General features: G+C 39.5%; 2 protein-coding genes across 3 annotated transcripts; one reads left to right on the top strand and one right to left on the bottom strand.

The window, feature by feature from the left end:
- The first annotated feature begins 42823 nt into the window (after positions 1 to 42823).
- Positions 42824 to 84853, top strand: LOC149287859 (myomesin-1-like). The gene is made up of 36 exons (XM_089492451.1): positions 42824 to 42957; positions 44748 to 44885; positions 45532 to 45745; positions 48806 to 48963; positions 49442 to 49534; positions 50602 to 50690; positions 50778 to 50837; positions 51265 to 51429; positions 52215 to 52376; positions 54639 to 54780; positions 56173 to 56372; positions 57900 to 57956; positions 58487 to 58611; positions 58909 to 59092; positions 59412 to 59586; positions 59853 to 59974; positions 65141 to 65337; positions 65916 to 66042; positions 66123 to 66307; positions 66402 to 66516; positions 67448 to 67604; positions 68177 to 68283; positions 68874 to 68918; positions 74248 to 74384; positions 74690 to 74834; positions 75220 to 75279; positions 75585 to 75652; positions 76603 to 76716; positions 79344 to 79431; positions 79943 to 79981; positions 80295 to 80400; positions 80568 to 80731; positions 82580 to 82616; positions 83396 to 83418; positions 83840 to 83895; positions 84569 to 84853. The coding sequence occupies exons 1-36, from the start codon at positions 42824 to 42826 to the stop codon at positions 84851 to 84853; spliced, it is 4473 nt and encodes a 1490-aa protein (XP_089348577.1).
- Positions 84854 to 99023: 14170 nt separating this feature from the next.
- LOC149287858 (phosphatidate phosphatase LPIN2-like) lies at positions 99024 to 118238 on the bottom strand. 2 transcript variants are annotated; one of them, XM_089492387.1, is made up of 19 exons: positions 118047 to 118238; positions 117671 to 117766; positions 116447 to 116733; positions 114391 to 114498; positions 111545 to 111668; positions 110959 to 111286; positions 110773 to 110872; positions 110311 to 110498; positions 109137 to 109230; positions 108944 to 109013; positions 108765 to 108860; positions 108073 to 108152; positions 106381 to 106525; positions 105252 to 105400; positions 104729 to 104815; positions 101202 to 101354; positions 100698 to 100812; positions 99843 to 99946; positions 99024 to 99168 (listed from the first exon to the last, which is right to left on the bottom strand). In XM_089492387.1, exons 1-19 carry the CDS (start codon positions 118224 to 118226, stop codon positions 99024 to 99026), a joined length of 2649 nt encoding a protein of 882 aa, XP_089348513.1. In that variant the 5' UTR covers positions 118227 to 118238. The 2 variants fall into 2 exon arrangements, with proteins under 2 accessions (XP_089348513.1, XP_089348512.1); XM_089492386.1 differs by having other exon boundaries at positions 108771 to 108860; positions 118047 to 118226.
- Positions 118239 to 144179: the final 25941 nt, after the last annotated feature.

Genomic DNA, 144179 nt, shown 5'->3' with positions numbered 1-144179 from the left:
CACATTTTACCCAAATCACTGGTAAAAACAACCCCAAAATACAACGCTACTTGTATATCTGTTTTTCGGGCCTGTTTAAGCTCACATAGATTTTTAGATACTGTATCAGTATACATTGAAACATAGAATTTGGCGGCAAATAAGACCCATTCGGCACCGAGAATCATCAGCCAAGAGTTTTGCAACACATGCAATAATGTAGAATCAAATCACTTGGTGCTGCAAAAAGCATATAAAATGTTGCAGTATAATCTGGCGCTAAATCAGCCAGACACTCACTGCTGCTAAAACTACTACGGATAAGAATAAACACATCCCGATCTTGTAAAACGGTACACATCACCTCTACGGAGAGACCGATCCGAGAGTGTGTGTGTTGTTAATGGTTTCCCACTGTACCGATAGTACTAGAAATACAACAGGAGCCATTACACCGATCTGTAGCCCAGGTAACAACATCACGGCGCTGCTGTATACCACACACAGCTAGAACCGTGGCTTCTATTAAATCAAATGTAAACATACTCACCGGACACTACACGGGATACAAACGGGTGACGGCTAACTGCTTCTCGCTCTCACACAGACGCTATTACCTAAAACACCGGCCAACACCCCTAAGCACAGCCACTCCTACACAAAAGTCACTTCCGCATTATTGGTCTCACAGAGCGGATGGACGTTACAACCACTGAAATCAACGGGTTAAAGTAAATAAGCGTAGCTCAGAAAATAAATAATACATGTCTAACCCGGAATGGCGTGATAATGTGACAATGTGGCGTGTAAATTGCTTATTCAGGCAATTTCTTAAGAAGAGAATTTATGAAACAACGTGTACTCCCCCCTGTCTCTTGTTGGTTGCGCCCAAACCAGAGGGCGTGGCGCATTCCAGGGGAGGTGACGTCGATGGCTTGCTGACACATGCCCTAATATGGAAGTGCAGTCTGAGGTCTCGCGGGAACACGTTGTTTGGTGGAGATAGATGTTGAGGGTATCGGAGACGCGGTTGTTTTAGCAGCCGGGCAATATTTTTAGTGTTAGTATTTAGTTCGCAGACCGAATGGTTATTTTACTTCCATTATACCGTCTTTGAGAAATCAGATTTAATTAAGGAAGCGGGTTATGGACTCAATTACCAAGCCATGGGGCCTAAACCTTGTGAAGGGGCACATAAGCGTGATAAACCAACTTAATACTACCCGTGATCTTACGACAGACTCGCAGGAGACTGGGTGGATCGATATGTAGCCAAGTTCCCACCTGGGCCCGCTTGTTTCTTGGCTTAGTGAGCGAATAATAGGGTCTTAAGAGCAGGAATATCCATGGACACAAATATGCTTCCCAAATAGTGAGGAAGCCATCCTTGGCTCCTGACTCCAAAACACAAGCAAGCCTGGGCATGACCACCATATATAAGCCCTTTTAACCACAGCACTTCTGGCACAGAACCATAGATAATGGCATATTTCACTTTTGGGGTGGTATACCATCTGAGTGTAGTTCTATAGGCTTGCTCTATTTATGTTACACATATAGACAGCTGAGATATGGCCTCCCCAGACAATGGAAACTTGGAAGGCAAAGTTGATTATTCAGCAGGAAGCCAGTCAGGAATTTAATGTTGAAAGCCAAAAGTCAAATTTGTGGCATTGTCCTGTCTGCTGTTATGGCGGATAGGCTATTACAGATGTCTAGCTGATGAGAGAATTTCCTATATTTAGTAATGGTTATACTGTTGTGTGTGACTTTGACTCAAGTGCATGCTTGAATTATGTATAAAACCTGTTAAGATGTGTGCTGGTGTGATAACCATCCGAGTACCTGTCACAGTCACCATAGTTTTTTTTCTCATACTTTAAGAGGAAAGTTAGCCGCTGGTATCCAGCCAGCATATGCATCTAGTAGTTTTCTTTTTTTTTTTTTTTTTTAAGTATGTCACACTTGCTACATATCACTTGTTGGGTCTGCTTTCCCTTGTTCTAAATATGCATAAAAGGATGTAAATCCGTGGGTTATTATTGATGTATGCTTTGGATATGACCCTGGAAGAAATGGGTTCCTGACTGCTATCTCTTAGCATATCAAAATAATCCACTATCTATGAGGGGATGCAGGCATATGGTAGTTTAGTCGCAACTTCCCGTCACAAACAACATCGTTCTCTTGTAAACCTGAACCTCTGTCCTTGTTAGCCGCAACTAACTTACCAACCCTAAAGGCCCCCAAAAAAGCCACAACAAATGCAGTCTTGAAAAGCATACTCTCAAAACTATTCCAACATATTTTACCCAGCACATTTATTAAACATGCAATACTTCTGAAGATATAGTCTTAAATCAGTCTCTTTTGCTCTACTACATAACATTTAACCCCTTCAATCCCAGGGGTATTTGGTACCTCAAGTCCAGGAGCAATTTTGCCATTTTTGTGCTATGTCGGTTCAGCGATTATTCTCTTTTCCTGTGAATAGTGTACCCATGTAAACTATATATTTTTTAGTCCTCAGAAAATTCCATCCAAACTTATTAATTCAGGTGTCCTGATTTCAGAAATACCTAATTTATATAGACACATACTAGATGGTGTACATTACTTAATACAAAGCCGTCCAATTTTTACATTAGGTGTGATGGGACTGCAACTCTAATTTTAAACAAACCAAAAACACCCACAAAGGGATATATTTCTGTAAAGCCGACAATCCAGGCTATCCTATTAGGGGTATTCGGGCATTCTACATGCAGGTATTTGGCCACCAATCACTGTCACACATCTTAGTATTTTGTAGTATTCTTGTATTTTTTGTACAGGGTATGTGTTACGGCAGATAAATACATCCTAAATTGTTCAGCCGCCTCTCCTAATTACGGAAATACCCCACATGCCTAGTTTTTTTCTGGTTTTGTGGACATTACAGGGCACAAACGGGACCATGCGTGTTATAGATTGCAAACGTGAAATTTTCACATTTTGCTTTAGTACCCCCATAAAAGTAATACCCCCATAAAAGTATATGTTTCTGTAAAGCAGACAACCCAGAGTATCTCATCAAGAGGATTTGGACAATTTTCATGCAACCAATTGGCCGCCGTCAGCCGTTGCTATAATTTCCTGCACTTTTTTCACCAACACTTATTATTTATTATTTTATTATTATTATTATTATCTTTTATTTATATAGCGCCAACAATTTACGCAGCGCTTAATACAATACATAAGTTCAAGGGATATGACAAGACGAGAATTGACAGACTAAGACAAACCGATACATTAGGTGGAGAGAGCCCTGCTCGCAATCTTACAATCTAGAGGGAAATGGGTGACAAACATAAGGCACAGAGAAAGGGTGAGAGGTAGTGTGGGGGGTAAAAGGCACAGAGAAAGGGTGAGAGGTAGTGTGGGGGTATAAGGCACAGAGAAAGGGTGAGAGGTAGTGTGGTGGTTGTCTCAATGACAAGGAAGTTCCAGCAGCTAAGGTGGAATGCTTCTCTGAAGAAGTGGGTTTGGGGATTTTTGTTGACTGTTGGGAGGGAGGGTGAAAGCTGAAAGTTCAGTAGAAGTAGATTCCAGAGATATGGGGCAGCTTGAGTGAAATCTTGTAGACGGGAAAAGGAAGAGGTGATAAGTGAGGAGAGCCTTTGTTAGGAAACAGTTAAGGACTGGAGGGATTTCTGTGTTGCTGAGGATATTTGGCACGGTATATGTTACGGCAGAGAAATCCAGCCTAAATTGTTCAGCCGCCTCTCCTGATTACGGGAATACCCTGCATGCCTAATTTTTTTGTGGTTTTCTGGACATTACAGGGCATAAGTTGTAACGTGCCGGCATACTGGATCACGGTGTTTGCCAAGCCAATGCTATCTATGAAGCAGCATAGCAGTCCCACAGGAGAACATGTTCCCATAAAAGTATACATTTTTGGAAAGCAGTCTACCAGAGTATTTCACCAGGAGCATTTGGACATTTTCCATGCAGCCGTTTGGTCATCAATCACTGCCAAAGTCAGCCGTAGCGATAATTTCCTGCGCTTTTTTCACCAACACATTTGTGTTGCTTAGGATATTTTGCACATGGTATATGTTATGGCAGCCTTAATTGTTCAGCCCCCTCTCCTAATTACAGAAATACCCCACATGCATAGGTTTTTTTATGCATATGGTTATTTGTTTTTTTGGAATTTGCAGGGTAAAAACTTATGGAATTGTGCCAATTGAAAATACCCCCCTTATCCCTTTGTGGCTCACCCTAACGCAAAATAAAGAAATATAAAGAAAATAAATTTTAATAATCTACCTTGGTATGGTATATCATTAAGCACTCATCGAGTCCTGGCAAAGAGGGGCAGGAAGGGCAGTGGTACCTAGAGTCCTTCTTAATACCCTTTTTGTAACAGACTGCATCTTCCTTTTATTTTTTTTTATTCTTTATTGCTTTTCATATAAAAAGGATGAAATACCAATATAGAATGCACAAAAATACAAAGATAAAAAACATACAAAGAACATACAAGTAAACATATCTAACAAAGTATGGGCCGATGGAGAACAAAGCATATTTCATAAATGTACCCTGCCTGGTGATCGTAAATCCCTGTAGGAGGAGGGTTGCTATACCCAGTAGTCAGTAAGCAATAAGCAGTCCAGGACCATAACAGACCATAGTAAACAGAAAGATAAATAAATACAAATGAATCTGTCAATTTGGCATCATAGCCAAACAATACACCCATATTCTCTCTGGCTATGATTTTTTTGACCGCTAAACAACTATGATTTGCAAAAGCCGTTTATGAGTAGGACATAGAGGGCCAAGTTAGATGTAACAAGGCTGAAGGAGTTCTAGGTATAGTGATATTGGCTGCACTCTTCAAAAATCAAATACTTTATTCCAAAAAAAGACAAGTGTTTTTGCAACTCCACCAGATGTGGAGATATGAGCCATGGGATTCCTCACAATGCCAACATATACTGTTTAATTGTGGGTACATCTGGGCTAGTATAGCAGGACCGTAGTACCATCTATTTATAACCTTTATATTATGTTTCAACTAAGGATAGATCATGAACCCACGCTATAAGTTTAACGAGGGAGGCTTTCCATTCTTCTTGGGGGATGACAATGTTTTTCCCAGTTCAGTGTACTAGGGATTTTTATTGAGGGAGAATCTTTAAAAACTATGTAGTTGACACAGTTAGCAAATAGCTTTTTTTGTATCAGATATTTCTTCTTTTAGTTCTCCCCCAGAAAGCAGTTTTTTGTTTTTTTTTTTTAAACAATTTTTTATCCTAAGCAAATTAAAGATATGAGAGTTGGAAAGGTTAAAATGTTGAATGAGTGTGGAAAAGGGTATAATCTTCTCATCTATTAACAAGTCATCCAGTACAGTAATGCCAGCTTGTATCCATTCTGTAAATCCAGCAATAAAAGATTGTAGTATTTTTATTTTCAGAGACTTAATTATCTTTAAGGCCTATCTTATTCTTAAGCGCACACCATACAGGCATGATTTTCCCAAGGATCATATTTTTCTCTCTAACCATCTTAATAGTCTCAGAGGAGTTAATGGGCCATATAATAGAGTCCAAGTTGTTCGTCTCACAGCTGTGCTTCAATTTTATACCATCCTTCGTTTACAGAAGTCTCTGATTGAGTCTTAGTAATGTGGAACAGTAAACTGGCCTTGTAATATTGCTTGATCAGTGGAAAGCTTGTCCCACCTTTGGAGATTTTAGAGCTTAAAGTATATTTATTAATCCTCGGTCTAGAACCCTTCCATACAAAGTTTTGAAAACTGGTTTGAAGCTTTTCAAGCCAACTGAAAGGTATTGAAAGCGGTAGCATTCGGAAAAGGTATATCCATATAGGCATAACATAAGATCTAAGAATATTAATACGACCCACCATGTAAATTCCAGATGTTTCCACTCTAAGTATTTTATTAGTTTCTTGTAGTAGATGAAGAAAGTTGATCTCCATAGTTTTATCGATTTTATTCTAGGGGTTTTAATGCCAAGATAAAGATATTCTCCTCTTAACTTCTACTAGCCGGAAGTTTCTTTTAAATAGCATATATGCTCTCTTTATATTTATAAAGTGGGCTACGGTCTTATTCAGGTTCAGTTTATAGTTAGAGACATAACTGTATTGATCAACTTCTTGCATAAAAGACCCCAGAGTCCAAAGGATTCGTCACTGAAATAACATAGCATACAATGCGACCTTTGAATCCCCTGTCCTTAAATGGAGACCTTTTAATATCATTATTATGTCTAATGTTAATAGCAAAAGGCTCCAAAGATAGAATATATAAAATAGGGGAGAGAGAGAGGACATCCTTGCCTGGTACTGTTCTGGAGACTAAACCATTCTAAACATGTTCGTACCCACCACTCTAGCACTCGGGGCAGTATAGTGCTATTATTGCGCGAAGACTCTGCATCTTTTCTGAGGCTTCTGTTTGGCACCAGAGGGGGGGGTTGTGCAAGGAAAATGCCTTCAGGTAAGACACAGAACATTCTCATCCTGCACGTTAGGGATTGTCTCATCAAAGAGGATATCCCTCAGGATTTTTAACTGGAACTCAGGGAAGGTGTAGATCTCTCCAGTGGCACATTTCTTGTAGAACACGTGTTGTACATGGCAACCTGGGTGAGGGAAATGGACACCTTTTTGGTCTTGGTCTTATGCAGCACCAGGTACAGCTGCAGACACTGGTCAGAAAGATCTACACCCCCCATGTTCCTGTTGTAATCGGTGATGCACTGAGGCTTGAGCACCTGTGCATCACCTTCCCCGTGTACACTGACATGTACCACCTTCTCGTTGTGTATAGTGGAGAGGATGTACACATCCTTCCTGTCAGTGTACCTGAGGGCCAACAGCTCTTGATTGCGCAGAGCACTGGTAGTGCGGCGCCTCTGCTTGGGGTAAGTTAAATTTTTGGGATAACCCTTGCAGGTTGGTGTAACAGTGCCACAGGCTGGGGTCTGCTCCTAAAATAAAAAAAATAAATAAATCTGGGCTGGTATAAAAGTTATCCACCCAGAGGTGGTAGCCCTTATTCAAATAGTGTGGGACCTGCTGTCCCCCTATCTTCTCACTAGTACCCACAGATTGTGGGCAGCCAGGGGGACCAAGGTGACTGTCCTTCCTTTCGTAGATTCTGAAGGAAACAGTATATCCCGTCTCGCTCTCGTAAAGTTTATATAACTTTACACTGTACCTTGGACGGGATATACTGTTTGAAGTTCAGTCTACCCTTAAACAGGACCAGGGCCTCATCACAATGCCCATCATAAGGGTCAGTGGGGTGCCAGGTCTGGCTTCTGCCTCCTTGGTCAGCTGCCTGACACTGGGCTGCATAGATGTTTGTTTTAGCTGCTAGCAGCTCAAAAAACTCGGGGGCAAAGATCAGATTAAAAAAAGACTTTTGGCTCGCTAGTATCAATGGCACATCTGAAGCCAGAAGTCCCGGTAAAACATCACGCCTTCTTCGCTGAGTCTGATGACAAAGTTACTCTGACTGCGTCAGACGACGAAGCCACTCTGACAGTTTACCGGCATTTGAACTGCAAGCCCTTCCTTTTCCACCTAGGGAGCTGAAAAGCTTAAAATCAAAATGGAACAAAGAATCAACCAATACATTCTCGCTACCTGGCATGTGCCTAGTTTTGATCCAAGTATTACCCCTCAAAAATAGATACACCAGTCTCCTCAGCAAGTTAATCACTGGAATAGATTTTGCCCTTACAAAGTCTTAATCACTCAAACCACTCCCATGTTATCACAATTAAGCAAAATCTTAGTAACCTATTCTTTATACCATAATTGAAATGCTAATACCACAGGGAATAGTTCTAGCAATACCAAATTCTTTGCTCAACCTGCATTCACCCATGAACTATGCCATTTAGCTGCAGCCCATCCCCCTCACCAAAATATACCAAAGCCCGTGGCTCCTGTAAGCATAAGTAAAAATTCCAGTGACTCATTATCCACAAACTCTTCTTGACATATCGCAACCCCATTAAAATCATTCAAAATTAAATCTCAAACCTTTCAATCTAATTTATTTCGATTTCCTAACCTTATGGTGCGGCATCTTTTGCTTTCTATGCCTAGAAAAAGCTCTACCCATTGGTATTTTCCTTGAAGCAAAGTTAAGCATACCCAAAAGTGATTGAAATTCTTTAGCCCTCAACTTTGTTTCACCTAAAACTTTATTAATAAACAACCTTAACTTAACAACTTCTGGCAACCTAAAACTCATTCTTTCTGTATCAATTATTCTACCTAAAAACTGTAACTTTGTAATGGAACTTTGTACATGGAAAAAGATTCCAACATTAATAAACACTAACTACCAGCTTTTCCAATAAATGAAAAATCATCCAGATAATGAATTACTGCATTAAAACCTGAAACCTCCCTCCAAACCCATTCTAAAAAGGACGCAAAAGCTTGAGGGATAGATAAAAGATGTATTAAAATAAGCTGGTTCCTTTTTAGGTACTAAGCCTAGAGGGGATAAATGAAAACATGAGAAAGGCGGCTCATTCCACCCTACCCAAACTTAACTCTTTCAATTTTAGCCTTTACAGCATCCTTATTTCGAGTCATCTACCCAAAGAAAGCCTTCACTTTTATTAACTGGCATTCTAAGACTTTACATGAAACCTTGACAAGTAACTTTAGCCATCTGTTTGTTTGGATACCTGTCTAACAAAAGATCAGTTTTGCTATTTTCACATTGCTTTTCTGAACCTGCTCTTTTCCATTCTGCAAGTTCCTACGAAAATGCTGCATGACTCCCAGCGCATACTGTACATTCATGCCTAAATTTACAGGAATTAGGCCATTTACATTGCAAATAATTAAGTCCAACAAATACCTAGGTTGCGGAGCAACTATACCTGGAGATCTGTTAACATGCCTCTGCGGCAACATAATATTCATGAACCCATATCCTTCAGACAATTTCTGTCTAAAAGTCTCATCATAGTTAAACCGCAGCAAGCCACCAAAATTCTTATATGCTACTAACACTGCGTCTAGATGCTGAAAAAAGACCTGCGCTTCTATCTTTGTTATTCACAATACACACGCTACGAAAAATACAGAAAGCCTGCAACCAATTATTAAAAGATCTAACAACTGGCCTGTGTCTTTGCTCCTCCGTATCATGTTTCAGTAAAAATTCCTTAGACACTGGCAATAAAGACAATATATCGAAATATTTATCATTCCAAATTTTTTCCTTAACAGACTAACTTAAATGAAAACCTAAGAGCGACAACTCGCAAAACATAACCTCTTTAATGCAAGCTTCACTCACAACATTGACCTTGACTCACTGGCATTAAAGTAAGTATTTACCCAAGCCTGAGCTGGGCCCTGGCATTGCATGCCCTTCATAATACCAGCAGGTGATGTAACAGTATCATTTAACTTTCTCATAATCAGTACACTCGCCAACATCTTCCCCAGCTGCCTTCTGTCCTGATCACTTGTTCGCTATGCTTGTTCAGCTGCTTTACTGGAACCCTCTCCCGCAGCCTGAAGAGGCTTCCTCAGCTTCAGTCTCCTTCACCCTTGTAGTGGGCCTTTTCTTCCTCTGTGCTGTCCTCACAGACCTTGGTCCAGGTTTGTCCTTCACTTCTGACGTCACTGTGACCTTCACACGAAAACAATGCTTGGCCATCTTCTCGCGAGAATCCTCCATCTCGCTAGACTTCCACCACCAGAATCTCATCATCTGGTTTCTCTACCTATTTTCAGTTAATCCGCTTGTATTATGATCCTCATGTGTGAGCAACAAAAATTTTCTAAAAATTATGGAGATAACGCAATTACTTAAATGCCCCCTATTTGGCAGGTTGTAACCCCATGCTGGTCCATCTAATTTATTATGGGGAATAATCCTTAGAAGAACATATTTATAAGTTTTAAAAGAAATATAATCACTAATTAATTACACAGGGTGTAAAAGAAGGATACAGTGTGGTTAGAGACAAAGTCCAGTAGACCGTAGTAGCAGACTATCTGGGGAATCTGAAAATGAGGTATACAATAACATGTTATAGAACCAAAGCACTTGCCAAATCTCCCTAGGGAGAACCGAAGGGGGATCACCTCTGATCCGGTATACCCTGGAGAGAAGTGGTCTTCCCATTCCTAGTTCATAAAAAATGTATTAACTAATAATAGTCATTCAGACCCTATGGATATAGGCAGTTCAACTTGTGTATCCATTGTCTTTGTTCGTCGGGGAAGTTGCATATGGTCAATGACCTGGAATATCAGCTGGTTCAGAAGGTGTCCCACCATCTTAAAATGTCTGGCCACTGGATCCTCAAGCCCCTCTGTACCTCACGATGCAGCTCTTATGTCCCCTATCCGTGTGTTCATGGGCTGTGTGGTTTCTCATAAATGTATCCACACAGCAGATAAACTACGTACTAAGCGTAGCATTTATCAAACTTAATGATACTGTTACAATGGGGGCAATTAAGGCATGGAAAAGTGGGGTTTATAAAAATATTTTTTTTTAGATATTTGGTACCCTGCATCTGCTTTTACCATTTTTTCCTGTATGAAAACAGGATAGGCTGATGAAATAGTTTTGGAAGGTTAGGGTCTGTTCTGATCATCTGCCAGTGTTTAAGATTTGTTTTTATCTTGTGGGGTAGTGGTTTAAATGTAAAATCAAAATCCCTGTTTTTTTGGGAGGTATATAATGGTCATCTCTGTTGATCATATTCCGCTGTTTATCTAGGACTGTTTTGAGGTACCCCTAGCTCTAAATATGTCGCTCATCTTATCAAGGCTATGGAAGACATCATGGGCTTTAGAGAGTATCCTTTTCACCCTCATATATTGAGAATACAGAAGATGCGGGATAAAGTGGATAAAAGCTATCAAGATGAAGTAACTTATTCCTGTCTGTAGGTCTAATGTAAAGGTCTGGAGGTACCAGTACCATTCCTTTTTAGTTCTGTTTTAATACAAAACTAAGTAAGCGTAGGTGTAATTTTTCTCAATGATTTTGTCATAGAGGGAGTGATCTTCATCTAAAGGCCACCTTACTGTGTTAATACCAGCCTTGTATGTGATGGAACTATAAAGTGACTGTACATCTAGGGTGACTAGAATACTATCAATAGTAACCAGCAAAATTCGGGGCGCATGTGTACATAGAAAAAAGAAATAATTTTATAGTGTAATATTGTCAAGAACAAGAAGCTATGTAAAAGGTGTGAAATGCACTCACAAACAGTGCCAGCACAACAGGCTCGTCTGAGGTATGAAGACTGTTCTTTATTCTTTAAAATCTCTAAGAGCATAAAATAAAGAAAACAACCATATGGTGCAGTATCTTCCTTAATAGTATATGTGCAAGTTAAAAAAAAAGCACTTACAGGATGGTTGAATTCAAGTCGCTATTCAAACTAAATGTCCATTGTAGTGGATCAGGAACATGCAGATTAAAAAACTTCTCAACGCCTCAATATTACACTATAAGATTATTTCTTTTTTCTATGTACACATGCGCCCCGAATTTTGCTTGTTACTATTGATAGTATTCTAGTCACTTTATAGTTCCATCACATACGTGTTTGAGCGCCGAGAGGAGCGTTCTGGTTGGGCTGCGGCAGTGATACATTAGAGAAGTAATTTTTGGTTCCTATTCTTTTACCATCACCTTACACGTATTTTTTGGGTGTTTTTAGTTTTTCGTTTTTCAGTTTACTATCAATAGTAATAGGAAATTTTGTGTCCATAAAGTCAAATTCTTTCTTGTTTTATGATTCCCCCCCCCGAAAGGTCATCTGTATTTCAGAAAGCTGTTAGGAGTAGAGATATTGGGATATATGGGATAATGGTTATTTTCTCTTGTCCCTGGTTGTGTTAAGATTTTTTGTACATAATACTGCCTGTCCATTACCAATAATGCACCCCCCTAATCTACAAAAACTGGATGTGGGTCCTTACTAAGATTGACTATGGTGTTCTCCATTCTGGAACAAAATTGTATTGCGCAGCCATCTTTTCTTCTATGTCTGTAATTGAATGCGTTAATGTAATTTCTGACTAAATTAATAAAGGGCTCAGCCATATGGTTATTGATTAATGGAAGAAATTGTCCTTTTGGCTTTAACTCTGTAGTAAATGTGGAAGCGTCAGAATTTCTGCTGTTCTGTGTATTTTGACGTTGTTGAGACAGCTGTGAACTTGCAGTTGTATCACCAGTACCAGAATTTATTCTTGTATCTGTTGATAAAAAAGTATTGTGTCTAAGAGTCCTAAAGAAATGGTAGACCTACATCAGTGCTATGCTAGTCAACTTTCGGTGTGGGAACAAAGGTTAAGCCTTTAGCTGGTGATTTAGTTTCCTCGTCAGGGTCCTACCTGCAATATGAATCAGTTCCTGTTCTGGGGTAATCTGTTCCCTGTGCTCAGGCCTTGTCTCGTTCTGGGTTATAGACCTCTTTTCCCCAACCTTGTTAGTCTGTTTTTTGTTTCAAAATGCTTAAAAAAGATAATGAACCAGAGAAGGAGGCTGATGACCAGTTTCATCTCCATTCTGGATGTCCTTTATTGAATTGTGTTTGTGAGACACCCCTATTGTACCATGCGTAAACTTGTGACTACCAGAACTGTTTTCAATCTCAAGCCCATAAGTGTCACGGAGTGAAAGGTGCTCAGGTAGTGAGGCCATTCTGGTGCTTCTTGTGCAATCATATCCACAGTAAAGGTGCAAGACCGTGGAAGATAACCCAGGAAACAGCAACTGTGGCTCAAGAGCACACATCAGGCTTCAAGCTACCTCAGACCATCAAGGATCAAGTACCCCCCCCCCCCCCCGTCTAGGTTATTTTTATTTATTTTTTTTATTACCACTTAGTGCACACCCTTGATGGATTTTCGGATGGCCAAATATACAACATCCTCATGCTAATTTTCCATTTTCTACACCCACAGTGAAGAAAGGAAAAAAACTACTAAATATATACATATACACATATTTACAAAATATCAAATTAGTCAAATTCAAACAAAACCTAATCCAAATCCTATCACTAGCCCTCACTGTCCCTGCACACTGTCCCTACTCCTGTCCCTCATCACTATCCCAAAACATTCAAACAAGAAAACATAAAAAATAAACCTCTACCCAAATAAACTAAACCTAATCATCCCTACCAACTCTTTCACAAAGCTACCCATTTTCCGTCAAACCATTACTGCATACTCACAGTCCCAAAATACATGCACCACATTTTCTACCGCTCCACACTTATCCCTCAGACAACACTCTGACGCACATAACTTCCTTACCTGTTGAAACTCCCTTGTTGGTAAACATCCATGCACAGCCATCCACCCTACATCTTTCTGTCTATTCACAATCTCCCCATCCGCTAACATCCTCCAAACATGCTTACTCTGTCCGTCTGTCAAACCACTTATTCGTACCAACAACTCACGGTCTCTAATCATTTGCATCACACGTCTGTTCTCTCCCCACGTGTCCACTTTCACATCTCACAATTCATATTTCCTAATGCCTTTTTCAATCCTCACATAAAACCACGCTACCTGAAAAAATACAGGCTTCCTCCGATCTATCTCATACAACCTAAACTTTCTCAACAAACCACCTGCCGCATATCTCACCATACACCCCACCATAGAATCTTTTTTACTCAACTTAATACACATACTTATATACTGAATCACCAGAAACCGCTCAACATCAGGCATATCCATCCCCCCATTCTCTCTCCTCAAACACTCCTTCTCCCTTTTCAACCTTTCATTCTTGCGTTCCAAAAAAAGACATCTCACTATCCTACGTATCATTCTATCAGTTACCGGAAAAAAACATATTCAAATACAACAACAACAACAGGCAATATCGTAGCTTTCACCACCAACCAACACTCTCCCCTCAAAAGACAAAGTCTTTAAAGACCAAAATCCAAGTTTTTGCCCCACCCTTCCCGCAATTTTTCCCCAACTCTCACGCCCATCCATCCGTTCATCAAATCACACTCCCAACACTTCAGTCTAACCTTTCGTTATCGGCCAACCGCACAACTCTAGCTCATGCCATTCCCCAAATGCTTTACACACATTTCTTCCAATTCACTCGAAATCCACTCCCCATACAGACAAATTTGACCAACAGCTTCACTCTCCTCAAACCTGCTTGTGTCCTGCAAACAACTGTCACATCATCCATATATCCCAATACTTTCAAACTTCTCCCACCACTTCCTGGTATATCCACCCCTTTCATTACTTTATCATTCCTAATCGTTCTCAATAAAGGCTCAATCACAGAAATAAATAAAATTGGCGGCAATGGACAACCTTGCTGCACACCTGATCGTACTGCAAACCTCTCTGACAAACATCCATTAACTAACACTCTACTTCCAATCCCTTCATACAAAATCTGCATCCATCTCAACATCTTTTTTGGTAAACCCAATTTCTCAAACACATTAAACATAAAATCACGCGCAACCTGTAATGCAATCAAACTATCACCAAACACAATCACCCTCAACTGATTTAATAATTTTGCAATTGTTTTTTAATCAACATTTAATAATGTAATCGGTCTCCAGTTTTTTTTACAGGTCTTTTTTCTCACCTTTTTTGAACAATACAATCACTCCTTCTTTCATTGTCTCAGTTCATTCCGTCTCAATACCTCCATGCAAATGTCCACAAAGTCATCCCCAATCACATCCTAAAACTTACAGTAAAACTCAACAGACAATCCATCACAACCAGGTGACCTACATTTACTCATACCCTTAACAGCCTCCAACTCTCTTATCCACATCTCTTTCTAAAACATCCTTTTCAACCATCAAATCCCTAGCCTTCTCCACATACAATTCCTTATAAAAGTCAGTCACCACAGACATCACATCTGATCCATATACAGCCATTCCTTCTTCATTGAAAACACTCTCCATCAACTCTCTACCGCTGAAAATGTTCTTAAAAAAGAACCTCGTACACTTTTAATCCTCTTCCATAACTTTCAATTTTGTTTTAAATGTAATTGTCTTCCCTTTTCTTTCCATGAAATGATTCAATCTATTTCTTGCTTCCGCTAATTAATCTTTAACATCCCAACCAAATATTCAAACCGTCCATTCCCTTCTTTCTCTCCTCGCCATACATCGACCTCTCCTTAGAAAAAACTTTCACCTGAATTTTAACAAACTCCCACCACTGCAGGTACAAGTAAACCTCATCATTTACTATCAAGTTCCAGTCCAAAATTTTTTTGCAACCGCCTCACCAGCTTCCACAGTATTCCTAGCTGCATCTGCCACACGCCGGTTAAAAACCTCGCCCTGTGGGCCTAGATCTTCCGATATGACAGATCAGAGAGCAGCTTCCCTCACTCACTCACAGATGTAGGGGGACTCCGGAGGGGGGACACTTTCCTCCTCCCTTGATCTCTTCTCAGAGCTACCTCCTTCCCCTGTGTCCATCCTCACATCCTCCTCAGACGCTGATGCAACAAGTCCGGGCTCCCGTTCCATACTACCGATGCTTGGCAGATCTATTACCCCTACGTCACCAGGGTCACCTTGACCTTCTACAAGTGGCACTCCCACTTGTTCCGTCACGGACCCCATAGGCTCTGGGGGAGCAATACCAAACCCACTGCATTCCCCTCTGTCAGAACCTGCTGTTACTGCATCACTGTAGGACTTTCTAGCCACAGGAGCCTCCAGACCTTAACTACAGATGCTCCGGACACAGAAGAACCCTGGGCCAGGGGTGCCGGCAGACGTCCATGTCGGATATCTTCTTGTGTCCTAAAATCCAATAGCTTGGGGCAATGCCACGCCAAGTGATCCACATTCCAGCATAGATCACATTTACGGGGTTCTTCACACATAGCCGCAACTTCTACATTTTTTTTTTAGGTTCCTTGACTGCTCAGTCCTTGTCCAAATGTCCCTTAGCACTACGTTTCCGACAAAAAAAAGTAGCCCCTATTCCCCCCAGAGAGATTCCGGGGAGGGTGAAGAATACCCCCGTTTCCTGTAGGGTCTGATCTCAATAAGACCCAAAACTTACGTTTTCCATTATAAAACCCAAACGGATTTACCACCTTCTCTGAACCTGTTATAGATTCTGAGGAACGTATGTAGCATATCGTCCGATACATAAGGGTTATACATATGGATGGTCAAAGGAATTTTTCACCTTATCTTTGTCTGAAAGCAACGAATCCCTTGCAACAATTGGTTCACAAACCTGTCCAAAAAATGATCCATAGCGTTGGCGTCCCAAAAAGTAAAGTCAAATATACCTTCCCTCGGAAAATCTTGCACGCAGAAAATATTCCACCATCCCTAACAATTCTCTACTTGACCCATCCAAGTTTGCACTCTTCCTTCTACCCACTCTATCTTCACCACGAATCACACAGTTATAATCTCCCACCAAAAACAATAATTCCCTCCCAGGCAAAAATAACTTTAACATTCTAAAAAAAAAAAAAAAAAGCAACCCTGTCAGCCCTCCCCACCGGTGCATACACATTAATTTATAGGAGGTCCCTCCATACCTAAAATAAACCACCACCTCTCTACCGCACTCAATTTCCTCCACCAGTAACACTTGAAAATTAAAATTCCGAAACACCGCCACCCCACAATTCTTTCTAGAACCAAAGGAAAAAAATGCTGGTCCACGGCTGCGCTTTAACAGGTTCAGATAAATGTCAGCCTTCTGCACAGCCACGGCTTGAAATATTACAGCGCTCTTTGCAGCGTTCCTTATGCTTCTAACATTCGTTATGCTTCTAACGTTCAAAGATGAAATACAAAAGGTACCAAAAGAAAACCTCATCACAAGTCCCAGTCCGAGATTTCTTCGCAACTGTCTGACGTTTTAGGAACTGCTTCAGGAACACTCCTTGACGCATCTGCCACACGCCGACTAAAACCACCTTCTTGTGGACCCAGATCTGACGCTGGAGAGTAGCTTCCTTCACTCGCTCCACTTTCACATATTAAGGGGGATTCAGGAGGAGAGTCACTCTCCTCATCTCTTGTTCTTTTTTCAATACCACCTCCCTCCCCTGTATCCATCCTTAGCATCGGTGTCTGAGGAAGATGTATTAGCCCGGGCTTCCGTATCACATTCGCAATATCCGGTTGCCACAATTGCAACATATAATTTTACAATCTACTGTTGAATGTTTAACACCACATTTCCAACAAAAATCAGGCTGCCCTTTGTAAAAAAACAAAAAACAAAAACAAAACACTATTTCCCCCCCAAAGAAACGTTTTGCGGAGGGTGAAGTACACGCTCTGTAGAATTAATTTTCAAAAGTACCCAAAACTTAAGCTTGCCGTTATGAACCCACGCCTTCCTGAGCCGAACAGCCCTGTGGTCTGAGAAGTAGCAGGGCACCATGGAGCACTGCTGATGCTCTACCGCTCAAGAGGTGAACACAAAGTCAGTCCGGGAACGCACCCTGCCGTCCGGCCGGCTCCAAGAATAGTTCACGGAGCCAGTCCCAATGGAGCCCATAGCAGGGAGGGGGAGCCTTGACAGCGGGCAGGGCCATGACAGTCTTGGCAGGGGGGAAGCTGCTTTCTTACCTTTGCTGGGAGGCGCTTTCGGGGTTGTCTGCGGTCTGCAGCAGCTAGGGACGGGGTTAGAGCTGCTGCAGAGAGAGGGGGGAGGGAGAAGGGGGTGAAGCAGGGAGGGTCGGCGGCAGCACAGGGGAGGGATGGCGCTGCCTCTGGGGGGAGGGGGAGCCTTGACAGCGGGCAGGGCCACGACAGTCTTGGCAGGGAGGGGAGCTGCTTTCTTACCTTTCCTGGGTGCCGCTTTCGGGGTTGCCAGAGGGGGTGTCTGCGGTGCCGGCGCCTTGGTCGGGGCAGATGAGGGGACCTTGGCCGGGGCCTTGGCTGCTGCTACCGCTGCGTATGACCTTGATCTTTTGGGGCAATCCTTGTAGATGTGGTCAGGATCGCCGCACAGGTTACAGGTCTTCTTTCGTGGACAGTCTTTGGTCTCGTGCCCCACCACTCTGCAGTGCCTGCAGGATTTCTGTTGGCATTCCTCTGCCTTGTGACCCAGTTGGGTGCATCGTCTGCAGGTTGTGGGCTGACCAGGGTAGAAAAGCATGCCTGTAGAATTTCCCAGGGCAAAGCTGTGTGGGAGGTGTTGGAGCCCGTCTGGCGAGGTGGAGTCTGCCCTCAGACGGATCACGAGGGACCATCTTCCTGTCCAGAAGCTGTACTGGTTGAGGATCTTGGTCGGTTCTTTTACGATGTGGCAGTATCTTCCCAGAAAAGTTGCCACGTCTTTTCCTGGGGTGTGGGGGTTCCGCATCGAGACCGTCACGGGTCTCTCCTCCCTGTGGATGGGGCTGTTTCCGTAGAAACGGGAGAGGACCTGGTCCGGTTTCACCGCCCTGAAGGCCTCCCAGAACCTATTGCAGACCGCCGCTGAGATGAACGTTACGTAGAACATTCCCTTCAAAAACGAGTGGACGCTCAGGGTCTCTGCTGGGCTGAAGCCTGCTCCTTCGTGCACCACCTTCTTGCTGAAGGTGTCGGCATCCAGGTCAGGGGTGTGGCCCTCCACTTCCTTCAGCTTCAGGACCACCGTCTGCCTCATCCAGTTCTCCAGGGGAGGTGGGCTTCCTGGGGTCGCAGCAGGCTGGACTCGACTTCGGGTGGTCTGGCTGGGTCGTTGGGCTTTGGAGGTCTGGGTCGCCATTCTCGCTCCTCGTCGGGTCTGGCTGGGAAAGTGTGGAGAACTGAAAAAGAGAAGTATCTGTTCTGACAAGAACAGCAGTGATTGTTCTGACAAGAACTTTCTTCTTAAGAGCCCGAGGTGTGTGCTCCTGGGTGCTGCACTCTGTGCCATAAGGCAGCAGAAGCCAGATACGATTCTGGGTTCCCACACGGAGAACCCAGACAAATTCCCCCCCCCCATGGGAGGGTCGGATCTTGAGTCAACCCGAAGGAAGACTCAGCTGGGCTTATTTGAAGAGAGGAAAGGGGCGATAGGCACCCAATCCTCCTCCAGCCAAATCCAGCTTCACTGCATCTAAAAGAAAACAGTGTCCAAAACAAGGTGCCAAAACGTGTGCCAACTCAAAGTGGGGGCCTCGCTGTGAATTTCAAAGCCGTGTAATCAAATAAAGGAAATTAATAGGCACTCGTGAATCACAAAGTGATGAATAAATTAGAAAAAAATAAATTAGGGGCGGCCATTTCTGGCCTAGCCAGATTCAAAAATAAATTCTTCTCCCCAAGACCTGATGGTTCAGGGGGAAAAGTAGGTGCAAAGCAACTGCCAGTGCGACCGTGCACTCACCATTTGCGTGCAATGGTGACAAATTTTACATTTATTACGAGTAATACCATTTGCGTTCAATACCGCAAATGGTGACTCCAGCATTTCTGCCGGGGCAAATCAACACCTCGGGCTCCATTGCATTCCCAACCCTAAGGCCAGAGGATCAGCATAGTCCCCCCCCCTTCCCAAAGGGGATTTTTTTTTTTGGAAGCCCGAGGTGCGTGCTCCATTGGGTGCCGCATTCTGTGCACAAGGCAGCAGAAGCCAGACTACAATACCGAGTTCCCTCACGGAGAACTCGGACAAATTCCAACCCCCCCCATGGGAGGGTCGGATCTTGAGTCTCACCCCGAAGAGTGAGACTCCTTGCTGGTTTTGTGAAGAGAGGAAGGGGCCAGAAGGCTCCTCCAGCAAAGTCCAGGCTTCACTGCCTCTTAAAAAGAAAACAGTGTCCAAAACGTGGGTACAAAATCGTGTGCCAAGAATAGTGAGGGCCGAGCCGTGAATTTAGAAACCGTGAATTCAAAAGGGGGGCAAATTAATTGGCACTCGTGAAAACGAAGTGTATTATATAAATAAAGAAAAATAATTTAGGGGTAGACCATTGCTGGCCTGCCAGATTCAAAAATAAGAACTTAACCCCAGGTACCTTCTGGTAGTGCTGATAGGCCGCCAGTGGAAACGTGCGCTCACCGTGTGCAGTGGCGTGCAATACCACACACGGTGACTCCAGCATTTCTGCCAGGGCAATTTCACCTCGGGCTCCATCTGCTATCCTGAACCCTAAGGCCAGAGGATCAGCATTGTCCCCCCTCTTCTTTTTTTTTTTTTTTTTGAAGCCCGAGGTGCGTGCTTCATTTGGTGCCGCATTCTGTGCTCCGAAGAGGCAGCAGAAGCCCTATACGAAACTGGGTCCCCACAAGGGGAACCCAGACAAATTCCTTTCCCCCCCCATGGGAGGGTCGGATCTTGGGACTCTCCCCGAAGAGTGAGACCCCATTGCCATGGGGCACTCCCATCAGGAAGTAGCCCCCTTAGGCTTCACCACCAAAAGGCAGTGTCCGAAAACAAAGTGCCAAATCATAAAAACAAATCGTGAACGTGGCCTCGCATAAAGGTTTGGTGACCGTGAAATCCAAATCAAATAATTAATTGGCACATATGCTTCCACACATTGTGATGTATAAATAATAAAAATAAATAAGGGCAGGCCATAACTGACCCAGCCGGATTCAAAAATAAATTCCTCTCCATGCCCTGATGGTGCGATGGAGGGAGTGCAGGATCCGCCTGTGCAGAAATGTGCATTTATCGTGTGCAGTGGCGTGCAAGACCGCACACGGTAACTCCGACATTACGTCAGGGCAATTTAAGCACCTCGGGCTCCATGCTTTCCCGAACCCTAAGGCCAGAGGATCAGTGTCATCCCTCCCCACCACAAGAGAGGTGCGTGCTCCTTGGTGCTGCATTCCGTGCTCCGAAGAGGCAGCGGAAGCCCGATACGAATACTGGGTCCCCCGAAGAGGTACCCAGACTGATTCCTTCCCTCCCCCATGGGAGGGTCGGATCTATGGGACTCACCCAAAAGGATGAGAACCCTTACCTTTGGGGTACTCCCGTTAGAGAGAAACCCCCTTAGGCTTCACTGCCCAAAAAAACAGTGTCCAAAAACAAAAGTGCCAAATCGGAAAAACTAAGGGTGAACGTGGCCTCGCATAAGGTTCGGTGACCGTGAAATCCAAAACAAATTAATAGGCACACGTGCTTTCACACATTGCGATTAAATAAATAGGGAAAATAAATAAGGGCAGGCCGTGATGACCTAGCCAAATACAAAAATAAATTTCGCTCCATGCCCGTATGGTGCTATGGAGGAATGTGCAAGGATAACTGCCTGTGCAAAGACGTGCGCTCACCATGTGCAGCGGCGTGCAAGACTGCACATGGTGACTCCAACATTTCTGTCAGGGCAATCTAAGCACCTCGGGCTCCATGCATTCCCAGCCCTAAGGCCAGAGGATCAGTGTCATCTCTCCACCCAGCAAGAGAGGTGCGTGCTCCTTTGGGTGATGCATTCTGTGCTCCAAAGAGGCAGCAGAAGCCATATACGAAACTGGGTCCCCACAAGGGGAACCCAGACAAATTCCTCCCCCCCCCCATGGGAGGGTCGGATCTTAGGACTCTCCCCGAAGGGTGAGACCCCATTGCCGTGGGGCACTCCCATCGGGAAGTAGCCCCCTTGGCTTCACCACCAAAAGGTAGTGTCCGAAAACAAAAGTGCCAAATCGAAAAACCAAATCGTGAACGTGGCCTCGCTAAAAGGTTTGGTGACCGTGAAATCCAAATCAAAATTAATAGGCACACGTGCATTAAACACATTGTGATGAATAAATAATAATAAATAATTTAGGGGCGGGCCATGACTGACCCAGCCAGGTTCAAAAATAAATTCCACTCCATGCCCTGATGGTGCGATGGAGGGAGTGTGAAGATCCGCCGGTGCAAAAAATGTGCATTTACCGTGTGCAGCGGCGTGCAAGTCTGCACACGGTAACTCCGACTTGCGTCAGGGCAATTTAAGCACCTCGGGCTTCATGCTTTCCCGAACCCTAAGGCCAGAGGATCAGCATAGTCCCCCCCCTGTCCGAAGGGAACTACACTTGATCTTAGCCAAAAGGCCGAGAAGCGGTAACCTGAACAGGGCACCGTGTGTGGCCCAGGCACGCCACTCTCAGCAAAGTTGCAGTGAGCAGCCCCGCGCCGGCACCCACAGCTGTACCACCCCTGCGTCCTCTTTCCCTCCGTGCTAGCAGATTTGCACAGGTCCGCCCCCACGAGGAGGGGGGGTTGGGGGCACCTCCGCCCCTCCCTCCGGCCCAATGAGAGCAGCTGCTGCAGCTTCGTCCCGCTGATTGACCCGACCCACCTAAGCACCTGACAGACGTAGTCCTGGTCTAATCCTATTAATCACTGGCTTTGACACTCACTCACTCGTCAGCCAGCCAGTCACTCACTGGCTGAAAACCACCATCAGAGGGAGACACAAACCAAGCCATGCATAGAACGACAGGAACCAGGCAGCACAACAGTCAACTGTATATGCTACCATCAAACAACAAACACACTAGCACTTTAATTCTTCAGTGCGCCCTCAACTAGCATGTCCCTTCATGACCAAGGCCAGCCACACATGGCATGGCATGAGGCCACATGACAGGTATAAAGGGGATATACAGGCAAAAGGTGATCATTGTTGACCTTATTTGCATGTGCCTACCCAGAATCCCTTGTGGTTGTGGCAGCACCATGAGATTTCTGAGGGAAAAGCAAGCCTTCTGGCTCGTCTGGTGCCTGTAGATTGTGTTTAATAATGCTTCTGCTAGTCAGTAGCACACCACTAGAGGGTGCCCATATATAATGTTATTTAAGAATGGCATCATGATTGAGCTGTTGCAAGTATTAATAACATTCCTATAGCTGTGAACACATTTATCTGTGACACAAGACAAATTTTACATTTATTACGAGTAATACCATCCATCCTAGTGACAAAAAACGAGTGCTAACTGTATAATATCAGTTCTAAAAATTGTATCTATGTGATTCATGGTGCAGCAAGTTTAAAACCCATCAAATGTGTTGTATTTTGCTGTAATTTGTTGTAATTTGCTAAAGGGTTTAGCAGTTGTTTAGATGTACTTATAATCTCAAGTGCATTTTAATAACCTGTTTCTTGTACATACTTGCGTAAATAAGTATATAAATGCCAACAAAGCAATTCTTAATTACTAAAGAAAACACAATTAAAATATATATTATATTTATATAATGTATAAATATCAGTCAGTGGGGAAAAAATATGTAATACTTCCCAAATGTACAGCAGCAACCCAGGATGGCACTCTCCACTGTCTATTCTGAACAATATGTATATGATGGGGTGGGTGCTCATCCAATGGGAAAGAAAAAACACAATAATAGTGCAGAATGATCCAATTATATGATAATAATGTGAAAATATCTAGTTTTGTACTTACTGGCACAAACAAGTTCATCTACAAAGATCTTTATTTCCATTATATCTAAAAGCAAAGGTGCACCAATGGGATATTATGTTCACAGAAACATTATAAAGAAAATCCAGAACACAGGACAATTTCTAATTTAATTTTTATTGTACAGCATCATCAGATATCGGGTACACAGTAGCAAAAAGTGTAGTTCAGATTTTCACAATGATGTAAAAACAGAAAAATACATGGAGTAATACATAGCGATCATTGCCCACAAACAGGGCCGGCCCTACCATGGAGCAGAGTGGGGCAATTGCTCCAGGCAGCACTTTTGAAGGGGCGGCACTTTGCCGCCACCCAAGCCCTTTTTTTTTTCTTTTTTTTTTAAAGCAGAAGAGAGAGAGGGTGGCGAGTGGTTTTCACTTACCAAGTTTTCAATACCCGCTCGGCGCCCCTCTCTCTCCTCTGCGAGCCCTCTACCTCGGTCTCGGTGCCAGCTTGTAATGCTGAGCGCTGGAAGATAATGTCATTTCCGGCGCTCACCGTTACAAGCCGGCACCAAGACCGAGCAGGGAGACTCGCCGCAGGACTGCCGAAAGGCAAGTACAAAGGGGGGGGGGGATATGGTAGATAATAGGGAGGGAGAGGAAGGGTAGATAATGGGGGGGGCATTATGTCTTGGGCCGGCCCTGCCAACAGAGGTTTCATAATAAATCGTAAGTTTAAAAGCAATAATGGTAATAGTGGTATACTTCAAATTATAGTCAACAATTGGAGATTGGCATCATTTGCATACGTAGTAGTCTCCCTTTTTCGATCAGAACCTGGAGGGTTGGTAATGGAAGCTAGGATACCATCTGCAAATAATCAGTAGTTTTGACTCAAGAGCTAGAGAAGAGTTCCCGAAATAAGATGGTCCATCCTATTTTTTTCTGCTAATTCTTCCAGAGTGAGGGTGTAAATATGTGGGAATAGGGGGCAACCTTAAGTGTCATTAGTTATTCTAAATGAGGAAGAAGTGAAACCCAAAAAAGAAACAGAAGCTGAAAGGGAAGTGTATAGGGTCATTAGCGCATGGATAAATGTGCCTTGAAGATTATAGATAATACCAACGACAGGAAGGACCAATGTAGCCTGTCAAAGGCTTTCTCCGCGTCAGAAGAAATCAGTAGACACGGAGTCTGATGTTTGGAGATTTCCCAAATAGTATTGATACATTTGCATATTTGAAAAAGTCTAGGTAGAGAGCCAGGAGTAAAATTATAATACCTGAGGATAGTGAGAGGGGGAGTCCTGGTAGCTGTCTCTGTAGTGCAATATTGCAAGTGAGTTGGAGAGTAGCTATGAGGCTGAACAAACAGAGCAGTCGGCTGGGGATCCAATGGAGTAGGTAAGTAGCAAAAGTCTCTTTAAGCTGAAGGGGTGAAAGACGTTACAATGATCGAAATCAGTAGGCAATCGGATATACTTGAGTAAACAAGAAGTGGTCTGATAAAGAGGAATCCTTCAGTAAGGTGCAGCAGAAATGGAGAATAAACTGGGATAAAGTCCAGCGGTATGTAAACGGGGAATGCGTCAGTGCTGTGCAATGAGAGGTAGGCAAAAGGAGAACCCTTACAACAATTCAGGTCAGAAACAGAGGAGTAGATTCAGGTAGAGGAGATATTTAAGCAGACGAATCCTTAGTAAATACAGCTCCGCTCTGAGCGGTGGGGCACTTCCTTGGATTACCTGTAGAGATAAGGTACTCGTGCAGCACATTTGTTAAGACAGTTTAAGTGCCCAGAACCACTCCCTTATAAGGTTTAAATAGGGAGTGATCACATTAGATATTGATTAATTAAAGGAACAGTACCTATAATGTATAAACCATGACAGTAATAGCTTAGGGAGAAGAAGGAAAAGTCTGTTACCTAAGATTTTCACGTACATTTTTACATCATTATTTAGAAGTGATATAGGCCGAAAGCATTAGCATTTGTCTGGAGACTTAAAATATACAGAAACTGGAATTCTACGTGAAATAAATAATAATAATAATAGTAATACTCCCCAAATGAAAGCGGCTGCCAACAACACTCTTCCTTAAAGTGTTTAGACATAGGGGGGAAAAAATAAAGAACAATAGTGTAATATGTACACACAAGTAATATACAAGTGTGGTGGCTTATCAACTCACAAGCGGGCTGAACAGATCGGGCTCATCAAAAGGTATCAGTAGAAAGGTTCCTTTAATATCTTCTAAAATCACTAAAAAATAAACCGGCAATAGTGCAGTATATCCGTGATACAGATCATTCAGGTAAGGCAAAGAATGCACTCACAGTTGGATGTGGCACTACTAAACTAATAGAGTGCATAAACGTATCAAGATGGTAGAATCAGGATCAGCATATGCTCCGGTGTAGTTATCCTCTGTATTTCTGCTGGCTCTCAACGCGTTTCGCCGATAGTACGTCGGCTTCCTCAGGAGAAAAAGCCACTCAGGTTGCAGAAACCATTTTATATTCCATGTGTGGTCAGAGTTCCGTTTTAAATCTGTAAAGGAGCTTCCTGGTACGTAATCGCATCGTTGCGTGAGTGAGGACGCTCTCTACTACGTTATCTGTTACGTGCTGTGTCTCGTTCTTCATGCTGGGCGTCTATTTTGTTGTTACGACGGTCCTGTCGTCCTGCATCGAGGAGGCGTTACATAACATCTCGGAGGGCGTGGCGCATCAGGACTCACATCCACTCCTCCCTCCACAGACCGCCGATCGCTATATACTCCCGGAATTTACTTGTTCATATGAACCCGGTTTAATGTTGCTCGACCCAGAGGAATAGAGAACATGGTGATGATAATAACTAAATAAATAAAAAGTCTAAAAGATGTTCATTGTTTCGGAACTCCTTTCTTTCTATCTAATATTTTTATGAGCCCGATGATACTCATACATTAGGATAGACTTAAAATTAAGTTGAAATACATAACAGTGTATGTTTGTCTGGAGACTTGACTGGCTAAGGCACGGTGACTGTCGGCATGCAAGTTTTCTATGGGTATTGTACTGGTGCTCATAAAGGTCTGGAATAGGAATTTGAGATGTGGGCCTAGGATCGAGAAATAAGTCTTATTGTAATAGCTTGTAACCCGTCAAGTCCACAGGGGCTTCTAAGCTGGTCATCATGTCATACGTAAGGGAAGGTAGCGCTACAGAATCCAGGTAGTGATTTATGATTGTACGACGGGGCCCTCCTGAGGTGTTGAGCTTTGAGGCGTTGCAGAGCCCGATAAAGAAGCTGACCCGGGAAAACAGCCTAAATGGATGACAAGAGGAGTCCCACCATTCGAGCAAGGCTTCCGAGAGGACAAACCTCTTTGCGGAGATCTTGGACACCAGAAGGAGAAGCAGGGAATCCATGGAATTGATGTTGAATCCCAGAAACTGGATCTTCTGACAGGGAATCAATTCTGATTTGATGGCGTTGACCACAAACCCCAGTTAGTGGAGAGATTGAACAAAGTCCGTCTGTTCCAGAAGTGTAAGGGTAGGATCCAAGCTTGAATCGTGGAGGACAGCCGGTCAGGCAGGGAAAGAATCTGGGTGATCGGCCCCACCAGGTCCAGGAGCTTGTGCTGTGTAGATTTGAGGCCCTGTTCCAGACCTTTATGCAATCAAGCTTACTGTGGAACAGCAGCTGGAGAACGTTTGGATCGAACTCCGGGGTGACCGCTATCTTATCTGGTATGGTGGTTTGTAATTTGTTGCACACCCCTCTCTCTCCAGGGGTCTGCCCAGCCACTTTTGTAAATATTGGTAGATGTGTGCCAATCCGTATCCCTCAGTAGCCCTGGAATGGCGCATCTGGAGTGGCTGAGGTGGCAGGGGCCATGAAGGGCATTAAGTGGTGGGGCTTACCCACCATGTACTCACGCATGAAGCGTGACATGCGGCAACCGGGTGAACCCTTGGTGTCAGAGAGGACAAATTCACCTGAACCTCACGCACACCATTCATCCAAGAATGTCGCTGATCCTTCTGATCCCATCGTCCACTGAGACAAGAGTGTAGTCTCTAGGGGTCACCAAAGCCGTGGTTGGTTTAATGCGTTTAGCAGGGCCTTTGCCTTTACCCGTTGAGGGGCTATTACCCTTCCACGGGCCTTTAGCGTGTCTGGGCTCACCCTCAAAGTGATCAGAATCTGCATGGGCAGGAGCTGACTGGTTGGGGTTAGCTGCAGGGATACCTGCTGAAACTTTTTCAAGAAAAGACTCAATAGAGCTGGAGAATTTGGTTTCAAAAAACAAAAACTGTCTGCGCTTCTTACCCTAATAAAGTTGGCAACAAATATATAAACATAATATAAATGAGAGGTTTTGGTTATATGAATTGGCCAAAGCATAATTAAGCTCACCCGCCACGTCAAGGCACACTCTCAATAGGGTGAGAACCTACTCTCACCTCCTACATAGTGGGCACACAAAGCAGTTTATACTGCTACCAAAACCTTATTAATGTGTTGGGGGAGGTGCAATTAAACCTCCTCCCTATTAACCCCTGGACAGCAAGCTGCAACCAGACTAATGAGGAGCCAACAACCTCAAATATGTGCAAACAGGGAAAAGAAAAAATGTCGGTGCGCTAAGCTAGTCACAGGCTCAAATAATAAAAATGTATAATACGGGGCCTACCAAACAGGTGTAAGCATGCTGCAAAAACAGTGTATTGGCTGTACAATGTATACAAAAAACAAAAACTGTCTGCGCTTCTTACCCTAATAAAGTTGGCATTGGAATTTGGTTTCAAGCCATACCAGAAATGCATCCTGGGGATTTTAACCCCTTCAATTTTTTTTTTGGTACCTCAAAGCCCAGAGCAATTTTGCCATTTTTGGGGTATGTCGGTTTAGCGATTATTCTCTGTTCCTGTGAATAGTGTACCCATGTAAACTATATATTGTTTTTTCAAGGAAAGATAGAGCTTTCGTTTGATACCATAGTTGGATGATTAGCTGAAAATTTTGAATGAGAAATTTTGTAAAAACTAGCGAAGATTAGAAAAATAAACTAATTTGTTTTTACATTTTCCCTCTGAATCCTCACAAAATTAGGTAAAGTGATGGAAAATCCCCTCCAAGTTTATCAATTCAGGTGTCCTGATTTCAGAAATACCTAATTTATATAGATTTTCCAGACTTTCCCAGCACCAGGGAGCATACTATTAGGTGTACAATTTTGTATAATTTTTATGCCTATGGCTTAACGGGTTTGGGGGTTGTGAACGGGGGCAGGAGGGTTATACTGGCTAGACGTTATGCTAGGGCAATGGGATGTAAGGTTTTTTTAAGAATTTTTTTACATTTTTTTGTATTTTTTATATTTTTCTTTTTTACACAGTAATGGTAAGAGGTCCTCCTAGGGACCTCCTGAACATGCCAGTGATGTCACAGTGACATCACAGCTCACATTATATTTTTTTTTTAGTATTTATATTATTTTAATGATTTGTTTAATATTATTTTTTTTTGTCAGCTTTTCTGTTACAGGACGGGAGGGGGAGTGAGAGAGATGGTTTCTCCCTCCCCTCCCCGCGATCCCCCTGCACCGATCACACTGTGATCTCTATGCAGGTCCTTGCAGGTCCTCCGATGACCTTCCGGGTTACGTCAGCAGTGACGCAACCCGGAAGGGAATGCGCGATCGGGCAGTTTACAGTGTAACAGCTTACCAGCTTTCATGCCGGAAGCTGTTACAGGCGATCGGACAGCAGAAAGCCGGCAAAGCCGGCTTCTGCTGTCAGTGGGGAGTCCAGGCTGTCAAACGACAGCCTGGTCTCCCGTGCAGCGGCAGGGATGTGTCCATAGGGGTTTCTTTGTGGGCGTTTTTTGGACGTCCCGGTCAGAGCCGACCTTAGGTGTTCTGGCGCCCTGTGCGGACTACTCCTCTGGCGCCCCCCATCCCAAAAAAAGAATAAAAACTTGTAAGAAAACTTGTAACAACCCCAATCACTATATACTACGCCAAACATTGATGTGGCGTAGGCCTACCACTTCATTGTCTGGCTTAGTAGTAGGGATGCACCGAAACGAATTCTGGACTGAAACTGAAAGTGCAGCATTTACCTGGCCATACCAATCCACACGCATACCATATATATACCAATCCACACGTATACACCAATCCACACATACACCAATCCACACATACACCAATCCACTCTCACTGAATGCTTTCCTACCTTTTCTCCTTACAGCTCCTTTTCCTTCTCTTCGTTCTTCCGGGTCAGAGAGCACGGACAGCGGTGGGCGCGGCTTCAGTGTTGTGCGCCGGGATCTGACAACAAACCCCGGCGCACAGCAGCTGTTGCCGCGCGGATCACAAGAGAGCGGTATCGGAGGTCCTTAACAGACCAGACTAGCTACGCTACTGGCGGCAGCGGTACGCTACGGTGGCGTCCGACCCCGCGGCGGCGCCCCCTGGAGTGTGGCGCCCTGTGCAGTCGCACAGGTCGCACACCCCGAAGGCCGGCCCTGGTCCTGGTACGTCTATAGGGGACAAACTTGACTGTGACATGTTAAGTGAATAGGGGCTCACCCTGTAACAAAATGCACAGTAATATTAGAATTGTATCAGAGGGTCACCCTGAACAAAACGGAACTCCGAAGGGAACCTAGTATATAAGAGGCAATACGCCACAGGAGTTGTGAGGTGCCAGATCAGAAGGTCTGGGGACCAGGTTAGTTGTCACCCTAAAAGCCAGTAAGCAACAATCAGAATACAGGTACTGCATTCAACCATGCAACTCAATGGAGCCCAGCTTTCTAATCACAATGTGATTAGTAAAATATTTTAAAAATAATTACATTTTTTTTTTTAAAAAGTGCTAACATTTAAAAATAATTATGCAGTGATGTCACCAGAGGAACCATCCAGTACCAGCAAAAAACAAAAAAGTCCAAAAAATAATAAAATAAAGTTTATTATTATGAGCAAGTGCTAAAATTAGCGCTGTATCTTCTCAAAAATCTCAACATGGAAAGAGTTAAAATAAAAGCATTTAAAATGCTCAAGGGGCCTCTAATTTAATAAAAAATTAATGGTTTGATGGTAAATTAGAGTGGCCGGGTTGAAACATGGGGCAAAGGCACAGACTGACCAAAATGGAGAAAAAAATGCACTTCCCAAATGTGGAATTTTAAATCCCAAACAACCCGACAAACTATCACTGCACTCGGGAGATGTTGCTGAACAAATATTGGGGGGGTGTTTGATAATCTATTTAGCTAGTTTTTTTTACTTGCTTTTATAGGTGAGTAAAATATTTTTCAAATAAAAGTCATAAAAGGTGTTTTTTTTTCAAATTTTCACCATGTTTTATTTTTTTTTTTTTATAGTAAATAAGATGATATGATCAAAATGGTATCTGAAGAAAGCTCATCTTGTCCTGAAAAAAACAATACACTAATTGGGTGAGGAGAAAATTACAGCTGAACACAAGCACCACAAAAGTGTTAAAACAGCCTCGGTCCCAAAGGGTACAAAAATAAAAAATAAGCCCGGTCCTTAAGGGGTTAATGTATTCTTGAGCTTTTTATTCATTGTCTTTTATGAATGTTTCTGTTTCTTGACTGCATTGAACTCATTATAACTAGTAATTGTGCTGTGTGTGTTGTCTGTGAAGCACTTTGCAAACTTGTTTTTGAAAAGTGCTTTGTAAATTCATAATATTACATCATACCTTTGACCGCGTTGTCTCTTGCGTCTGGCCACATCAATCACATTTTAGGAGTCAAGATCATTGCAATCCTGTACGTCATGTGGAGGGGTTTTGCTAGGGTGTCACTAGTGCCCATCAGCTCCAGATGTGAGGCACACACACTGGCCACTTCAGAGAGCAAGGAATCAAGGGATGCTGCTTGCAGTCTTCAATCAGTCTGACAGACCACGGCAGCACAAGTGATGTGCTGGGAGTAGAGTTGTCAGTCTCGAGGTCATTAGTAGCATCCTTGAATAACTTGAGGAATTAAACAACTGTTTTGAAAGTGTTCACATTGATCTGCGCAATTCTTTTGTACTGGTTATTGGTCACCAGTAATGTGGAGATCTCCTCATACTGTTGCAGTATGGTATCCAGCATATTGTATTTTGAATTCCATCTGGTCTCCATGGATTGTTTGAGGGATTTCTTCAAGGTGTTCTGCAGACCTGAATGTTTGAAATATCTGACCATTTTTTTTGCATTAGTCAACAGTTTAGACAGTTCAGATGTCTTGGCCAACACGTCTGGGGCAAATGCGCTGGACAGGGTGACGTTCAGGATGTGCGCATTGCAGTTCAGCCTGGTGTATCCACACAGGGCAGCAATAATGTTGGCTCCGCGGTCAGTGACAAACACAACACGGCCAACTAGGAAAGTGTCTATTCCAAAAGCATTGAGTTTCTGGAACAGTAGGTTCCTGATCTTCTCTCCTGTTTTTGACACACCACCTTCAAAGGGAGCTGCAAACAGAACTCTCGAAACGAGACTAAAGTCATTGTTGGTGTAATGAATGGTGCTGGATATGAATTATGTTTTACAGTAATCCTCAGTCCATATATCTGTTGTTATGGCACATCCATATGTTTCAATGATGGGCTTCATCTCCATTGCCACAGATGCCTGCAGTGCCTGTGCTCTACCCTCGACATGTCTGGATACAGTGGTTGGGTGAGGCAGAGCATCTTTTACATCAAATCTGCCATATTTAGCAGCTACATTAACAAAGTGTTGAACTATGTCAACAAAGCCTTTCCCGGCAACAGTCATATGGCCGAATGTCTCTACAGCAAAGTTAGACACATTTCTCGGTAGTATCTTGTTTAATATGTGCAGGAAGAAGTGCTTTATCTTTGAAGGACAGCTTACTTTGACCCGGGAGAAGGGAGCAGCTATGTCGCCTCAACCCAGAGGTGCCAGATTTGTGCCCATTGTATGTTAATACTTTTGCACATTTGTTGCAACATACAAAGTCCAATTATTTTCCATTTTTGTCAGTAACAATGGAGAAATTTGTACAAATGTCAGACTTGCCTTGCTTTGGTTTTGAATTTATATAAACCTGTTTTAATCTTCTTTTCAACTTCATTTGTTGACTCCATCTCCAGTGAAGACTCTAGGAACAATATGTAGGTGAGCACATAAGAACAGGGTGACCAGATATTGAAAATGAAAAACTGGTACACCCATAACGCATAAAAAAATTCCCCAAATAATTTGCCATACGAACAGTGGCCGCTGGTGGGTAATTCCAATGGGGGTTCACAATATATAAATTTTGAAAATGAAATGTACATTTATGACGTAATGTACAGGTTAAAATACATTTCCGTAAATTAACCCTAAAGACCCAATCAATCATAACTGTCCCTAAATTAACCGTAAACCCCTCATTAACCATAACTGCCCCTAAATTAACCCCCACTTCCCCTAACTTTCAGCAGCCCAAATATTAATTTGGTACTTACTGTTAGTTGAGTTGCTGTGCAGTGTGGACGCTATAAGGAAAGGGGTGGAGCCAATCGTCGGTTATGACTGCAGGAAGAGACTGGGAAGTAGAAAGTTAGCCCCGCCTCCCCTCTCCCGTCAGTCACTGGGAAGGGTGGGGAGACTCCGGGCTGGGCAGTCAGTGTGTTGGCTGGGGGCTCCTCCACCCTTCACACAGCATTTACTGTGCGAACGGAGATCAAATGGGCGGCTCAGCCGGCGCTTTAGCAAGCGTGCCAGCAATTGAGCCAAATAGGGTCTTTCTATGGCATGTGCGATAGGCATAGGCAGGCTACATCAGGGGACAGGAGGCTTCATGGCACGTGAACCACAAAGCGCAAAATAAGAAAAAAAATGCAAAATTCCACAAAAATCCATTTAAATCTAAATTGGGACACGCAGGTACTTTGTCTGACCGCCCACAACACCCGAAAAACCTCAGGCCCAGTATGATGTTGCTTCTAGGAGACAATTAATTCCCATGTTTATAAAGGTATCATACAGGATAATGTCATGGTGGCTGTCCGCAATCTGTAGCTCAGTAGAATTTCTGTAATGCAGCAGGGCAATGACCCTAAACATATATGAAACAGTGTTACAGCTATTATAGAAAAAAGAAAATCTGCCTTTTGGAGTGGCCCAGTGAGAGCCCTGACCTTAACCCGTGAAAGATGAAGAATTGCATCAAGAGAGCCATTAAGCACTTACATAGTTACATAGTTATATAGGCTAAAAAAAGAAATGCGTCCATCAAGTTCAGCCTTTCCTATATCTGTTAATTTGTTGCTGTTGATCCAAAAGAAGGCAAAAAACCCCAGTTTGGCTCTTTCCAATTTTGCACTAACCAGGGAAAAAATTCCTTCTTGACCCCAAAATGGCAGTCGGGTTTCTCCTTGGATCAATAAGCCGTTTCCCCATAATTAAAGATTATATCCCTGAATATTATGTTTTTCCAAGTATCCATCCAGTTGCAGTTTAAGGAAGGATGGTCTAAAATTCCTACTGGCAAATTGGGCAGGCTTGGGTTTCTGTAAGAGTGCCATATTGATTACTGCTACATTTCTTTTCCTTGTCATAACATTGTTATCACAGCCAACTGAACAAAAGATTTAGTAAGCAATCAATCACACTGTATGTGATTCTTCTTGTCAGTATAATTATTATTAAATAAATGCACAAATATATTATTTGTTTGTATCTTATAAGCATTATGGTAACGGACCTCACAATATTAATAATCATGTGGATATTTAGGTGGATTAATAATTTCCTATATAAATTTTTTAAATGAAAAAAAATAGCTAGATGTTCTAAACAGATGTCAGCATATCACTATGTTCAAGATAGATGCCAATAGCATTTTAAATGCTTCCACTGACATCATTGCTTCTCACTTGTAACAGCTGTTGCTGTTCATCCAACGTCCTCTTAAAGGTGTTCAGAATCAGAAAAAAAACTTCTCAATGGCTTTATTGTTGTCACGTTCTTTAATTATGTGTTTGTTAGCTCTTAAGTTACAGATAGTGTTTGGCATAGGGAGAAGACTAGGATATAATGAGAGGAGATTTGCCTAATAGGGGTAGGTTTAAAGGGTCAATTATGCCAGTTATGCCATTTTTGTCATTGAGCATTAGCGCCATATATTGCCCTTTGTTCACCTAAATTAGCAATGTTTTCTGTAACAGTCTTTCTTTCACTGGCTCATGGGTCTGAGTATTCGCAGGCAAATAAACACTTAGAGACACTGGGAGCAGGAGTGGTGTCATTAATTGAAACGGTTATTTCCAAAAAATACAGTACTATTCCTTTAAAAAAGCAGAGTGGATGTGGATGACAAACTACACTTGTGATGGCAATGGCCAGAAGTCAAAGTTCTATTTCTCTATTCATTATAGTGGAAGAATCTTAATCATACTAAGACATTTTGGACAATGCTATGCTTCCAACTTTGTGGGAACAGTTTGGCAAAGGCCTATTCTAGCATGACTGTGCCCCATTGCACAAAGCAAGGTTAGACTTGGTTAGATGAGTTTGACTGCCCCACACTGAGCCCTGATCTCAACCCCATTGAACACCTTTGGGATAAACTGGAACGGAGATTGTGAGCCAGGCCTTCTTGTCCAACATTAGTGCCTGACCTCACAAGTGCTCTACTGGATGAATGAGCAAAAATTCCCAGAGAAACACTCCAAAGTTTTGTGGAGAGCCTTCCCAGAAGAACGTAAGCTGTTATAGCTGCATAGCAAGGACCAACTACATATTACATATTACATTACCAACTACATATTAATGTCTATGTATTTAGAATGCAATGTCATCAAAGTCCCTGTTGGTGTAATGGTCAGCTGTCACAAAACTTTTGTCCATATAGTGTATATTCCACTATATAGTGTATATTCCACTATATTTTCGGGTGTTGCGGGCGGTCAGACAAGATATCTGATATATTTGCTTTTTTCCTTTTTTTTTTTTTTTTATTTCACATAAAACTGGTTTTGTCATTAGTAAAAAGGAATATACCTTTGTAACAAATATGTTTCAGCAAGGTCATTTGTGTGTTACATGCCAGATCCCATTGCTTTCTGGGAATTGCAGGAGGTCATCCCCATCAGAAGTGCTACCCCCAAAACATTATTTTAATGCCATTTTTTTATATTTTTTACTTTAGTAACTCAAGATTTTGACTAAACCAACTGATGCCAATAACCCAGGTTTTGTCATGAATATGCCACACTGACAAGGGGTAATGGTTAATCTGTAGTATTACAGCTTCCATGAGAGCTTACGTGGCTATGGAGAGATAGCAGCCTGTGTCTGTCTCTCTCCCTCCCTGTGGTGCTATATTTATCATGACATGTGGCCATAAATGGCTTGGACTGGGGCTCTGACATTCCAGTGACAGCAGGCATTATTTTTGCACTGGACCCTGAAGTCCAGTCTGTAGTTCTGGTCTCTGCATACCCTTTTGCTGAATTCATCTTTCTGGATTTTTTTTCTTCCTTACTTACCATACCTGGACTGACATTATTTGCCTGCACTAAGGTAAGTGTGACATTTAAATCTCATCGCTGTCTGTGGTTTACGTGGACATCTATGTTACACTCCATATGACTGCTGTGTTTCCAAGTGTCTCCTATTTGTCAGAGAGTATTAACTACTAAACCAAACTCTCAGCTGAATGTCTACATTACATTTCACTATGTTGGTCAGAATTGAATGTTATTATTATTTATTATTATTGTTTTATATGGCGCCAGCATTTTCTGCAGCACTGTACCATAGGTTCTTTCCATGTTAAGCTTCATTTGTAAATGTCAGCGAAAACTGAGCTTCATGTCAGTCTAATGAGAGCACTCTCAGGCACAGCCAGACATCTACACAGTGCCAACACTGGTGACATTACGGACTTGTGTCATGGAATACAAACTTTGCTTGTGTGGGCGATCATATAATTCTTTTTCCACCATTAACATATGAGTGCCATATTTCCATTTTACTTCAATTTTTCTAATCCTGTTCACTGACTCCAATGATGTTTGAATGTGCAGGGGACATTAATTCCTGGCATATTAAAGGGTTAAAGGCATACTGACTATATTTTGGCATTAGCTTTGATTCTTTTGCTTATGATGACTTCAATGCCCTGTTTGTGCCACCACCAACTCTACAGTAGATAAAATACTTTAATATGGAGACATGCTTTATTACATTACTTTTTAATTAAATAATACTAATACATGTTTAGATAATGTGTTTGGTACAGAGGAAGAAGAGGAACCTGTCACCCATCATGTATCACCCTACAGTTTCTGGAATGTTAGTGTACATATAATTTAAAGGTTATTTGCTGATTTACATATTAACAAAGAACAGTTTATGGTATATTGAGTCAGAGCCATAAAACTATAGCCATCTGCTTGTACAGCTGCTACATAGGTGGGAATTTAGGCCTCTGTGTCAATACTTAAGCCCATGTAGCCTCTGCTGACTACTTATTTATTTGGAACCAGACATACAGAATTTGCCCAGGGTGTCCCATTTGCTTCTATATTACTGAGCACATGCAAAAGGACTGCCCGTGTGCAAGACCATGCTTCACATAAAATGGAAAATAGTATAACGGAACTCTGTAAACTCTGTAAAAAAATAAAGTGAATAATTACTAATTATTGCTGATAATATTCCAGAGTAAAACTAAATATTAGTTTGGGCAATAAATTGTTCTTTATACTTCACACTTCTTTCACTGATTTCATATTTGGAGTCAGAATATTAAGAAAAAAGGTAAGCCGCTGTAGTCATGGACCCCTTCAGCATATAGGAAGACTTTGAGCTGCCAAGGGGCTCCGTCTGCCAGGTTTTGTTTTATATTTGAAAGTCATTGCCTATAGGAGCCATATTCCGAATACATCAGTGGAAAGACCAGCCCAGCCTGTGGTATAAAATTGTGTTCTTTATAGAACACACAGATACAAAATATAACTTTTTGGGACTTTATGTAAGATAGGATTGAATGTGAAAATGTTGATTTAATGCTGCCGTCTCATGCTCTCTTTCATGTGACTCTTACGAAACAATAAGATTAATATAATGCATTACAATGATAGTACCTATGACACAGCTATATGTGCTGTAGAAAATATCATGTGTTATACAAGAATATATAGTATCCATATAGTATGCCATTTTGAAAGCGAGCCATGAATGTAAAGTTTAAGAAATGTTTATTGGTGCACACATTGTTGCCTTCCATGGGGGAAGTGTGAATGTGGCTCATGTATTTTGTAGGTTATTTACCCATGGCCCCTGTATGCAGGAGGAGAGAGAACATAGCACATTTGGGCTGTGTATTCACCCATACACATTCACCCATTTATCAGTTCACTCTTTTACATAATATGATTTGTCTTTGTTATAAAACAAATACAGACTAACACGTAACTTATAACATATCTAATATGAATTACCTAAATATTTTTTTACCATCCTAAAAGCAATAACCGATGGCCATGAAATTCTGTTTCTATGTAAAAAGTTTCGCCTTTTAGTAAATCTGTCTTGTACAAGTATTCTCTAGTTTAATAACACGGCTAAGCACAGATATTGCATAACTCACTGAACATTATTGGGATGTCAGAGAGTCAAGATTCACTGTAACAGGATATACTAAAGAAAGCTCTACCATACCTGATATTGATATGTCAAGGATCATTTGAATAAAGATGTCCTCTTGTGGAATACTTTATAATGCCATCAATTAACCTTTGGGGCTTGTTAGGAATTTGGTAGAAACTGTTGCTGAAACACAAATGTGAAACTGCAATATGGCAGGACTTGGCCGGATTACATATTTAGTAGAACTTCTTATATAGTGATTTAGAAAAGAATCAGTATCCTGAAGAAAGACATGCATCTCTATCACAGAACACCAACCTAAATGGCTTGCTTGTCTCACTGTGATGTACTTGGCACCCATCACTATTATTATTGTTTTGTTTGATAGTTACATACTTCTAATTCTAGCCACTTAAGTGTTCTATTTCCTTTCCCCTAAATAACATCATGGATATGTGCCAGTATAATTGCAATATCATGTGAATTTGACAGCGAAAGAACATTTAACCCTATTTACCCTAATAATATAAACAATGTAAAAGTAATCCGAAGACCTACAATCAAGGAGAAGTAATCTCAAAGAGTTTAAATATTCAACGGTCTACAGTTAGACAAATTGTTTGTATATGGAGACAATTTAGTACTGTGGCTACTCTCCTAGAAGTGGGCACCCAGCCAAGATGGCTCCTAGGGTACAACACAGAATGCTTAATGAGGTAAAAAAAAACCTAGAGCAACAGCTAAAGGCTTGAAAGAATCATTGGAACCGGTTCATGAACAGGCATGGAGTCCATGGCAGTACACAACAGAGGAAGTTGCTGCTCCCAATTTAACGTAGCTGTTTGACTGAAGTTTGTCACCTTGACACTCCAACGCTGCTGGGAAAATCTTTTGTGGACTGTTGAAATGATTTGGTGAATTGTTCGTGAAGGATACTAATCACTTTGTATAGCGCAAGAGTGCACCGCATAGCCACATGTAAACGTTGTCCCAATAGTAAAATATGGTGGAGGGAGCATCATGATCTAGGGCTGATTTGCTGCCCCTGATTATCATTGTTTGTGTGTTATTGGATTAAGCACATTGTGTTTATACTTGTGCATTATATGTAGATCAGATCATTCAACTATTAATGCAGAAAACCAGTATTTCCAAAGGGTTCATTAACTTTTTTTGCCACCGTATATTCTCGCAATGTCTGATAACCAGGTGCAAGACAATATCATATGATAACTGAGCTACGTGCTGGCTGTTGGGCATAACAATGCCCATTGGGCTGGCAATCACCTACTGTTAAAGCTGCTCAGGCTGCCAGTGTAGTGCTATAGCACATGGCCTCATGCTGGACATTCGGGGCCATATGCTACATCTAGTTTAGACAGCGGATGTAAAAGCATAGGTTGTGGCTGGTCCAGGGCTGTTTTTTATAACTTCTCCCTAACTATGAGCTTATTTAAAAAAAATTACAAAACTAAAATTTATTTTTTTAATAAATTTTTTTTGATCACTTTAATGGTATTATATAGGGGATTTGTATGGGGCGTTTATATATACACCTCTATCAAGCGCTGTATCTGTACAAAACAAAAACAGCAGTGTTGGGTCTCTTGGATCACAACTTAATTAATTGACAGTTGGCCATTTTAATGCAGATGGGTATACAAACACTGAAAGGGCGAAAGTAGTTGACAATAATAGAGGTCTGTTTATTCTTATACATATGTATATGTACTTTTAGAATAATATCTAGGTACCTTGTAAAAGTATTTACGCATGGAAAATGTAAGCACATATTTTACATCGCTTCCGATCGCACCTGACCTGACTCTATACACGGCTTTTAGACACAACAAATTATGTGTATACCAAACATAGTATAGTCCCATTTTAGTACTGTTATCTTTTATTAGACTGGAAAATTAACAGCATAAAACAGAGGGTTTTGGGGGAGCACAAACCCCTTGGCCCCTCTTTCCTACTCTGTTCCTATTTTCTTGTATCTCAAACTGTTTGAAGGGTATAAACATATCACACTGTTCTACAACTCACTAATTTTGCCATTATTATTAATTTATATAGCACCAGCATGTTCTATAGTCCTGTACAATATATTTATAAACTCCAAGCATCATATTCCTTTACAATTTTATTATGTCTCTAACCCTTCTTGTGCAATACCCTAATACTAAACCATACGTAGAATTGTGAGTTGCCACCTGAAGCTTTTTTTAATTGATTACAACAGGATATGTAGAGTAAGTTCAAGCAGTATTCAATCTGTGGCTGGGTCCTTCATGTGCTCTTTTCCATGTGTCCTCTATATGCGATGTTTTTGACAAAACCTGGAGAATGTTTATTAACCCCTTAACGACAATTGCCGGTCCTGGCACGACACGGAAAAGCATGTGCTTTACGACAATTGACGTGCCAGGACCGGCACGTCTTTAAACGGGTGCAGAAAGCGATCTGTTTTCGCTTTCTGCACCCAAAAAACGTTGCTGAATGCCTTGACCTCGAGGCATTCAGCAACGCCGCGATCGGAACGAAGGGGCCATCTCTGGCCCCTCCACGGGGCGTCAACATCCGCCATACTTTGTATGGCGGCGGACGCCCGTTTTAAAAGCGTTTAGGAGGCGATCGATGATCGCCTCCTAAACTTAAATGGTGTCGCTGGAATGCCTCGATCAGGAGGCATCCAGCGACACCAAACACTTACCTGGGGATGGACTGTGACCGCTCCGGAGAGCGGTCACAGCCGCAGCTGCCGATGATCTTCGCCATCAAGCAAGATGGCCGCTGCCCTGTAACAGGAACCAACAAATTTTAAAAGTTCGCTAGATGGTCCAGACCATCTAGAGAACTTTGGCTCCACTTGCAGGTTGAATACAGGTACTGCATTCACCATGCAAGTCAATGGAGCTCAGCTTTCTAATCACAGTGTGATTAGAAAAAATAAATTAAAAATAAAATAAAATTAATAATAATTAGAAAAAAAATAGTAAAAAAACAGTAAAATGTAAAAATAATTTCCCACTGATGTCACTATCAGGGGAACCTTCAAGTTGAAAAAAAATGTTAAAAAAATAAAAAAAAAAGGCAAAAAAAATATATATATAAAAAATATATTTTTGTGAGCAAGTCCTAAAATTAGCATATTAGCTTAAAACAATTCTCGCATGGAAAGAGTTAAAATACTGGCATATTAAATGCCCGTGGGGTGTCTACTTTTAAAAAAGGTATGATTTGATGGGGTAAATTGAATTGGCCAGGTTCAACAACGTCCCAATTAACACCGGGGGAAGGATGGCCACACACCTAATTTCCAATTAGAAAAATGCACACGTACCAAATGTGGCCTTTTAGTTCCCACAAAAATGACAAACCCATGCATGTGGGGTACCACTGTACTCAGGAGATGTTGCTGAACACATTATGGGGTGTCGTGTGACAGCGGCATATACCAGGAGCTGTAAATTCATACATAAAGTAGGTGTGTGGGGGAAAAATACACACACAAAAATACTACTGCAAACTTTGAAAACATGCTGGTGGTAAAATGTGTGCATGCAAAGAGTTAAAATACCAGCATTTAAAATACCCTGTGGTGTCTAGTTTTGAAAAATATATGGTTTTGTTGGGCACACTGAAATGGCCCGGCTCAAAGATGTACCAAATAGGGCATGGGCAGTGGATCCCCAAATGCCAAAGTTCAACATTGAAAAATGCGCATGCCCCAAATGTGGCCCTTTTGCCCCCAAACAGCCAGGCAAAATCATTCATGTGAGGTATCGCTGTACTCAGGAGATGTTGCTGAACACATATTGGGGTGTTTTGTGATAGTGACATAAACGAGAACCTTTTAATTCATACCTGAAGTAAAATGTGTGTGACAAAACAAATGCAAAAAAATGACTACCACAAAGTTTGACAAAAACTGGTGGTAGATATGGTGCATGGAAAGAGTTAAAATACTAGCATTTGGAATACCCTGGGCTGTCTAGTTTTCAAAAATATATGACTTGATTGGGTAAATTGCATTGGCCGGGTTCAAAGATACCCGAAATGGCACATGGGGGGAAGAATTACCAGATTTGGAAAAAATGGCTTTGAAATAGCAAAACGCTACCTGTACTTATTGCCCCATAATGGGTAGAAAAAAGCAAAAAAACATAAAAACATTGGGTATTTCTAAACTCAGGACAAATAGTAGAATCCATTTAGCAGGTTTTTTCATTACCTTTTATAGATGAGTAAAAGATTTTTCAACTAAAAGTTAGAAACAGTCATTTTTTTCTAAATTTTTCACCATATTTTATACTTTTTTTAGTAGTAAATAATATGATACAATCAAAACAATGTCATCTAAAGAAAGCCCTTCTTGTCCTGAAAAAAACAATATCTAATGTGTGTGGGTTCAGTAAACGGGAAAGAAGAAAATTACAGCTAAACACAAGCAGCGCAGAAATGTTAAAAAGGCCATTGTCACGAAGGGTACAAAAAGTAAAATCAGCCTTTGTCACGAAGGGGTTAAACGTGTTGTGGAGCTGTTTTATTACTGGGCTACTTTGGGTGGGATTGCCCTCCTTGGGCTTAATGTTACAGTGAAACAAAATATCATCATAACATTTAATGATCTAAGTATGTGTATCTCTGTAAACTAGTAAAATAACGATGCTGCACAAAAGAACTTTGATCTAACAGACAAATCAACAACTTAAAACCCAACTGATTGAATGAATGACCCTAACTAAACATCAATCTAATAATATTCATTTTAATGTCTCTCTCTCGTAGTGTGAACAGTGAACAGGTAGCAGGATGTCTTTGCCCTTCTACCAAAAACGTCATCAACACTATGACCGTGGGTATCGTAGCACAGAACTCCAGTCTACTATGAGCCAATACCAGCACGAAGAGATGCGCCAGTCGGCGTCCCACAGCAGCCAACTGGGGTAATGAACTCAACATAGCATATATAAATTACTATGTGTCATAATATGCTGCTTAATTGGTCACTGGATATGTCATACCAGCAATGGACGAATAATGTGTCCATCTGCATTCATTTATAACAAAATTATAATAACCTAAAGCTAACTGGCTAACATTAGTTGTATTAAATACACATGCTTTCTTATAGTTAACATGGTCCCATCAGTGCACTCATACTTTTGTGTAAACCTAGTTTAATGTTGTAAATTGTACGTTTTACCGTCATATAAAAAAACCTATATGAGGGATTTTGTAAGTTTAAAGTAAGAAATATATTTCTATTAGAAACTTTTTGTCAAGAGTTACTGAGTGATTATTCCTCCCGTAATTTATCTCTGCCCTGTTGTTAAGATGCTTATTGGTGTTGACTGGCTTTGGCTGCGGCTGCATTGGTAATGGTGGGTGAGGAGAAGAGAGAGAATTTCAGGATAGGAAATTGAATAGACAATACTGGCCCAGCTACTCTGAAGCATAGATCCCTACATTGTGACATAAATAATTATACAGAGCTGTGGAAATAAGTGTACTTGTTTCATGTGTGTACTGTGCGTTATATTCTCTTCTTGTCTCTGGGTTCAGAATTAAACCCAGAAATACCCCAGCTAGTTTAGGCCCATGCATGGTGAACCCATTACCTCACTGTGCTCTTGGTTACTGCTTTAGCTTACTACCCTGTGACCATCTGCACTATGCCAAAATACATTGTGATGCCCTAGGTTGCCAGTGTATGGAGAGGAGAGCTAAACATTTCTTTTAACAACACTATGATTTGATATAAGAAAGGCCATAGAGGATATAATATATTTATAAAATAAAGTAATAAAATTGATACATATACTTCCAAAGAATTGAGCTACGACTTACACTGTTACCTATTGTGCTTTATTTGAGATAGTCTTACAACCTACCAGGTTGAATTTACTTAGAGGTACTATAACTGCAGAGTGATTGGAGTTATAAATTCTCCTCTCAATGGTTCATCAATAGAAACAGGATTTGAGGAACCCTAAACAATAGTAGCAAATGGGAGAGTTAGGAATAAGATGAGGTGGTATAACAATAGAGGTGCTAGGGAACAGGTTCTCATCTATACATATGTGCTAGGTGTGTATTTATAGTATGCATGTTCTCACTATGCGTGTTCAATCTATCAATTATCACTGTCTAGTGACAGATATATAAATGTTACAATATCATGGCATGTGGGTGACAAGGCCAACATTTCAGCCTTAAGTGGAGATGAGTACCTGGAGTATGGGGACCTCTGAATTAGAAGTTTATAATGTCATCAGTAAAGTGACAATATTATGTACTATAAGGCTATCACTAGGGGCACAACATTGAATTTGTTGACATTGAATTTAACATCATAAGAAACAATGAAGACAACATAGTCTTTGCCAGAAATATGTCTTCTGCTCAATGTAATGTACACAATCCACAATCTTAATTTCAGGTAGTGGCTGAAGAAATTAACAGAAGGTTTTAGACATTAAGCAGTATAGGGAATGATTTCAGCATTTCCACCAAGTGATAGGTGATTCTATTAAATTAATGTACTAAATACTGAAAGCCGTGGTGGCAGCATTATCCCTTCAACCCTGGAGATTTTTTAGTGTTCAGTGAAACTAAGTAGACACAACTTTCCAAAAAATGTTCTGCACGTCATATGCTTTGGTATAAAGGTATTTCTGTTGCTAATAAATAATATACCTACACTTTTAATACTCTTTTATGGAATTTTCTTTAGCCTGAAGTCATCCCATAGAATGATGGAGGATAAATCCCAGAAGTTGAGTCCCATGGCAAAGAGATCAAAATATTTGACTCTGCGTGAAGGCAAAGAGAATGAAGATGTTGACTATGTGGTTCCTCTATTCAGAGGACGGTATGTATATTTCATGTTTATTTTTACAGTTGCTATTCAGGCCGACTGACCTTTTTTTCAGCCCATCTGTTCACCAGTGTTTCTTGTTACAGGGTCAGTGTATTAGATTTCCCCAAGTAAAACCAAAATAGCAAGGAATGTCACTGTCACTTTTATCTCTATTGTCTTCAGGCAGGTGGAAAGGACCTAAAACTATCCTCCTTTTCCTTCAAAGACACTTGTCAAGGCAAATCATTGAAATGTGGCACATTACCACTTTGGAGTTGTCCATACTATTAATTCTGATCCAAGTTATTATTAATGTAGATGGGTAGCGTTACCAGAGACATTTGTCCCCACAAATTGGAAAAGGAAAGGAAATGTATTGAAAAATGTTGCTAAATAAAAATATAATGATAAAAAAACACATACCGCATGGGTATGTTGATTACTTGTGATAGAATAATAGTTTTTCTCTGGGCGGTTAATAGAAAATGTAAAAAAAAATTAACAAAATTTAGCCACCCATGTCTCTACACATCATCAATTTAAGGACTAACCGAAGTTAAAACAGAGGTATAAGCAAGAAAATTGAATTTATTTAAACTTCCATCTCTCCTTTTGAGGAGTCTTTCTATACTATTTTATGACTTTTTTTTTCTTGCAGTCATGAATATGCCAGTGGAATTACTGATACTGAAGAGGAAAGAATCAAAGAGGCGGCTGGTTATGTTGCCCGAAGGAAACTGCTTTCAACTGGCGAAGGGATTAGTGTATCAAAGGCATCTTCTGCATCGTCCGCTCATTCTGAGCAGTATCAGAAAAAATCACGGAGTGTTTTAATACGAGAAAAAGCAGAGCAGTTGGCACTCAAAAAGACGGTACTTTAATTAAATACAAACTTGGCAATTAATAAAAAGAATACAATAAAGCGGCCCTATAATATATAAAAATAGATTGAATCTTGTATTGAAATGCTACAAGGAAAGTGTTTCATAATGTAAAAATATTGCATAATAGACAGGAAATTCATGCAAAGGAACACTGGCTCCTGTTCTTTCTTCTCTATCCTTCTCTCTTCTCTATCTTTCTCATCTTTATTTTCCCATCATTCTCTCTCTTTTTTAATAATTTTTTTCCTTTTTTGTTCCCCACCCAACACTTTGTGTATATTGTTATGGTAAGGAGTTATGTAGAATAAGTATGCTGCTAAGAATATTCATACAAGGCATATATATACGAGAGAATTGAAAGGTGTTATTAATATTATGAGATAAGATGCGTCACCACACACTTATATTTACTCCCACTGCGCAAATGCCAATCAGTGCCACACTGGATATGACATCATTTCTGTTGCGGAGCTGACTGGCAGACGTGGGGCTAAGATGGACAAGCTGGGGACAAAGATGGCACAGGCAGGCTGTTTGGGGCTACAATGGCACTGGCAAGTTGTTTAGGGTAAAGATGGCACAGACTGTTTTGGCACAGACAGCTGTTTTGGGACAAAAGTAGCACTGTGGTTTCTAGATACACCACTGTGTTAAATTGTATGATTTAATGACAATTATTGTTGAATATTGTATAAAGGGGGGAGGGCAATATACAATGCAGGGTTTATTCCTGTTCTGATAAAAAAAAAACCCAATATAAGCTAATCAATTATTTGCAGGGCTGGCTTTAATTCCCAGTTCAGCCCTGACCACACATGTTGTATCCTTCCTATTTACCCCAGCTTAGCACTTTACATAAATCTCTTTAGTGCTGTGGTTGTCCTGGTGGTGGCGTTATCATCTTATAAACCTTAAATCAAGATCACTTTTGGTATTTAAATAGTAATGATAGTACCATTTAACAAAGTAACAAGATTATAGTTTACACGATCATTTACATATAAAATTATCATACTAACAATACAGATAATACTCAAAACAAAGTAAAATCCACAAGTATATAATCATGATATACAGTATAATATTATGAATAAAATCAATATATAAATCATAAGCTAATATAGACTATAGTACCCAAACTATCTACAGTAATGTATCTAGTCCCTGGGACACTAGACTTTCCCTTTAAGTAGTTAAGTAACCTTTCTTGACCTAACGCTCACACCTCAATTCAGGCTGCTCACTTGCCAAGCCAAGGAACCCATAAGATATATGAGATGGTTTAACTGCTTGGGAAAACGAGAGCAGAAGATTAGTAAAGTTGAGTGCATTAAAGAGGGTGTTCAAGTGAACCTTGAAAACATTTTCAACAATAAAATGACCTGGGAATCTAATGACAAGCTTTTGTTATGGTACAATAACTAATGCAGGGGAGGGCTAGGAGCCTAAGGCCTGGGGGGCAAGTCTAGTCAACTGGCCCATTGTGCCACCAAAGCGGCTGCGTGCGACATTGAAAGCGGGCGTCGTGCGGCAGTCACTCCACTGGCGCCTAATGAAATTAAAGCGGCCGGCGTGCATGCACCGCGTTGCCCAATGGCCGTGCCTCAGCTCTTCATCCCACTTCTTTTAAGATGTGGGACAAAGAGCTGAGGCACAGCCATTGGGTCTGACTGCCGCAAAATGCAGGGGCGTACCGAGAGTATTTGGCACCTGTGGCATATGCTGTATGTGGCACCCCCCACACACACTTTAAAACTGCATAGTTTCTATGGTTAGGCAAACATTGACAGGGGTACAGCATAACTATTATATACTGAGGCACACATCAATCACTATACATTGAGCCAGACACTGACAATACTGCACTACAACCCCTATGACTAAATACTAAGCCAAACATTGATGTGGTGTAGGCTTACCACATCAGTGACTGGCTTAGTATATAGTAGGGATGCACCGAAATGAAAATTCTGGACCTAAACTGAAAATTCAGCATTCACTTGGCCAAAACCAAAAAAAAAACAAAAAAACGTTAAAATACTTTATTAAAAGTAACTCACCAAAATTAGACGAAAAAAAAATCAATAACAATATTAATTTATATATATTATATATATAATTTATATATATATATATATAATTAACAGCAATCACAATCCTATCATGCCCAGGTTCTAGCATGTGCTGGCTGACTTAGCATGATAGGAGTGTGATTGCTGTCCTACCTTTCTTCTGTCACTGTCACTTTACCTCCTCCTCTTCGTTCTTCCTCTTCTTCTGTGTCCTGTCCTTCCGGTGTGGAGGACGGTGGGCGTGGCTTCAGTGTTGTGCGCCGGGATTTGACATCAAGTCCCGACACACAGCCACAGTTGCCGCGCCGGCACCCCTCAGATGAGTGGCAGCCGGGGGGGCCGTCCCCCGCCAGGTACGCTACCGGCACGACGGCCGCATTCAATCCCGCTCGCAGCAGCTTAGTTTGCGGCTGCGTTGAATATTCGTTTGCCGGCCGGCCCACCGGCCCGGATTCAGGGCGGCCTGGGGGGCAATTGCCCCCTTGCCCCCCGGCCCAGCCCGCCCCTGAACTAATGTATAGACGATCATTACATAGAATGGACCTATTTGTTTCAGGTAATTTGGTTTCTCTGTGCACATCTGCAAGCAAGACACTGAGAACTATATGAAACATTTTAAGGTTGACAAACCTTAGGGAGAAAAAAGTTTTTTCTCTGAAGAACTCCATACAGTATGTTGTGTATATACAATGCAATGAAACTTATCACATGCTGCCACCCTGGCCATCATAATCACTTTAAATAATTATTTTCTTGAATGTAATGTTCAGTATCCAAACTATCTCCTTTCATCTCTATATCCTTGACCTTCTTCAAATTTTGCTTCTGATACGTATTATAATTCTAGATGTTAGTCATTACCATTACAGTTTATTTAGTCTTACCCTTGAAGGAACATAATGGAATGGTCTAAAACTACTTAAAACAAAAAAAACTTTGCAGCTTATATTCTATTATTAAAATGCATCTTTTCCAGATAGAAGACACTGAAGAGTTCCACAGGAAGATAAATGAAGATACACTTTTACATGCGCCTGTTTTTGTCATCAAGCCTCGTTCCCATACTATCTGGGAGACCCAAAACATCAAGTTTCACTGCACTGTCAGTGGATGGCCAGAGCCGCGTGTTACTTGGTAAGATACCTCCATGACCCTAGGCTTATGTTTATCAAGGTCCATGTCCTACCTTTAGCGTGGTGCCTATTCTAAGTACTTGTTGTTAATATTATTATTATTTATGTACCAGGACCAATATACATAGTGCCACAATACATGTTAATAATTGTTTGATTGCTAGTTAATTGGAAAATGCCAAACTTTGTGGTAGTGTTAATGATCCACCTAGTAAGGCTTAGTAATGTATTCATTTAGTTACAAAAACAGATGGAAAAACTAAAATATCAGACCTTTTTTATGCAAAGCCATTGGGACCTTTCTGTCTGAAATTAATGTCTTCAAGATTGTGTTACACTTTCCACAAATACACACGTCTTGACTGAATGGAGACTATATGGGTTCCCAGCACATTTCTTCACTTGCAACTGGGTTAAAGGAAAAGTGGTTTACACTGCTCATAAACTGATACAGGTATTTTTATGTGGCCTTTTTCTAGGTACAAAAACAATGTGCCCATTGATGATCAGGCTAATCCGGAGAAATACAAAATTGAAAGTGCATATGGTCTACACTCATTGGAGATTTACAAGTGAGTACCAGTCAAAGACTGGGTCAAAAACATCAATATATTATACTATATGAAATAAGATAACTAAGGAGTAGCACTTGATCCTGGTGGATTATTAGGAACCAAGGATGTTGAGAGAAAAGTGACGTCATTAAAAATGTCCAGCTGTTCCCTGGAAAAAATATTAATGTGACAACATTTACAGAATTAAAAAAGCATTTAATGAAAGTGTTTGGACATTTATCTTTACTAGATACTATGTTTCCATAAATGTTGTATTTAGTTATAATAGCAATTCTACATAAAGCCAGCAGGATGTGTACTGTAGGACCTCAGGTGGCATTTCCATGATGATGGGATTCCTTTTCTGTGGCTTTTCTAGGTTGCCCTTTTTGTAAATGAGTTTTGGATGGGGTTGAGCGTGAAGATATGTTTTGAGTTTCTTTTACTGGTTTTGCCGGCCCTCCCCAGACAGCTAATAATTGATGGATTTTATATGAAGCAAGTGCAGTTTTTGGTTTAGTGAAGAGATTTCGAACATTAAATCTGTTGTTTACATCTATCTGTTGATTTGTATGTTTCTTTTAAGAGAAGCATTTCTTTGACTGAATTTCACGTAGTCTCAGAGTTTCTGCTATATTTTTTATTATGTAATAAAGCAATAATTTTTTGGCAGGGGAGGTGGTGTCGCAGACCTTTGTTTTTATCTCTTATGAAGCGGCAGCTGAATTCCAAATCTATTTATAGATCACTGATACATTCTTGGGATATTTTTGTCAGCCCTGTAATGCATGTACTTCAGCTGTCAAAGAGCAAAATAAATGCAGAATATGTATCTTTTGCCTCGAAAAGCTGTACAGCAAATACATGCGATTTGCCAATACTGTTACAGTTGATTCACTGTATATTGAAATAAACCCATGGTTACAAGTATAAATAGCAGAGTTGTCCAATGAAATATAAACTGTCCATGCAAAACATCGATACAGAAATACAAGGGGTTCTCCCACAGATTTTGCTTAAGGGGTGACCAAAAAGAATATGTATTTAAAGTTAACATAGATTTAAATGTATGATCTATATTTCAGATGTGACTTTGAAGACACAGCTCAGTACCATGCATCAGCTATGAATGTCAAGGGGGAAAACTCATCATATGCATCTCTTGTGGTAAAGAGTAGGTTTGCAAATCTTTCTTTCATCTTCTTATAGCTGCTGTATATAAATCTTCACGCAGTAACACTGTTTGTTTTTCTCTTAACAGGATACAAAGGGGACTTAGATGTTACACCTTTCCCTACTTTTACTGGGGCTCCATACAGCTGTAAGTTGTGTTTCTAAGTTTGGCTGCTCTGAGGCAAGATAAAATGCTATAGAGGCCTATTAAATCAATTTTAACCCTTTACCATTAAGTGTCGATCGATCCATTTTTGTATCTGCACTTGTATCTGAATGCCATTGCCATAGACACTGCTATGTTGACGACATTGGGAAAAAATGGGTTCCTCAACCTGAAAAACATCAGTCTGGGTGGGATTTTAACATCTCTTTTCTTCTTCAACGATAAAAGCTTTTTGTATAGATTGTTGTAATAGAACCCACATCAGTTCAAGGGTACACCAACCTTGTAACCTCTTCAGTATGGTCCTTTTGTTGTATATTTAAATGTAATCTCTAAATATCATGAATATGTTAATCTAGTAGCCTGTTTATTAAAGCTTGATAATTTCTCCTCTTGTTTGTCTTACTAGTTAGCATCACTCCATATGGCTTTGCTTCGAAATTTGACATTCATTTTATGGACTCTTTTGGGGTGTCCTTTGGGAAAGAGGGTGAGACACTGAGCTTGGGGTCCGCAATCATTATTCATCCGACCATCAAACGCTTCCAGCCAGAGATCCAGTGGTATCGAAATGGTTAGTGTGCTTATAGGTCTCTTAATAACTCTTAATATATAATTTAAGTTTATAGACATTTTAATGGGTTACTAGATTTTTAGATTTAGTGCTGTGCCTGAAGTTCATCTAGATTTCTATATATTTGAATGTTATTAAAACCTGTAGAGACTGCTAAGGGATTGGGGTTTTATTTTATAATGCCTACAAATCTCAAACTTATAGACCAAAATGGACAGTGGTTTAGCAAGACAAATAGGAGTAAAACACAAAAGCCAGAATCACAGATGTGGCAGGGAAAAAGTAAGCCATACTCATGACCCATGGCCTCACTAACCAAAATGTATTATAAATGAGGATAAATCATGGATAAGATCATATTCCCGTTCATGCACTTGTTGGAAGTGACCAATAAGACAAACCTAAACTATAAGGCTTTCAAAATGTTGGCATGACCACTAGAGCTTCACTGCACAATAAAAGATTATCACAAGAATCCCACAGCTAACAGAAAACTTGATTTAATTGAATCTGCATAGTTATTTCTACTGATTCATCAGTGACAATACAAAATGCTCTTGAAAGCAAAGTATATATTTTTGTAAAGTACTCAAATATTTAGCACAAGGTTGCTTCTTTGGTCTTTAAAGGCAATGGGATAAAGCAATAAACAGTAAATTGTCAGTAAAACAACAATTTTGTAATAAAAGGGTTTATATCTAAGAATGCATTATTTTACTGTGTTTTTTTTTTTAATTTAAATGTTAGAACAACAGTCTCTGATGTAATATTCTACCGAAATGCAGGTGTTTTGGTTTCCCCATCCAAGTGGACCAACATGCACTGGAGCGGTGAACGTGCCACTTTAACGCTTACCCATCTGAACAAAGAGGATGAAGGCCTTTATACTCTGAGAGCCGTTATGGGAGACTATTATGATCAATACAGTGCTTATGTATTTGTTAGAGGTATGTGCCGAAAAGACGTTGCTTCAGCATTCACTAACTTACTGAACCTATATGTTTAAATTCCCAGTGTGTTGCTTACCCAAATCAATTGAGATAAGCATACTCTACTGACATAATATATATTTTTTCTGTTCTGAAGCAAGTCCACTTGGCCCAGCCATTCAAAGCATACCAACCCAAAATGAGGGCCATATGCATTGTATAATTACACCAGCAACCTTTCCCTATGTCCCATAAAGCCAGTATATATATATATATATATATATATATATATATATATATATATATATATATATATATATATATATATATATATATAGTATATATAGGCTTTTTAAATATTTTGGATTATGTCTTCTAAAATGAGCAAAGATAAAATTTTGTAAAACTATTTTCCACAAGTATATAAATAAAACAGGAGCAAGGATCTATTCAGCCAGTTTTATCACACATTTTAGAAGAGCCAACTCATCAGTGCGTATATTTCTTGTAGTCTTCACCAGTTTTCCTGATAGAGTTGTTCTGCCTAATTATATGTCTTTATGTGAAAGAATTGCACAAAGAATACACAGATACCATTTTCTAGTAAAGTACACAACCAGCACTGCTTTTTTTATTTATTCGCTGTTATTTTATTAGATAGTTCTGTTGTGGAATGAAATATATAAAGTTTGTGGATTTTTTTGTACTGATTACTGCTTCTGGGCCATTTTGTGGTTCTCCCATCGTTACATTCATTGTCAGCCTGTTGGAAAATATATTTACCTATTTTTTAAATTTGAGAAAATACTACTTCTTCTGAAGGAGACCTTGTCTTATCATATTTCAGCGGCACAGTGCAATATGTAGATGTAGCTAATCTAAGTTGATGGCAGCTGAGCGTCTGATACAAGAATAGTAAGCGTTTGGAATTCTTGGCCCTGAGTTAGAGATCCAAAAACGCACCTATGCCAAGTTCAGCAGTATGCACGAAAAGACACCGTCCAATAATTTCAAACTTCTCTAGACACACCTTATAATCATACAGATTAGATATATCATATTTTAAATATTTTGGAGTTGGAGAGGATACACATGTTTAAATACAGTAAGTTTAAATACAAAAAAATATCACTTAAAACTTAAATTATCATAAAATTAGTTTGCATTTCATACCATCAATCAAGGATGGTATATTGCATCTCATAATCTAATTTCCTGTCTGGCCACCATATCTAATGTTGCTTGTATGTATGCATATTTTTATTTATCGAGTGTTAATAGATTTACTTACAGGTGCTGTACACCATGGCACGCTGGGAAATCATGTTATATCCCAGTGCTCCGCAGTCAGGACAGTGGCTATAGAGGGGACAGCTGGGGGTGCTGTCCCGGTCTCCTCTGACGAGGATTTTTTCCTGTGTTTGCTACTTATTACTTAGGATCCAAAACATTTGTTATAAAGAACCAAGGATTTTTGGTGATGTCTCTTGCATTTTGTTTTGTCCTTTTGTCCGTTCTATGAATACTGTTACTTCTTTACTTGATATTTACGAATGCTAGATTGCTGAGTTTATGGTAATCCCAATACAATGATTACTAGTCACTCAGTGAAATCATTCATTCTCGATTGATAAATCAGTTGGAATTAGAAAACAGAATAATATATGAAAATACCGTCCATAGGTTTTTATTGACGCTGCAAGTGGAGATTTGCAAGTTGCCACTTTTTGTTTGTATTGGTTACAATACTACATAGCAATTGTAAAATCTGTGTGTATGTATTAAGTCAGTTGTGCACAAGGGAGTTTGCAGGAGAGTTAAATATTTCCTTTTCTCCTCCAAGCTATACATAGTGGGATCCCATAGTCTTTTCCGTGTTCTTCTCCTGCAAAATGATTCATCATTCCTCATACTGTACATTTTATCCTACAAACCATTGTCATCTAATTCACCGTCGTTGTCCATACTGGATGACAGATCATTGTGCATGTTAAGTGTACTTTTATAAACCGAGGTATTCCCATTAACAAAATATTCCAAAATGATGTTTGGTTCATTGTTTCCCTTATGGACAATAGCTTCTTTTGGAGATTGAATAGGGTCCAAAATACTTTTTGTGTTCAGTCCCATACAGTCTTTAAAATAGTTTAGACTAATTGCATTATGTAATCATTAAATGTCATCATTTGTGCAACCAAATGTCTTAAGCTGACTATGTATTTGATGTGATGTTATGAAACCTACAATTGCTTACGTTTCACCTGTTTGTTTCGATATTAGATGCTGAACCCGAGGTAACAAATGCCCCAGCTGCACCTCTGGACGTCGAATGCCTTGATGCCAACAAAGACTATGTGATCATCTCATGGAAACAGCCAGCTGTAGATGGAGGCAGCCCAATCCTGGGATATTTCATTGACCGGTTAGTATGAAAAATAATTTCTGCTTATGCCATAAATTATACTTTTGAATCGTAAAGCTATTCCAAGTTTAATAACTAAAAAAAAATGAAGTGAAGTGAAATGCAGGGCAGAAATTATCAGGAAAGTTTAAAGGATCTTAATATGTATGGCTTGGAGGAAAGAAGAGGGGGGGGATGCAATAGAAACATTCAAATACTTAAAGGAATTTAACAAAGTACAGGAGAAAAGCTTATTTGAAAATAGGAACAATGTTAGAGCAACATAAGAAGTTCTACCTTACTGAGAGGGTAGTAGATACATTAAAGTCTCCTCGCAAAAGTGGTAAGGGCTAATACAGTGAGGGAATTTAAACAAGCATGGGATAGACGCAAAGCTTTCCTCACTATAGGACCTGACTAAGGACTGATAGGGGTTTAAACTCCTAACATCAGGAACAATGGGCAGACTAGATGGGCCGAATTGTTATTATCAATCAAAAGTCTATGTTTCTATGTTAATGAGAGTACAAAATGTTGTATGATTTTATGCTGCTAGGTGGCAATGAATGAAAGATGTAGTCAGGCAAACTACATATATTTACTCATATTTGGTATCTATCCTAAATGCATTTACACACATCAACACAGTGGTGCTGTTTAGGTGAGATTAATCCAAGGAAGTCTTTATGATGGGACATAGATTAACGTGGAGGCAAAGAACTCATAAAAATACATTACTATAGCATTGTACAAACATTGTTATTAGAAGAAGTAGTAGTAGTATCATTATTTTGTTATTTTAAGTACTTAATCAAGCAACAATGGAAATCCCTGATAAGTAAGCTATAAGTGGATCAGTCATTTGGACTCACTTTAGAGCCAGCTAGACAGCTACCAGTGACACTTGAAGACGACAGATGGCATACCTGTCATTCTACTCAACGATTACCCTGTAATAAGTGTTGGGGAGATCCAGTAGCTGGACAGTGTCCAGTGCCTCTTAGTAATGTCAGTGCTGTTACAAAAGTATTGCAAACTTGGGTACTAGACACATTTATTCCGTGGAATACAGCCTCTCGGTAATTGGAGTAACTCAATTTTTTTTGTCTTGGTTATAACTTGTCATGGTGACCTTGGCCTGACCTTGAACATGTCACTTACTGATGTTTACTATGAATATTGTTTATTCAAAGATATGTAGCACATACTGTATCTTTTAGTATATAACAAAACTCAGCTCAAAGCGCAAATATAGTTCACCGTTGTACTATTATGCTTGTAGCTAACTTTAATATAATATATATTAGCATGCTTATAACATTAATATAACATATGATATAAATCTAGGACATTCCATACACTACATATTCTCTCTGTTTTGTTTTACTGATCTGTATTTGTTGTTTAAATTAGATGTGAAGTTGGTACCAGCCACTGGACCCAGTGCAATGACACACCTGTGAAATTTGCCAGATTCCCAGTTACTGGGTTGATTGAGGGACGTTCGTACATATTCCGTGTGAGGGCTGTAAATAAATCTGGCATTAGCAGACCATCCCGGGTGTCAGATGCTGTGGCTGCTCTGGATCCAGCAGACCGAGCCAGGATTAAAAGTAAGATGAAATAAATATGGATTAATACGTGCAATTATTAAACTATCATACAACAGTGCTATGTGCCGTGTTAATGTATATTCTTACAGATTAGTCCTATTTCTAACGTTTTCTAAAACTTCTAAAAGTTACAAATGACAGTTTATACTTTGTGTTGGTTGTATAAATCTTTTTGGTATTATTAGTAAAGCAATGTGTGTGGTCCATCCATACATGTAAAATGTCCAGTTGTTGTAGTAACAATTATAGGGCATGCCAATGCAAAGTTGGTCCAAAGAGAGATAATATATTATATTTAGGTATTTATAGATGAGAAGAGCCATGCATGGGGATTATGGTTGCAGTAGTCCTAATACAGTGCCCTAATGCACATACACAACGTGGACCTGATTTTAAAAAGCACTACTTCACCCAGAGATGACCAGATCAAACTCAGTGAGTTCCCAGTTATGTTGGTTAAAGAAACAGTAGAATTTAAAGAGGATGATTGGATCAAGAGATAATTGTTTTGGTAGATGATTTGTCTTCACAGTATTTCTTGCTTGAATAGAAAGGTGACAAGTTTTCTTGGGGAAGGTACCATGACCTCTTTCTGTCCCTTACCGCTATAAATACATATAAAGTGATATTAAATATAAAGAATATGTTTGTTTTGGTTACATGCAAGTCAAAACAAGTTTCTGATGGCACCTCCATTTTTTACGCCTTATGGTTGTTTAATACGGGTTGCATTCTGTGATGCAATAGTACTAACTAACCGTTTTGAAATGTAAAATAGCCAACACTGCCAAAATACTACATTCCCTTAAAGCACAAATAGTATTCCTCCAGAAGACTTGTTTATCGGGAAAGGAACATCAAAACACTGCAGTAGGTTTGCATATGAAGTGCCATAGACTCAGGTAATCTAGGTCATAGCAAAGGGTTCATGATTCTCTTTGAAAAAAAAAATTAAAGGCTGTTATCTGCTCTACTAAGATAGACCCGGGAGGCAATATATATTGTGTTGGACTGCTCAATGCAGAAATGAAGACTTGTGTATATTGTGTAATGTGGATGTCCATTAACAGGTATACTGCTCCTTTTTTAACAATCTTTTCCCATGAACACAAGAATATTATACTAGGTAGGGATTTAAAAACTTTGGTAGACCACAGTTAAGTGAGGTACCATATTACAGGTAAAAAGTCTGTAAGCAACTTCATATGATTGATATCTGGATAAGCTTTTACCCATCGGATTGGGATTACACATTCTATTCCAATCCTTATGATTCTTTTAGGATAATCAATTACTTTCTCTACTCTGCTGTTCTATCTCAGTATGTCAGGGCTGTAACAATATGACTTGGCCATTTCGGGCCATGCAGCAATTCTACTGACACTAGAATGCAGTCCCTCTCATACAGCCCCACCTTAACTGGAGGCTATGTCCGCTGCTATTCAAACTCCCAGAACGCTGCTCCAGCCTTTGTACAGAAGTCTCATTGTTGATCAGCAATCATTCTCTTATCTTGTCGTGTTTCAGGTCGTCCTTCAGCTCCTTGGACTGGGCAAATCATTGTAACCGAAGAAGAACCCACAGGTAATCATGCTGTAGAGTTGTCTCAAGTTTCATTAACTGTGCAGGCTTTCAGGATCTCCTCACAAGAGTCACTTTGAAATGGATTTATGAGATGTTTCTCAAAACCTCATTGTTGCGTGAGGCATGAGTGTGCTTGGAAAACTTACTTATGTTATTAAATGTTATTATTTTAAATACGTAAATATGTATTATTAATACATTATTCATAATTTTGTTTGAGTTGGTAAGTACGTTCAGTACTCAAGTTCTCTGCTCTCTTAAACGTAGTAGTGAATTGTTAGCTCAATTTGCATGTATTCTGCCATTTAAATTACATTATCCACCTCAAATAGAAAATGAACACATGCATATGGTGACATGTACTCCAGCGTACACTGAAAAAACATTACAAATATAAATATAGGGACTAGATGTCCTTTTAACAGAGTACATTTGAAGAGAAGGTAGACAGGTACTAAGCATTGTTATTTTACTTTTGTAATGTTATGATTGTTGTGTACTTACTATAGTGTATTGTTCTACCACTACAGAAGGAGTCATCCCTGGGCCACCATCTGATCTCACTGTTACTGAAGCCACCAAGAACTATGTTGTACTAAGCTGGAAACCTCCTGGTCAACGTGGACATGAAGGTGTCATGTACTATGTAGAGAAGGTCGGTTCTAACTCCTAAGCAGTTTTGAAATATACATAAAATAAACATTTACTAAGGTTAGTCTTACTCTTTTTTCAATGCAATGGAATCAAGACAGTTGGTTTAAAAATTAGAGATTATCTTACCAGTTGCATTTATGGCTATAGATTTAATTCACAATCATATTAAATGGGTTTTGTGACTTTTAAGATTTAAAAAGAAATCAGGGAGAAGTAGCTTTAATGCAGTAGAAAATAATTTGGCATACATTTTTTGGCCTTTCAGATTTACTATTTTTATTTATCTGTCAATTTACAGTGCGTTGCAGGAACAGATAACTGGCAGAGAGTAAACACAGAGATCCCTGTAAAGTCTCCACGCTTTGCTCTATTTGATCTGGCCGAAGGAAAATCCTATAGCTTCCGTGTGCGTTCATGCAATTCTGCAGGAGTTGGTGAGCCCTCTGAGGCAACAGAGGCTACGGTGGTGGGTGATAAGCTTGGTAAGTGTTGCTGTCCATCAATACAAATAAAAAAAAACGATTTTTGTTAATTTTTAATTAAATAGTTGCCAGACAGATCACCTATTTGGGGGAAACATGGTTTGATGCGTATAACAAATTAAAAATATCAACACAAATCAAATTAATATCTTTAAAATACTCCTAAATGGCTGATCAAATGAAAATAATTTAAAAAGAGAACTATTCTTTTCACAAAGACATAACTGAAAAATAGCAACCTATTGAACTTTTTACTGTGTAGAACAATGCATGGTTTATTTCACATCACTTGTTTTCTTTCTATGCACTTGGGCGTTAGATATCCCCAATCCTCCAAGTAAGATCGTGCCCACAAGAAACACGGACACATCAGTGGTTGTTACCTGGACAGAATCTAAGGACGCCAGGGAGCTGGTGGGATATTACATTGAAGCCAGCATCGTAGGCTCTGGGCAGTGGGAACCATGCAACAACAATCCAGTGAAGGGCAAAAGGTAAAGTAATACAATCTGACATGGGGTATGGAGTATTTACTTTTCATAATGCACTGGGTAAAGCCCAAAATTATTATTATTATTCAATGTTACTTCTTCTTATATATATCTGCTGTGCATTATATTGTATAATATCACCTACATGTTCTGTGTGTGCAATCTACACATCTATTGTAGAAAAATACATCTATATTCTGGTTTGCCTGCTGTCACCATCTATGTTTCTGTTCCCTTTGTAAAATTACTCTTTTCACACAATATCTTAGATTTATTTGCCATGGCCTCATCACTGGCGAGCAGTACATCTTCCGGGTCAGGGCTGTTAATGCAGCCGGACTTAGCGACTACTCCTCAGACTCAGAAGCTATTGAAGTCAAAGCTGCCATTGGTAAGTGACTTAGTAGGATTCTAGCTACAAAATCTCCCTATAGCCATATCTTTAATTTTTATGTACTGTATTGATCACCGATTCTTCACATGTCATTATTTTAACTAATGTTATTGGTTTGCAGTATCTCCCATGTTTCCTTCCAGATGCTGGTTTTCAGCCAGTATAAGGCTTCCTCACTATCCTAGTTAATCCTTACATCCTATCAGCGTGTGTTCACCTTTCACCATGTGTCTAGTTATGCCTTGTGTCAAAAGTCAACTTTGCTGACTTCATGGTTTCACGGAGGTGGAAATCCGACATCGTCCAATGCGTGGCATTTTATCATCACACCACACCCCTAGGCATTTACATGGTATATGTTGTGAAGAATACATGTATGCTCTTAATATATGACTAATTATGGTTGCTATGTTTTGCTACATGACCTTTTCATTGGCATGATCTGTTAAATGTGCACGTTGCATGACCGAAGCACATATAAACATTAGTAGCTTTCATAACTGCGTTTCAGCTTGTCCATTCTCACAGTTTCCCTTCACTGTCCTTTTGTAAAGTAACACATTTGTAGCTTATAGCTCATAGAAAAGTATAAAATAATGTGTAATGTGTTCTGTGAGAGTTAAGTTTTTTATATTTTGTAAGTCTTTAGCAAATCTTTAGTAATTTTAACCTTAATGAATGCATACAGTATAGTTGAAGATATATGTTTTGCACAACCTCCCGATGTTCAAGATTGATTCGTCTGAGACTCTAGTCCCTCATGATGACAGATATTAAAAGCTAACCGTTTAAAAGGACCAAAACAACATTTAGAAGTAAGAACGCATACAATGCAAAATCGTCCATACTTTTTCATGTAAACTATGTCTTCTTTGTTATATTAACATACAAACTATATATAAATGGACAAATTTAATACTCTCATCTCAGTAAATTTTCTGCTTAAAATTGTGTAAGTGTCAAGCCAGTGAATTGTAGATTCATTTTTTTATCTTGTCAATTAAAGTCTCCATTTGGAAACATCAACCCTGGTGGTGTTCGTAATACACACTTAGCAAATAATATTAATAAAAGTAAAAACAGTAAGAAGCAGTTTTACATTAAAAATGCCTATTTTTTTAATAATACAATTCAGCAGCATAGATGTTAGATTGTCAGTTCACTAAGGACTCATACTGGCACACACTGCTCTGTGTTTGCATGATAAGGATTTTGCCGTACATAATTCTAGTTTTATGGGTCTGGTCAAAGAACTTAATGCTTGTTATTATATCAATAATATATTATAGAATATGTTTTCCTGAATCAATACATAAGCAGTTTCGGCTCTGTGAGAGATATTCATTTGAGACCCCCTCTACCCTACCCCAAATAATAGCAATATTTTATTGTACATGTTTTCAATATACATAATATTTACTGTGTCAGTATGTTACAATGTGCATTGAAGTGGGACCCACTAAAGTCATGTGAGCTTGTATGCATGTAACCTACATGTGTATCATGTAATTATCTATGTTTACCAGACACTGAATGACAAAAGGGGTCCCAAGGCAATTACCCCTTTGGCACTCAGTCTTCTTAAATTTAGAGAGTCCAAGTGTATGAAATGGTTTACAAATCTCTTTATCTCCTGGCTGTTGTAGGGGGAGGATTGCCACATGGTGCGTGCCCTCAGCTGAGTGGTATTGCTGATGGACTAACAGACTCCCCAGCATGTCGGGAAGTCAAGCATGAGTCCACACAGCATTCCCTTGCCACAGATACCTTACCACACAGCACTGGTAAACGCAAAAATAGCCAACCTAGTAAGTCTGATAAGCCTGGACACACAGGAGTAAGTACAATCAGTTCAAGTAATGAGACCAAGGATCCTTCACCTTTACCAAAGAAAGGAGAAGCGGTGGAAAAACGTAAGTGTCAAAACAATGTCTACTTCAGCCACAATCACCTCATTGCGTTCATCATCAAGACAAGCTTATCATTCCTCCTCCGCTAATTCCTGCTGTGGCTCACTACATATATAAAACGCAAGCATTTTCAGACTCATTGTTTCTCCAATTTCCACATGCTTTATCTTTTGATCTATAAAATTATAGCGTGCTATAATAGAAATGCAACCATCAGAGAATAAAGTAATGCAAAATCCAGCTGGCCCACAAAGCACCCAATCCTAAATCCTTTATATTGATGGACAGATAATTACATCATCAGTAAGCGATAATAAAAATAAACACCCACCAATGCCTTTTTGCAACTAGCTTTATGTAAAAAAATTTGAGCGTCTAAACAAGTTAGTCATTTTCTGACTTATAGTTATATCACCAATTGAATTATTGCCAGATGAACCAAATCCAAAATAAAATAATGAGCCTTTCAGAATGTCTGCTTCTGAACAATTTAAACTTTGTATTTAAATAAACCGCAAACGTCTAGAAGTTTGCAGAAAAGGAATATAATACATAGTATGCAACTGAACATAAAATTTTGGGTTCATTCATTAACTTTACTTGAGATTTAGAAAAAAAATCAAGTGAAACAACTCAGTTGAACCAATTTGGGTCTTAACCCGGCCAGAACTGAGTTTACCAAATGTTGATTCAAACTGTAATGTGATAAATATGTGCAAGATTTTTACCCCGAGTTGGGCTGCAAATAATGGGATTTTGTATTGGTAACTCATAAGGCACAAGTGTTAAAATAAAAACTAAAACGCAACCCCCAAAAATTAAATATCCATGAAATGCTAGTAGGTTTCCTTGCCCTTGGCCCTACCCTTCTGTGGCTGTTTGGATGGCCACATGGAGTTTCTAGATTGAAATACAGAAGCTTCAATATTTCCATCGGAGACCCAACTTGACTCTCAAGCTTGCTTTGTTGAAATTAATTTGCTCTAGGGCAGTTCCTATAACAAAACTGAAGTTGTAGTCCCAACCATATGGCTTCTCTCCAATGCAACATGCCCATGTGTGCCATACATTTATGCTTTGTTGCATGTCATCTGTTATCAGAAAATAGGTGAGCTTTATTAAGTGAATGATATAAAAGAGTGCATAATAGTCATTAACTCACATCAGGGGGGGCATTATATCCTAAAACATTTTGCTTGTCGGTTTGGAGCATGTGTTTATTTTGAATGCTTTGCATATTTTGAGAGATAAGGCATTAGCAGATGTGTGCATACAAAGTGGTTTTAAGGTTTGGCAATGATGCTAACCAACCTGTCATAAAAACTGTACTTTTCAGATAGTATTATATGATTAATTTATTTAACATAACTTAAAACTCTATTTAGACCTGAAGGGACATTTACATTTTTTTTAACTATCTTCTTTATCTTTCTAAATACCTACATATACGCCAGCTCCTCCAGACGTGTGTCTTGAGCAGAGCTACTAGGTGTCAATAATTACAACTGAGATCTGTCCATGGCGTGGCCTATATGTGTACCAGCCTTAAGAGCCTGTACAGATACCTAAATGATCAATGCAATCAAATATTTGCAGGTCGTCTTAGTATGTTATTTCTAGAACAAGAATGAGTTTATAATCTGTTTAAAGTTATCCACAAAGAGGTAAGTATGTTTTTCTCTGGTGTACAGCAGCTTCTTCCGACAGCCTTTTCAGTGTAATAAAAGGAAGTTAAATTGCAAAAATTGGAAAAAAGACCTATAACCTATTATTAAGATGAGCTATAAACATTTTAGTCTATATATCAGAAGTATATATTTGTTATTTTTATTATAATCTGGAGTTTAATAATGTAATTGATATTGCTGTGAAATTCTCTGCTCCGCTACACTTGGAAAACCTGGTAGTGTGCACAACTTCCACTGTTTTCACTTGGAAAAGCACTTGTTCTAAAGACTACATGTCTATAAAAAAGGAACACACAGTTGCTACCTGTATGTAAAATGCAACAAAAGTAATAGCGATGCGCATAGAGAAAAAAAGAGCATATGTATAAAGCCAAATTTAAGGGCTGGCCCGAGGTTGTTATAAATTATAAACATAGATGTTTAGTTTCGTATGATCACATGGAAGCGTGGGGATGCGTGATGGAATGCTATGGTTATTGTATAATTATGGGCAGAAGGAAGTCCGAAGGCGCAAGGGATCTTTGGGCTAGTCACGCTTAACGTTTATAATGTATGCGGAAGACAATATGAGAATTACATGGGTCTGCTTGGAAAGCTTTGGTAAGTGTAGTAAGAGTTATTATTCAAATTACACATTTCAATGGAGGGTTTATGTAAACTGCAGAAGTAACAGGGTAACTCAGTCCAGTTCCATGCGGCACATGCTTATTTTAATGAACTAGTCTCAGGCGCATCAGGTAAGTGGTTTGTTTCCTATAACCCTAAACCTAGGGTGCAATGATAAAATCTGTAGTGTTGTAGTGGAACATTAGAGCCACATGGAGTCTTCCCCTCCCTGTCAATCCATACACTAGGAAGGGCCAACTACCGTTCCAGAAGTGCCGAGATGGCATGTATCCATAATGGATACTTAAGATTGGAAAGACAGACTCACAGATTAACTATGCATTACACCCTTCTCATGGAGCATAGTTAAATCTATGCGGCTAAATGCTTTAATGGACCTTGACATTGTTTATTATTATTATTTATTATTATCTTATATAGGACCAACAAATTACATAGCACGTCATATAATACATTCAAGGTGTATGACAAAACTAGAATCGGCAAACAAGGACAAACTGCTACATTAGGTAAAGAGGGTTCTGCTTGCAAGCTTACTTACTGGCTAAACCGTATACAATGTGCCATCAACCCAATAAATATAGAACTGGAAGATCTGTAATTGCCTGTCGCATACTGACAGGCATTTACAAAAAAAATTAAAAAAAAAACCCCTTATCGTATTTTTTGCACAAACCTAAACTCAGAGTTTTAGATAGCTCTGCAATACAAATAAAGCCTGTTTAGTTGTAATGGGAAGATCATTGCACCCTTCACACAATTTAAGTCAACCAAGTTCACATTTTCATAATGATATATACAAATACCCTCACAGCTTTTTTCACTATAATATATTGGTGCCGAATAATGTTTTTCAAAGTGCGTGTTACTACTTACATAATACATCATGCTAACAAGTCACTTGTTTTCCTAATCCGGATGTTGCTCTGTTATAACAGCTACTCCTTCCCCACCCTATGACATCACTCTTCTTGAAAGTGTTCGTGATTCCATGGTTATTGGATGGAAACAGCCCAAAATCACAGGAGGAGTGGACATTCAAGGCTACTATATCAACTACCGTGAGGTCATTGATGGTGTACCTGAAAAGTGGCATGAGGGCAACGTGAAGCCTATTAGCGACAGAGCATATAGGGTAAAATGGCTATTTTCATGCTTCCTTTTATGCATAAATAGAGACAAAAAGTCACAAAAAACATTGTGGCCTGCGTGCTCCTATAAAAGGCCACTGTGTGCTGTTACGAACCATTAAGTATCAGACAGACCTAAATAAACAAATATGTCATTATTTAGGCTAAATTACTTTGTTAAAACAGCCAGAAGTTATACAAGATCTGAAACAGAAGGTTGGTCAACACTGGACATTAAAAATCTTTCTGACCTTGGGGTCCTTTAATTTTTAATTTTAATTATGACACACTTGTAACCTTTTCTATGTCATAATCACCACTGGCAGTAACTTTGCTACTATAGCTATAAAGCCACATTTTCTGAATGTATCGGATCTTACTGCATATGGAATCTAAAACCATGCAATGTATCAGGTTTGTTTAATCTACCGTATTTATAGTACATCTCAGTCTTGTTACGTTAAGTACTTGACAAATTTTAAGTAGTGAGTGGATTAATAGCTCATTAGGAGAACATTTGCATAGTAGGCTATTCGAAATGATTAAAAAACATTTTTATTTTTACTGTACATTTACATTACAGGTTTTGAATTTGAAAGAAAACACTATATATCAATATCAAGTAGCTGCTTGCAACCTGGCTGGGGTTGGAACACCATCTCAACCAAGTAAACCATATAAGTGTGAAGAATGGACCATTGCTGTGCCAGGTAAGGAAATAAAGTTATTACTGCTTTTAGTGTTCATTATACAGAATACTATGTGCTTAGACAACCTTTCTTTACCTTAGGACCTCCACATGAGCTCAATGTATCTGAAGTTAGGGGTGACTCAATGGTTCTTCTGTGGAAGTCTCCAGTGTACACAGGACGCACACCAGTCACAGGGTTTTATGTGGACATTAAAGAGGCAGATGCACCAGAAGAAACCTGGAGAGGTGTGAACACAAAGCCAACGACAAACACATACATGAAGGTACTTTAAGTCACCACTGAACTTCTATATACTGAACTCCATTAGTAAAACGTATTTCATAAGTAAATTATTATTTTTGTTGTCTTCCATGTAGATCAGCAATTTGGAGGACGGTGTCCGTTACGTGCTACGTGTTAGGGCAGCTAACCAGGCTGGTGTTGGCAAGACATCTGATGTGACAGATCCCGTACTGGCACAGACCAAACCAGGTTCAATCATTATTTTTTAGTCTCGCTAATAGCTGTCATTACAGTTACAAATAATGTAATTTACATAGGTTATCAAATTATAGATGTGTATATTATTGAATTAACCAGTGGTGGCTTGTATTAATTCTCCTGTAAAGGCCAAACCTTTAAACGTTTTTATTGTCACTTTTATAACACAAGTAGACCACAGATGTACCTCCACCTTTTAGATGACAAGCACATGTATGGCTTTGGGCACATACAATTTAAAGCAGGTTGCAAGTATGCAAGTAAGCTGAATAGATCTCTATATTATAGTTTTCATACCCAAATTCTTCCGAATTTGTCCGATGGGTTACACATGGTTACATTGTACTGTGTGTAAGTAAACCCTAACATCTTAGATCACTTTAAGGACAATAAACAAGTTACACCCAATCGATGACACATTATATTATTGCATTGGTCATTTTAAACCATCATACATGTATATAGGTTGTTCATTAAAAAATAACTCTATTTAAAAAAATGACACAAATCACACACCTCTCTCATTCAATCTGTAGTAGGCTGGGATGTCTACATTGTTTGACCAGGCCATGCTTAAAAAAAAGGGGGGGGCTTAGCCCTGCTTGTTTCATACTTTGTCAGTATTCAGCTGTTCCACCATTCTCTACCAGCAGGAAAATAACAAAATTACTCCCGCATACACATAAATATATATATATTTTTTACTTACAGTAATGTAATCGGAAATTGTGTTACTGCTAATAACAAATATACAGCATGTGTTATTTCATGTAACAAATGAAACTATGTAACTATGTTTGCTTTTATTTAAAGGTGAAAGCTATACAAAATTTAAGGCTAAACCAGAAATATTGCCATGTATTTTCTGTTAAACATTAACAAAGTGCTGTTCCAATATTGTGTTTTGCTGCTCATTTTCTAGGTACTAAAGAGGTAGTTGTGGAGGTTGATGATAATGGAGTTATTTCTTTGAACTTTGAATGTGATCAGCTAACTCCAGACTCCAAGTTTGTATGGTCCAAGAACTATGAGCCACTTGAAGATTTATCAAGAGTAGATATTGAGACCAAAGGCGGCAGGTGACCCATCGCTTACTGTTTTCTTTACTTCTTACAAAATGCATGCATGATTTAGTCTGTCTCCCAGTTAAACCATCCATTTAATGTGGGCTGTCAGTGGCTTCATCTGAGGAATCATGGTGCAACATAAAATCTGGCAGCAGATAACTATTTGGCCCCAACTAGCATTTTTACCAAGCTGTAAGCACCTTACGCTTTAATAGAAACATTTGGTTTATGTGCCTTGTGCAGCATAGTAAAAATATAATGATTCAATACCCTGTAGTCTCCCTCACACTAGACATTTTTAATAATGGATTTCCAAGAGTATCTTGTGTTGCTCCTGAGAAGAGCAACAAATCAAAGCATAGGGATATGATTTCCCAACCTGAGCCATCACCATCTGCGATAGAGGATCCATCAATGAAATGGAGAATACCCAGATCTCCTTGCCCCTCCAGTTGCATAGATTGTATTGCTGCCCAGTCCATTTATATATATATATATATATATATATATATATATATATATATATATATATATATATATATTGTAATTGTCTTTTTTTTTTTTTTTTTTTTTTTTTTTTTTAGAACTAAGGTTACTTTCAAAGATCCGTCAGAAGAAGACTTGGGTATTTATTCCTGTGTCGTTACAGAGACTGATGGAGTTTCATCCAGTTATACAATAGACGAAGAAGGTAACGGCCGCTGTTACATCTATATAACAAGAATAAGGAGCCAACAAGTCAAAAACATTTTGCATTACTGTAATTGAACTTCCTCTTGAATGTGTCACATAATTTTTATTTTATTTTATATATATATAGATATATATATAAGCACATATATATGTATAAAAATAAACAATCTACTCATATCTACCCAATTTGATATTATGTGTAAAGCATAATACTTATATGTAAGAAGTTTGTATGAGTACATCAGCATGCATCCACAGGCATCTGTGCTTCTCCCTCCTGTCCATATTAAGTTTGAATACAAGAACTTGATTCTAATAATTAAGGAAGACAAAATAGATTATACATTTTGTTGTGCTATGCTTGTTAATGTTGCTGTTATTGTTAATTTTGTTACTGCTGTTTACATTTTACACTTGTACTCTCCCCTCACTCTAATAAGGTTACAGAATATGTTGGTACCCTCTCAATAAAATGTAATAATATTAATGAAAATAAAAATATTTATTTAAATCCAAGAAAAGAAGTGCAAAAAGGTTAAAAGCCTGTATTTGAACGAACTCATCCACTAATCCATGTCTCCTTTGCAGAGCTGAGACGTCTGCTACAACTCAGTCACGACAACAAATTTCCAAGTAAGTGGTGATCAAAACAAATTTAGCGAAGGTGAGATCAGAATACTGGGCTGGCAGTTCATGTTCCTTGCTCCAGTACAGATGTATCATTAACAAAATAAAAAAAAAACTGGTTGGGGTGCCACAAGAGAATCACATACTGGGCATATATTATTGCATTCCATATGCCATTCTGACTATAAATAAACCATATAGAAAAACAACTTTTATTGATTGTAGTTTAAAAGCAAGAACATGATGAAGACAACCCAAACACTCCCAAATCACTTAAAAATTAGGATGGCAAGTCTGTGCAGTCTAAGAGTATAATAATGGAAGTCCAGATACACTTATAGGGGAAATTATTCACTGAGGCCAGTGGCGACTCTAGAAACAATATATAGGGGGGGCACACAAGATATCACATTCAAACTGGGGGGGCATTCATAATTTCCAAAAATAATGTGCTATGGAATTATACTTTTGTTATTGGGCTAAAATAATACTTGATCATTCAACATGGGAAGCCTGAAGCCACAATTGAGTGCAACTAATCCTTGAAATAAATATTATAACACAATAAATAACTTTTCCACTAAATGATTTCAGGGCCTTGAACGTTTTGTCCCCTGAAGTCACTACAACTTCAGGAGGGCATTTTATCTCTGGATAAATATAAATTAAATAATTCCTACTGTAAGTTAAGTGCCAGGAACAGATGACCAAACACACACACCAACACAGGCTCTGTCACACCAACACCCAGACACACACACCAGGACAGGCTCTGTCACACCAACACCCAGACACACACACCAGGACAGGCTCTGCCACACCGACAACCAAAAACACACACACACACATCAGGACAGGCTCTGCCACACCCACATCCAAACACACACACACACCAGGACAGGCTCTGACACACTGACACCCAGACACACACACCAACACAGGCTCTGTCACACCAACACTCAGACACACACACCAACACAGGCTCTGTCACACCAACACTCAGACACACACATACCAGGACAGGCTCTGCGACACCGACAACCAAACATACACACACACACCAGGACAGGCTCTGCCACACAGACACCCACACACATCAGGACAGGCTCTGCCACACCCACATCCAAACACACACACACCAGGACAGGCTCTGCCATACAGACACCCACACACATCAGGACAGGCTTTGCCACATCCAAACACACACACACACACCAGGACAGGCTCTGCCACACTGACAACTGAACACACACATCAGGGCAGGCTCTTCCACACCCACATCCAAACACACACACACACACAGACAGGCTCTGACACACTGACACCCAAACACACACCCTAGGACAGGCTCTGCCACACTGACAACTAAACACACACCAGGACAGGCTCTGCCACACCAACACCTATACACACACACCCGAGGACAGGCTCTGCTACACTGATAACCAAAAACACACAAACAGCAGGACACAATTCACGTCACAGACGTCTGAATCAGGATGGATTTTTCACACTGCATTGTCGTTTATACCCCCCTTAGTGTTTTTGCCCCTGCTGCCCATATATATTAATATTAGCCCCAGTTGCCGATAGCAGGTATAGATCAACACATTAACACACAAACCAAGCTTTGCATGGATAGATCAACTGAAATTCACCTGTGATCTCAGCACTGAAGATATATATCAAATAAACAGAATCAGACATACAAATCCTGTATTTGCAGGTATACAGTAGTATATGAAACGTAGCATTGCAGGTATAGATCAAATAAATACATGGAAACAGCATTGCAGGTATTAATCAACTGAATAAGACATACAAACACTGTATTTGCAGGTATACATAAATAATGTATGGAAATATATAGATATGGATCTACAGAATAACGCAAAAACCCAGCTTTGCAGGTAAAGATCAATTGGAATTCACATAAAAACACGTCATTAACCCCTTCGCGACCTTTGCCGGTTCAGGACCGTCATGACATGAAGGTCACTAAATGACCTTTGACGGTCCTGAACCGTCAAAAAGTAAAATAAGCTTAGAAAGTGATCAACGATCACTTTCTTCGCTTAAACGGCGTTACTGTCGAAGCATTCAGCAAGGCCGAGATCGGCATCGGGGGCCATGTCTGGCCCCTCCCCGAGGCGTCAACAGCCGCCATACATTGTATGGCGGCGGATGCCCGTTTTAAAAGCGTTTAGGAGGCGATCAACGATCGCCTCCTAAACTTAAATGGTGTCGCTGGAATGCCTCGATCAGGAGGCATCCAGCGACACCAAACACTTACCTCTGGGTGGGCTGTGACCGCTCCGGAGAGCGGTCACAGCCGCCGCTGCCGGTGATCTTCGCCATCAAGCAAGATGGCGGCGGCCCGGGAAATAAAACAATAAAGACGAAAAAGTTCGCTAGAGGGTCTCCAGACCCTCTAGAGAACTGGCTCCACTTGCTGGTTGAATACAGCAAAAAAATTATTATGCAGTGATGTCACTAGATGAACCATCCAGTACCAGCAAAATGTGTAAAAAAATATATAAAAAAAGTATTAAAAAAATAAAATTAAAAAATAAAGTTTATTATTTTGAGCAAGTGCTAAAATTTCTCAAAAATCTCAACAAAGAGTTAAAATAAAAGCACTTCAAATACCCAAGGGGTGTCTAATATATAAAAAAAATGGCTGATGGGGTAAATTGGAGTGGCCTAGCTCAAAGATAGGGCATAGGTACAGACTGACCAAAATGGAGAAAAAAAGCGCACTTCCCAAATGTGGCATTTTAAATCTGAAACAACCCGACAAACCCATGCATGTCGGGTATCACTGCACTCAGGAGATGTTCCTGAACACACATTGGGATGTTGTTTGACAGTGGCATATACCAGGACCTGTATATCTATAACTAAAGTACAATTTGTGTGAAAAAAAAATAAAAAAAATTACTATTACAAAGTTTGACAAAGTGTAGTTCTATAATTGGTGCATGGAAAGGGTTAAAATAACAGCATTTGGAATACCCTGGGGTGTCTAGTTTTCAAAAATATATGGTTTGAATGGGTTAAATTGAGTTAACCGGCTTCAAAGATATTCCAAAGAGGAGAGGGAGGCACAATGACCAAATGACCACCTGAATTACGCATGCCCCAAAAGTAGCCTTTTACCAGCCAAACAATCTGACAAACCCATGCATGTGGGGTATCGCTGTACTCAGGAGATGTTGCTGAACACATATTGGGGTGTTGTTTGACAGTGACATATACCAGCACCTGTATATCTATAACTAAAGTACAATTTGTGTGGAAAAAAAAATAAAAAAAATTACTATTACAAAGTTTGACAAAGTGTAGTTGTATAATTGGTGCATGGAAAGGGTTAAAATAACAGCATTTGGAATACCCTGGGGTGTCTAGTTTTCAAAAATATATGGTTTGAATGGGTTAAATTGAGTTAACCGGCTTCAAAGATGTTCCAAAGAGGAGATGGAGGCAGACTGACCAGATTTGTTAAAAAAGATTTGGAAATCATAAAACGCTGCTTGTACTTATTGCCTTATAACTTACAAAAAACAGCAAAAAAACATTAAAACATTGGGTATTTCTAAACTCAGGACAAGTAGTAGAATCTATTTAGCTAGTTTTTTTACTTGCTTTTTTAGGTGAGTAAAAGATTTTTCAAATAAAAGTCATAAAATGTGTTTTTTTTTCAATTTTTCACCATGTTTTTTTAATTTTTTTATAGTAAATAAGATGATACGATCAAAATAATGGTATCTGAAGAAAGCCCATCTTGTCCTGAAAAAAACAATATATAACTTATGTGGGTACACTAAATGGGTGAGGAGAAAATTACAGCTGAACACAAGCACCACAAAAGTGTCAAAACAGCCTCGGTCCCACAGGGTACAAAACGAAAAATGAGCCCGGTCCTTAAGGGGTTAAAAGGTATATTTAAAACCCCCTAAATTACATGCATAGATCACAGGTTGCGCACCCCAAAGCCGGCCCTGCCGTCCACACTGCCCACACAGCAATCACACTCCTATCATACCCAGGCAACCAGTAAATGCTGGTACCTAGGCATGATGGGACTGTGATTGCTGTTAGCAATCACACTCCTATCATGCCAGGTCAGCCAGTACATGCTGGTACAGGGTGGCTGTAAGTGATGTGCAGACCCCATACTGCTGGCAGCATCAATACACAAGGGGGGCAGCTAGCTAGGTTTTAGCATGTACTGGCTGACTTGGCATGATAGGAGTGTGATTGCTAACAGCAATCAAAGTCCCATCATGCCTAGGTTCCAGCACTTACACATCCAACCAGTAAATGCTGAAACCTGGGCATGATGGGACTGTGATTGCTCTTAGCAATCACACTCCTATCATGCCAAGTCAGCCAGTACATGCTGGTACAGGATGGCTGTAAGTGATGTGCAGACCCCATACTGCTGGCAGCATCCATAGACAAGGGGGGCAGCTAGCTAGGTTTCAGCATGTACTGGCTGACTTGGCATGATAGGAGTTTGATTGCTAACAGCAATCAAAGTCCCATCATGCCTAGGTTCCAGCACTTACACATCCATGCTATCACACACTTCATTCACAGATTCATTCCCTCAATCATACATTCTCATTCAAACTCCCTCCCCACCCCCTTCCCTGCACTGCAGCTCCTTGATGCCGCTCACAGACTTCAGCAGAGGGCGCGGCCTCCCTCTGCGTTCTCTGGTAAAGCACAGAGGAAGCGGGACTGGAGCAGAGTCATGTGATGTCACGTGAACTCTGCTAGGTTCCGCTTCCTCTTTGCAGTACAGAAGACCCTCCCACAGGTAAGTAGCCGGGCTCGAGGTGCGGCCCTCGTAAGATCGGTTGCCTTGGCTGCCGATCTTACTCGGGCCGCACCCTCTCTCTCCTCCGCGTTTAAAAATAAATTTAAAAAAAGAAAGAAAGACGGGATTCAAATTTAGCAGGGGGGCAACAGGGGGGGCAAAGATTAACCTAGGGGGGGCAATTGCCCCCCCCCTTGCCCCCCTGTAGCGACGCCACTGACTGAGGCACATCAAGACAATATTACCTTTACACAGTATGCCCTACTGACTCCACTAGAGTCAAAATACACATTTCACATTAATTAGTGTAGATTAGAATGCTGTGTTATACTAATTTTAACTTATTCCTCAAGACATTTGTAGTAACAATAATTAACTCTCCTGCTTTATAACCACGAGTACTGTTCTTTACAACTGGCCGCTCATTTTTCTATGTTTGCAAACCTTGGCAAATGGTTAGACATCAGTCTAGAATACGATGACTTACAAAGTTCACCTACGTCTTTGCAGTTATTCCACTCAAGTCAGGCTTGGCTGTTGAGATTCTGGAGAAGGGACAGGTTCGCTTTTGGATGCAGGCTGAGAAACTATCCCCTAATGGCAAGGCTAACTTTGTGTTTAATGACAAGGAAATCCATAACGGTGAAGTAAGTGAAAAAAATAAAAATGAATGAATCACATTTTTTTTGTGTTTCTTTGGTAAAAAATAATGGAGAGTTTCTACATTTATAAAAATCTTGTTCAATTACGGTAATACGTAAAAATACAAAAACTAAGTAGACATCTACATTACTTGCTTTTATCATTGCTTTATTTCTACTTCATAAGTGGGTTTAAGATTTACAATGCAATTGTTTAGATGTATCACATGTAGAAAACTCAATGTAATTTGTGCTTTTTGTGGATAAAATCTTTTTGTAAGAAGTCTATTTTCCAATATTGTTTTTTTAAGAAATACAAAATGAATGTGGATACTAAAACTGGCATTGTGGAGATGATCATGGACAAACTAGAAGATGAAGATGAAGGAACCTTTACGTTCCAGCTCCAAGATGGAAAAGCCACCAACCAGTCCAGCCTGGTTTTGATCGGAGATGGTGAGATATATTGTTTAGAAGGGAGGGAGAGAGAGTTTTTATTTTGACTTGGTAGCTTTTCGCCAGTCTTATCTCATGGAATCTGTGGCTCACTTTGAAAATGACGCTCCATAGAGTAAGAATGAGTGCATCAAAGGAATCTCTCTGGGTCTTACTGTTTAGGAGCCGTTAAATGAATGATAAATTGTGTAAACAAAGCTTTTTTAGGGAGTCGAAGTTACTTGCGATAAATGGTTAGTTTTAATATTCTCTTCCCTATTTCATTGACTAGTAAGTGAGGAAAATGTATATTAACTCTTATGCTTCAGCTCTTATTGATCTGATTAAGGTTAACTTACACCGGTGAACTGTTCTGGCAATTTTTAAATATATTTATTTTCCACAGTGTTTGATAAATTGCAGAAGGAAGCAAGATTCCAGAGACATGAATGGATCCGCAAACAAGGTAAATTATCTAAACAGTTATTATTGCAGGATGGGAAAAAAGAATTGATAATGTTTACAGAAAAGGGACTCATAATCCTTAAACTCTTATGACCATTGGCTTATAGGAATATATTCACTAAACTATGGATAAATACAGTTTTGCCAATGTATATTTATATAAATACTGTAGCGCCACTTAATTTGTCTTCTTCCACAATATTAAGGGTGTTTTCAAAGAAAGACACATGTTTTAACAACTAAAGTGAATTATAAACTTGCATAATTAAGTGTATTAATAAAAAATTTTTTTTTGCTGCCTAATAGGTCCTCATTTTGTAGAGTACCTTGGATGGGAAGTAACACCTGAATGCAATGTGTTGTTGAAAAGCAAGGTATGGAAACTGGAATTGAAACATAACAATAAATGACCGTCACACAGAAATATACAAATATATATATACATTTCAGATTTTGTTGTACTTACCATAATTTCATAAAATCAGATGTTTCAGTTGCATAGCGCAGAATAAGCACAAACAATATAAAGAACTGAACTATACATTAAGAATGTGTGTGTATACATCTGGAAATCAACGTAGAATAAAATGTTTCCCTCAATAGTTAGGGAGTACATTTAATTGAGTAGCTTCCCTGAAATTATTTCTGTATACTAGGTACTTAAATTCATTGTGGTGTGTGAACCCTCTCAACCTTGGTTTGGTCTTCTAATGCCTCTGCCTGCTAGTGTGTCATTGAGCCAGCTGACTGCAAAGGGTTGACAGAGGAACATACAGTCCACCACGAGCCCCTAAAACTAAATAGACTCACCAAGAAACACGGCTCTGCCCGCTTGTGTTTATATCATCTAGTTGGTAATCTCGATTGCCTCTGAAGTTAAAGCTGTTCATACAATTACATTAATTCTTGATGAGCTGCAGCATCCCATAGCTTCAGTCAAAAACAAGGAGCTGCATCTCTCTAATGTTTTGTGTTTCAGTCGTGCACTGAACCTGCCACATTAGTATTTATTGGTTTATATAGTGCCACAAAAGTGCCCTACAATCATCAAACTGGACATAATAAGTAGGGCATCGTATCACAGTTTGGGTTTACAGAAAGAGTTTAAGCTGGCCCCCTGCTCAAACAAGCTAATCTACTTAAATGGGCACCAACATTGTCAGACTAATGCAGATACAGAAAAAAAACACACAAGTAGTAAGTGACCACGGGTACCAGGTAGTCAGCTTCTAGCTTTAGGGGTAAGATAATAATATGGCAATTTAAATAAAATTAAAGAGGCATACAATGTGATTTATTGATTATCCTTATTACCCTTTTATAGGTTGCTAATATTAAGAAGGAAACTAATATTTCATGGTATAAAGATGAGATGGAGATAATGGTGGATGAAAAGCATGACTTCCAGGATGGTGTATGTACTTTACTGATTACTGAGGTAAGATTTCTTTGTATGACACCATCTTACATGTTTATAAATTCTAGTCTATGCTCTCGGCCTGTGTGAACATCTTGTAGTTTCACTTTAACCCAGCTTAAACCAGGTATATACTACCCGCAGTCATGGAACACATTAAATGCACCTTGAGGAAAGCAAGCAGTCTACTATTGGGTTGTACATTTTCTTTTTTTTCACCTTTTTTCATTTCACCATCATATATCAGTGCTCCATGTGCGCACAGTGCTTTTTAATGCATCCTATGGCGGATATGCTGGCTTGGCAAAGTCTTCCATAGTGTAAATAGGCTGGTTGGGGGTTTAGAGTAGACTTGGGCACCAGGGGGCTCTTCGTGTTCGTCTTCGTGCTCGTCTTCGGGGAAAAAAAAATCTTCGTATTCCGCGAATATTCGCCCGTTCCTGTCTTCTCTTCGGGCGAATATTCGTTTTTTCTTCGTTTTTTCCGGTTAAGGGGTTAATACGGGGTTAACGCAGCTCTGGCGCCAGTACTTTAAATGTGTGTATCAGCAACTCCATTGGTCGCCAGCAGGGGGCCTCCTGCTGTCGACCAATGATCACAGTACCATATATAGCTAATATATTCTGGGGCAGAATATTCTGCTACTCAGTGTAAAACCAACAGAGGGCAGCATTCTGTCCGATGATATATTAGCCATATGTGGCAGTGTGTTCATTTTCATTTATTAATTATTTAAATAAAATATATTTCCATGATCCGCTGGTCTCCCCACTGCAACAGTTAAATGTCCGCACTCACGGACATTAATTTTGTCGAATTTACAAACTCTTTTTTTCTATTTATTTTGGGTTTTTTTGTATTAAACTGTTAGACGAAAGGATCATGGGAATAAATGCAAATGAGCTCACGGCCCCATATGACTTATATATCTTTGGACAGAATGCTGCCCTCTGTTGGTTTTACATTAAGTAGCATATGTTTGAAATCCAAAGTTATTCTGCTACTCAACGTAAAACCAACAGAGGGCAGCATTCTGTCCGAAGATATATTAGCCATATGTGGCAATGTGTTCATTTTCATTTATTAATTATTTAAATAAAATATATTTCCATGATCCGCTGGTCTCCCCGCTGCAACAGTTAAATGTCCGCACTCGCGGACATTAATTTTGTCGAACTTCCAAACTCTTTTTTTCTATTTATTTAGGGTTTTTTTTGTATTAAACTGTTAGACTATGGCTAATATATCTTTGGACAGAATGCTGCCCTCTGTTGGTTTTACGTCGAGTAGCAGAATAACTTTGGATTTCAAACATATGCTACTTAATGTAAAACCAACAGAGGGCAGCATTCTGTCCAAAGATATATAAGCCATATGGGGCCGTGAGTTCATTTGCATTTATTCCCATGATCCTTTTGTCTAACAGTTTAATACAAAAAAACCCCAAAATAAATAGAAAAAAAGAGTTTGGAAGTTCGACAAAATTAATGTCCGCGAGTGCGGACATTTAACTGTTGCAGCGGGGAGACCAGCGGATCATGGGGATATATTTTATTTAAATAATTAATAAATGAAAATGAACACACTGCCACATATGGCTAATATATCTTCGGACAGAATGCTGCCCTCTGTTGGTTTTACACCGAGTAGCAGAATAACTTTGGATTTCAAGCATATGCTACTTAATGTAAAACCAACAGAGGGCAGCATTGTGTCCGAAGTTATAGTAAGTTATTTATGCTAAGTTAAATGTCTGTACCGGCGACTTTGTTGGTCGCTGGCACTGACATTTAACTGACACAGCGGGGAGACCACTGGTGTCTCTGCTGTGTCAGTTAAATGTCCGTACCGGCGACTTTGTTGGTCGCTGGCACGGACTTTTAACTGTTGCAGCAGGGTCCCAGGTTATTTTTTTTTTTCTGCCTAGCAACTAGTGGTAAGGGGCCGTGCGAGTGAGCCTATTGGTCGCTTGCACAGCCCTTTACCCTACGGATTTCTGCTCCCGTTATCCAACGCAGCATCGCAGGGGTTAACGGGAGCGGAAATCCCGCGATGCTGTGAAGATAAGGTAAGTTAGATGGGGAAGGGACCGGGGAGAATAGTAGACGAAGGCGAAGATTCTTCGTGTGTGAGTCTTCGTCTTCGCCTACGTTTTACCGGCACTGTCTTCTCTTCTTCATGTCTTCGGAACGAACACGAAAACGCACTCTTCGTGTTCGTTTTCATGTTCGCCCGAAGACGAATGCACAAGTCTAGTTTAGAGATCTCCCTTGTAACCAGCCTACTGAGCAGCAACGCACTGGAGGCTCTGATCTCCCAAGATGGCGATCACTTCCTCAGTTTTTTTTAGCAGGGTTTGTGCCTCCCTGGACCTGCTGCCCTAGACACAGTGAGCCTAGGCCTCAATACATTGCTGCACACAACCACTGACATACAATAGCTATATGTATTTTGTTGCATAACAGGGAATCCCTAATGTGAGGGTTAACTAGCAAGTGCCATGTGCATATGATGCTTGCTACATAGGTGTCCAATTGACTAAGATCTACTTTGCTTATTGTGTATATCAAAATCTAAATCTGCTATATGGGTAGACAATGGCTCTGATGGCATGATTGTGTTTAATTTCGTATTAACCTTTTGTGTAGGTTACTAGGAAAGATGCAGGAATTTATGAGGTGATACTGAAAGATGACAGAGGAAAGGACAAGAGTGTACTCAAGCTTGTGGATTCAGGTAAGTGTTGCTCTGTAATTGCTTTGTTAGCATGTGTCTGTCAAGGAGACATTTGTGTAATTCCAAAGGGTCCCAGATCTGTTCTTCTTGATCACCCAACAATGTCGGCAAGCCTCTGTCGTTGGGCTCCATACATAGATCTTTAATGCATTTGGGTGGACAATACATGTGTTTGTGTTCACATAAAGTCTTTTTTTATCGAGAGATCAGCCCCACACCCTGAGCAGATATTATAACTAAATTTAACAAAATTACAGAGATACATGCAGTATATGCATGCAAGTATGAGTGTGTGTATAAATATATATATATATATATATATATATATACACAGTATATTTTGTTTCTATGTGTCTTAATTACTTTTATCTAAAGAATCAAAAGATTACCCTAGGCAAAAGAATGGTTTTAACTCTTGAACTGTATAGCGATTATGTATTATAGGTTGATTTCTATAATTTAAGTCAATGTACCACTGTCTAACATTGTACCACTCAACCTCTTTCTTCAGCATTTGACGATCTCATGACTGCCGTGTGCAAAAAGATTGGTAAGCATTTAATGTAACCACGTATAATTCTTCCTATATGTGTTTAAGTGTAAGCCTTACTTGTTGATACAGTATATACATATGGTTTCTGATCTGAATGTATTTGATTACATTTAAAAAGCATTTTTTTTATTCTAATACGTTAATGCATCTTCTTTTATGTGAAGATATTAAATTCCCCTAATTCTCCCATTAGATTGTCAGCTTGCAAGAGGAGGGTAAAAAAAAATTGTTTAAAAGTAAACAATGGGTATTTCATATTTTTAATGGCTTTTCAAAATATTGTTTTAATATACTGTATGTTTGCCTACAGCCGAATCAGCTACACAAGTCAAGATCCAGAGCAATGAAGAAGGCATCAGATTGTATTCATTCGTGAATTATTATGTGGATGATCTAAAAGTCAGCTGGGGCCACAAGTAAGTGAAAATTATTATTGTTCACCATCTCACATATATTTACTAGTATCATGGACAAGTTTAGATACTAACTGTTTTGTTTTAACAAATGGTAAAAATACCATTGTATTTTGACAATGAGTACTTCCATTTTAACATTACCATTCTTTTGTGAATCTATCTGTTAGTGATTCAAAGATAAAATACACAGACAGAGTTAAAACAGGGGTCACCGGTGAAATGATTTGGCTACAGATCAATGAACCCACAGCAAATGACAAAGGCAAATATGTAATGGAACTCTTTGATGGGAAAACAACACATACCAAAGATGTTGATCTGTCTGGACAAGGTAAAGAATTGTTTAATCTCATCATTTAATTTTCAGTTCGGAGCTGGTATTGTGTCTTGTTATCAGAATACCAGATATTAGAACAACTTCAATGAAATTATTTGTTATTATGTGATCTGATCTGTTACATTAACATTATTCAGTCACAATTAGCCTAGGTTTATTACGGGTGAAGTTTATTTTTGAGGCTACTTGGCATATGCAACACTAGTAAGAATGATGCATTCAATGTTCCTATCACGTTTCACTAAGATTAAGACCGAGCTCAGATCTTTTGTCTGTTCATTATTCGCTGGTACCTGGAATTGCTCCTATATTTTGGCCACTTATGTCATCGCAAATGTTTTGATTAGGGTTTTTGCCAAAGAATCTTACTACAGGGCATTGTAAGGAGCAAATATCGCCATCTGGTTCAGGGAATTCGGCCCCTTTCACCTTGCAGTCTTTTGGAAATACTACTTGTTCAATCTCCTGACATGAGTCACATCAGGTGTTTACTTTAACCTTTTTTTTTTTTTTTTAAGGATGATGTTTGCATCCATGTGTATTTACTTGGATAACATCTTTGAAGTTTTTTTTAATGATATCTTAAACCTTAATTAATATTCTAGGAGAGCACAATTTGATTACAAGATTTATATATCTTTTTCATATGACCAACTGAGCACAGTTTATACTATAGAATTTATGTTTTAATGCCTCAATTAGTTTTAAAAGTGTTAAATGCAAGACGGTTTATTTTCGGCCCATTTGTTCTCATGCAAGAGAAATTTGTTTCCCAGTGCCCACATTCACTCTCATTCTCATTCATCCTTTCTCATGCTCTCTTTATGTTGCCGTACCTATCTCTGCTGACCACTTCCACATCTTCTATCTTCTCCCTTCTATTCTATCTTCAACCTTCAATCTGCTGTCTTCTATTTTAATCCACATCTCCGCGGACATAACCCGATGGGAACTTCCTCCAATATGGTGTCACTTGCGGTGACATCCTCTCCTCAATCCTCCAATCGGGGAAAGCACATCACCGTAAGCGCTGCCATATTGCCCTTGGTTCATGTAAAATATATCCGATTGAAGATAAAAGAGAGGAGAAGGGGGAGAAGATCCAGAAGTGGTTAGCAGAGAAGGTAGGGAAACATTTGGAGAGCGTGAGAGAGACAGTAAACAAGAATGAGAGGGTGTGAGTTAATGTGGGCCCACAAATTCCAGGTGAAAATTCTGAGCTTTTTGCTTTGTTTTCATCCGATTGGTGGGGGGTCTCGTTTTTTTGGGCCTTCAGACCAAAATTATGCAAATTTGCAATTTGTATGAATCCAGATGCATTTGTCTATTAAATGCAGCAAAATAGGTGAAAGACACATTTATTGTTCAGTTACAATAAGACACTATGCTGGTTCATCCTCACACCGGTCATTTTTAGTGAAAAACCTCTACATCCTGTTTGGTTGGTAGGTTTCTAGGAGAGCTGCATCTATCGTCCAAGCCAATAGGTTCAATCTAATGTGTATTTACTTTGGGCACTGCGCTAGCCCACAGATCTGCCATTCAGCAGCAGCACACTGGGGAGACTTGATTGCCCCCATTACTGTTGTGTCTTCCTGGGTTTAGTATACAAAGCTGGGTTCTACTTTATTATATTATATTAAATTTTGTCGTGGGCTCCATCCTCCATATTAGTATGTGCTCAACTACATTACAAACGTTAAGCAACACTGACTTATGTCGTGCTAAAGCAAATTGATGAAGCATATCTGATTTTATAAATGTTCTGAAGTTAGACTATATGGGAGCACAGAGTAGGTCACTAATGCACTTTAATAATATCTATTTATCTGTCTTTTCTAGCTTTTGATGAAGCCTTTGCTGAATTCCAGAGGCTAAAGTAAGTCTTACAGTGTGCGTGTGAGTGTGTGTTAACAGAATTACATAGTTCTACTGCAAAGAGGATTACAACCCTTTCATGGGATTCATGTTTCATTACATAGTTTTAACTTATAACTACGACAAACATTGGTTACCTGTTCATCTATTAGTTGATTCTCGGTCTTGTCTTGGGTCAAGTATATTCCTATGCCAAATCTCACTCTGATTTAGAATTCCTAACTGTATTGACCTAAGCCACTTTTGCTGGCAGTAATTCCAATACCCTCTCAGTAATGTTATGCTTTCAGCATATCTAAGTCGATGGCCCGATAGTGTAATTAGGGTTCATGGCCCCTGGGGCAGGATTGGAGTTCCAACTTACACTGAAGTCACATTTGCCTCCAGAAGTAGAGGGGAAGGGCATTGGCATCGCTCCCGGGCAGCTCAACCTCACCTTGCGTCGCATGGGCAGTTGCCACTCTCCCTGTGAAATTACAACCCTGTTGTTAGGGTATGATTTCTCAACCTTGTATTTCTCCTTCTTTAAAATATTCTTCCCTCTGATATTTTAACTCTGAGACAATAATCCTTTCTTCTCACTTGTTAATTGGCTTTTATCAACATGTAGATGGTCCTTTAAAAAAATGATAAACAGCATGCTTAAAAAATGTTTTTACCAGCATCTTCCCAGTAATCTTATCTAGGAAACAATATAAACAGGCAGCATAAACAGACATGTGTACCTGGATTATTTTTATTAATATGGAAATATTTCTTTGTCTTTTTCTCCAATGACAGACAAGCAGCGATTGCAGAAAAGAGTAAGTTGCAAACCTTAAATTTATGTGTGTGCTTATATAATAGGTATCAGTTTGCTGTCAATATATATATATAATACATATATATATAATACTATTCCTCGATTTTCTTTTCTGGTGCAGTTTTTGGCCAAAGAAGCAACAGCAGTTTGCTGCTCTGTGGCAATGCATGATGCTTTAAAACTGTGCTAGAAATTTATTTTTTCATTATTTTATATAGTATATAAGAGATTAACATAAAGCATCATACAATCGGGCTGTGTTTCCATTTTAATTCACAGTATCCATTCATGATTATAAATCCCTGTTTATACTGGAAAGTGGTGTTTATTTAAAATGGCAGTTTACACAACGTGGGACTTTTTCACAGAAATTTTAGCAAGATATTCTATTTAGTTGTTCTTATTACCTTTTCCTTCTGCAGATCGTGCAAGGGTAATAGGAGGTTTGCCTGATGTTGTCACCATACAGGAAGGAAAGGTACAGTATATAACCTAACTGATTGATATAGATCGTATATCAAACAGGGAAATAATATTATTATTAATTCACTTATAATGAGCCATCATGTTTTTCATCTTATGTATGGTAAAAACCTAAAGTAAAAAAATACCTGCATATCATGAAGAGGTCACACACACTTCATTTCTGCATTCCTTTTACCTTTAAACATCTCTTACACAGAATATTTTATATTTAATACTTTATAGTGCGTGAAAAGTTATTACCGAGGACTGGCTACAGCCCTCATGCCTTTTAGGTTCCATCATACCAACCAGGGCAGTTGGTGTTCAAATTCATTTTTGTAATACTGATTTTAATATAGTATTTATACTATTCATTCTCTTGCTGCAAGTACTTTCACGATTCAAAAACAAAAAAGAAAAAAACCCAAAACTATAATACCATTCATTATAATAATACTTTCCATTATTTTGCTTTGTTAGTTGCTTAGAAGCATATTTCACCCTATATTTGTGTCACATGTCTATTTGGAATATGGAATATTCAACATGGGGAACTATAGCTGTATCATAAAACAGACCTTTGTGTTTTTACATGTCCAGCTACTCCCGTACATACTGTAATATGTATATAGTTTTAAATGCAAATTATTATTATTTATTGTTATTATATTATTATTATTCTTTAGTCACTTAACCTTACCTGCAATATCTGGGGAGATCCTGTTCCTGAAGTCACCTGGCTAAAGAATGAGAGAGAACTGACTTCAGATGCCAACTGCATTCTGAAATTCGAGTCTGGAAAATATGCAAGCTTCACTATTCCCATGGTCACCACCGGCGACTCGGGCAAATACTGCATTCGGGCAAAGAACAAATATGGCACTGAGACTAATGATTTTACTGTAAGTGTGTTTAATCCAGAGATTCACGGGGTTGAAGAGGAAACTCAGCCAGATGCTAAGAAAAAATGAATAGAAAAGCAGAGGAAATAGGGAGGTTAGGGTGATGGAAAGTGGTATACCTGTGTGCTTAAGTGATTGAAAACTCCTTTAACCTACCTCACTTCTAGGGCGCAATCACAAATCAATCTGGGAAGCTTTCATGAACTGCCATAACACAGGAATATTTAAGGTTAACATAACTCTTCTCTATGTGCGAGAAAATGTAGTGTATATTTTTATTTCAACCATGCTGTTTATATACCATAATTGTGCATTTGTGCCAACTTCTTAAGATACCTAACAACCAGAGATTATTAGTAGTATAACTGGGGGATTCAGACTTTTTGTCCTATGTTGTGTAACATTTGTGAACCACAGCAGTCGATGGTTGAACGAGATTTTAGTTTAATTAGAAATGCCTTATAAATTAGTACAGGGCTGCCTGTGACAATTCCCCATATGGGTGTCATAGACTAGTTTTCAATCATCACAGATGGGGTTATGCAAAAAAAATATTCTTCAAATCTGCCCACAATGTGTCTGACTTCCCAAGATAAACCCCACGCTTACCCCTGCTTACATCACTAACACTCCAATAACAAATTAAATCCATACGACATCATGTTAGAGATAAGTGTGTATCATACAGAAGTCCAAGAAACATTTATCATCTTTGTTTTTTGTAACATAAAGACTTCAGGTTAACAGCCTTTTGTTGTTAAGTTCCAAAACACGCAATAGCCTGTGGGCTGTCCTGCTATGTTATATTTTTCTTTTGCTACAGTTCTCTTAAAAAGCTTCTCTTGCACCCTTATACAATATTTGTAAAAAAAAACAAAAAAAAAACCCAACACCAGCTAAAGAGCAGACTTTACTATCAACCCCCCGAAGATATCCTGGAAGGCCGTTACCGCACAAATTCAAAAATGTAAGCCTTTAAAGGCCAGAAATAAGAGCAATTGATAATTGACCTGTCTGACACTGGGAGGGTTAAATCCAAATAAACTTTCTAGAAACATGAGGTAGGTGAAAGGACTAGAAATGTTCACGGATTAGTAAAATGCTTCTTGATTGTTAGTATTTATTTGGAGGGGAAAGATTGTTGGATTAAAATGGGTGAAATATAGTTATTATGAGTGAATAACTATATATTAACCACCTATCAGTCACTCAGTAAGGTTACTGGAGTTAAATGACATTGTACTGTAAACTTAAATAGCTTTGTAAGAGAAAAGCACACTGCAATACAACTATTGTGCACTACATCTTCAATAACTGTTACATTTCATTTGTGTTTATTGCGAAGATTGAAACCCCGTTGTATGAGGCTTCTCACTGTTCACTAATAAATGAAGCACACAATACCATCTCTACCTCCACCCGTGTTTCACTGTGTCTCGTTCTTTTGATCACTTCATGTCCCACCTACACAATTTAACAACCTCTATGAGTTCATGCAATCCAATGATTTTCACTGATCTGATGACTACTTTCACTTTTCACTGAATCATAAAACCAAATGCATATGTTTACAACTGTAAAATAATATCTATTCCAGCTTTAGGTTTACTGTTATTAACTGTGAAATTTCTTTGTAGCTATAAAAATTCTCATAAGGTAACTGCCTAAGTTACATGAGGTAGGTGAAAGGACTAGAAATGTACAAGGATGCGTTAAAATTTATCTTGAGTTTTAGTGCTTATTTGGAGGGGAAAGATTGCTGGATTTACATTGATCTTTTACGCAATGGGTATGTGAGTACCTATATGTTGACCACCTCTCAGTCACTCAGTAAGGTTACTGGAGTTAAATTACATTGTACTTTAGACTTAAATAGCTTTGTAAGAGAAAAACACACTGCAATACTACTATTGTGCACTACATCTTCAATTAGTGTTACATTTCATTTGTGTTTCTTGTGAAGACTGAAACCCCTTTTTATGAGTCTTCTCACTGTTCACTAATAAATGAAGCACACAATACCATCTCTACCTCCACCCGTGTTTCACTGTGTTTAGTTCTTTTGATCACATGTTCCACCTACACAATTTAACAACTATCCTTGATCTGTGTGATAATTTCACTAATATCATCATGCAATCCACTGATTTTCACTGATCTGATAAGACTACTTTCACTTTTCACTGAATCATAAAAGCAAATGTATATGTTTACACCTGTAAAATAACATCTGTTCCAGCTTTAGGTCTACTGTCATTAACTGTGAACTTTCTTTGTAGCTATACAAATTCTCATAAGGTAACTGCCTAGATACATGAGGTAGGTGAAGGGACTAGAAATGTACAAGGAGGAGTAGAAATGTATAAGGATGAGTAAAAATGTATCTTGAGTTTTAGTACTTATTTGGAGGGGAAAGAATGCTGGATTTACATTGACCTTTTACGCAATGGGTATGTGAGTACCTATATGTCGACATTGTACTGTAGAGTAAAACAGGTTTGTAAGAAAAACACCCACTGCAATAATACTATTATGCACTGTATCTTTAATTAGTGTTTAATTTGTCTTGAGAAGATTGAAACCTTGCTGTATGAGTCTTCTCACTGTTCACTAATAAATGAAGCACACAGTACCATCTCTACCTCCACCCGTGTTTCACTGTGTTTTGTTCTTTTGATGTCCCACCTACACAATTTAACAACCTTTCGGTATTCTATCCTTGATCTATGTGGTAATTTCACTAAAATCATCACACAATCCACCGATGATCTGGTATCAGACTACTTTCACTTTTCACGGAATCATAAAACCAAATGCATATGTTTACACCTGTAAAATAATATCTGTTCTCCAGCTTCATGTTTACTTTCATTAACTGTGAGCTTCCTTTGTAACTGTAATAATTCTTATAAGGTAACTTCCTAGAAACATAGAGGTATGTGAAATTAGGTGAAAGTACTAAAAATGTACAAGGTTGAGTAAAAATGCATCTTCAGTGTAAGTACTTATTTGGAGGGGAAATATTGCTAGATTTACATTGAGGAATTGGTTGGGTTAGCAACTATGTTTACTACCTCACTCAGTAGAGTTACTAGAGCTAAATGACATTGTACTGTAGACTAAAATACCTTTGAAAGAGCAAGCCACACACACACCACAATACCACTATTGTGCACTGCATCTTCAATTAGTGTTCATTTTCGTGTGTGTTAATTGCCAAGATTGAATCCCTGATGTATGTACCTTCTCACTGTTTACTAATAAATTAAGCACACAATACCATCTCTACCACCCTTGTTTCACTGTGTCTCATTCTTTTGATCACATTATGTCCACCTACACAATTTAACAACCTCTAGCTGTTCTAGCCTGGACCCCTGTGGTAACTAAAATCATTGTGTAATCTACTGATTTTCACTGATCTAGTATAAGACTACTTTAATTTTTCATTGAATCACAAAACCAAATGTATATGTTTACACCTGTAAAATAGTATCTGTGCTCCATCTTCAGGTTTACTGTCATTAACCGTTAACTTCCTTTGTAGTTATATTAATTCTCATACAGTAGCAAGGTAAAAAGCCTATGGTATCTTAGTTTTTGGTAAAGAAACTTGACTAGATCACAATAATTTGTTATTTGATTTAAAACAAACTGTGTAGTACAGGACACTTGACAATTGGAATTTGTGTACAACAGGGCTGCATTAAAATTACAATGCAGATTCTAGAATTGAGGAAACGGAAATTTGTATTTACTCCAATATTGTCTAACACATAAAGCCACTAAATATAAAAATATTGATATGACAGTACCAATGGACCATCTCAGCTTTTGTCCCTCTTCACAAAGTTGGCGTACACTTCACTGCTTCCCAGTAGTCTAGAAGCCCTAAATTCTGCCAAGTATTTTTGAGAATGGATTCAACTAGAAAAACGGATAAACTGTGCAAACTCAGGTTATAAGGAAACAAACACGATTAGAATGCAAATCAGGATTTTAAAATCTACGAATGATTATACAGGCGCACATTAATCAATAGGTGTTCAGTATCCATAAAGAAATGGGGGTGAAGAAGAGTGCCAACACCTAGGAGTTACCTGCATTCCACATCTCATCATGGTACTTTGTTAGAGATTTAGGAGCCCACATGTTCACGGGACCAATAACTTGTTTGGTTGTATGAGACAAATGTGCACTTTGCGTATAATTTTTTTTAAATATTAATATATTGTTTAAAAATGAATGAAATTGCCCTCCGGAAAGGAAAACAATACTAACTATTCTCACTTTCTTTCAGGTCAGTGGAATTATAGATGTATGGTCATATCCATGTCGTTAGGTGTGTGACAATATGTTCTTGTTTTGCTGCTATAGCTGATAGTGACGCGTGCAATGGGTGAGCTCGGAATGGCTATGTATGTTGCTGATGCTGCTGGGCACGTTATAGAAACAGTTACTCCTCCGAAACAGAAGAAAGAGGCAGTCCCCAAATTTCGGGGCAAAGGAGGATTAAAGAAAGGTATTTATAATGCTAATAAACTTAGGTCTTGACATTATTAATTGAAAGATACATCTCCCGCCTTGATTATTGTAATTCTGTCCTAGCTGATCTTCCTCTTAACCGTCTCACCCCTCTACAATCCACCATGAATGCTGCTGCCAGACTTATCTTCCTCTCACATCGCTTTACTAACGTTTCTCCCCTCTGTCAGTCTCTTCAATGATTGCCTGTGCACTTCAGAATTCATTTCAAAATCTTGACTCTTACTTTCAAAGCCCTTCACAGCGGTTCCCCTCCCTACATCTCTTCACTCATCTCTAAATACACTCCTAACCGGTCCCTCCGCTCATCCAATGATCTCCTTCTATCCTCTCTTTTGATTCCTAGCTCTCATGCACGCTTACCAGATTTCTCAAGGGCTGCCCCTATCCTCTGGAATGCTCTCCCCCCGGTCTATCCGTCTCTCCCCCTGCCTTTATTCCTTCAAAAAATCCTTCAAGACCCACTTCTTTAAGGACGCTTACAACATAGCACATTAACGCCCTCCCATATTCCTAGTCCCTCTCCTGCAATACTTTTACTAGTGTGGCTGGTCCATCCCTAACAACGGCACTTTTACCTATTATGTAATACACCGTAAATCCCCCTAGATTGTAATCTCGTTTGAGCTGGGCTCTCCTCACCTGTTGTCTCTGTAAATACAATTATGTTACATACCTCTTGTTATATCCTGTCCACCCATTGTACAGCGCTATAGAATTTGATGGCGCCATATAAAACAGATAAAACAGAGAGCGAAACATTAACTTAAAGGGACACTCCAGCCATAGTATGCACTTTAATGCATATAATAGATGGATAGTCCCTTTAACTTTCCATGTGGTCAGTTTTGCAAATGCATGAAAAAAATCTGCAGAACTTGGCCAGATGCATTTCCCTGCACTTGATTTACTCACCTCTAGTCACTTCCCTTTCTGGTTCTGCTGAACATTGCATACAGGGGTCTCTTCTGACCCCAGTGTTCATGTGTAAAGTTGTCTATTTGATTTTAATTGTACTTTCCTGCCATTTATTTCTTTGGAAGTAATTGCTATCACTGATTGACAGCCTAAGTCCCGGGTCATGTAGGAGTGGAAAAGGACTCCAGTGGCAACCTGTGAATCTCTGGTGAACTCCATGCCCAAGAGAGTTAAGGCAGTAATGGTGGCCACACAAAATATTGACACTTTGGGCCCAATTTGGACATTTGTACTCACTTTTGTTGCCAAGGTTTAGACATTAATGGCCGTGTGTTGAGTTATTTTTAAGGGAACAGCTAATTTACAGCCTGTACACTCACTACTTTACATTGTAGCAAAGTGTCATTTCTTCAGTGTTGTCACATGAAAAGATATAATAAAATATTTAAAAAACTGTGAGGAGTGTACTCAGATATACAGTTTCTCACAAAAGCATGTCTAGACTTTTTTTTTTGCAGCAGGGATGTCTCCTTGCCACTGCACAAGAGATCAGGACTTTGCCCTGTCAACAGAAGCTAGCGTCACTTGTTTCCTGCCGACAGATACTATGGAACCGTTACTATATAAATGCCCTATGACTGTTCATTGATATGGTTAATCTTTCACTGACTTTTTCTTTTTAGAGAAACAAACAGAAGTAAAAGAAAGCATTAAAAGGACAGGTATGTCAAAAAGAACTATTGGCAGAGAGCCACTCCAATATTTAAAATGATTTGATTCACTAAACTGTTAATTATAAGTATTGGATTACAAATGGACAACCACAGTGGTTTCATCCTGCAAAGATGGGGGTTGTCCCTGTTTAATCCTGACCGTTAATAGCATATACGACGGAATGATTCAGCCCACCATAATTTATGTATTAGTGAATAATTTGCCGAGTGGCAAAATTAGATTTAAATCAAAATGTTTTCCTTAATGTTATAAATGTTACATCAAACTATTTTATCAAAAGTGCATTACCTTGTTCATGTTGTAAATGGATTTCTGCAAATTAAATTTACAGTGCCCCTCTCCACCTGACAACGTGCATGTATTTTATTATTGATGATATCATCTTACTTTCCTGACAGATGATGTAGTAGTAGAGCCACGTGTGGAGGAGATTATTGCCATAGAGGAAACTCCAGCTCCAGATGAAATGCCTATTGTGGAAGAGCCTGAAGATGACAACTAATTATAAAAAAAAATTATGGACATGCTTTGTAATGTGTAACACGTGATTTTGCAATAATGCACACACAAAACATTAATCAACTGAAATTAATTTGTAAAAAGAATCAGCAAATCAACACCTACAAGATGAGAGAGAAGATTAGAAAAAGGTCCATGCTGGCCATCTCGATCTGCTGTTCTATACCGCATGAGTATAGAAAAGTTACTTGGGACTCCTGGTCACCTGGCTCTGATTACAAATAATCATGGTCCACTGTCCCACTCAGATAAAGTTGACAATTATAGTCAATACCAACCAGTTTTTTCATTTTCTTTAGTATTTTAGGGCAGTATTTGCCTTCAACGCAGGCCTATGCCTAACTCAGGGCAGGCCATCCACCCACCCACCTTGTTACTGCTGAGTGCCGGGATATTACGTGATAGCCCAGTGCTCCGTACTTTTTATAGACACGTGGCAGTGGATGGAAATGAAATATGGAGGCTCTGCTCAAAAAAGGGTGATTGGCTTCATGTTATGTGCCAGACCCCTGGACCTGCCATCCAAGGCCTAGTCACCCTAGACCAGAAAACATCACTGCTCCTGCCTTGATAAAAGATCAGGCTGGTGGTTATGTATAAAACGTGATTTAGGTACTAAGCTTTATAGGGGTTTTATTGCCTTAGCAGCCAATCAAAAAATCTTGATTATCAGGGGCTAATACAGTGAGTGACTTTTAAATGCATTAACGGTTCTTCAGCTGTAAAACTGCACATTTCTGTGTCCCATTCCATTGGTTAGTGTGGTGATAAGATGGTTATGTCTTATACATAACCACTATTGCCTTTTCATGGAGTTCCAAAGTATTACAACATGAAGCGACACATATCAAAGCAAGCTGATTGAATGCTGACCTTGACCATAAAAAGTGGTAAGGGGACTAGGCGGAATCTGACACAACAAAACCATTAATCCCTGTTAAATGCATGTCTCAAAAAGAGGTTAATTTGTGTACGATGACAGACGGAGAGCCAAAATTAATTTTACATCAATTTACCAAGTAAGGACTAATACATACTACAACTTCACAACTTTCTCTTTTGCAAAATGTTGGTAGTGTATTTGACCACCACACGACACAGCTTTATCTTTTTAATCACTAACACTGGAAAACTCTATCACTGTATCTTATTTTCTGAGTACCTTACACCATGGTAGTAGAATATCTTATAATGTTGTTAATGTAATACATAATAATGATTTAATTTCAGGATACTGTTGGTTTTACATTAAATGTAATGTATTTGGTGATCAGTTGGAAAACTCATGTGAGCCTCTGAATACATGAGGTTTTATGAGGTCTGCTATACTGATACACAGAAGCCCCAAGTCTCCTGGAAATTGCCTCTCTCTAAATGTCTCCCTGCCTCCTCTGCTAACCACTTTCGTGTCAGGGTTTGCTTGGAGGATCTGCCCTTCTGATCAGCTGAGCTGATACGAGGGAGGTGAAGAAAGAAGAAGAGGCAAGAGAAGACCTGGAGCTGCAGGAAAGGAGACAGGGACACAGAAGCAATTCACAGAGAAAGTAGGGAGACATTGAGCGAGATAGTATGAGAGGGCATGAATGAGTTTGGGAGAGTGAGTGTATGGGTGTTTTTACATTTTAAAGTGTGAGGGGGCAGTTGGGCCAGACATAGAATCCACTCTGGGTACCAAATACTCTTATTCAGTCCCTGCTCAGAAAGGATATTGAAGTGTGAAGATAATCATCACATTAATCAGATTAATGGCAAACAAATAAAGATGTGCAGTTTCTTAAAACAAAAGAAACACACAGGTTCATATGGATGAACATAGATAAGGAAAATAACTTCCAGTCTATCATCTAACCCTAAAGCTACAATACTACTGACCCTTATGAATAGATAATAAATCTTAGGACACTTAGTAAGTAGGTCATTCTCTTTCTAGCACATAAGTATATATTACCATGACATAGATAACATAGTTTCCTCACCCTCCCCATGCTGCAAGCAACACTTAGCCAACCCATCCCTGACTCGTGATTTGTTTCACGTGAAAATCAGCTTTCTGACAGGATTCCACATTTGTCCAAGTTTGGACAAGTTTCACAGATTCATTTCCAATCATTGTGGTATGAGTCATTTATTTTTGACAAGATTCACAGATCTATTTCCATTCATTTTGTTAGTTTTCAAGTGTTTATCTCTTTTGGGGACACTAAGCTTTCCAGTTCAATGAGTGTGTATGTGCCTGCTGTTGGCCATGATACTTGGAGAGAAGCATTCTTCTATAAATCAGGCTTTATTGTTCTTATATAATCTATATAGACATCTATATAGACATAGACTCTATATAGACATTTATAGTATGACCTGTTGCTAGTTGACAAGCAGTGGCGAAACAGCCATGGTTCCAGAGGTTGCAACTGCTGGGCCCACAGCTCTAGGGGGCCTGGGTGATCCTTGCGTCCACTTCTGCCCCTTTAAAACTGCACAGCAAGGGCCGCAGATTACATCTGTGGCACTCGCAGCCTAACTTTTACCGTGGGGGTCACATAAGGTTACCCAGCTGTGTTCCTGCTTCCATTGAGCTGGTCCAAAATTATTCCCAAAGGGAAGATCCGATTGGCCCTTTGTGGAGAATTTGGGACTGGCACAGGGTGACAGGAATGCAGCAGGGTCAATTTATTAATTACGGAGTACATCCAACAATGATGTGGCCAAAATCCGTCATGATTTGTCCATTTGTTGCCACGTGTAGCCGCCTTTTCAAGCTTTTTTGGCGCTTGTTGATAAGGTAAAGTAGGAGGGACTGCGTGTAGGAGGCTTCACACCAATGACTGATAGGTATCTATAACAAAAAAAATAACAGGCCAAGAAAACAGGGGCTCATTGATGGCTATGGCTGTGAGTGATGGGTCCAACAACCTGAGGGAGTTTCTCCTTTTTTTCTTAATTGATAAATAAATATTGGTGACAATATAAAATGAGTTGGGGAAACTCAGTCCTGCATGTTCATATCATCTGCCATTGTCCCAGGCCCAGTGCTCTACTAGTACTGCTGATGCTGCATCTCTTTGACTGTCCTTACTCTGGGGGAACCTTTTAATTTCTATAATATTGTGGAAATTCAGTCCTGCATACATACCAAATATTTGTCACATTTCCCCTTTCCCTTTCACTCACTAACTGATATGGAGGAAATGCGTTCAGCCGAACACATCTCTTGCCACCTGGTATACTTACCATCAGTCTCCTCCAGCTGTGAGCGTTGCAGGATGAGCCTTACATATATACATATCAGCCATAACATTATGACCACTGACAGGTGAAGTGAATAACACTACTAATCTTGTGGATGGGATATGTTAGGAAGCAAGTGAACATTTCATACTCAAAGGAGAAGTGTTAGAAGCAGGAAACAGGGGCAAAAGTAAGGATCTGAGCAACTTTGACAAGGGCCAAATTCTGATGGCTAGATGACTAGGTCAGAGCATCTCCAAAATTGCATCTCTTGCAGGGTGTTCCCGGTCCGCAGTGGTCAGTACCTATCAAAAGTTGTCCAAGGAAGTTAGAGCACTGAACTGGCAACAGGGTCATGGGCGGCCAAGGCTGATTGATGCACGTAGGGGATGAAGGGCGACCCGTGTGGTCAAATCCAACAAACAAGTTACTGTAGCTCTAATTGCTGAAAAAGTTAATGCTGGTTCTGATAGAAAGGTGTCACAACACACAGCGCATTGCAGTTTGTTGTGTAGGGGGCCACATAGCCGCAGACCAGTTAGGGTGCCCATGCTGACCCCTGTCCACTTCCAAAAGCACCTACAATTGGCACGTGAGCATAAGAACTGGACAACGGAGCAATAGAAGAAGGTAGCCTGGTCTGATGAATCACATTTTCTTTTACATCACGTGGATGGCCGGGTGCATGTGCGTCTCTTACCTGAAGAACACATGGCACCAGGATGCATCCATGGAGGCCCCACCTCGCAACTTACAGGACTTAAAGGATCTGCTGTGAACACATTGGAACACCAAAAGGTAAAGAAATAAACACCAGATAGTGAATGTGAAAATGAAATAATAAATAAAAGGTACTTCCTCACAGTACTGCAGCATCCCAGAACAACTCCTCTCAGTGTTCAACAGAAAGCAACACAAATATAGGGGCGCATGTACATGTGGGGGAAAGAAAGATAAAAAATAGTGCAATAATGTTAAAAATAAAAATTATAATATGTATGTGTAGTGGGTGCACTCACAAAAGTACATATGGTATAGGCTCTTCAGAATAATTTTTTTTTTATTTTTTCTTATTTCTTAAAGATCAATATAAAAAGAGAAAAGGCCAATGGTGCAGTATTTTCTTGTAGTTGTTGTAGGAAAGTTAGATTGCACTTACAAGAGAGTAGATCGTATCAGGCACTTCAACTCAAAGTCCAGGGTTAAAAGCAAAATCCAAAGAGAAAACGGCTAGGGTAAATAGTCCTCAACGCGTTTCGCCTCTTGGCTTCCTCAGAACAATAATCGTTTCAACTTTTTGTCAGCAATGAAATATTATAATTTTTATTTTTAACATTATTGCACTATTATTTTTTATCTAGGGCTGCAACAACTAATCGATAAAATCGATAATAATCGATAATGAAATTCGTTGCCAACGAATTTCATTATCGATTAGTTGAATCGATTATCGATTATAAAATGAGGGTTTTTTCAGAGCAAACGCTCTGAAAAATACCCCTCATTATATAAACCGTTTCAGTGACTCACAGCAGCAGCTCCTACTTACCAGCCCCTCCCTGTAATCACTGTGACAACTGGCCCCGCCCCCTTCCTTCTCCCAGAAGGCCAGAACCACATGGCTGCGACACTCATCTAACTAAGTATAAAATTAATATTTGGGCTGCTGAAAGTTAGGGGAGGTGGGGGTTAATTTAGGGGCAGTTATGGTTAATGGGGTGTTTAGGGTTAATTTAGGGGCAGTTATGGTTAATGGGGTGTTTAGGGGCAGCTATGGTTAATGGGGTGTTTAGGGGCAGCTATGGTTAATGGGGTGTTTAGGGTTAATTTAGGAGCAGCTGTGGTTAATGGGGTGTTTGGGGTTAATTTGAGGCAGTTGTGGTTAATGGTGTGTTTAGGGTTAATTTAGGGGCTGTTGTGGTTGACGGTCTTTAGGGTTAATTTAGGGATGCTGTGGTTAATGGGGTGTTTAGGGTTAATTTAGGGTAGTTGTTTTGATAGGGTATTTAGAGTTGATTTAGTGGTAGTTATGGTTAATGGGGTGTTTAGGGTTAATTTAATGATGAGGACTGAGGGTTAATTTGATTAATTTAATAAAGTTAACTTAAGGTGCAGTTAGAGGTAAAGGGGGCCAAACTAAGGGGAATCTAAATCCTGGGGGCAGTGAAGATTAACCCAGTACTTATTTATTAAAGTATGGTGTCAGTGTGCTGTGAACGGGTCTGTGACTCTATGAGGGGACTATGAGATATCTGGGGGGTATAAGGCATATTGGGGTATAAGGCATATCAGGGGAGGACGGAGTGACATATCTGGGGGTATAAGGCATATACGGTATATAAGGCATATGTGGGGAGGGCAGCGTGGCATGTCTGGGGAGGACGGAGTGGTGTATCAGGGTGTATAAGGCATATCTGGGGCCACAGTGGCATATCTGGGGGTAGAGTGGAGTGGCATATGTGGGGAGGGCAGCGTGGCATGTCTGGGAGGTAGTGTGGCATGTCTGGGGAGGATGGAGTGGTGTATCAGGGGGTATAAGGCATATCAGGCACAGTGGCATATGTGGGGGTGGAGTGGTATATGTGGGAGGCAGCGTGAAGTGGTATATGTGGGAAACAGCGTGGAATGGCATATGTGGGAGGCAGCGTGGAGTGGCATATGTGGGGGTGGAGTGGTATATGTGGGAGGCAGCGTGGAGTGGCATATGTGGGAGGCAGCGTGGAGTGGTATATGTGGGAGGCAGCGTGGAATGGCATATGTGGGAGGCAGCGTGGAGTGGCATATGTGGGAGGCAGCGTGGCATATGTGGGAGGCAGCGTGGAGTGGTATATGTGGGAGGCAGCGTGGCAAGCCTGGGCTCAAATGTGCATCAATTGGGGGGGCTGGTTGGGAAATAAAGACAAGAAATGTATTTTATCAAAGTTTTTTTTTTATTCTGCTGTTTGTATTTAACATTTGTTTATTAAATTATTTTAAATAAATGAAAAATTTACATTCATTTTTTTTATCCGATTAATCGACAAAATAATCGGCCAACTAATCGATTATGAAAATAATCGTTAGTTGCAGCCCTATTTTTATCTTTCTTTCCCACACATGTACATGCGTCCCTATATTTGTGTTGTGAACACATTGGTGCAAGATACAACAGCACACCTTCAGAGGTCTAGTGGAGTCCATGCCTTGAGGGCACTTTTCTATTTTGTATACTTTTCTTCTACATTTGAAGCACTATGTAAGTTTGTGCTGCTTATATACACAGGCGCAGCGTGTACACCTTTGTTTCACTAAATATTAGTTTTGTAACTTAAGTACTAGCTGGAGTTATAAATATTCGGAACGCTTTATTTGGATAGAATTTGACACCATACTTACAACAAATAAATATTTATTTTGCCTTTTAGACATACGTTTTGCTTAATAATAGATTTACAAATTATATGATACCGGTCATACTTCCATTCTTTTAAACACAGACTTAAGATTTTGGAAATTAAAAAGAAAAAAAAAAAAGTGTTTAGTCACACATCAGTCAACGGTGGACTAATCATTGGCCACGCTGTAAAGTGTTTGGATGCACTTTTAAAACAAACTTAAAAATGCATATTTAAAGTAGATTCTAGCTACGGTAGGTTACAAGATTAAGAGGGCTGGAGGGAATACTAAGAATTTTTTTAGAAGAAACAAAATATTTGAGGCTTGTCAGGCTAAATACACACAAAGAAATGATAAAACAGGCCACTGCAACAAGCTTTAAACTACAGAACATTCTGGTTGCCACAAATGCATAACTACATGTAAAATAAATAATTGCACTGGAATATAGGTCACTAATATTGATATTAACTAACTTGTAGCAAATACCTGCTCATGGCATCATTATTGTAATAAATTTAAAAACCTACATAGGGGAGGCATCTGCAACATATTGCCCTGCAATAGATGTTGGACCTCACAAACTCTGAAGGTCTAATCTCCATAGGCCAAACAAGAAGGGGGGCTGGATACCTCTGTGCAACTTCATAACAATCAACTAAAATATTTTAAACATCCTTCACAACTAAGTTCGTTGTATATTGTATTAAAATAGTCACATTTTTACATCATCCCTTATTATAACAATATAGAATATCTTCACTGGCCAAGATTTAGAAAATGTAAGACAAAGTGAGATAGGGCATTTGAAATGATCTTAATAAGGTGCCAGCTTCCCGCAGCAGTAATACTTCAGGTAAGCAATCGCCAACAGAAATGATTGCATGTGAATGGATAGTTCTAGAAGGGTTTGCCATGCCGTTTATGTCAACTCAGACATATTTAATTCTGGAAGAGGTTCTCGCCAATAGCAGAAAGAACTGAACTCTGGAAAGGTGAAGGCAGAACTCTGTTCTTTGTCCAGTAGAGGAAAAACATGTTCAACCAATTCACTAAGACGACTGTACCTACAAAATAGAGAACAAATAAGAACTATAAAGACTGAAAAAGTAACATCTCAATGAAGCACACAAAAAACTAAAAAGTTGTATATTTACAAGATACAGGTGACTTTTTATTCAGGTGAATTTAATGTGTAAATCAATACTTTTTGGTTACATTTTTCTTTTGTTTCCTCATTCTGCTTGGTAGTTATAATAGGTATGTTCTCTGCTAAAAGACTGTAGCCTGGGTTCCTTTATGGTATGTAACAAATTGTGCGAGTACAAGCATACGGTTCTAGTTACTAAATCCTATATATATATATACATATTAGCATGTCCCAGGTATGTGATGATTTCATAGAATCCAAGGAGAAGATTCAGCTCATTTTATTCGGACATTGATCTAATGTTAAGGGTAGCCTTTTGCATATCTTGTGCATATTTAAACCACCACACTGTATTAATTGAGTTTATTGAAGCCCAGTTACCTATTAACAAAATGGCAAAGAATGCCATTGTGACATGGTCCATAGCTCCAAGTTTATTCTTTTGTGTATAGCTGTCATGTACCACCGATCTCGTGTTTTTTTAACAAAAGAGGATTATGTCTTTGCTGGGTGTAGTAAACATGAGAGACAGAGTTGGTGGGGACTTGTGTGGGATCTGCAGAGTGCAGGGACAGAAAAACAGAATCTTACGATGTCTTGTTTCCTTTTGTTCGCTCTTGTATTAATTCTCCTTTAGGATTCACAGTAAATATCCGGCAGTCTGGTACTCCGACCTTTACATACGCAAAGACATCCTAAAACGGAACACAGTATCGTAAATTTTCCCCTTGTTAGTTGACACATTTTCTTAAGATCGATTTTTTGACATTTTCCTTAAGTTAATTTCCTAAAAACGACTCTAGTCACTTGTTATTAATATTTTTTATTAACAGTTACTTTTTAACCCCTTTAGGACTAGGGTTGTTTTACACTACATTAGTAGGGGTGTAAAATTAAATATTTCAACAGCCAATTACTCTGGATAGTTTTGTGCCGGATTCCCAGAACCATGATTACTACATGTGGGATCTTGCGTTTGCTTTTTACCCCACTAGAGGCACATATATTGCTTCTGAGCGTACTCTGAACATTCAAGCACCCACTTATGGGATAAAAATGTATCTCTAAGCCATAAGAAATCTGCCTAAATGAAAAGCACAGAACCACTACATAAACTACTAATTTCCCCTGAATATCTTAAACACACACATATGACTACACTAATATAGATGAAGACAATACATACACTTTTCATACCAAATACACTACAATACTGTAAAATCTTATGATACATTGACTTAGTAAAGTGAGAATTGTCATATTATACAAAACAAATAGCCTGCAATTTTAGTTTGAAATAACACATTTTACAGTAAAATACTCACATATATACAGCATTGATACCAGATACACACATAACCAGGAAGCCAACTTAAATATTATGATGCCAGATTCTGAAAAGTAATCAGCAGACATGAAGCAGATACTTCGACGTTTAATACTTACATTAGGTCGGTTTCCAAAAGCTGCATAAAATGGTTGTTGATATGAAGGGAACAGATTTTTTATGTCATTAAGGCACTCAATCTTGAACTTTTCAGGTTTCTTCTCTATAACTTCCCTAAAAGGGACATTACAATTATCAATTTCAAAATTAAACAAGAGGAACAAAACAGAAGACATGGCAACTGCCCTCTGACAAGAGTGTAATCGCATATCCACCTATACATAGCCACATAACATATCAACCTTGTATATAATCGTACTATCCCCTTGAGCCTCAGACTCTGCGAGGAATGACACACAAAGGGTTAACACGGTATCTAAAAGAACAACGAAACACTATCTTTAGAACTTAAATTTACTTCATGGCTCAGCCATGGATATTTTCACAGACTTAAATCCATAACTGGGGCATGTGTCGTAACTATGAAATGGATCGCAATGCTAACTGTATATTTTTTATCTTGTCTTTATTAAAAAAGAAGTACAATGAAATTGTATTAATACCTGTGGAATGCAGAGAAGAGGCTGCTGGGAGACAGCATCAATGGTCCTCTCGGTAAGATGGTACCCTTGTCATTCACCCAGTGTAGATATCCTCGGGTCATGTCTGCCATACCAATGGCACGAGCTGAGCAATACAGAAATTTATACCCATTTCTACAAGGAGAACACAAAAGGAACATTATCAAGGGGAAATTAAAATATAACACTACATAATGATCCAATACATTTTCTGCATATGAACTAATTATGTGACGTGACAAACCAAGTATACATTTAGTTATATCAGTTCAGTATAACTAAACTCCTGCTATGTACAAGAAGCTTTTATATCAGTCAAGAGCACAACTTCCCTGAATTTATATGACTGCTGGAGCGCTGCATATTACTAATTTATATATATTAGACATGTTTACATCTACAGTGGACAACAGGCGCTAAAAATATACAATAAGAAATCACTGGAGTGTGCTATAATAATAATGTTTGGTGATAATGCATTTCAGGATTAAGTTGGGATTTGTCTATGAAAAATACTGATTTTAAGGTTCCAATCGAGAAAAAATTATCATCTTGATTCCCCCATAACACTCAGTGAGCAACCCTGAGGACCGTTTGCAGAAGAGTTTAGATCAATTCCAATGCTTAATGACATCACAAAAACATGAGACATATTAGTCACGTTTGATAATAAAAAAAATAATAAATGGTTGTTTGTTTCAATCTATTGTTTTACATTTTTTGTAGCTATGTGAAGTATAGTGTTAATATATATTGTTAGTATAAGCCAAAGAAATGTCAGACAGGGGTCTAAAATCAACATATCACATGTAAGCTTTCCTCTGTTAACAGTTGTAATAGGTTATATATTATATATATATATATATATATATATATATATATATATATATATATATATATATATATATATATATATATATATATATATATATATATATATATATATATATATATATATATATGTAAAAGGGTGAAGCCGTATTAGTCCAGTAGATACGATGTCAGAGTATGCGGTGATACCTTTTTTATTGGACTAACATAATATTAAAAAGACAAGCTTTCGAGAGTTATCCTCCCTTCATCAGGTCTGAAGCAATACTAATCATCATGATTAGGGCTGCTACTAACGATTATTTTCATAATCGATTAGTTGGCCGATTATTTTTTCGATTAATCGATTAATCGGGTAAAAAAAACCAATATGCACATTTTTCGTTTATTTAAAATAAAAACGTATAATTTACAATGGCATTTCACGATTCGCCTTCTTATTTTACTGACATAATAATTAAAGCTATATTTTAACAAGAACTAAAAAAATACCAAAAAAAGCTTTACTAGTAAATATTCATGTCAACTATTTTTGCCCAGTTATGCACATCTCACCCCCAGCTTGCCTCTCTGTCCCAGAAATGCATATCAGGAGGGGTATAAGGCATATCAGGGGACAGAGTGGCATATAGGAGGTATAAGGGGATACCTCCTATATGCCACTCTGTCCCCTGATGGGGCTCTTTATATAGCAACATCCCCCATAAAGATGGTATTGAGGCCTGCATCAAATTCCTCTCCTCCAGCAATGCCACACAAAAATATGATAGTGAAACCATCGCCAAGCTCATAGAATTTATACTGACACACAACTATTTCAAGTTCTATGACACTAACTACCTACAAATGACCGGGACAGCCATGGGCACCAAAATGTCACCGCAATATGCCAACCTTTTCATGGCTGACTTGGAACAGAGATTCCTAGCCACTCACCCCCACAAACCGCATAATTATTACATCGACGACATCTTCATAATATGGACAGAAGGAGAAGAAAACCTTTTAAAATTCCACGAATCTTTCAATTCATTCCACCCATCTATAAAACTCAAAAGGAATTTCTCAAAACACAGTGTGAGCTTCCTGGACTGCGCCATAACTGTCACCTCCGGCTTTCTTCACTCTTCCGTGTATAGAAAACCCACAGACAGGTACAGCTACCTTCACAATTCAAGCTTTCATCCCAAACACACTAAACAAGGTGTCATTTACAGCCAAGCCATAAGATACCACCGTATCTGCTCTGACACTCAGGACAGAGACAAACACCTGGGCGCGCTGGCAGAGTCATTTCAGAAGAAGGGCTACAAGGAAAAAACTATATCCAAAAAAATTAAATCTGCTGTAAGAACACCACGGGAAAGGCTTCTAGAATACAAAAAAAGGATAACACAAGCAGGATCCCTCTGGTAGTTACCTACAACCCAACTCTTGAGGAAATCCGCAAAATTATTAAAGACCTACAGCCGATATTCTCAGAAGACCCCATACTGAAAAAAATATTCCCTCAGCCACCAATACTGGCATTCAAACAACCACCAAACCTGAGGAAAAGATTAGTGCGCAGCAAACTGGCCCCAGAACAGGAGCATACACAGAATGGCACTGTACCATGCAACAAATCCCGCTGCAAACTTTGCCAACATATATGTGACAGCAACACAGCCAGTCACAACAACAAAACATACAGCATCAAAGATTCTTACTCATGTACATCGGCAAACGTAGCGTACATGATACAATGCTCTGCATGTGACAAAGGGTGCTACATTGGAGAAACTGGGCTTAAGCTGCACCTTAGAATGAACCTGCACCGAAGCTCCATCAAAAACCATGAGGAAGAAAAATATTGCACCCCGGTAGGACATCATTTCACACAGAACAATCACTCCATCCAAAACCTAAAAATTAAAGTACTCAAAGGAAATTTCAGAGACTCTCAGGAAAGAAAAACATTTGAGATGAAAATGATTACACATTTTAACACCATAAAAGAGGGACTTAATGTGGATTCTGGCTTCCTTACACACTACCAGAACTTCATATGAACTTCATCTAAACATCCAATGTGTGTCTAATTGCTGTTATTATCTTTGATGTTTTACTGTGGTTATTGGTTTCCCTAAGTGTATTTGTTCTGTCCCTGGGTTATCTCTCTACCTCTCTGCATTTCTCACCTCCAGACCTATTATTTACGACACCCCACTCAACCCCCCCCCTATACCATCACTTGTTTTAAGTTGTAACCTCTATCCTGATGATTAGTATTGCTTCAGACCTGATGAAGGGAGGATAACTCTCGAAAGCTTGTCTTTTTAATATTATGTTAGTCCAATAAAAAAGGTATCACCGCATACTCTGCAATACTCTATTTTTTGACATCGTATATACACACACACACACATATATATATATATATATATATATATATACACACACATATACACACACACATACATACGTACATACATACACGCACACACACACACACTAAGTTGGGACAGGCTGTAATGGTAATCCAAAAGTATATCACAATTTAGCATGCACAATTGGCAGATACATTTTGTATTCTAAATATCCAATATGGTAAATTTATCTCATATAATCAATTAGGCAACCTTACTCTTAACATAAGTACTAAAAATGATTATAAGCATTCACTGCTATATACATACTCATGTATAGAATGATAGAGTTTTGCAATGCCTTGGTGCGTCCAGTCTTTTCCAAGCTGCGGAAGAATCTGACCTAAGGCATCCGATCTGTTAAAAGAAAATGTTTACATGTAATACAACTCTATACTAAGATAAACAGATAGAGAAAATAAAAGTAATACTTTGCTTACAAAAAAAACCCAGGGGAAATTAAGTGAAGTCAGATCTCATTTCTCCATATATTAACAGAATTAACAAATTCAGCATCACCAGAGTAAGACTAATAGAATAAATGTAAGGGTATAAAAAACAAAAAGTCAATCCCTTGTTAGGAAGAACCATACGACATCATGCATACTTAACTGGGGTTCCTATTTTATAGATGAGATGCACAACATTGGATCACTGTCCTGTGAAATCCATTTTTACACAACTTTCAAATATATGTTTTGGTTTTTTTTAAGGGCTGAACGGTGTCTATACTGCAAGTTTCAAAGGGCAAACACTGCAGGAAAGTATAAACACATATGGAAATGTTACGTACTTGGTAATTGTTCCATCAATGTCTGAAATAATGAGCTTATCATTCCAGTTCCACAGATAAATGGTGCCTTCACACCTGCATGTTCCTTGATACTGCGTAGTAATGCTAAAAACAACATCATTCGGGCCGTCTCGGAGTTTCAGTGTTTCCTGAAAGAAACACATATAGAGAATACTTGACTTACTTTGAAATGATCTGTACAATAAACACATTATTGCAATTCACTAACTGGCTACAATTCCCAGGCGAGAAGATTCAATAAAAACAGACAGATATACAAGGGATATTTTGGAAACACACAATCATGTGTGGTACTTAGAGACAGAATAGGGGAGTATACCGTCAGCTCAATTGACATCAGTACCACTCGTGCGTCTCCTAAAAGCGGGTTAGTTTTCTTAAACGTTACATTAATTTATTATCCCATACTATAGAATGAGTATCATTTTCCGACTGTTTGGGGTGTCTTGTGGCACATCAGCTATCCTACCTTGGCAAGTATCCCACACTCCAGCCATCATTTGTAGTTTAATGCATAAGATAGCTGTGTGAATGTAATGGTTTTCCTTTGGCAAATTCATCGGGAGACTACTTTAACATGCAGTCTTCTTTAATGGGGGTGTAATGGACATTAAACCGCCCTATTAACGTATATGTATAGTATGGCGCCCTGAGCGGTAAGAGTTGATCACAACCTTTCCAGTTTTCAAAAAAAAAAAACAATCAGAATGAAAGAAACTTACTTGAACCAAGCAATGTAAACACATTATTGGAACAGATAGCAAGATAAACAAATACAAAGTGCGAATTCATTGGCTCTATTTATCTCTATTTGTTGGGTGAATGAGGTTAAATGTCACAACGTAGAAGAAGCAAACTCTCTTGGAATATGCAGGGATTTACGACTGAGGGTTAGAATTTGTTGCGAGCCGGGAACACATCTTTTTCTATGGCTTAGCCTTGAGAAAATGTTTAAAACCATACAGCCTGCAATATCACAAAAGCCTTTTTAACAGAAAACTCAACTTCTGAGACAACTGAGAATTGCAGTGTCCAACCATGGTCCATGCCAAACTTTCACTTAGAGTTCATCGTGTCACACACACACAACACAAAGAGCGGTACATACTATTTGGTCAGAAGACAGTCTCAGTGTTTTGCGGTATGAAGTGACACTTCCATGACTCTGATTGTCTATAAGAAGAGATTCTGTTTTGATCTGTTTTAATTCCAATGACTCCTCATCGCTTGAAGAATTTTCATCTAGGTGTGGCCTAAAAAAAGTCAATTAAAAGTCGATTAAACAAATGGCTACAAAATACTTGCATAGTAAATGTATTATGTTAATTCGGTAAACATGAGCATTTATACATTCAATATGGTCTGGAAAAAAAATCAAAAACCTACAAAGGTTTTTACAGTTACTTCTGTACAAATCTCCGCTTACAGTGCTGTGCCAGACTAATGCTGAAGTACAATGTGGTAAATAAAGATTTAAATCACACTCAGTACTTGACTGCTTCACATAGAAATCCGACAAACTAATTTTAAAACTAAATCAGACTCTTGGTTATAGTCTGCATTATGGTGCTAACCATTTGCATATAATACATCTATGATATGTTTTTTTTATGCATAAGAGAACATGTTTTCCTTAATAGTTCACATCCCACAAGAATTATTTTTTTCTTCAAAACAAACGTAACATGCTCTCTTGGGATCTCTCATAAAGCTACACATAGTTATCCGGACTGCTCACTGTGATTAACACGTTCCCTAAAGTTGCTGCATTAATAACAAGCGAGAATGTGGATTTAGTGGTGATTGCAGAGACCTGGTACAATGATAACAATGATTGGGATGTTGTCATCCCAGAATACAATACAGAGAAAGAAGGAGGTGTTGTCCTTTATGAAAGAAATTGGGTAAAGGTTAATCTGATACAAGGTAAGAGGAGCATCTAGAGACAGTTTGTGACATAAAATGATTGCTTGCATAGATGTGATAAACAGAACCTCACCAAGCAGAGAAGTTTGATAATATGCTATATGAGTGAATAACATGTAAATGAAAGCAATAAAGGGGACTTTAATCTGTAGACAAACCAAAAAACAAGAAGTAGCTGGGTCAGGCCGGAGTAAAGAGATCCTAAGTTGTTTACAGGGATTGTGTTTTGGGCAAGTGGTAAAGAAGCCAACAAGGAAGGAGGCCAAGCTAGATTTCAGGTGTCCATTTTGGAGAGTGTTAGGATTCCATGGATCATCAATGTGGTTTCATATATAGAAAGAGGTTGCACTGTATCAAAACCAAGGACAAATGAAATGTTTAAAAGATGTTGTAAAGGCAGCAGAATATTGCACCAAACTTGTCAGTAAGACTAAAAGTACTGAAAATGGTGGTACTCCATGAAAGCAGTGGAGAAGAGGGTAGCATTTAGGAACCTGATGGGATACACTCAAAGTTATCAAAAAGAGCTTTGGATGATCACTACTGACTAGTTCTAGAAAACAGAAGACAGCAGGTGTTACATTAGTGGTTGGGAAATTATTAGAAACCATGTTCTTGACGTAAAGTGTCTGTAAGATCAGAAATAGTACTGGCTGCTTTTAATAGGTTGTTACAGACAAAAGTAAAAGGTAGGCACCATTGAATGAAGAAAATTGGATTGTGTGATGCAGACTGGATCAAGAAAAAGCAAAGTAACCATAACTGCAATAACATAGGATATATAAAATATATAACTATTTAAAGTACGGTTTTGTAGTATCCCTAATAATCCTACAGGAGTTTGTACCTCCAACTCATATGCATCTATATATACCTGATATCAGGCTCCACTTCTCCCTCTAGTCTCTGCTCGTTGGCTGATTCAGCGTCCAGTTTTTCCTCTTTGGTGTCAGGCTGTTTGGAAGAAAACCCATTATGTACACAAATAATTTATTTTAGCTATTTCAGCAGCAATAAAGATAGAGTGGTATCCTGGAAACAAATGTGATACACTTCTTAATGAAAGAGATGTTTGGTTAATAGTAACTTTAAACTAAGATAAGATCTGCAATAGGTTTATAATAAAACTGCAATTTTAAACATCATTAGAAAAGGTAACTACATAACGAAAGATAACATAAGAAAATAAGAAATGTTTACAGATGCCGGCGACTATGGACATTATACACCAAAGCAAAATCAGAGCAATTCTGGTCCACAGTATCCCATGGTTACCCAAAATACAGAACATTTCGGAATGATGAATAAGACTTCTGTTTCAGTAACTAGAAGGGGCATGCTAATGTAACGACCTACCTTTAGAGACTACTGCTAACACTGTATTTTTAAAAATGATGTTTTCTAGACATATTAGCCATTTTTATTCGTTTTTGTTATATTTTGTTATCTTAGTCCAATCTATTAAACACACTGACTGCCTATATTATTGCCTTTTGGTAAACAGCACATCGGCTCATTGTTAATCATCCGGTAGGCCATAGCATTGCTAATTTACGGAGCATCAACAATCACCTGTTTTACCATGCTGTCTCTCTTACGCCAGAACCACCACCTTCCGGATTTCTTTGGCATTTTTTCTTTCATCCATGATTCGATGGTATTCTACGAAACAATGCATCACTGTGACTTCCTCAAATAGGTCAATACAACTTACAAACAAAATAATAACCCTGTGGAGATATTACCTTGGGTAAGTTTTTCTGAAATACTTGTAAACTCAGGATCATGGGAGCTGCCAATACCCAGTTATAATACCTGTTAAAGATAATTTTAGTAAGATTAATCCACACAAACTGAAACACTGAAAAAAGTTATCATACAAAGTTCATATTCTGTACATTTAGGTAAATATATATACACACACACATAGGATCTCACCTATTATGGATCCGCACAACCAAATTAGGATTGTCAATAATTCCTGGGTTGTCAGCAAACTGTTGATAGGTGATAATGTGCTCCTTGAATTTTTCTGTAAAGGCATTTGCAATTACTAGGATAATATTACGCTCAATGTCATAATAGGTATAGAGTACATTATAATTTTTGTTAGGTCTTGTAGAATATGTCATACTGTACAATATGAAATTTATTAACAAATATTATAAACAGTAATAGCCCAGTATTGTCATGTAATTTTCCTCCTTTTTCTTTAATTGATAACATGGTATGTGGCCCTGTCACACATCACAGGAGAGTGAGAATGCTCACACCAGATGCATGTGCACATTTGTTGGTTGGACATATATGCATGGGATTTGGGACATCCATTTATGGTTATATGATGGATAAATACTCCATAGAAGAGTTGTCTATTTGCGCATAGAAACTAGTCATCATGATTAGGGGGTTTGTACACCAAACATACAAAAACACAATGTGTGGTGTACTGTGAAAAGTCCAAAGAATAAGCCTCAGCACTAATTCTCTGGCATTGCAGCTGTACAATGATTAAAAAATAACTTGTGATGTTTGGTTAAGTCAGAATTAAAGTCTAGTGGTCAAATTCCACAATGCGTGGAATGGAGCTGCTCATTCCACACACCGTAAGCATACTTATTTTAACCCATGACATAGGAAATACAGGATGCCTATAGTAGCTTTATTTAATACTTTTGATGGCATTTTTTAACTTTATTTTTCATAGTTTCTTCCAGTTCTCCCTTTGATGTCCTCTGTACTGGTCACACCGTGATCAGAGATCCCAGCAGGGTCGGAACTACTCCTCTCAAGTGTTTCTGGCAGGTGTCAGCAAATAACAGAAGGGAACGCATGATGAAGCAATTGACGATTCAAACAGTGAAGGTGCGAGCTGTCACAGGACACATAAGCCAGGCAGGCTGATCTCGGTGCCACCGAAAACCCCCAGACTACTACTTTTACATCCAAAAGGGTCACCTTGACATTGTTCTTGTGAACATAATAAGGAACATTCATATGGGGTGTTAAGAAGGTTAAAGAAAGTTAGCACATGCAGTCAAAATTAAAGCAATTTGAGCACATATACTATAAAAAGGTACATCGAAAGTCTGTTTCTGTTTTCTCTACACACCTTTGGAGATTTCTCCATTTTCACTGAGGCCTCCACAAAGAGATAGGGTTACATCTGGTAGGTCCATGGCAGAGTCAGAGAGACACTCTGTACCACTGTCGGCCGCTGCACTGCCCACAGACTGAGGGGACTGGGACCCTGACAAAGCGTCAGACTCTATCCACTGTCGGGAACCTTGATCAGATTCACTATAACATGAAGACTTGTAGTTATTTCTGGTAGGATGCTTTTTTGGTACACATTCAATTTATCTTTTTAGGACAAAACATCAGTCTAAAACTAGAAGTCAGAAGCCGAGATGAAACATAAGGAAGTTTACTTTACCGAGCGGATGGATTTAAAAATGCATCTGTCAAATCTTACATTTCAATGTTTCATTCATGCGCCATTAGCGAACAGGAAACAAACACGGTACCTTTGACATGTTTTGTGGATGAATTAAAAAAGAAGAACAATCTCTACCTTTTTGGAAAATAAAGTGCTGCTACTTCAGGCTCCAAGACGTTTAAGTCATCCAGATAAATATCGCCTGGTCCCTGATGCTGACTCCTTTTGCGGACACCTGGTTGGGTTTGAAAGACATTTAAATATTACAATGCATACAGATTTGTTTGCTGTTCTATCTAATCAGATGTATATATAATGTACCTTTTTTTCTGGATGGAGAGTCTGTCCTTGATACTGGCTTAATCTCAGATACCATATCACTATTCTCGGGGAGTAGCTGTTCCTCTGGCTCAGTTGGGGAGCTGAGATTGCTGTCAGGGGTGGAGTCTGAACGTTGGTCTCCATCTACACCAATATTGATAGAACAAGGTCGGGGCTCTGGCTTTAGCACGGTGCAGACAGAGTCCTCAACGGACGCTTCATCTGTTGCCCCAGTCAATGACTCAGAGCTGATAACCCTAAAGTGTGTATTCTCAGATGGAGTGATTGTGGCCATCTTCAGGTGATCCATCCTTTCCTTCTTGTATACCTTCAATTACATTGTAAGCGACAATCAGACTAAAGAAAAGCATGCATTAAATATTTTATTGTTATAGAAAACAATGACTAATGTTGGAAAAAAAAATGTGTAACGCTGTAAAAAGATGTACTGATCTTCAGTGGAAGTCCAAGCCAGTAATGGACAATACAAAACATATCACCGACCCACTTATCAAAGAGACAGTTCTAAAATAGTTAGCCATGTGCATTCTATACAATCATAGAGCATACAGTTCTAGACACTCACCTTAGTGGATTCTGGAAAGCCTCCCCATGTCCACTCCATATGTGGCTCCGTCCTGTGGATGCTTTCAGCTGGTTTTACTTCCAACTCTGAATCACTCTTTGGACCCATGGATTGGGAAAAGCTACTGAAGAGTGGAAAAAGTAATTTTTCTCATTTAGACTTCTAAGTAACCTTCATGAAATCATTCTCTTTGCCTGTCTGGTTAATGAAACGAATCATCGGAGGTAGACTGTTCTCATCGTCTGCAGACTACATATATTTTCAAAATCTACCTTCTGTCAGACAAGATTTGCTTAAAATGCTAAAATGTTTTTGTATTATATTTAATTACATACACAAATCTTTAGTTAGTTGAGAACAATGTATTCAAAATCTAAAACTAAATAAACCAATTTACTTAATATCAGTGCTTCATCAAGATGTAATAATGTTAAGGAAATTTAAGACAATAGGTATATTAATAGTCAATGCCTGAAATTTATAATTGTATTCTAAAAATACATTTGTTTTAAAATTCATGATTTAATATCGATACTTAATTTGATATTGCTAATTTAATTGGGTTTCTCATTCGCACACGTGCTGTATCATGACAGTCGTGCTGGTTTTGCATTTTCCTGTGCTTAATATTTGGCAACCTCTGCCTCTGGCATCTTACCTAGATGCTAGGAAATGTTCGCACATTGACTTCATGGCCAAAATAAAAATTAAGTTTATGTTTTTCAGCCACACCTATTGCTAACAGGTGTATAAAATCAAGCACATAAACAGCTATCGCCATAGACATACATTGACAGTAGAATGGGTCGTACTGAAGTGCTCAGTGACTTTAACCCCTTCAATCCCAGGGGTTTTTGGTACCTCAAAGCACGGAGCAATTTTGCCATTTTTGCGGTATGTCGGTTTAGCGATTATTCTCCTTTCCTGTGAATAGTGTACCCATATAAACTATATATTGTTTTTTCAAGGACAGATAGAGCTTTCTTTTAATACCATAGTTGGATGATTAGCTGAAAATTTAGAATGAGAAATTTAGTAAATTTAGAAAAAAAAAAACCTCACAAAATTAGGTAAAGTGATGGAAAATTCCCTCCAAGTTTATCAATTCAGGTGTCCTGATTTCAGAAATACCTAATTTATACAGATTTTCCAGACTTTCCCAGCACCAGGGAGCATACTATAAGGTGTACAATTTTGTATAATTGTTATGCCTATGGCTTAACGGGTTTGGGGGTTGTGAACGGGGGCAGGAGGGTTATACTAGCTAGATGTTATGCTAGGGCAATGGGAAGTAAGGTTTTTTAATATATATTTTTTTTAAATTTATTTTATTTTAATTGTTTACATTTATATATATATAATATATATATATATATATATATATATATATATATATATATATATATATATATCATTACATAAGTTATGGTGGGTAAAAGGTGATGGAAACCCTTCCACTTAAATTTAAGGGGTAGTAGAAGTATTATTAAACACTCATCTACAGACACCAGATATATTTTATTTATTTATTTATTTATATATATATATATATATATATATTAGTTGTTGTTTTTTTTTTTTTTTACACAGAAATGGTTAGAGGTCCTCCTCGGGACCTCCTGAACATGCCAGTGATGTCACAATGACATCACAGCTCACATTTTTTTTAGTATTATTTATATTATTATTTTAATGATTTTTTAAAATATTTTTTAAATGAATTAACATTTTTTTCCCCCAGCTTTTCTGTTTCAGGACGGGAGGGGGAGTGAGAGACATGGTTTCTCACTCCCCTCCCCGCGATCCCCCTGCACCGATCACACTGTGATCTCTATGTAGGTCCTCACAGACCTGCATAGAGATCGCAGCGTCTCTGTGCCTCATTGGAGGGCAGGATATCCCCAGCAGTGACGCAACCCGGAAGGGAATGCCTGATCGCGCGTTTGAAACTGCGCGATCGGGCAGTTTGCAAGTCATGCCGGAAGCTGTTACAGGAGATCGGACAGCAGAAAGACGGCTTCTGCTGTCAGTGGGGAGTCCAGGCTGTCAAACAGCCTGATCTCCCGTGCAGCGGCAGGGATGTGTCCCTGACGCTGCACGAAGGGCTGGACGTACCGGGACGTCCATAGGGGTTTCTTAATAGGCGTTTTTTGGACGTCCCGGTACATCTATAGGGGATTGAAGGGGTTAAACAGTGGAAGTGCCTTAGAGTAACAACAGCTGAATGTGGATGTGCATTGCACACCTGAAACATCAACAAAACTATTGGGGAGTTCATGAAATGGACTTCAAAGACAGTTTAGACAACTGTATTCTTCCATTGTGGCACCAGTTTGGGGAAGGCCCCTTGCTGCTCCAGCATGAATGAGCCCCTTTGCACAAAGGAAGGTCCATAAACACATGGCTTGATGAGTCTGGTGTAGCCTGCGCACAACCCTGACCTTAACCCCACTAAACATCTTTGGCATTAACCTGAATTCCGACGGCGAGCCAGGCCTTCTCGTCCAACATGAGTGCCTGATCTCACAAATGCTCTTTTGGCTCAATGCGTACAAATTCCTACAGAAACACTCCAACATCTTGTGGAAAGCCTTCCCAGACAAAGAAGTGAGGGCATATTCGTTTTCATTCTCATAGTTTTGTAATGGATGTCGAACAAGCTTATATATATATATATATATATATATATATATATATATATATATATATATATATATATATATATAGGTGTGATGGTCAGGTGTCTACATACTTTTGGTCACAATGTAAGTTGTGTGGAAAAGAAATGTATCTATGGTAGTCAAACAGTCATAAATAATTTAAGGTAACAGCCCCCCCCCCCTTACCTCTCGAGAGGAGACCATTCGCCATCAGACAGAGCATAGTGACCTGATGTGTGACAGATAAAGGACTCTCTGTAATCGTCATCTTTTGATGTCATGTTTGATAAGAACCTTTAGAAAAATAGAGGGCAGTAGCATTACAAATAGCATGTTCTGATTACAAATAACTGGTTAGTTATATTACAACTGCAGTCTTAATTCATCTAATTAACTTAGGCCACCCTACAGTACAGTTTGGAAGTAAGATTTGACCCCTGCAATCTCTACATATTCCAGCACCGGCCATGAAGCTTTCCAATCTCTTAAAGATAGCTATTGTCACCTGGTCCATTATGGGATGCCGAGTAAGTAGGAGAAAATTGGAATGGGTAGTGATTTCCAGAGAACATAGAAGAAACGTAAGCCATGGGAGGAATGATGAGAACAGTTAGAGTATTTGGCTATAAGAGCATAAATATAGATAGTATTGTCTGTTAAGGGCACTTTAGGCCAGGGATCGGAGTTTGAATTTAATTCTGTAGTGTACAGGGAGCTAATGAAGTGACTGACACAGTGGGCAGCATTTGAAGAGTGATGGTATATATATATATATATATATATATATATATATATATTATATATATATATATATATATATATATATATATATATATATATATATATATATTGTGGCAGTGAAGAGACACGAAGGGAAATGCAAGAAACTGAATTGAAGCAGAGGAGAGAGGTAATCAGGGGGAAGTAGAGGGACAGGGAAAGAGGCTGGTGCAGTAAGATTCTTAACATACAAAACACTTGTCAATGTGGGAATCCAAATGCTGGGTGGGATAAGATTCCAGGATTTCTGAAGCCATGGCTCATGGCTTTAACCCACTAAGCAAGAGAAGGTAGCTGTTTTAGATAGTTTAATTAAACTACATTTTCAATTATGACTTGTTTTTCTCCTTTTGCATGTTCCATCATCATATTTGTGCAAAATACCTCGGTATAAAAGTACTCCATTATAGACATGATCAGTTGAATGTTTTACAGACATGGGAATATCCATTACACTTACAAACTTGTTTTTACTTGTTTATGCTTTGCCTCTTATAATGGCAACATGGGAAATGTGAAAATATTTAAGGATGTCAACCTCATGTGGTTATATGAAGCAATTACTTCAACTGAAATTCATAGCAGAATTGGTACTTACTCTATTGTACACCACCAGATATACTGTATACACCCATGATACAAAGTTTGGGAAACAGTAGCTATAATTAAGGCCAGTTCTAAACTGTAAATACACGTTAGTGTACACTGGTTTTATGGTACACTCTCATATTTGGATTTGGTAAAAGCATACATGGAAAATGTTATTTTCCAAAATAAAATGAAACATGTACACCTATTGGATTTACCATTTAATAATTGCTCCGCCATTACATTCTGCACCAGGATATACTTAAGTCAGCAATTAAAATCAGTGTATAACCAATTAAAAATTATTAATTTGCATGATTTAAGAAAAAGACTTGATAGAGGCTTTCTTCACCCCTGCCATATAACATTGTGTTTTATTAAGAATAACTGAAAAATCATTATTGCTAAAAGACTTGCTTCCTATAAAACCAAACACTGTGGATTCTCCATGATATAAGCAGGAAAGGGTGGCATGGGCATTCTTTACAGTATCTGTAGAGTGGTAGTGGGAGAAGGAGTAGATAAGTGGACATCAGAAGTTGTAAAGGCTAATACAGTTAGGTAATTTAAACATAACTGACTATACATCAGGAATATTGGGCAGATCAGATCTACTGAATGCCTCTTATAGGCAGTCAGATTCTGCGTTAATCAAATGAGTACAATTCTAGACGGTAACCTCGTTTGAGGAAGGCGTTCTTCAACCTTTGTTGCTGAAGAACACGCCTGCAAGAACAATCTTTGTAATTTATAGGTCATATCATTCACATCTAAATTTAAAGGTGGTTCTCTCCAGTTTCATTATACTTTTTCCTATGATGACCATAGACATGAGGATTAACATTTTGTTTATTTTGATGATACAGTTCCATACCTTGGAGGCTGCACTGGACTATCTTCATCAGAACTCATTTCAATATCAAACACCTCCTCCATTCCTAGAGGAGGAGGAGGAAGGTCTTCCTTTTTCTCATGTTTAATCTTCCTTCGTCTCCGCTTTTTCTTTTTCACAGACCCTGGGGTTGCATTTTCTGCCTCCATAGCATGAGATGTTAAAGAATTATTTTCTCCTTTCCCTGAGTTTGATAAATGAGCACCAGCATTCTTGAAGAACTGATCTGTGGGTATAGGTGAGGTAGCCAAGTGTGCAGGGACTTGTTCCTGGAAAGAGAACAAAAAATGTATTTATATAAGGAAAACGGTAGTAAAACATGTTACTTTGCAGTATTACTGTCCGGGTTCTGGTCATTTTATTCACTCTTATAAAAAGAAATGCTTGAACCGAGGTTGTAGGAGGAGTAAATAACCAAATTAGCAAAAGCACAAGTGTGGAGTACTATAACAAAATATGCATTTACCACATTAGCAAACCAGGTCCCTCACCAAAAAACCAAGCCCTTTTTTATAGGGGACCCGGTTCTACCATGGCAATTTTAGTGAATCAAAAATAAAGTGCTGTTTAATGGAGGTAAATACTCGAATAAAAAAAAATGCACGTGCAACGTGAACAGTACAAATTGCATGAAAACTATACAAAATATATTGTTTTATAAAAAGTAACAACAGAATTGGACGGAAAACTTCAATAACAATATGAAATATTAGCAAATATATATAATTGCTAACAGCCAGTACATGTTTTTTGTTTTAAAAGGTGGGGGGGGGGGTCATTTTCGGTTTTGGCCAAGTGAATGCTGAATTTTCGGTTTCGGTCCAGAATTTTCATTTCGGTGCATGCCTAGTATATACTAAGCCAGACACTGGCCTACACCACATCTATGTTTGGCTTAGTATATAGTGATAGGGGTTACGCTGCACCACCATTAATGTTTGCCTCAGTATATAGCGATAGGTGTTATGTTGTACCACTGTCAATGTCTGCGTCAGTATATTATGATAGAAACTATGCAGTGTGTGTGGGGGTGCCACATACAGGATCTGACCCAGACGCCAAATACTCTAGCTACGCCCCTGCATGTGACATATATAAGCATCCTAAAAATGTGACAAAGGTAGTCACTTTATTAATAGGGGAAAGAGTTAAAGAACAATGTGGTGTTGCTCCAGAGACATTGAAATATAGCTTTATGTTACATACATTTTCTTCATCTGTTTCCTGTACAAAAAAAGCTTCTCCATTGTCACCAAGTTTCATATGCAGATCAACGGGCTCTCCATTGATTTCAATATCGATCTGTAACACAAAAGAGATAGGTGGACCGGTCTTCACTAGAGTGGTGTGAGTCATACCATCTTTTATCTCTAGGTATCACAATCTTCCATATAAAGAAAAGGCAATAAGAAAGTGATTTTTACCATTACTGATGTAACAACTACAGTCAACAAGCGCAAAGCCTCTACTCTATAACTTCATTCACATTACGCTAATATCAATTCCCAATAATTGACCTGCGTCACTTGAACAGCAGGCATTCATTTTATCCAAGGGTAAAAAACATAATGGATATATATACCACTTTTTCTTTGGAACGCAGAACTCCGAGCTTCCCAAATCGAACGTGGAAAGGAGAGCACAGGTACGTGCCATCCTTCTGACGTACAATTACTACATCAATGCAGCCCGACAGGGTAGCCTGGTTGATTCCTTTGTACAGCTCCCTTACAGTAACCAGGAGTTGCCCGACGTAGTTCATAGTCTGATACTAGAAGATAAAAAAATAAAAATTGGATTTTTAATATATACACCCGTTCCACTAACATCATTAAAACATACATTTACTGTTACACAGCAGCACATAACAGTGACACATGATCTGCAACAACACAGGAGGAAAAAAATGTCTACATTTTTATACAGTCTATATGCGGGGCTATTCATTCATAGCTGGCGCCTACCCGTCTAAAAGGGACACACTAGCCATCACATGCACTTTAATGCATAAGATAGCTGTAAGGAAGAAATATTAGACAATGGAGGAGGAGGAGAGCAGCCACTGTGTCAGGACTGCAATGTGACAGCCTGTCATATGCACTTTAATGCATTCTTCCAAAGTGTGGGTGTCAAAGACACTGAACTTTTAATTCTAAAGAGAGGCTAGCACTGGTGTGGAAAATAAGTGTGTGTGTGTGTGTGCGATTTAAAGTCAGAGATACCAATACAAAACTAGTTTCTGGACTCTCTGATAAACACGACAAACTGCTAACAAACATTTAAACTTCCTGTACTTTTTCTGTGATGTCTCTGGGAATTTACAGCCTAAAATATACTTAGCTGTTTCCTGATCAAGTGTGAGCAGCAGCGGAATAGCAGAGCCACAACAGTTACAGGGACGCCCCAGCGTCCCATGCTGCCTCACCAGCAAACATTGCATATTAAAGTATTTCGCCAGTAATTTAATTGGAACGATTTATACTGTTAATACTTAAGTTTCAGCGCCACAACATCTCCTCCATGGCCCGAGGTTTTGCACCGACTGGCTTCACAAAATTGCTTCTATTGTAAGCCTTGGAAGAGCAGTGCTTTTAGTAACAGGTTGTGAGCAAGGTATACCCTATCGTTCAAAGGTTTGCGGCTACTTGGCTGTTTTCATGGAAAACAAGGACATTTCTAGCTGTAAGATAGCTGTAACCTTTTAAACTTAAACATGGATTAGTGAACACAGGAGTGACAGTCGCTGATAAAGGGGCTCTGTACGCCTATGAAGATATTCCATTAAAATAGTCAGTTACAATAGTTCTCTTTTACAAATTCATAAGAATTGATGACTTCAGACGTCCCTTCTTCTTCAGATACATGCAAAGAACACCTGAGGGAAAGACCTCCTACATCAGGGGCGTCCAACATGCGGCCCACGGGCCAAATGCGGCCCGCGGGACCTCGAGGTGCGGCCCGCGTGAGATCGGCAGCCAGGATCACAAGAGCCCTGCTGCTTACTTGTGGGAAGGGCTATTCTCTGCTCCAGTCCTGCCTCCTCTGTGGGGAGAACGAGGGAGGCCGCGCCCCCTGCTGAAGTCTGTGATCGGCATTGAGAGAGCTGTAGTGCAGGTAAGGGGGTGGGGTGGGTTGTTTGAATGAGTATGTCTGATTGAGGGAATGAATCTGTGAATGAATCTGTGTGTGTGTGATAGCATGAATGTGTAAGTGCTGGAACCTAGGCATGATGGTACTGTGATTGCTGTTAACAATCCCACTCCTATCATGCCAAGTCAGCCAGTATATGCTGAAACCTGGCTAGCTGCCCCCTTGTGTATTGATGCTGCCAGCAGTATGGGGTCTGCACTTACAGCCACCCTGTACCAGCATGTACTGGCTGACTTGGGATGATAGGAGTGTGATTGCTAACAGCAATCACAGTCCCATCATGCCTAGGTTCCAGCATTTACTGGTTGGCTGGGTATAAAAAGAGTGTGTTTGCTGTTAGCAATCACACTCCTATCATGCCAAGTCAGCCAGTACATGCTGAAACCTGGCTAGCTGTCCCCCTTGTGTATTGATGCTGCCAGCAGTATGGGGTCTGCACTTACAGTCACCCTGTACCAGCATGTACTGGCTGACTTGGGATGATAGGAGTGTGATTGCTAACAGCTAACAGCAATCTGCTAACAGCAATCACAGTCCCATCATGCCTAGGTTCCAGCATTTACTGGTTGCCTGGGTATAAAAAGAGTGTGTTTGCTGTTAGCAATCACACTCCTATCATGCCAAGTCATATTGTTGATTTTTTTGTCCAATTGTGGTGAGTTACTTTTAATAAAAGCATGGTTACACACTAAAATTGGACAAAAAATACCGGTACAATGCCCAGCCAACCAGTACATGCTGGAATCTGGGTATGCCTGAGATTGCTGTTAACAATCATAATATTTATTTTTTTGTACAATTTTGGTGTGTAACTTACTTTTATTAAAAGTGTGTGGGGGGGTCACTTTCAGTTTCGGCTACGTGAACCCTGAATTTTCGGTTTTGGTCCAGAATTTTCCTTTTAGTGCATCGCTAAAATAAATAGAACTATTTTATTTTTACTTATACAGAATCCTGCATTTGTAGTCACAAAACTTTCTAGGCCCAAAAATCAGTGAGAGGAAAAGTAAAGGCTTTGTGTCATTTAATTTATTTTAATCTGCATATTTTATTAAAGGCCATATTTTCTCACAGTGAAAAATGGATGCGGCCCGCGCACGTATACAATTCTGATGAAGTGGCCCACTGCAGAAAAAACTTGGACGCCCCTGTCCTACATCTTACTGAAATTTGCTACACCAAGAGACACCAGCTTCTTTGTTATATATCATACATACACACAACTATAGAGTGCCGTTCGAACAACACGATTTGTATTGTATTTTAACTGATATAGCTCAGATCCTAGCTGTTTCAGGTTTTTTTCATGTTTTTTTTGTATTTAATTGCACTACACCTGGTATGCACACATTTTGACCCAAATCAGTAAGAATGTACCCAAAAGACATCACCATGGTTCTTAAGAAAGTGACTACAGGATTGGATTGTAATTTTCAAAACACTCCTTTAGAAGATCATATTATAAAATAGAAGGTTGTAGTTTATGGTTTAGAGTCAGAGAAAGGTCATGTTACTAGCGAGGTACATCAGGGATCAGTATTGTGATATTACTAATAAAATATTAAATAGTATTACAAACGGACTTAATGGTAAGTTATGTCGTTTTGTAGATGATACAAAGATCTGCAGCAGGGTTGACCTTCCTCGAGAAACAAGTCAAACAGTAACTGATTTAAGCAAATTAAAAGAATGGTTGAGTGTGTGACAGCTGCAGTTTAATGTTGATAAATGTAAAATAACGCATCTGGAAAGTAAAAATCCCAATGCCGAGTATCACATTGGGGGCCTTGTTCTGTCAGTGACAACAGAATAGAGGGACTTATTCTTGAAGAGTTAAAAGAAAGCAGGCAACGCTGGGTTATATAGCGAGAAGCGTGAGATGGTTCTACCACTGTACAGATCTTTGGTCAGCCCACACCTAGAGTAATAAGGTCAAAAGAGGGCTACCTAAATGGTGAATGTCTTGCAGGAAAGGCTATGGGAACTCAATATGTATTGCTTGGAGGAAAAGAAATGAAATATGGTATGCGATTTAAAAAAAATACTGAAAAAGGGGTTTAACTAAGGACAAAAGGGAAGTTTATTTCAAAGGAGGAGAAACAAGAGGTCATAATCTAAAACTAGAGGGTCAGGGTTTAGATGTAACGTAAGGAAGTTTTACTTTACTGAGAGGGTGGTAGATAAAACGGAACGGTCTTCTATCGAAAGTAATAGAGGCTAATACAGTGAGGGCATTTAAACATGCATGGGATAAGTATAAAGCTATCTGGAATCTAAAGCAAGATCAAGGACTGATTAAGACCAGAGTCTTAAATCAGGAAAAACAGGCAGACTAGAAGGACTGAATGGTTCTTATCTGCCGCCAAATTCTATGTTTTTATGCATGGAAAAAAAAAATATAACGACAGCTGTTAAGCCCCTCAGTGGTCTGCATTTCATGGCACATTAGCCAAGCCATTGCTGGAGCTGCTGACAGGTGGCAAGTAACACATGCTCAGAGATGTTAAGCTTCTAGCAGCACTCAGCAGTTTTATTTTACAGAGAGCCTGGTAGGTAAAAGGAACAGCCTCCTATGATAAGTGGTAGGCATCAAGCTATCATGACCAAAAGACTGATTAAGTCGGAGTTTCTACATAAGGAAAAGTGAGTAGACTACATGGGCCAAATGTTCAGCTGAACTCTATGTTTCTAACACATCGCCGGCAAAGCAAAGAGGGAGGGACAAATGCATATGGTAGATACGCAGAAAGAGCTGTGGGAAGCAATCTGCATAGGTAAATAAAGTATTAATTTAGAAAATATATGCATTAAAGGACATGATGATAACTGGAATGTTCCTGTAAACCCTTTGCAACTGTCGTAATAGGTACATCATGGAAAAAAAGATGATCCTACAGGACCCATGATGTCATCAGCTAAAACACTCACCATCTCGAGGCACACCTGTTGCTTATGGCTACGTGGCCCAAGTAGTTGGTAAGTAGCAGAAGCCCCCGCTTTGTAAATTGTAAATAGAGTTCATGTAACTTTAGGACTGCCTGTGCTATACTGGTTTCATTTTAGAATAAATTTGACTATTGCAGTGGAAGACAAGATCCGTTTCATAAAAGAATGTCATGGATGCATGGAAAAATATATACACTGTAAAAAGAAAAATTATATGATAAAAAATGAACAAACCCCTTAACACAATTCATTATGGTATAACTATATATTTTAACCTAGTGTGCAGGGTAGCAAGAAAAAAAACAATTACACCCATTTCTTTTACTATACATGCAGAATATATCGCATACAATAATGTTCCTCAGGATGTATATGAGTGTTGTAGGGGTGAGGCTACGTAACATTTCCACTTTCAAAATTACTACTAAGTAATTCTTTTATTCTCAACCGAATTCGAAAGTAACTGAAAATGAAAAGTGTTTGTATAAAATGTACTAAGCCTCTTCCATGTTAGCCTGGGTTTAAAACCTGTTTTTGAAACACTGCCCATTTGGAATTGAAGTCACCATAACTGTGACCTGGTAATGTTGTACGACAGCAGAAAGCAAGGTGGCAGATCAGTGAATCCAGAACTTGCCAAGGAATACAAACCTGGCTAAACCCCAACGATATGACCACCTAGGAAAGCTCCCCCTTAGAACTGCAATGTCCTTGTGAGACTGGTCTTTTCATATATAACTGAACGCTTCAAAAGAATTTAATTGTGTGCCGACACAGAAAAAATAATTGCATGAAAAGCACGCAGCACAATAACAGGACAATGGTGTGACAAGGATGTTTCAGTGATCTTGACAGACAATTGTCAGCCCCGCAAACAAAAGCCCAAGATGCACTTTGCCATGTTGTTCCACACAAGCTGCTCTTAACATTAAGCAATAAGATCCCCATGCGGTATAATCTAACAGGAGAGAGAACGAGAAACATCCCCACTTAGGTAACAAAGAATCTCGATAAATTACTGGTGCCATAATGCGTCCAGGTGGATAAATAAAGCTTTATGAAACGTAAAATTACCTTTAAAGACAGGGGGCAGACAAAAATGGATGCCAAACGATTTGAAAGGCTTAAGATTTATAATTCAAATGTGGTCCAGAATGGTGCCACTTAGTCCCCTCTATTGGCAGTAGAACTTACCAGCAGACTAGAGGCAATCACCTCTTGGACTTCATGGGGACTTTCAGAATCCTCTATATCATCAGATTCATTGTCACTGTCCGCGTTGAACATTTCACATTAGACCAAATGGGAACACTATACCCCTTCCAGTAAGAAATCCAAAGGCGACGTAGAAGTTCCGCTACAGGGTTGTTTGCTGCAAATATCACTCTGGCTGCTAGTTCTCTCCCTGTGGTCTCATCAGAGGAAATGGCTTTCTTACTGAGCACAACACTATCTAAAAACTAGACGCCAATATTATATTCAGCCAAATACACAGCCTTGTCTCAGTTTGATCTGCGCAGACAATAACCTGAACATATTCCTTTACGTAAAGACCACGGCCTTGCACTGTGTCACATAATGTTCACTAACACTCCCACAGATTGAGTTAATGATTTATTTGCCCTCATTGATGTTGCTGGTTTGAAATCAGGTCCTAAGAAAGTCTTGGATAAAATAATGTAATTATTGTCCAATGCAGCTACTATTCAACATGACTTTCAGCAATTGTGCTATTACTTACCAGTGAAACCGTAGAGAGCAATAGTGTAATATTTCCTAGTTTTTAGCAAAAATACAAGCTCTAAGTGTAATTAATTTCCATAATCAATGCCCCCATTGCCAAGAATGTTCCTTCAAAAAAAAAAAAAAAGAAGAAAAGACAAACACAAGAAAAAATGAGTTGACTAAGATACTTCGATGAGAAGGAACATATTTAAAAGGGAAAAATCCAATGGGGAAAATCTGGTTTTATCTTCTAGTAAACTTTCTTTATCCACAGACTTGGAGGCTGCCATTGCCAATCATGTGGGTACTTTGATGGGATGTGCCTGGAAATCCTCCATGCCATATATTAGATGTTTTGTTTTTATGTCATTATTTAACATGCATATGCCTTCCCTGAGCCACGATGTTCAGTTAGGAACGTATTAACACCAGTATGATCATAAAAGAAAATGTTTTGTGTGCAATTAACTAGGGTAACAGCTGATGCTCAACCGAACTATAAAATAGCAAAAAAAAGTCAATGAAAATCATAGCCTGCAGGTAGCACAGACCTTAAGATAACCACGTGTTTCAGGGAAACAGGGTGGAAAGAATATATTAATTGGCCGGATGCACAAATAACTTTGAAATGATTCCTATAATGAGGAAGTGGCTGGTGTCTCACTTGAGCAGATAATAACAAGTCACATTTAAGATATGCGAGCATCCCGCTTCGCCTGCCAGCTGTCACCATAAGGAAGAATATACCACCATGATAATTATATAGTACACGCTGCACGGAAATATGTGGATGATTGAGCAATTAATAAAATCAGCTGGTGACCAGTCTAGTTTGGTAAGATAAAGGGAATAGATAATTATGGCGTATTGAACAATCACTTTATTCACACAAGAGAACCAAAACATAATAACAGGTATTAAAACTGTCTGAAAGCAATTGCCCTCTATAAAGTTTCTATACTTACTAATCACACTGTACAGAGAATATGGGCTCGGTTACAGGGGGCCCATATACACTATGGAGGCTCTGCACAACCTCCATGGACTGCATTAAAAGGCAATGTGTGCCTTTAAGACACAGAGCATCAGGATATCATGTCATATCCTTGACTTTTAATGCAGTAAATAGGCCAGCAGAGGATGGGTCGGCTGGTCACACCTTATCAAGCAGCACCGAAAACAACCCAAACGAAACTAAAACTAATATTTCTCATATAAAAGTAACAAACAACATAACACAAAGTGTAGACACACTGAAACTTAGTATGAGAGATACAACTTGCTTAAACATGTACTCTAGAGGCAAACCCCAAATGGGGCAGGTGGCCCAGGTAGCCTTAACACAGAATGCATATCGAAGAACAGTTGACATCTACCAAAAAATCCTGATAAGAATCTATAAAAAGGTAACGGACCCATCATTGTTTTGTTAAAGGGGAAGATCTAACTTTTTTTAATACATCGATGTTTCCATATTCAATATTCAAGTATGGCAGATACCTTGTCACTGGTACCTCTGAATGTAAAATGTAAAAGCGGTTGGGTCATGTGTGATATTTTTTACATTATATATTTCTAGTAAAAAATGTGTAGATTGTGGAGAAGATATATAATATAAATCTGTTATCAATATTTTATTAAGTTTAACAATGTTTATATCCTACAGAGATTTACCAAGTTCCTTTTGGTGATAACATCAACACAATCATAGCTGCTCCATTCAGATTTGCTTACAGGTTCAGGATGGAGCTTTACTGCCATAAAAGAAATGCCGAATATCTGAGCCATATTTTATGCTGTATAGCAAAGATCCCAAGAGCAAAAAGTATGTTTGGATGGCGTATCTATGCTAATAACAAGTAATGGAATCAATAGACCCTGTAAACTGTCGTCAGGAGGGCCAGCACACCGAGAGACCCTGCACCAAATGACGGGTCCATACCCTTCATCTGTCCCACGAAGCAGTGAACAAAAAAAGATCTTGCTAAAGGCAGAATTTCCAGAGAAGGGGCCATTCTTGTATGATTTATCCCGGGCTCACATAATCCTTATTATGGCCTTACTTATTAGCAAACAATAATAAAAAAAATAAAGTAGCCATCACTAAGGAATGCATTGTGCCAGAACTTTTCCTTCTTCTTCTTGTAGTTTGAAGAAAAGAAACATGAGACTTTGAATTGCATTGTCTGCATTCTGTTTAGCGCTTGTTGAGACAGAATACTCTTACACATGCAATGTAAGTTGAGTTACCATAAGGCGTGCTTAGTAAACATTGATTTGGCAAACAAATAGGCGTGCTCACAGATGTTGCCTGAAAAACACGGCTACAATACAGAGCTCATAGTCCTCCCTCATTCAAAGCCACATGATAGAGCCGGAACTGCCAAGAGTCTGCAAACCCACTACAAGAAAGAAAAAAATATCCCCAAGTGCCAAATACGACGGCGGCACTTCATAAATCCGCATGACTTGGCTGAGTAACAATGTGATTGTATCCGGCCTGCGAACCGCCGCAGGGGGAAATTATACAAATATTCAAAAATTTAATTGGAAACTTGTTTGATCCTTCCCGCTTGTTTCTGTTAGTCAAAATGTTACATTATATACTACTTGTTATGTCCCGTCTAGTCATTGTACAGCGCTATGGAATTTGATGGCGCTATATAAAACAACAACAGTAATATGTGCTAGGCTGGCCAGTTCTGCAACGCGTTAAAAGACAAAAAGCATACAGCAATAACAAACTTACCTGGACAACTAGTTAAAGATCATAATAACTACATATAGTTTTAGTCACACGGACGGTACGTAAATAACAGATGACTAATGCAAGGACATGAAATGAGAAGTGTAATAACGGATCTGAGACAGAATTGTGTAACACCGAGGCTGTGCCACCGGCACAAGCGTGTAAAAGAATGACAACGGCTTGTCATTGTAATTAATCATGGAATGACTGGATCATAGCTCGGGGACATGGGACTGGAAAACAGGAACCCGTGTGACCTACTGCTGCATAATAGATTGGTAATGGGCCACTAACACACACACATACACAGCCAAAGTGCAAACCCTAGACAGGACAACCGTAATGACGTCCTACAGAGACACCCCATCCCCAGAAACACGGTGGATCCAGATCCATAGCTCAGGCCAGCCATAGGGACTCTGAGCAGCTTACAATACATCCAGGGCCCAACGTATGTGATCATACCGTAGGTAGGGCCCGCCAGCGGTTCTTAGACTGCAACTCCCATTGCAACCACCCATGCTGATGGCTGTAAATAAAAAAGAGCTTGTAGTCATAGGTCAACTGGGGGGGCTCAGGTTTCTCTACCTGTCTAGCCGGCACCAAAACGAGAAGTAGCGCCGCCACCGGACATATATATATATATATATATATATATACAGATATACTGTACACGCACAGGCTAAACACAACCCCCGGCGTTGACCTCTCACCTCCTTATTTCGGCTGCTAGTATATGCGCCGGTGGCCGCTGCGGTAGTGAGTCCCGCTGTCCAAGTGAATAGAACGTGGCACCGTAAGTCCTCTAACGTAAAAGTTCCAAGTCCGCCTCCCTCGGTTAACCAGTAACGCCAGCGTCTTTGCAGAAGTAGCCGGCTCGCTATAGACGTACGGGAGCTGGGCTTCAGGGTGGAGGGGAGGAGCCTGTCTGCTGACGTCACCGCCCCGTCCCACTGGTAGAGTGATCGCACCGCCTCCGTTGCTTCACCCCGAGCTGTGATGGGGAAGGGGCTACAGTTTTTCCTTACGTCACTCCGCAGGTGTTTATAGTAGCTTCGGCGGACACATGCCTTTATCCAGTTTTCTTCCTCTAATGCCAGCGGCGTACCTAGAGTATTTGGCGCCTCGGCCGGAAACTATATTTGGGACCCGCTAACATTTGCACAGACTAACACTCATGCCAACACATACTCACACGTGCTTACACACACCCACAAAAACATTACACATCCTTGCTCTCTCTCTCTTCTCTCATCCATACACACAAACAGTTATACATACATCCTCTGACACAAACGTCCATGCTCACACACTTATACATGACACACAATTACACATTCATGCTCACACATCCATGTTAACAGACATGCATATACACATCCGTGTTAACAGACATGCATATACACATCCATGCAAATACACACATACACATTCAAGCTGGCGCACACACACACATATACCTACATGTTCAAACAAACCTACTCATACACTCTCACTATGCCCTCATTTACCATCTCCTTCCCTCGCAGCCATGTGGCGCTCGCTCACTGTGTGAGAGCCTCGTGTTTAACCGGGGGTCACGAAACATTACATTTATTTATATAGCGCCAATGGATTCTGTAGCGCTTTACAATCCACGCAATAACAAACCGGTACAAAAGGAGAAGAGGGTCCTGCTCTCGCAAGCTTACAATCTAGTCAATTATGTGACCCTTCCTGCTTCCCTGGACTTGTCCAAAATTGTTTAAGGTTGGACTGACCCTTTGTGAATAATTTTAGACCTGCAATTTTGAGTGGCACCCAAGACAGCCACACTCCTTTTAAGTATGTCACTGCCTAATACCCCATTTGGTGGATAAAATGAATTAATTTGGTAAATGAATGAATGTTACATAAATTATTTGCAGAGCTCAAACACAAGAGAATTGGGAGCATGGTGAAAAACTCCATTTTGGTCTCCCTTTTTCCTGTCCATGCAGCCATCTTGTATTAAAATATGACAGTTAAAGGAAAACCTTGGTCTTGTCTCCATTTACTAGATCTTACAGTGCAGGGCTGGGCTTTACTCCTTATAAAAAGAATACAGGACTATTCCTGGTACCATTTTAGTACCATTCATGGCCAAAAACGTTGGGAAAGGAGAGAAAAGTCAAGGAGTGAAGTGGTGGCTGAACAGCTGATAGATTGAAGACAGGGGGAAAAAGTAGACTGCTGGTGGTCTAACTGTAGGCAGTTTTACAAAAATAGATATATGTTTATAATGTCATGGCAATTTGCTTCTTTAACCACTTTTTTTTTTAGATGTGAGCAACAATATATCTGTCCTTTAAAGTGTTGTGTGAAACTCCTTTGTAAAGCTCTGCAGATCCAGGATTTCATACACTTTTTGACAGCCATACCCACAAATGGAGTTATTGTACCACCTGTTGCTGTTCATGTGTTGCAAAGCTTAGTTGTCTCAGAGGAGCAAGACTGTCTGTTGCAAGACCCACAAGAACATTTCCATTCCGCCTTTGAAGGGAAGCTCCTCACATACAACAATGTGGGATTCAATAACAATTAATTTGAATTTAGCACACTTTTTTGCAATCAGGAGGTTGATATATTAACACCATTATTCAATTGGTTGCTATGGTGATTAAGCTACATTTAGACTCCTGACCCAAAATTGTTCTGCCTTGAACTTGTTGTTGGTAGCAGCCTGTTTTACAACCATAACAATATTTATTTTTATTAACATGTCTCATCCTTCCTGAAATTGTTTTTATGATACAGGAATTTAGGGCATTCCGGTAATCTCCAATTTATATTTTTGGTTATTGGGTTCTTCACTGTATATCTTCCCACTAATATTTCTCTATATAAATATGTCATATTGGATCAGCCCCTAGCATTTTTAAACCAAAGGATCTGGAAGGATGTGGTACAACTGAGATACATAGGGGATTATGTAAACAAAAACTTTGATTCGAGTTGAAGGTGTGAAAAGTGGTTTTATCTGCAGAACATCTCTCTAGTAAGACAGACTTGGGCAACTAGGTAATGGGGCAGAGTCAAGGAAGGGGCGGGGATAGTACGTCATCACATTGTTTTCAAATGTAAGAGCTCATTAACTGGGTTTTAAAGCTAACTTTAACACCCTTTTATCGTCAATCAACAGAACATCTCTATAGTAAGACAAGCTTGGGTACACATATCGACAGATATGCACGGTAGTACATTCCGTGCATTAGCATGGATATGTCGATTTGGCTCCACAGAAAGTGATTTTGCTTTCATTTTGAAACAAAGGCAATTTACAGTGCATTTACATTTTGCAACGAACATAAACAAAAGTCAGGGTCAGACTTTAACCCCTTGATGACAATTGCCGGTCCGGTCACGTCACGGAAAAACATGTCGTTAACGACAAATGACGTGCCAGGACCGTCATTTGTTAAAACGGGTAAAAAAAAATAAATCGATCCGTGATCGATTTTTTTTACCCAAACGGCGTTGCTGTAATGCCTCGACCTCGAGGCATTCAGCAACGCCATGATCGGAATCAGGGGCCGTGTCTGGCCCCTCCCCGGGGCGTCAACATCCGCCATACAATGTATGGCGGCGGACGCCCGTTTTAAAAGCGTTTAGGAGGCGATCAACGATCACCTCCTAAACTTAAATGGTGTCGCTGGAATGCCTCGATCAGGAGGCATCCAGCGACACCAAACACTTACCTCTTGATGGACTGTGACCGCTCTCCGGAGCTGCCGGTGATCTTCGCCATCAGCAAGATGGCGGCGGCCCGGGAAAAAAAATAATAAAAAATATATTTTTGTGAGCAAGTCCTAAAATTAGCACATTAGCTTAAAACAATTCTCGCATGGAAAGAGTTAAAATACTGGCATATTAAATGCCCATGGGGTGTCTACTTTTAAAAAATGTATGATTTGATGTGGTAAATTGAATTGGCCGGATTCAACAATGTCCCAATTAACACGGGGGGGAAGGATGGCCACACATCTAATTTCTTATTAGAAAAATGCACACGTACCAAATGTGGCCTTTTAGTTCCCCCCAAAAATGACAAACCCATGCATGTGGGGTATCACTGTACTCAGGAGATGTTGCTGAACACATATTGGGGTGTCGTGTGACAGCGGCATATACCAGGAGCTGTAAATTCATACATAAAGTAGGTGTGTGTGGGAAAAATACACACACAAAAATACTACTGCAAACTTTGAAAAAATGCTGGTGGTAAAATGTGTGCATGCAAAGAGTTAAAATACCAGCATTTAAAATACCCTGGGGTGTCTAGTTTTCAAAAATATATGGTTTTGTTGGGCACACTGAAATGGCCCGGCTCAAAGATGTACCAAATAGGGCATGGGCAGTGGATCCCCAAATGCCAAAGTTCAACATTGAAAAATGTGCATGCCCCAAATGTGGCTCTTTTGCCCTCAAACAGCCAGGCAAAATCATTCATGTGGGGTATCACTGCGCTCATGAGATGTTGCTGAACACATATTGGGGTGTTTTGTGATAGTGACATATACGAGAACTTTTTAATTCATACCTGAAGTAAAATGTGTGTGACAAAACAAATGCAAAAAAATGACTACCACAAAGTTTGACAAAGACTGGTGGTAGATATGGTCAGGCCCGGACTGGCCATCGGGCACACCGGGCATTTGCCCGGTGGGCCGGACCACGGCAAGGCCGCATTGACTTAGGGGCTGATGGAGCTGCAGCTCCAGGCCCCTACCCTACCTACGGCCGCATTAACCGCCGCAAAAACCCGATGTTTTAATTTAAACCCTGTGCGGCCGCAGACCCCTAAGGCCGGCCATGGTGGGGGCTTCCCGGCCCCTTAGAGCAGGGCCGGCCTTTGGGGTGTGCGACCGCACAGGGCGCCACACTCCAGGGGGCGGCGGCGGGGGGCGGTCCGCACCCCTCCAGAGACGGACAGTAATGTCCGCCGCTGGAGGAGCAGGCTCGCAAGGGAGCGGTATCGGAGGTCTTTAACAGACCTCCGGTTCCCTTGAGTGATTTTAAGCCGGGTTCAACCCGGCTTAAAATCACTCAAGGGAGCCGGAGGTCTGCTAAAGACCTCCGATACCGCTCCCTTGTGATCCGCGCGGCAACAGCTGCTGTGCGCCGGGATTTGTTGTCAGATCCCGGCGCACAACACTGAAGCCGCGCCCACTGCTGTCCGTGCCCTCTGACCCGGAAGAAGACAGAGAAGACAGAAGAACTGAAGAAGAGGAGGAAAAGGAGCTGTAAGGAGAAAAAAAGGAAAGGTAGGGAAACATTCAGTGAGAGTGGATTGGTATATGTGTGGCTTAGTATATATGTGTGGATTTGTATATATGTGTGGATTGGTGTATGTGTGTATTGGTGTATATGTGTGGATTGGTGTATATGTGTGGATTGGTGTATATATACGTGTGGATTGGTATATATATGTGTGTATTGGTATATGTGTGTGGATTGGTATATTTGTGGATTGGTATATGTGTGGATTGGTATGTGTGTGGATTAGTATATATGTGTGGATTGGTGTATATGTGTGGATTGGTGTATATGTGTGGATTGGTGTATATGTGTGTGGATTGGTGTATATGTGTGGATTGGTGTATATATACGTGTGGATTGGTATATATATGTGTGGATTGGTATATATGTGTGTGGATTGGTATGTGTGTGGATTGGTATATATGTGTGGATTGGTATATATGTGTGGATTGGTGTATATGTGTGGATTGGTGTATATGTGTGGATTGGTATATGTATATGTGTGGATTGGTGTATATATATGTGTGGATTGGTATATATATATGTGTGGATTGGTGTATACGTGTGGATTGGTGTATACGTGTGGATTGGTGTATACGTGTGGATTGGTAGGTGTGTGGATTGGTAAGTGTGTGAGAGTGATGGGTGTTATGCTGTACCATTTCCAATGTCTTTTTCATGATCTAATTATGCTCTAAAAGTACATCATAACTCCCATCACTCTATACTGTTCCATACAGTGGCAGAGCTGGGAGGCAGAGGCCTTGCACCCCCACCGCAGGACTCCTGAAAGGTAAGTGAACTTCAAAGAGGGAGAGGGTAGATAGTTAGGAGGGGGTAGTTGCGGCGGGCTTAAGGGGCTCTGCGTTAATGCGGCCATAGAGGACCAGTCAGTCCGGTCCTGACTGGGCTTATTTTAAGGTGGGGGCCTGGAGCTGCAGCTCCATCAGCCCCTAAGTCAATCCTCCCCTGCCACAGGTGCAGTCGCAGTTGCTGCTTGTTCCGGCAACAAGGTAAGTAGGGTGAGGGAGGGGGGTGCAGTGAGAAGAGGCAGAGGGGGGTTAGATAGTGAGAAAGGGGGAGAGGGGATAGATAGAGGTGGTACATATTGAGAAGTGGGGAAGGGGGTTACATAGTGAAAAGGGGCAGATAAGATGAAGAGAGGAGGTAGTGTGAATGCGTATGAGAATGAATGAATAAATGTGTGGATGAATTGTGTGAATGCGTATGACAATTAATGAATTCATGTGAGGATGAATTGTGTGAATGATTTGTGAGACTGCATTAATGAATGTGTTAATGATTTGTGTGAATCATTAAATGCAAAGATGGTACATGAAGGGTGGGCTTTAACAATAAATAAATAAATAAATAAATAAATATGGGCTGCTCAGGCTTAAATGCCCGGGCCTATTTTTTGTCCCAGTCCGGGCCTGGATATAGTGCATGGAAAGAGTTAAAATACTAGCATTTGAAATACCCTGGGGTGTCTAGTTTTCAAAAATATATGGCTTTATTGGGCATACTGAAATGGCCCGGCTCAAAGATGTACCAAATAGGGCATGTGCAGTGGATCCCCAAATGCCAAAGTTCAACATTGAAAATGCGCATGCCCCAAATGTGGCCCTTTTGCCCCCAAACAGCCAGGCAAAATCATTCATGTGAGGTATCGCTGTACTCAGGAGATGTTGCTAAACACATATTGGGGTGTTTTATGATAGTGACATATACCAGAACCTGTTTATTCATACCTAAAGTAAAATGTGTGTGAAAACAAATGCAAAAAAATGACTACCATAAAGTTTGACAAAGGCTGATGGTAGAATTAGTGCTTGGAAAGGGTTAAAATACTAGCACTTGGAATACCCTGGGCTGTCTAGTTTTCAAAAATATATGACTTGATGGGGTAAATTGCATTGGCCGGCTTCAAAGATACCCGAAATGGCACAAATGGGGGGAAGAATTACCAGATTTGGAAAAAAAGGCTTTGAAATAGCAAAACGCTACCTGTACTTTTTGCCCCATAATGTGTAGAAAAAATCAAAAAAAAATAAAAACATTGGGTATTTCTAAACTCAGGACAAATAGTAGAATCTATTTAGCAGGTTTTTTCATTACCTTTTATAGATGAGTAAAAGATTTTTCAACTAAAAGTTATAAACAGTCATTTTTTTCTAAATTTTTCACCATATTTTATACTTTTTTTAATAGTAAATAATATGATACAATCAAAACAATGTCATCTAAAGAAAGCCCTTCTTGTCCTGAAAAAAACAATATCTAATGTGTGTGGGTTCAGTAAACGGGAAAGAAGAAAATTACAACTAAACACGAGCAGCGCAGAAATGTTAAAACGGCCATTGTCGCGAAGGGTACAAAAAGTAAAATCAGCCTTTGTCACGAAGGGGTTAAGTAAGGCTGGAATATATTTGTCCCAACCCGTATTTAGTCTGGGGCAATTGTATGTCAGTTTTTTTTAGAGCTACGGCTGAAAAAGCAGTCAATGTGAAAATTCGTTATACTCTCAGGCAGGCTTTATTATGTAGTTCACTCTATTACTATGGTGACAGACCTCTATTGTAAATGTAAAATGACATTCTTTTCTTGCATTCTTTCTTAAATATTTTTAATTGTTTTATTGATGGAAACTTGGTTGTTGAAAGCAACACTGTGTGTGAAATTTTCTTGCTTGTCCTAAACTGCTTAATATTTATTTAAGAGCCCTTGTATTTTCTACTTGAGACTTGGTTACAATCTGTAAAACTGCTTACTGTAACTACTGTGCTATTTAGGTGCAGAGAAATATTTAACCTTTCCCAACAGCAGCCAACCATCCTGTGTGTTTTACCCTGTCAGCCATCCGACCTTACCATGTAACCTTTGCTTTCTGATTGTTTGAATGTCTGTCAACCATAAAACTGACACAATTGTGCTAAGCTCTGGTGCAAGAATAGTATCTCTTTCAGAAAATTTGCCTGCTATGGGATATAATCACCAGCGCTCGGCTCCAGCAATGGCTTGGCAAAAAAGTCATGGAGTACCTAATGAGACACGCAACTCCCTCCGCCACCACCTTGCACATGTGTAAAAAAATTGCTTAGTGCTCTTACTTACCTAAAGGCAAGGGTTTCTTTTGTCTACAGCTTTAGTGAATGCATATTGAGGAAAGAAGGCTGCATTAAGAGCTTGGCTGCGCTGTATGATTAAAATTTTTCTTTAAAGTCAGCTAGCACATTGAATTATGTATTATGCAGGGCCAGCTCAGCCCTTCTCGCTGGAGAAACTTGCTAGTGCTGGCCCTTCAATAGTGAACAGAGAGTAAAAAAAACTATTTATAGTTTTATATAGTGCCATTAGATTCAGCAGCGCTGTACAATGGGGAGACAGGATATAACAAATAGTATATAACATAACATATTGACATATAGCAGGAGATCTGCAGCCAGGGCAACCAGGATCGCAAGGGCCCTGCTGCTTACCTATGGGTTGCTCGCACACACTGTGCGAGCAGTGTCTTTTGTACCGCACAGGGGAAGCAGAACCCAGCAGAGTCACATTCTGCTCCATTCCTGCTTCCTCTGTGCGGTACAAGTTGCTTGCACAGAATGCGAACAACACAGAGGGAAGCAGGTAAGGGGGTGGGGATGGTGTATGAATGAGTGTGTGATTGAGAGAATTAATCTGTGAATGAATGAGTATATGAACGAGTGTGTGATAGCATGGATGTGTAATTGGGGGGGGTGCATAGCACAGGGAGGCTGTAAGTGATGTGCAGATCCCATACTGCTGGCAGCATCAGGGCCGGCCCAAGACATTGTGCTGCCTGGGGCGAAGTGTGAAATGCTGCCCCCCCCCCCCGCTTCGGGGAAAAAAATTCTGCAAAAACTGTCCTACATCCATTATGTCATATCATGATAGTTAAAACTAAAATTAGGAAGTGATAATTTACATGCAACTGCAAACTCCATATTTTTACATAGCTTTATTTATATAAATAGTTTAAATAGATTTATTAAAAAATACCCCTCGTCTTATAATCTATGTTGCCTCAAATGAGGTCTGACTATTAGACTAAGATCCAGATCCCCGCAGAGCATTTCTGAAGGCAGAGTGGCATATAGGGGGTTAAAAGGCATACTCCTCCACATGGGGCGCAAATACATAATGAGAAAAACAAAGATATAGTAAGTATAGTAAGGAGCAATATGTGGTGTATAGTCCCCTCTATAATGAAATCAGCAATTGTGTTTCACAAACTCCAAAGAACCAATTTAAGTTTCTTTTTTCATAAAATATTCAGATTGAAATAGAGTAAATAACACAATACCTTCACTTTCCCTCACACTGATGTCTGGAGTTTTGTCCTTTGACGTGACTAGAAATTCAGGAAGGCGTTTTGTCTCTGGATAAATAAAAATTACAAAGTTCTATTTATCCCTACAGTAAGTAAAGTGCCAGGAAACAGATAAACAAATACACACCAGGACAGGCTTTGACACCTGTCAAGAGCATAAAAAATGCTTTCCACATTGCTGCTTATTGTGTGTATCTGACTGTGCCCCCTGCCAGGCCCCTTTGTGCCCCTCCTTTTGTACTGGTTAATTATAATGTGTATCACCCCCCCCTTTGTGTATAGATCGTCCTAACCACCCTGTTGTGTCCTCACTCCCCAGCCACCCTCTAGGGGCATGAATATTTCCTTTAAAATTATGTCCTTCCCACCCTTTAAAATTAGGCCTTTCTTTAGATAACCAGATAGGACAGATAACCACAAGCGCTATTAGCTGTAGTTACCTCAAAAACAGAAGGCACAGCCAGTGTATGTTAACATTAAACCTGCTCCAAGGCCAAGAAGGTTTATTACAAAAAATCCTATACATATTTGGAGGAAAAAACAGTGATTTCAGAGGTTCATGATAACCTCCATAAACAGCCATTTTAACAGGCTTAACACTTGAGCTGACAGCTCACCTCTCATGTGCTGAGGTATTGAGGTCATACATTTGTGCTGTTTTGAGCAGTTGCTGTTTGCTTTGTACCACCAATTTTGGTTCCCATTTCATATTAAATAGAATATCGCCAATATGGAAGAAGGGGAGTGAACACCACCTGCACACATTTCAGACATGGTGGCACCATGTCTGAAATGTGTGCAGGTGGTGTTCACTCCCCTTCTTCCATATTGGCGATATTCTATTTAATATGAAATGGGAACCAAAATTGGTGGTACAAAGCAAACAGCAACTGCTCCAAAGAACCAATTTCAGTTTCCTTTTTCATAAAATATTCAGATTGAAATAGAGTAGGCCCGCAAATACGTTTCAATGATATTCAATTGTTAATGTCGCCTGACTCCCCTCTCCACAGCAACCCTCTAGGGGCATGAATGTCTGTCCGCGACTCCATCGGTCCGCTTATCACCTCAATTTTTTATTTTTTTTTAAATACTTACTTTTTCTTCTTCCACCAACGTGCTCTTCAGCCTCTTCTCGCTCGAGATCTTCTCCTTGTCACGCGGTGACGGGAACCTGCTCTGCGTGAGCCCGCCCCTTTGAGCGTCAATGCGCATCAAGGGGGTGGAACGAAGAGCCGAACCGATCGGCACGCTGCACGCAGGCAAGTAATTAAACGGCGGCGGTTTTACATTTATGTTAAAACCGGCGCCGGTAGCCGCATCAGCTGACAAAACAGCGGCACTTGGGACGGCAAAGTGCCGCCCCTTGAGAAGTGCCGCCTGGGGCAATTGCCCCAGTCTGCCCCATTATAGGGCCGGCCCTGGGCAGCATCAATACACAAGGGGGGCAGCTAGCCAGGTTTCAGCTGGCTGACTTGGCATGATAGGAGTGTGATTGCCCAGGTTCCAGCATTTACTGGTTGCCTGGGAATGACAGAAGTGTGATTGCTGTTAGCAATCATGTATATATATATATATATATATATATTGTTTTTAATATATGTATGTTAACCACACTTTTATTAAAAGTAACACACCAAAATTGTACAACAAATACAATAACAATATTAATTTATATGTGATTGTTAACAGCAATCACACTCCTATCATGCCCAGGCAACCAGTACATGCTGGAATCTGGGTAAGCCTAAGATTGCTGTTAACAATCATATATATATATATATACATATATATATATTTATTAACATTGTTATTGGATTGTACGATTTTGGTGTGTTACTTGTATTAAAAGTATGTTTATTTTTTTAAAAGGTGGTGTGTGTGTGTGTGTGTGTGTGGGGGGTAATTTTCGGTTTCGCCTGTGAATCCTGAATTTTTTTTTGCTCCAGAATTTTCATTTCGGTGGATCCCTAGAAAAAATAGAACTATTTAATTTTTACTTATCCAGAATCCTGAATTTGTAGTCACTTCAGAGGACAAAACTTTCTAGGCCCAGAAATCAGTGAGAGGAAAAGTAAAGATTTTGTGTCATTTACTTTTTTTAATTTGCATATTTTATTAAAGGCCATATTTTCTCTCAGTGAAAAATGAGTGCGGCCCACGCACATATACATTTCTAATGAAGTGGCCCACTGCAGAAAAAAACTTGGACACCCCCTGACATATAGAAACAACAGGTGAGGTGGCATGACATATTGTAATAGTTTTAAAGTTCTAGTAGACGGATGGGAACTTAGTTTTAAAAAGTTATGAGTAAAACAAGTGATCATGTGACCAGGTACATTGTGCTCTCATAAGCAATTAAAAATAACAAAAAAGGTGTAGCTAAGCATTTGTCTGGTGTTCTGAGTCAAACAAGTTCAGCTGACTGGCATATTTGCTCATGTTTTTGTTTACTATAATGCTTGTAGAAAGAAGTTGTACTGTAGTCTTTTAGTCAGTAGTTAATAGTAATAGTCTGGGTTCGTATTTATCAATTTATCTACTCCCTTCATATTCCACACCGCTGTGCAAGGGGTAAACAGAATGAAACAAGTAGTGCATCGCATAGCATTTTGGACTTACAGAAACAAAAAGTCAGGAGGACCCCGCACACACAAGCTTACATTCTAGAATGAGTAGGGGGGGGGGGTATTACACAATAGATAAAAGTGCCAATGTTTGCAATAGACCAGCCAGATGAGTAAACACAAATTAAATAATTAATAGTGCTGGAGAATACATAGTACATACCAACAGGAAGATAGGCACTAGGAAACACGAGGCAGAAGTTGATGGGTGGAGGGGGAGGTCTTGAAGGATTTTATGAGGACCTGGGGACAATGGGAGAGTTGGATAAGCTGGGAAGGGCATACATGATAAATGAACTGTCAATGTTTAACCATCAGTTTAAGTGGCCAAAGCATTAACCATAAATCGTATCTCCTTTCCTTGATTACTTAACATGTAAAGATTGGGTAAGCCAATGTGGGCTTAAGTCTGGCTTAGTGGGAGGTGGGGGGTCATAGGCGGCACACATTAGTCCTCCAGGAGGTGAGATAGCTCAGCTTGTTTTGCACTACTACGACTGTCTTTGCTTTACCTGCTTTAATCTCTCACATTAACAGAGTGTTAGGCTAAGGTATGTTTACATTTTACTAATGGTGGCCTGCACTAGACGCCATAGTGTGGCCACCCACCTTTGCCTTAGGGATAGTTCTTTTAGTGATCTAGATACATTACTTTTAGTTATATTGCATCAGCAGATTCTGTAGCTCTGTTACAATCAGTGGAATAATTTAAAATCACAGACAATAACAAAACAGGAGTTTTGGTACAAATGGAGAAGAGGGCCCTGCTCTAGCAAACTTACAATCTAGTCAGTGGTTGAGTGGTAAGTGAAACAGTAGGAGAGGACCGCTTGGATGGGGATGAGTTGATATGGTCAGGATGATCTGTAGAAGTTGTTGGCCGTTCAGATGGCTTTATCAGGATTTGGTGGATTTTTCATTTTAACAAAACAATAGTGAGGAAATGATACATATGGCAAGAAAAACAAGTAGGTATTTGTCAGAAATTGTTAACGTAATATTTTATTGGCCTTTTGAAAGGCAATTTGAATAATGAGTCAGTCTCATTATGATAGCACTGCAGAATTCCTTTGGCTATGTTTCATTTCCCAACTAACCTGGTTATTTCACAATCTAGAAATGTGATATTGAGTGCTATTTGTATTGTTTGTTTTGTCATGCAATACTTCTGATGCCAATCCAATGATTAGCCTTGATCTGTAGTAGGTTATATAGAATACAAGACAACATAAGCCAGAGTGGAAGGACTGTAACCTGGACATAAATAATAATTTATAATAAAATAATCATATTTACTTGAACAATGAATGGAGAACTATACTAACAGAATTAGCCTGAAGCAAGCCGAAACAAAGTTCACTTTACCAATGTGACATACAGCCAGAGGTCTATAAAGATAATGATAATCTGATCTAGATACTCACATAAAAAATGCCAATATATATTTAAAATAGGTTGTTGACATAAAAATTTAAATATAACCCAGCGCTAGACCAGTTACCAAAGCAGAATGTAACAATAAACAGGTGGCTTTTGTTTGATAGAAAACAGTGTATTTAAGGAGAAAAATATACATAATTCTGAACACACAGTCAGAGAGCCAAATGTGTTTAATTTAAACCTATGATAATTTTTTAAAGATATTAAAGATAATATAAAGTAAATAATAAAGTTATCATGTTCCACAGGTACATACTGGTCTGTTAGTTACTACTACCATGGTCATATCATTTTCCCTATAGATGTATAACTAACATTTGTCTCCCACCAGGAAACTTGGGAGGAGGTAAGGAGGTATTGCGGTGGGAGAGAGAAAAAGCAGGGGGATATTTTGCCCCCCCCCCAGAACACAATGTGCAGATGTGCATGCCACCAAGTTGCCAGCTGATCTATAGTTAAATAAGCTGGCTGACAAACAGGAAAACTTCAGTTCCTGGTGCCATGCAGGGGATCTGATGCTATACTGATAATATTAAATATATATTTCATATAACATGAATATGTATTGTTTACAAAGAAATTCACAAATGATCCCTTTTGTGGACTACAACCCTCATGATCCACAGCCAGGCCAATAGGGGTAATGGGAATAGTAGTCTACATATATGTGTACCTGTAAAGAAAAAGGGTGACATAAATGCTAAAATGTGTAATTTCTACCTAATTTTTGTGTGCTTTGTAATGGATCTCAGTACCACAAGTGGGTATATCCACTAAAGCCGGCTTCCTCCGCTACGCTGGCTGTTGAACCTCTCGCTTACTCTCGGCCACACTACTGCCTTCCCCTCAAGAAAATGTATGAACTACCTTTAATGGAAAACACAGGTATTTAAAAAGGTACAAGGAGATAATTTGCATACAATAGTCACAGCAAAACACACATAGTTCTCAATCAGGCCCTCCATTGTACACAGCTCAGTATTTGCCCATATCAGCCCACCTCAGCCCAGTAGGGGGTCGCTATTGTAGTCTGCGGGGAAGATAGTACACATGGGGGGTTCTTCTGGCTGAAACCAGCCATGAAGGTCTCTGTCCTGTAATCCATGACCTGATGGAGACTAAAAACACCACACTTAAAACCCCCTCCCAAAATGTAGGTACCCCAACTGTACTGTACTGTGTCTGAGCTACACAGTCTTTGTACCAGGGGAATGAAGAAGTCCCAACAGACCCCTTGTACTCACCTCCCCAAAAACAGAACCCCTTCCAAGGCCAGGGCCCCTTGTCTGTAGGGATGGATCTCACGTCCCTCCAGGGCATGGAGGCTTCCGTGACATGCCTATACTGCCTTACGCTGCACACTGTTTCACAGTGAGGTGAGCTTGTTGCAATGTAACCTTTGGCTTCCAAAAACCATACAATAACCTATACATAAAGGGATATTTTCATAACCTGAAGTTTTGGTATATTTGCATGTAAGCCTTGCAACAAATACTGACTGACATGTTTTGAAAAGAAACAAAATATCATTGAATACCTTGAAAAATAATGTACCCTATATTCCGGCATATAAGACGACTTTTTAACCCCAGAAAATCTTCTTAAAAGTCGGGGGTCGTCTTATACGCCAGGTACTAACCGAGTACCGAATACTTACCCAGCCGGAGAGTCCCACGAAGCCACAAATCTCTAGGGGAGGGGCGAGTGGAGAAGCCGCCTCCCCTGGGCCGGTCTTCAGGGCCACGCCGAGGTATGTGCAAGATCGTGATCTCCCCAACTAGCCCTGATCAGCAGGGCTGGTTGGGGAGATCACGACCTCCCTCTAACTAGCCCGACATTAGGGAGCTCAAGGTCTGGCACTTCAGACCTCGGCTTCCCTGCTCCCTAATCACTACGCGCCGGCTATTGATGCCGAGCGCGGTGATGACGTCATGTCCGGGCGCTCAGCATCAATTGCCGGCGCGTAGTGATGAGGGAGCAGTAAACAGAGGTCTGACATGACAGAATTTGCGCTCCCACGACTGGATGGAAGAAAGAAGATAGAAGATGAGAAAGGTAAGAGATAGGGAGAAAGGGGTGTGAGTGCAGTGTATGTATGTTGGTGTGAGATGGTCAGTGTGTTTGTAAGGTGGTGTGTATATATACACACACATACACACATGTATACACACACATGTATATATATATATATATATATACACTCACATATGTATATACCGTATATATACACACATGTATGTATGTATATATATATATATATATATATATATACACACACATGTATATATATATATATATATATATATATATATATATATACACACACACATGTATATACCGTATATATACACACATGTATGTATGTGTGTGTATATATTGTGTGACAGAAAGCAGGGGATGATAATGGAGGGAGTGTATATATCCCCTTATATTTTGCAGGGTGGTTACCCACAATAGTTTTACTAGCCCCAGGGAGACGCACTGTTAATATTGGAATTATTAACGTCTGTTGTTGTTATTTGTGTGTTTTGGGTCCCTGGGGTGGAGCATTTGGAGAGTAGGGCGGGCCAGTGCTCCACTCCACAGTTTATGAGCAGCCGAAGACCAGCAGGTGGGAATCCAGTCCGGAGATTATCGGATAGTCTCCTAGTACTCACCTGGTTCCACTAATTAATGGGAGAGGCAGTTAAGTAGCCTCCTGGTCTCAGTGCAAGAGAGATCATTTGGCTCCCTGAGAGAGAGCTGCCAAAAACACTGACTGCTGCAATTATTGCATATATTGTGTTATTTTGTTTTGTTGGAACGGATAAGCCGTCCAACTGCAGTTAGGTTGGAGTAACTTGTATTAGTTAGTGCTCACAAGAGCGAGGCTTTTTGTTTTGATTTATTTATTTTCTGTTATGCCTGTGACGAAAAATAAAAACAGGCCCAGCCTTTTATTTTACCCTCCTCGTGTCTGAGCCGTCTCTGCAGCCTGGAAGACTGTGTGTAAGTAAAGATTCCCAGACAGAGTACCAAAGTGAAGGGGTATTCTGTCACATATGGTGGAGAATGCAGGCAACACACGAACAAGTCGGTAAGGTGTAAAAGAGACTAAAGAAAATGGAGGATGTCATTAAAGCACTTATCCAGTGCACCACAGTGCAGCAAGAAACTAACAAAAGGGCAGCTGAGACTAATACTATACAGCAAGAGAATATCGCTGCACTACAGCAACTGGTGCTAGCCCAAAAAGAAAACACAGAAGCTATGATCAGGCAAGCCGCATTAGCTCAAGCTGAAGCTCATCAAATGCTCAGAGAGGAGCAGCAAAATGCCACTCGTGCCATGCAGCAAGAGATCCAGGTCCTATCTGAAAGGCTTACCAGGGACACCGCAGAAGGACTGCAAGGTCCCAAGGTAATCAGAGCAAGTAACTATCTGCAAAAGATGGTGCCTACAGAT

Source organism: Sceloporus occidentalis, unplaced genomic scaffold (assembly GCF_023333645.1).
Source record: "Sceloporus occidentalis isolate IW3139 unplaced genomic scaffold, rSceOcc1.0.p SCAF_56, whole genome shotgun sequence".
NCBI lineage: Eukaryota > Metazoa > Chordata > Lepidosauria > Squamata > Phrynosomatidae > Sceloporus > Sceloporus occidentalis.
This window is presented reverse-complemented; position numbering and strand designations above follow the sequence as displayed.

Excerpts from the sequence above, each read along its gene's own strand:
- LOC149287859 (XM_089492451.1), top strand. The coding sequence starts at position 42,824 with ATGTCTTTGCCCTTCTACCAAAAACGTCATCAACACTATGACCGTGGG. Across the intron at positions 57,957-58,486 it reads AACCGAAGAAGAACCCACAG|AAGGAGTCATCCCTGGGCCA; the intron begins GTAATCATGCTG and ends CTACCACTACAG. Across the intron at positions 59,975-65,140 it reads TGAAGTCAAAGCTGCCATTG|CTACTCCTTCCCCACCCTAT; the intron begins GTAAGTGACTTA and ends CTGTTATAACAG.
- LOC149287858 (XM_089492387.1), bottom strand. The coding sequence starts at position 118,226 with ATGAACTACGTCGGGCAACTCCTGGTTACTGTAAGGGAGCTGTACAAA. Across the intron at positions 109,231-110,310 it reads AAATGGAGAAATCTCCAAAG|AAAAATTCAAGGAGCACATT; the intron begins GTGTGTAGAGAA and ends ATGCCTTTACAG. Across the intron at positions 105,401-106,380 it reads GACTGTCTTCTGACCAAATA|GAAACACTGAAACTCCGAGA; the intron begins GTATGTACCGCT and ends TGTTTCTTTCAG.